The sequence below is a fragment of the Helianthus annuus genome, chromosome 4 (assembly GCF_002127325.2).
Source record: "Helianthus annuus cultivar XRQ/B chromosome 4, HanXRQr2.0-SUNRISE, whole genome shotgun sequence".
Lineage (NCBI taxonomy): Eukaryota > Viridiplantae > Streptophyta > Magnoliopsida > Asterales > Asteraceae > Helianthus > Helianthus annuus.
The window spans coordinates 139,823,289-139,967,467 of NC_035436.2; the positions used below are offsets into that span (position 1 = coordinate 139,823,289).

A 144,179-nucleotide genomic window follows, 5' to 3' on the forward strand; every position below is an offset into this window, starting at 1 on the left:
CATGTAGAAAGTATGAGTCATTTCCTATAAACACGGTTTTGAAATTAGTCAAATTTGAATTTAGCCCGACATTGGCCATATGACGTCCTCTTCTTTCTTTTTTCCCTTTGTTGCCAAGTTACGTGCCAAGAAAGCAAAAAACTCACATGTCGGTACGATTTGATTTAAAAAATAATAATTTCTAATTTAATATAATGACAAACTACAATCTATGTCAAAAAGAATAAATATAGTTAGTAGTTATTACACTTGAGTTAGAGTAGAAAGTGGTTTAAAAATAAGAAGCCATGAGAAATGTTTAAGGATGAATTAAGTGAAAAGGGTAATTTTATCCAAGAGAAAAAAATATATGCATATATAACTACAAGTCATATGTTATTTTTCTATAATTTTTAAACATCCGTAATTTTTTATACGTTATTTATTTTTAAGAAAAATTATAACACAAAATTGAGCGTCTTTTTATCTTTAATATGAGTACTCTGTTGTTATACTTAAAAAATCGAAAATACAGTTGCGTATTACACAATGAGCATCTGTCACACCCTGCAAAATCAGAGTTGGTGTGATTTGACTGGTATTTTCATTGCACAGCGGAAGTATATAATGCTAACACTTCTAGAAAGTGAACGTCCGCTAAGTACTCGAATCCCATGGGTTCTCCTATTCCAACCGTGCCATAATTTGAAAATGCAACATGAGAAAGAAAATGCGAAAAATCAACATAAAGTTGGCGAGTTCATAGTTTGTTTGAAAAAGATTTAAAATAAATCTTTTTGATAACCGGTTTAAATAGTGTTGAGAAAATGTAATAAAATCATTTTCCTCGACATGTCATATGAAAACTTTGTATTTGTAAAACTTGTTTAACCGTCAATGTCCGCGTACGATAAAGATAACCTGCCCGCATGAGCCTATAACCCACCTCGTGTTAAGAAGTGACTTGCCAAACCGTTTACTCAAGACGGTAGACTAGCATGCTGTTATAGTTCTGATATGTAGCGAGGACTTCACTGTACAGTTTTAAGAACACTACAGCTCTTACAGTTGAGTAGAGGACAATCCAGTCCTTGAGATAACAAACAATTTGGATGGAGTTAGAAGCGAGGGCAAAATGGAAAAAAACATAGTGAATAATTGGAGGAAAATAGCCGTTTTTAAATGATTGGGACAAAACCATTAAAACGACCAAACCATAGGGAGCAAAACGGAAGTTTACTTTAGATTATAACTTATGTTATACACGTGTGTAAATAAAACATTTACATATACGCATTCACATCTTTAAACATTAAACTTTTATTCTACACATGTGTAAATAAAATTTACGCATATGTATTCACATCATTAGTGCGATTCTTCACAAACACACTAAAATTTGTATAAAATGGAATTACAACTTTCTCCCTAAGTGTGAGGTTCATTGGGGAACACTAAAAAAGTGGGGAACAGTGGGGAACCGACTCAAACGAACTCCGATTGGACTCATTCCAGCGGCGTTGGAACCGGCTCGTCGAACCCTAACTAGGATCTCTTAATCCTAAACCCATCATAACCCCTAAACCCTAAATATATTAGGGTTTGGCTTTTAGGGTTTAGATTTAGGGTTTAGCCTTAGGGTTTAGCTTCAGGGTTTAGCTTTAGGGTTTATGGTTTAGCTTTAGGGTTTAGGGTTTAGATTTAGGGTTTAGCTTTAGGGTTTAGCTTTAGGTTTAGCCTTTAGGGTTTAGCTTTTAGGGTTTATAGTTTAGATTTTACGGTTTAGCTTAGGTTTTAGCCTTATTTTTTAGATTTAGGGTTTAGCGTTTAGGAGTTAGGATTTAGGGTTTAGGGTTAAGAGATCTTAGTTAGGGTTCGACGAGCCGGTTCCAACGCCGCTGGAATGAGTCCAATCGGAGTTTGTTTGAGTCGGTTCCCCGTTGTTCCCCATTTTTTTAGTGTTCCCCAATGAACCTTCCCCTTCTCACTAAATTCACTTTCTCACTAGAGGACATTTTGCATTCTTTTATTTTCTTAGACACACATTAAGACACCAAAATAACAAATAATTAAACATCGTTTTTTTTGGAACGGTGACTTTCTTGTATTACGCTACCGCACTCCCCAAATTGGAGTGCCTCGTTACCCCACTCTCGCCAGACTATGTTATCTTAACCGGACCCACACTGGTTTCAGAGTTTGGCTTGGACGTTCCTCCGGGAAACCATACCGCCGGCTACCACTTGACAGTCGTTGTGCCACCACAAGAGCATAACTCTCTAGCGTAACACACGATGGGACGAAAACCCGGGTGGGCTCAGAATAGAACCTGGCACCTCTGCAAGGAGGCTAGGCTCTGCCAATCATCGCCTTATCCACCAAAGTGACACAAGTGAGGATTGTACTTGGGTTTCCATTGTAGAATCCAAGTCTCCTTACCACCAGGCCACAAGTTATGGATTAAACATCGACTAATACCCAAAACTGTATGATGATTAAAAGAAGTGGAACAGGAAAATGATAATCTGAATTAACTACAATATCAATTTGAAAAAAGAAATGTGATATATAGTTCGTTGAGATAAATAGGGATATATTTTGGTTTTTTTTACAATTACAGGTACGGCTGCAAACGAACCAAACGTTTGGCGAACAGTTCGTGAACCATTCGGCGGGAAGTTCGTTTGTGTTCGTTTGTTTATTAAACAAACGAACACGAACAAGAAATTTCGTTCGTTTAGTTAAATGAACAAACATGAACAGAGGTCGTGTTCGTTCGTTTATGTTCATGAACGTTCGGTAACGTGTTTGTTTGCGTTCGATAGTTCAGTAGTGTTTTTGGTTTTTATATTTATTAAATACTTCAAAATTCCAAAAAATTAAATATCTAATATGTGTGAGTGTATTGTATATTTTGTTCATGAACAATTGTTTGTGTTCGTTTCTTTCCATTTGGGTTCATCAACATTATTTTGCGCACATTTGTGATCGTCAATGTTCGTTTTTATTCGTTGCCTAAAATTAACAAACAAACACAAACGAACACGAACAAGTTAATTTCCTTAACAAACGAACACGAACACAAAATCTCGTTCGATAAGTGTTCGTGAACGGTTCGTGAACACATATATTTCTTAACAAACGAACACGAACAAGGTTTTGTTCGTGTTTGTTCGGTTCGTTTGCAGCCCTAATTACAGGTAATGTTTCATTACCATTATGCACTTAGACCAAGTTGGAGGTTTCACTGGAAGCAGCCTCTCTATTCCTATGAGATAGAGGTAAGTTGTCTACATCTTACCCTCCTCAGACCCTATCTTAGCTTTGCTATTGGTGGGATTTACTGAGTATGATGATGATTAGGGCGGCAATTCTTGACACGACCCGTTAACCCGACCCGAACCCGACACGAAAAAACAGGTTTGGGTCGACTAACACGACCCGTTTAAAAAACGGGTCGGGTTCGGGTTGACCCGTATTAGAAACGGGTCGGGTTCGGGTTGACCCATATAAAAACGGGTTGACCCATTAACCCGTTTAACTATTTAGATAAAAAATCTTTTATATTTTTGTTTTTGTTTTTTCGGTTTCTAATTTACATGGTAAGTTATAATAATGTTAATTTTGACACATTATATTATTTATTTATCACATCCATACTCATCATTAAACATGTTATCGATAACCCGCTTAAAACCGAACAACTCGTTTATAAATCGTCAACTTATATCACTCATTAAAAAATATGGGTTAAACGGGTCGGGTTTGGGTTGACCCGAATTAATATGGGGCGGGTTAGGGTTGAAATCTTTGACCCGAATAATAATATGGGCCGGGTTCGGGTTGAACATTTCAACCCACCAACCCGCCAACCCGTAACACGTCAACCCGCCAACCAATCAACCCGACACGATTGCCACCCCTAATGATGATGATTCAATTTCAGTTATACCCTAATCTATTTGCAACCATTGATTAATATATCCATGGCTTCAAATAGTTCTTAAGAGTTCTACATAAAACGTGAATTCTGCATTGCACCCAACCATATATATATATATAGGGAGGGGCTCATGCGAGAACCACCCTTATTGTGAGAACCTTGAGAACAAATGTGAATACAACCTAAAAAACCTAAAAAAAACCTAACCCCCACCTCCCCCCCCCCCCAAAAAAAAACCTAACCCCCCCCCCCCCCACCCAAAGCTAAATGCTAAAAACTAAAACTCCCAAAAAACCTAAAAAAAACCTAAACCCCCACCCCAAAAACCTAAACCCCCCCACCCCCTAAAAACCTAACCCCCCCCCCCCCGCAAGCTAAAATGCTAAAAACTAAACCCCCAAAAAACCTAAAAAAAATCTAAAAAAATAAAAAAAAAATCTATTTTTATTTAATATTTTTTATGCTCAAATCGCTACTTTTAGTGGACAAAAAATTTTTTTTTTTTTTGGCTTCGAAAAGTAGCGATTTATATATATAAAATTTAAAAAAAAAAATTTGTGTGATTTTTAGCTATTTTTAGGCATTTTTGGTGTGTTCACATTGGTTCTCGCGATTCTCACAATAAGAGGTGGTTATCGCATGATCTTCTCCCTACATACATATATATATATATATATATATATATATATATATATAGGGGAGCGCTAAAATGAAAACCACCCCAGTTGTAATAACCATGAGAACTACACCGTATGGGGCGAGTTGGACCAAACTTTTTTTTTCATAAACGTAGATGCGTGTATTATAAACACATTTGTAAAAAAAAAATTCAAAAAAAAATGTCGTGAGTGTAGTTTTGAGCACCACAAGTTTGTTTTTACGGGTACCGTAAATTTTAAATAAAATTTACGGTACCCGTAAAAACAAACTTGTGGTGCTCAAAACTACACTCACGACATTTTTTTTTGAATTTTTTTTTACAAATGTGTTTATAATACACGCATCTACGTTTATGAAAAATTTTTTTGCTCCAACTCGCCCCGGATTAAAAAGTTCTCATGGTTCTTACAATTTGAGATGGTTTTCATTTTAGCGGTCCCCTATATATATATAGAAGGATCATGAGAAAACTAGTTTAAATGAGAAAACCAAAAAACTAACTATTTTAGTTTTTTTAGGCTTTTTTAGTTAGTTTTCTAGTTTTCTCACTTAGATACTTAGATGTAGTTTTCTCATGATCCTCTCCCATATATATATTAATTGAGAAGAAAAAGAACAAAGGGTAATTTTGTAAAATATTAAATAGTTTTTCACTTATCTCATTTATTATCATTTTTGACTAATTAATTAGTCATAAAGACTATTATACTCCACATTAACTTTTTTTGCCTACACACATCAAAAAGTTGTCCTATATATTTCAAAATTCATCCTACATGTTGAAATTTATCTTACACAACTCGTAATTTATCTTACACAACTTCTAATTTATCCTACACTTTAAATTATTTTATTTAATTTTTTTGAAAAAATATATATTTTGAAGATAAGTTACAAAAAATTTAATGTATTAGCTATTAAAGAGGAAGACTACAAATTAATGACCTATGTAGATTTACCAATGTACCCTTATAGAAACATTAAATACTTATATTAAATGAAGTAAAATAAAGCATTCTTATTGGTTGAAATTTGTTCTTTTTTCTTGTTACAAAAAATTTATTCTCATTTAAACTCTCCACTATATATATATATATATATATATATATATATATATATATATATATATAGTGTGAGGTTAATTAGGGAACCGGGGAACACTCTTAAAAATTTAACTTAACATGTTAAAAATTAATTTTATAAACATATTTTCCGGCGCTTCTCCTTATATATACTTGTAGAAGCATTTTTAATTAAAAAAAAATCAAAAACTAAAAATATTAAAAAAAAACAATTATAAAAAGGCTAAAAATTGTTTTTTTTAGAAAAATTATTTTTTATTCGACTAGTTTCTCCTCCTTTTTATAAAGAAAATCGCTGATTTTTTTTTTTAAAATTGATTTTAACATGTTCAGCTAATTCTATAAGATATAACTGTTTTTTAAACATTTTTTTATATTTTTAGTTTTTCATTTTTTTTATCAAATATGTTTCTACTAGTATTTATAAGAAAAAGCGCCGAAAAAAATTTAGAATTTTTTTTTAACATGTTAAGTATAATTTTTAAGAGTGTTCCCCCGTTCCACACTTTTTTAGTGTTCCCCAATGAACTCTCCTATATATATATATATATATATATATATATATATATATATATATATATATATATATAGGGGACCGCTAGAATGAGAACCACCTCGAGTTGTAAGAACCGCGAGAACCACACCGTACGGGGCGAGGTGGACCAATTTTTTTTTTCAAAAACGTAGATGCATCGTAAAAAAAAATTTAAAAAAGAAATGCCGTGCGCGTAGTTTTTTACACCACAAGTTTGTGGTTTACGAGTTTCGTAAATTATGGAACTCGTAAACCACAAACTTGTGGTGTAAAAAACTACACGCACGACATTTTTTAAATTTTTTTTTTTACGAATGTGTTTATAATACATGCATCTACGTTGTTGAAAAAAAAAATTGGTCCACCTCGACCCGGATCAAGTAGTTCTCGCGGTTCTTACAACTCGAGGTGGTTCTCATTCTAGCAGCCCCCTATATATATATATATGTATATATATATATATATATATATATCTATATATATATATATATATATATATATATATATATATATATATATAGGGAGCCGCTAAAATGAAAACTACACCCAGTTGTAAGAACTGAGAGAACCACTCTCCACCAATCAGATTACGCCAACCAAAAGGGTATTTAGGTAATTTACTTTATATGTCATTTTCAATGTCAATCTGTCTCTGTCTCTTTTTAATAGTTATTTCCATCTCATTCTCTCTCTTAATTTCATTTTTTAAACTCTGAGCATCTCTCTCTTCATATCATCATCTTCATCTTTGATGAAGAGATCATCATCTTCATCATCTTCAGTTGAACAAATCTACCCACACCGGCACCCCCTCGTTTCTCCGGCGACCCCCTCCTTCTCCGGCGACAAGACCAACGACCCCTCGTTTCTCCGGCTACAAGACCGACTACAAGACCGGTCGTCGGAGGTCCAACTTATAGGCGTTAACGGCGGCGGTGGGGTCGCCGCAGATCCGGCCACCGGTAGTGATGGTGTGGGGCAGATCTGAAAACCCTCTATTTGAAGGATGAAATCTTCGCCGCACAAGCTAGATCCACAACCGTCTTTTGGTATTTTTGTTGTTGTTGTTATTGGTTTTTGTTGTTGTTTGATCTATGATTTTCTTGATCTAGTTGTGTTTGCCCCTATTTTGTGGAAATTTGAAATTTGATAAAAGATTTAAATGAGTTGAACTTGGATTTGAAGTTTAAAAGCGCAATCGTTCTGGTTGATGAAATTTGAAAAAGAACTCTGGATTTAAATGAGTTGAACTTGGATTGGAAGTTTGATAAAAGATTTGGAATTTGATTGAACCAATTTAGTCAAAGGTTGAATTTTTTGGAACCAACAGTTCTTGTTCGAAATTGTTGAAAGTTCTTAGTTAGTGGATTCATAAGGTCATGATTCTAACATTTTTATAGTAATGATTTTGGTTGAATTTTTTTGGAACATGAAACGATTTTATAGCTGTTATAATTTTTGATTTAATTGATTTTGTGTTTTCATGGAGATTATATCTTATATGGTGGCACTAAATCTTCATTTTGTGTTGGTCCTGCAATTTTATTTTCCTTTTTTTCTAGTTAGATGAAGGTTTTTTTTTTTTTTTTTTTTTTTTTTTTTTTTTTGCAAAAAGGTTATTTTTACAATGATGTTGAGTTTTTTTTACAAAGATGTTCGAATACTTGTTTTGTTGTTTACGGCTGATTTTTGAATGTTCTAGTGATTTTTTGATAAGTGAACTATGTGGGTTTTGATCGGTTTGGATTTGGGTGGCGATGATGAAAAAAAACCTAGATTTTGATGACGATAGCACGGCAACGATGGTGGAGGGTAGGTTTTTTGAATCTGCAACCCCACTTTTGCAGCCTTTTGATTATCGGATAATCTGAGCCAAACCCCGTTTTTTTTCGAGATACACTTTGTTTTGATGTTGTTGGTTTTTTTGTTTTTTCCCTCCTAGTCGATGATGATAACAATATATCTGAGACACCTCCCGAGTTTGCGATTTCTGGGTGCGTTCGTTTTTGCGTAAAAAAGTTTTTGTAAAAAAAAAAAGTTAAACTGTAAACTTTTTTAACGTAAAACGTAAACTTTTTAACGTAAAAACGTAAAACGTGAAAAGTTTTACGTAAAACGTAAAACGTGAAAAGTTTTACGTAAAACGTAAAAAGTTTTAGGTAAAACGTAAAACGTAAATTTTTTAAGGTAAAACGTAAAAACGTAAATAGTTTTATGTAAAACGTAAAAAGTTTTACGTAAAACGCAAAACGTAAAACGTAAAAATTTTAACGTAAAACTTAAAACGTAAAAAGTTTAACGTAAAACTTAAAACGTAAAAAGTTTAAAAAGTTTAACGTAAAACGTAAAACGTAAAAAGTGTAAAAAATGGCGCGTTAAAAACGTGTAAAAAATGGAGCGTTAAAAAAACGACGCTTGAAAAAGCGGCGCGTAAAAAACGGTTCGTTAAAAAAACGACGCTTGAAAAAGCCTGGCGTAAAAACGGCGCGTTAAAAACGACGCTTGAAAAAGCCCGGCGTGCAAAAACCGGCACGCAAAAAATTTGTCTTGTTAAAATGCAAAACGTAAAAATTTTAACGTAAAACGTAAAACGTAAAAAGTTTAACGTAAAACGTAAAAACGTAAAACGTAAAATGTAAAATGTAAAAAGTATAAAAAATCTTTTAAAAAAAATCTGAATTTAAAAAATGCTTTTAATAAAAAAAATTATGTTTAAAAAATAAAAACTAATATAATAATACAAAAAACTAATAAAAAACAATAAAGACAAAAAGACAAAATAAAGTCATTTTACTAAATTACTCTTTTGGATTAAAATATTAAAGACATAATATGACAAAAAAAAATTTAATATTATTTTTAGTTACTTTTAATCACATCCATTGATCTTGAAGATCTAATGGCTAGAAAGTGGTTCTCTCGGTTCTTATAACTGGAGGTGGTTTTCATTTTAGCGGTCCCCAATATATATATATAGGGTGGAGTTCGGCTACAGAGTCCATTTTTCCTACAAAATATATAAAGTAATAAAACACTATAATTTCAGCCATAAAACACACTCAAAACCCACAAATAACAGAGTGAAGACCACTAAAACACAATATCCAAACCCTAAAAGTCTGTAAAAACTTCAAACACACCAGCGTAGAACTATGAATATAAAACACAACATGATAATCAACATAAAACACACTATTCTTAGTCATTCGATAATCAAAGCCTTATCATCAAAAACACAACACAAAACCCACAAATATGGCGTTTTAGTAATCTTCACTTTGGCATTTGTAGGTTTTGAGTATGTTTTATGGTTGAAATTATGGTGTTTTATGACTTTTTACACTTTGTAGGAAAAATGGACTTTGTAGCTGTCACACCCCAACCGATGGCGGAAACATCGGGGCACGACACTAGGCAAACCAGATTGCTCAAGAGAATCCATAACAACTATTAAATGGAAATATTTAAAAGGTTAATTGTCCCATACCAATCAACAAACATTCCACAAACAATTATTATAGATAATGTGTTCTCAAAAGCAAAACAAGTCCGACAACCTAGATTTCTATTAGTGGAGTTTCTAGACTGCCTATTCTTGATTTCCAACATAAAATAACATCAACTTGTCACATACGTTAAAATAAAGTCAATACATAAAAGTAAAGGTGAGTACACAAGTTTGCATAGCATATAGTAGTAAAAACGTTTTACGCATAACCAGCATGTATCACGTAAAGTGCGAAGCAAGTAACTATCAAACAATGATTCCAACTTAACCAAGAGACTGCTTTGTAGAGTATGCGCGACACATGTTTAGCGAACACGTGAAGTAAAGTGATGTGATCCCTAGCAACCCATGTCCACGACAGGTGCTGAGTCCAAACTATAGTACTATCGTTGCTAGAGGCAGTATAGTGTAACATTGTGTAAGCATAGTAACAAGCATTCATAGATCACGTATAACATGCGGGAGCGGTTAGCGTTCATGAAGTATTTGCGTTGTGGGTTGTGTTTTGATATAGAACGTATGTGACCCCCAAAAGTGCATTAAAAGAAAATGGGTTCGAGTATACTCACAGTATGTGTTTAACAAGCAAACACAAGCCTGACTGGATTGAAGGGAGCGCGTTGGAGTTAGCCTGAGCATAGAACAATAACGTAAGTCGTTGAACAGAGCATAAACATAATGTCGAATGATTGAGTGTTCGAATGGTGATTCGAACGGATGGTCATCCGGATGGATGGTCATCCGAGCGAATGACCATTCGAACGGATGGCCATTCGAATGAGGTATGTTTGTTTGAAAAATTGTTAAAGTTCGAAGTTTAATCAAAACGTTTTAAACATTGGAAGTCAAGAGGGACATGTCACTTGGTCGGATGGTCATTCGATTGGATGGCCATCCGACCATCCGATCGGATGGCCATCCGACCATCCGATCGGATGGCCACTCGAATGGGCAATCTGTTATTTGAAAATTTGTAAAATTTCCTAAGTAAAAGTTTGAAGTTTAACGGAGATGGCGTGACGACGTGTCAAACAACGGAAACACACCAAGTCCAGCTCATTCAGTCGAATGGTCTCAGCCCATTCGATCAGACTCACTATTCTTGATGAAATTTCATACTCAACCTGTTAATCGGTCATCTCTCCGGTGGAAATCTGTTTTCAAGCCGGCTCTCGACTAAGGAAAGAGTCTGAATGAGTCTTGATTCCATCGGTTTTGTGTAGAAAGTTGAAGAAAAGTTCAAAAACAGTTGAAAACAGTTGAAATCTCATTGAGATTTAAGTTAAAAGTGTGGAAATCCTTTAGATCTAGAACCAATCTTGATCAAATGGCGTTCCTTAGCTGTTTGCCAGAGCAAAACAGGTGGAAACCACCTTCAAGAGGTCCAAATCGGTGATTTCAGAGAAAAAGTAAGTGTTTGTGTGTGATTTTGATGGAGAAGATGATGTAGAAGTGATTGGTGATGATGATTGTACAAGATTTGAGGAGAAATACTTACAAAATAGCCTTGAATCGCGAGTAAAAGTGACTGAGAGCGACTTGAGTGCGTATGATCGGATGGGAGTGTCAAATCAGTGAAAGGGAGGTGTACGAGTAGTATTTATAGGGTGAGAGTGAGAGTTAAGTCGGTGGAGAGTGGTGTTCGGTCGGATGGCGTGCCCGGTCAAATGGCCACTCGGTCGGTTGGTCATCCGGACGGATGTCCATTCGATCGGTTGCCCATTCGATCAGCCGAGTTTTTGTTGGGTTTCCAACTTTCGTTTCGTGTGTTAAGCGTTGCGTTGCGTTTAATCGAGTTGCGAGTAAGCATTTGAGCGTGTAAGTGTTGCGTTGATAACCACATAATAACCAAAAAATAATCACACAATTAACACACATAAACTAAATGCATAAAGTGAATCCGCGTTTCGAGTTTGCGTTGCGATAGCGTTTAGTCTAAACAAGCGATGCAATATGCGATAAAATGTGTTTAAATAGTAAGCGTTGTAAATAGCGTTTAAATGCGATAACTGCGTTTTGAAAATGCGTTGAAAAATATTAGTTTTAAACCCATAGCGTAAATCGAAATCTCGGGAGTACAAACGGTTAACGAATGAAAAGACAGCGAATAGTAACGATCCGAAAAGTCGGGTTGTTACAGCCTCCCCTACTTTAAGGAATTTCATCTCGAAATTAAAGAGCAGGCGTAACAAAGAGTTGTGGATATTTAGCTTTCATGTCACTTTCGAGTTCCCAAGTGAACTCGGCGCGCGTTTGCCTTCCCAGCGAACCTTCACTATAGGGATGCGAGGGCATCGAAGTTTCTTGGTCTCTCGGTCCATGATTTGTACTGGCTTTTCCACAAAGTGTAGAGTTTCGTTAACTTGCAAATCCTCGAGAGGGACATGCAGGTTTTCTTCAGCTAGGCACTTCTTGAGGTTTAAGACGTGGAAAGTCGGATGTACGTTGTTGAGTTCCTCCGGTAATTCGAGTCGGCAGGCCACTTTGCCAATTCTTTCCAGAATCTTAAAGGGACCCACGTATCGTGGTGCTTCATTTCTTGTCGAATCGGATCACCCCCTTCCAAGGTGAAACCTTTAGGAGTACGTGATCACCAACTTCAAACTCAAGGGGCTTGTGGCGTTTATCGGCGTAACTCTTTTGACGACTCTGAGCTTTCAAGAGATTGTCTCTTATCTGGAGGATCTTGTCAGTCGTTTCTTGCAGTAACTCAGGATCGGTGATTTGAGCGTCTCCGATCTCGTGCCATATAATAGGCGATCGACAATTTCTACCATATAATGCCTCAAAGGGTGCCATTTGAATACTAGCGTGATAACTGTTATTGTACGAGAAATCTACTAAAGGTAAATGCGAATCCCAATTACCACCAAAATCTATAACGCACGAACGAAGCATGTCTTCAAGGGTGCAGATCGTGCGCTTAGTCTGACCGTCGGTCTGGGGATGGAATGCGGTACTGAGATTAAGAGTAGTACCGAGATGATGTCACGAGGTGTCCCATGTCGACAAATGACTTCGTCAGTATAGATTCGTGCTAATCATTCAACCTTATAGTCTTCTCATATCGGTAGAAAGTGAGCGGATTTCGTAAGACGATCAATAATAACCCAAATGCTATCGTGACCTGATGGCGTGCGAGAAAGTTTTGTTATGAAGTCCATAGCTATACTCTCCCATTTCCACATCAGGATCTCGGTTTGTTCGAGTAAGCCAGAGGGTCGTTGATGTTCAGCCTTAACTTTCGAGCAAGTTAGGCATTTTGAAACATAGATAGCGATATCCTTTTTCATTCCTGGCCATCAATACCTGGTACGGAGGTCCTGGTACATCTTGTCGGCACCGAGATGAATGGAATATCGGGATTTGTGGGCTTCAGTCAGCAAAATCTCTGGGAGATTATTGTGACTAGGAATCCAAATGCGATCCAGGTAGTGAAAGATACCATTCGGTTTATTCACTAGATGATTTTCGGATCCAAGTATTCTTTCTTCCTTCAAGGTGTTCTCGAGAAAATAAGCGTGTTGAGCATCGCGAATGAGAGCTTCGAGGTCGTGTTGGGCTTGAACGTTTCGAACACTATGTAAATAGCTTCGTCGGCTAAGAGGAAAGCAACGACGTTTGCCTTGCCTGGGTGGTAGCGTATCTTACAGTCGTAGTCGTTGAGAAGTGCAACCCATCTGCGTTGGCGCATATTCAGTTCTTTCTGGTTCAAGATGTGTTGCAGGCTCTTATGGTCGGTGAAGACCGTACACTTGGTACATAAAGGTAGTGTCGCCAAATCTTTAACGCAAAAACAACTGCACCGAGTTCGAGATCGTGGGTTGTGTAGTTCTTCTCGTGAACTTTGAGCAGGTGAGACGCATACATGATGACCTTGTCTTGTTGCATGAGAACACAACCAAGACCTAGGTTAGAGGCATCGCAATAAACAACAAAGTCGTCATTTCCATCGGGTAGCGCGAGTACGGGAGCGTTGCAAAACATACGCTTGAGGGTTTGAAAGGCATCCTCTTGTTTGGTTCCCCAAATGAAAGGCTGGTCTTTATGCGTTAGAGAGGTGAGAGGAACGGAGATTTTAGAGAAATCAGCGATAAATTGACGGTAATAACCGCCAATCTGAGAAAAGAATGAACTTCGGACGGGGTTTTCGGTGTAATCCAACTCTTAACTGCTTCAATCTTCACGGGATCGACATGATACCTTGACTGTTGACGATGTGACCGAGGAATTGAATCTCCTTGAGCCAAAATTCACACTTGGAGAATTTGGCGTAGAGGCGATTCCCTTGGAGAAGTTCGAGAACTAAACGTAGATGTTGCGCTTGTTCGGCTTTCGACTTCGAATAGATAAGGATATCATAGATAAACACAATAACGAAGCGATTAAGAAAGGGTTTACACACACGGTTCATCAAATCCATGAAGACCGCGGGTGCGTTTGTAAGACCAAAAGACATAACGACAAATTTGTAATGGCCATAATGGGTACGAAAAGCGGTTTTAGGGATGTCTTGTTCCTGGATTTGTAGTTGGTGATAACAAGAGCGTAGATCGATCTTAGAGAAACACGTAGCGCCTTGCAGTTGATCAAATAAGTCGTCGATTCGAGGTAGAGGATAGCGATTCTTGATAGTAAGCTTGTTGAGTTCCCTATAATCGATGCATATTCAGAACGATCCATCCTTCTTTTTCACGAAAAGGACAGGCGCGCCCCATGGAGATGTGCTAGGGCGTATGAAGCCTTTATCAAGTAGTTCCTGGAGTTGGCTAGAAAGTTCGCGCATTTCAGACGACGCGAGGCGATAAGGGGCTTTAGCGACAGGGTTAGCTCCAGGGATGAGGTCGATACGGAAATCGATATCACGAGTCGGGGGTAGATCGGGTAAATCATCAGGAAAGACATTAGGAAAATCATGAACCACAAGTACCTTTTCCAACGGCTTCTTTTCCTTCTCCGCTGCTACAATATGAGCTAAGAAAGCCAAGTATTCCTTGCGGAGATACTTGCTTGCTTGTATGCACGACATAAGTTTCAGTTCCTTCGAGGATACTTTGCCATAGACACAGAGTTGATCACCGTTTGAAAGAGAGAAACGAATCAGCTTTTCGAAGCAAACGATTTTGGCACGATTTTCACGGAGAAAATCCATGCCTACTATGACATCGAAACTACCGAGTTGCATAGGAATGAGATCGATCGTAAAGACGTGATTGTTGAGTTCGAGAGTGCAATCACGGAGAACAGAACTGACGGTGACGGTTTTTCCGGTGGCAATTTCTACATCGAACGTCGTTGGGAGGTTAGCGCGTTTACGTTTTAGGAGCTTTTTGAATTCAAACAACACAAAACAGTTATCGGCTCCAGTATCAAATAAACCCGAAGCATAAATACCGTTAACAAGGAACGTATCATTGACAACATTGTTGTCAGTCTGAGCCTAGCGGACATTGATGTTGAAAGTTCTTTCGCGGGATGCTTGTTGTGGCTGATGCTGCTGATGTTGTTGCTGCGGTGGTTGCTGCTGTGGTTCTTGTTTCACCACACGCAGTGGGCAGGCGTTAGCAAAATGATTCAGGTCACCACAAGAGTAGCAAGCTTGTGCATGAACAACGGGCGCAGGAGCTGCTTGGTTGACCTGAGGAGCAAGGAGTGGAGCTGACGGTGTTGGAAGAGCTTGAGCTGGTTGGCATGGGCCTGAACGGCAGTGAGCAGTAAAGTGCCCATAAATGTTGCAGTTTGCACATAAATGACAGTTCACCCCTGCAGAGTGATGGTAGGTGCAAGTAGGGCAGAAAGGAAGGACACCATTATACGCACGCTTAGCGGGTGCTGCGTTGGTGACAGTAGCTTGGCGGCTTTGGTTGTTGGGTTGTACGGGGACAACGTTGAGAGGAGCAGCGGTAGTAGCGTAGTTCTTGTTGTTGTTACCCTTTCGCTTGCATCCTTGACATGAAGGCTTTGAAACTTGTGATGCTGCAGTTTCGGTAGCGGGAGTTGCGGTTGCTTGATTGAGGCTCTTAGTGGAGGTCTTGAAATACCCAACTAAGACTCGCTTGTCATTGATCTCAGCTGTGAGTTGGTAGGTTTCCTCAATAGTAGCGGGTTTAGCTGCCTGAACAAAGTCAGCTACACAGTCTGGAAGTGCTCGAATGTACTTCTTGATTGTCATATCAGGTGTTGCCACCTGGCTAGGACAAATGATACTGCGCTGCTTGAAGCGAGCGTTGAGACCGGCGTTGTCACCTCCATCTTGTTTGATATGCCAGAATTCATTCTCCAACTTTTGAACTTCATGAGGAGGACAGAACTCCTTCATCATAAGCTCCCTAAGTTCCTCCCAAGAAAGACCATAAGCTGAATCATTACCGAGCCTGTTGCGCTCACCAGTCCACCAGTCCAGAGCCCTGGACTGAAAAACTCCGATAACATTCACAGTACACAGGTTTTCTGGGCATCCGATTTGCCTAAAGGTGACTTCAATTGAGTCAAACCACTGGAACATAGCACTGGGTCCATCTTCACCAGTGAAGTTTGCAAGACCTCAGGCCTTGAATTGTTTAAAGCTGAAAGGAGCCTTTGGAGAGTCCCTCTTTGATTCAACAGACAATTTGCTGCTAACCACGTTGATCTCACTGATGATCTGAGGTATGACCTTGGCCACCAGTAAAGCGATGCGTTTGTCAGTATGGTTTCATCGAGCGGCGCGTTGGGTGTGAGATCCAAATGACGACATTGTCTGCAGCAGAAGACGTCATATGAATTAGACGAGATTCGATTATATCGGGTTTCGAAAACTTTAGCGTTCGTAAAACATCTTTTATTATTATTAGGTAAAGCATAGGAACACGTCGACACATAAACACATAAGTACATAAGCACATAAACCACGTAAGCACGTATACACGTAAGCACATAAGCACGTATGAGCACATATTCCACATATTTTGCACGTATTCACCTATATTTTGCATGTATTCACCTACATATTTTGCACGTATTCACCTATCTTTCAAGTTCGCGTAGCGCGTTCGAGAGTTGCGAGGGAGAGCGAGTAGCATAGCGAGTAGTGTAGCGTGCGAGAGCTCTTAGTTTGGGTTGCGATTAGTTAGCATTTGGGATTACGAAAGCTGTGCGAGTTGTGCGTGTCGTTGGTGCATCCGTCTGTCGTCTTCGTCTTGTATCGAGTCTTGTATAGAATTGTTTAGACTAAGGCACGAAATGTTGATTTCCCACGAAATGATGATTTCCCACGAAATGGACATGACATTTTCGTGGGGAATTAGAAAATTGTCATTTCGTGGGGAATCAGAAATTTGCACTTTCGTGGGGAATCAGAAAGTTGCACTTTCGTGGGGAATCAGAAAGTTACACTTTCATGGGGAATCAGAAACACTATAAATAGGGTAGTGATATTGTCATTTGGTGGGAAATCAGAATTTGGTACCGAAGTGCTGCCGGTATATTCTTGTAACCGTTTTCTCTGTCAAATCAATATACAAGAAGATTAAAGTGTGAATCAAGCTGTTTTCAAGTCTATACGTTTGTTTCCGCCTCTCGTATAGATAAGAACTCTTCTGAACGACTCATTCGGGTCACAAAACGATCCTACAAGTGGTATCAGATCTTAGGAGGAAGAGATCTTGCCAGTTTTCATCACGATTTCTGTTTCTACACCATTCTTTTTCAAAATTTAACACTTTTCACGGTTTAAATCGGCCGAATTTCACATATATTGTGCGTAAACATATTTTAATCAATCCTTGAAAGTTTCAGCTTTAAAATCGACCTAAAACGTGTAATTTTTCATGATTTCGCTTCAAATGCAACGAGTAAAGATGGCGTCAGCAATATTTTGGGTCTGATTTCGCTTGAAATCATGTTTTTTGCCTGATTCCGCTCGAAAATAAGGTTCAATTTCACTCGAATTAGGGGTCCCGCTCGAAAAATAGTTGATTTCGCTCGAAACTTCAGGTTAATTCCGCTCGAATTGAGGTTCCGCTCGAAAAAAGGTGTTGATTCCGCTTGTATCGTGATTCCGCTCCAAATATCATCTTGATTTCGCTCCAACAAGTACTATATGTCAGATTCAATTAATCAATGTCGGACATGTGAATTGTATATACCCAATCAATCAACTTAAAGAGTATCGGTCCAATCACAGTTTGAGGTTCTATTAAAACTGTTGACGTTTCACCTCATCCACTTAACAATCAGCCAATTCAGATTTACATTGTTAATGGTCCAATCGGAAATAAGTTTGGTGTCTTTGTTGTCGGACTAGTGGTTTGAATAGCCCAATCAGTTTTACAATATTAAAGGCCCAATCAATTATAGTTGAATTTGTTGATCACGTGAATTAGATAGCAACCATTTCATTCATTAGCAGCCCACTACATTTGAGTATCAAATATGTCACTGATCTTACAAGTGCGGCCCAATTAGATGTTAATGAGTATCAAATATGTCAGCATCAATTTAAAGATGATGGCCCAACCAGAATGATGTTAATAATCGGCCCAATTATTTTACGAGTTCATGAGTATCGGTGCAATTAGTTTTAATTGAACTTTACTGTTGTCGGTTTGGTGGGTATACATAAAACAGCGGCCCAATCACATTGAAGAGTTGTTGTCGGTTAATGGAGTAGAAGTTTGTTTGATTCACTTTAATTCACGATTGTTGAAATTCACTTTAATTCACGTCGGTTCAGTGTATGTTGAAATTGTTGCGACCCAATCAGACTTACTTTAATGAACGGCCCAATGAGATTGTTTGTCTGATAAGGATTTTGTTGAACATTTAATTGTTGGTTAGTGGATTTAGAGGCCCAATTACAAATCAAGTTGTCGGCACATGTTTGCATGTGAAGCCTTGCATGTGAATCAAGTTGTCAGCCCACGTGATCGAGATTAAGCGGCCCAATCATAGACAACAGTCATCAATTTTTGCTATAGGTCCATTTCGCCGGCCCATGTGACTTGGATTTGTGTCAAATACATAAAGTCGAGTTCGGCCCAATTGAGTCAATTTCTATCGGCCCATTCGCTCAGTTTGCACAATTTGGAGTTCAGTCAGTCCGCGAGTCTTCGACACGAGTCTTAGATCGATTCAATCGTCACACACATTTCACATTTTCAGTCCATTTAAACTGATCATTTTGTATGATTGTTTGCAGGTTTATTTTTTACAAGGTGATAAATTTGTGAAAATCCGGAAAAATGGACGTGGAATTCTACAACGCATTCGCTACTCCAGTTACACCGATCAGTTTAGCATAGAACACAATGTTGGAGAACGAAACGGGTACCATGCAAAAACCACCCAAATTCATGAACATCGAGGAGTATAAGGGTTGGGAAGGTCGTTTCGAGAACTGGGTTCAAGCAAACTATCTTGATGCTTGGGAATGTGTGGAAACTAAGTATGTGAGACCGACAAATTGTGACAACTGGTAATTAACGGCTTCTAATTACGCGATTAACAAACCTTTAAGGCGATAATAAATAGTGTTTAAGGCACGAGTTAACTTAATTAGGCTTTTGGAATGCCTAGGAACGCCTATCTATCCTTACAGTGCGTGTATGGCGAAATTCGGAATAACCGCGTAACGAGAACGATAACAAACTGACACTGTATAAAATACTGACAACGCCGTCGATTACCAAGTTTATACATATAACATATACTTATGGATTACGTTTTGCGAAAATATTATGCTTTCAAACAACACAAAACGCAAACACGAACGAAAAACGCGGAAACAGTAACGCACTGACAATCAACGACGAAACGAAAGCATCAGATGCACGTATTAACTTAAAAAAAAAAAAAAAACTGAAATATTATGATATATTTAGCTTCGTTTTTAAATCTTACTATCCGTAGTTGAAAATGAATCGAAAAACGAGTTAAGAATGACGACCGAGTCAATTTTACGTGTTTTAACTCACTCGACAAAATAGGTGTCGAATATTGATTTCCGACGAAATCTTTGAGTATTTTTCGACTTAACATTATAATTTACGACATATACAAACTTCGAGTTCGAGAAACGGGCTTCAAAATTGTTACTGGGCTGCTCCAACACGCTAACGGGCCTCGGGCCCAACCCACTAAACCATTTGGTTAACCTAACTATATAAACACCTTATCTCAATTTTTTTGGTCATTTTGATACCCTAAACAATCAGCACACTACTACAGTACGTCTGTTGCTCTCCATCTCCTTCACACTACAACACACAGACAAAAGACCAGGGAACTCATCTCCTTCATACCCACACCACACATACAGCTCCTGTATCTCTCTCTCTCTCTCGAATCCACCTGTGAACACAAGATATTTCACCCACACACCACAACAACCTCCTCACCCTCTCAACCTGCTGGAGCCGACAATCGGAGCCGGAACCGGCGGCCGGTTTCTTCTCCGGTCGCGCACGACACCCACACCCCTCGTCTCTCTCTCTCTCTGATTCGCTTTTCCGGCACTCAAACACCACTCAGTCGCACTCACACCCCCTCGTTCTCTGATGATGGTAACGAGGTAGGACGAAGATGATGATGTGTTGATGATGATCGACGGCCAGAATAGCCGGTGGTGCGGCGGCGACACGAACATAGACGGGAGAGAGGAAGGGAAAGGGGCCAGAGAAGAAGCTCCAGCGACGGCGCCGCCGCTACGGCGGCGGTGGTGATGGTTTTTGACAGTGATGTCCGACGACGGCAAGTGTTGAGCTTGTATCAGACCTGCACGTGTTCCAGATCTGAGCAAATGTTTCTCGGGTGACTTGGAGTTCCGATGAACCTCATTTAGCGTACGTCGACATCGGTCAAAGGTGTTCTGTTTGCTCAAAGATTTTCATTTTTTTTGTTTGTTTTGTTCACAGTCTCGTTCAGACATTGGAGTTAACATTAGAATATGGTGGTTGACAGTTTTGTTCAGATTCATTGGAGTTAACATCAACTGGGTTTGGCTCGGTTCAGATTCATTTCAGGTCACGGTTCGACTCGAGTTCAGATTAAGCGGGTCAGATTTGCACTCCGTGTCGACTCAGTCAAAGCGAGTCGACTCGGTCAACAGGTCAACGGCACTAAAAAAAAAATTGGTCAGCGGGTTCGGGTCGGTCAACGAGTCAACGGGTTCAGGTCTCGTTTCGGGACACGGTCAACATGGTCAACTTCCAATCAATCGGTAAAAGCAAGTCAACGCAGTCAACACTCGGTCAACTGTCGGGTCACAGACGGTCAACTCAGGACCGGTAAAGTTTAAACGCGAGTTGTTATTACGTTAGTTTTAGATTTTATTAGTTTACGCGAACCGAGCTCGACCCGACTAACTAACAATTTTACATTAGTGATTTTGTTTCGTATTCGACGTTTCGATATAATTGACGTAAAACTTATATAATGCTTGTTGAGTAATTGATTGAGTTTTGAAAATAAATCGACGACTTTTTATTGTCGGGTTATTCCAAAAACAGAGGAAACTCTGTCCGATTTTTGTAAAAATCCGAAACCAAAACATAATTATATTGCTAAACGACACTTGTTGAAATCCGAGTCTTTCTAATGGAATAAATAAAAAGACATTTTATTTTTTTTACGACGTTACAAGTTAACGAAAAACCGATATTTCATTGAAATAAATATAATTATTTATATTTATATCTATTTCAAAACGCCGATAATTCGAGTTACTTGGAATAATTTCATAAAATATGTATGAAGTTTCTATTTATTTCAAACGTTTAATATTCGGAAGTCGTATATTATTAATATAATTATTTATATTTCTTTCAAACGTTTAGAATCCGAATTCTTGTAAAGTGAATATAATTATTTATATTCGTTTTAAATGTCACGTTTTCGAATATATATATGTATATATATTTATTTATTTCAATCCTACGCGAACTACAACGGTGTATTACCGAATCACATACGATGTCTCGAATTACGTACCATTATCGATTTACGTATTTCTAACCACGACGACTTCGTAAAATATATTTATATTTATAAATATAAGTAGAGATAACCTAAATCACTCGAAAGCTAAGTCGATTTCATGACTTAGTTTTAACCCGATCATAAACGGGATCAAATAACCATATATTGGTTATTCTAAATTAAAACAATAACACCTTCGTAGAGTCGTTTTATTTACGACTCGGTAGAGCTCGGACACGTAGTTTAGCTATGTTTAAATTAGAAACTGATAAGATATTCCCTGTTAGGAATACTATAGATGCACGCTAGCTACATCACATTCGTGGAATGACACTACGGAATCACGCTAGGCTAGCTTTGCACAGGAATGCCCAGGTGAGTTCATAACCCCCACTTTTTACTGTTTTACATTTTTTTTATAAATGTTTTCAGGGGTGGAAAGACATGCAAGTTTTGCAAAAGCAAACACTATTTTGATGAACGAAAACACATATTTATAAACCATGTTGCAAATGAATTTCAACGAACTCGAAAGGTTTACGAAAGGTTTATACTAAACATACCGGTTTTACAAAACGTGCATGATTTTCATGACTAGTGACGGGAATGTCCTAGTTACTACAACAGAACTGGGTTGGCCTGCGTACGAAAAACGAGACAACTCAGTGAGATCATGTCCCCCTTTTCTTTCAACGTTTTGGTTTACAACTTTCGGGGGGAAATACATGTCAAACTTAGGTATGATTAAGTTATGGAATGAACTCTTAGATCATGTGAGCATAGGCTGTAACTGAGGTGCCATTAATCCTTTTGAGGACCAAGGAACAAAGGTTAGATCTAATGGGTATGGGCGAGCCCCACTCACGGTCCATGGGTGACCACTTAGAGTGCTGTTGTGTCCAGCGTCGAGAGTTCGACACTTAAATTGCCTACGCGGGTTGAGTACCTCCTATGTCGTCGCATATATTAATGTCCTCGCGAAACATTAATGATCAACATGTTCATAGACGCTTTACATACCAACGTACAACACTATAACTTTCATACGTTTTTAATATTCTTATGACGCAAACTCATACTACATGTATTTACAAACTTTGATAATGTTTTCAACTTATGTACAAGTAAGAGGACGAGTTGGTCATGCTTACAAAGACTCTCGTGGGCTAGACTCACAACTTTCATATATCATGCCGAGAAAATGATTTTACTATGCTTTCTCAACAACTTTTAAACCGGTTATCAAAAAGATTTATTTTAAATCTTTTCAAAACAAACTATGAACTCGCTCAACTTTATGTTGACTTTTTCGCATGTTCTTTCTCAGGTTGCATTTTCAAAACTATGGAACGGTTGGATAGGAGAACCCATGGGAATTCGAGTAATTAGCGGCGTTCTTTTTCTAGAAGTCTTAGCTTATTTGCTTCCGCTGTGCAATGAAGATACCGGTCCAGTCACGCCAGCTCTGATATTTCAGGGTGTGACAGATTGGTATCAGAGCCATAGGTTCCAGCGAATTAGGTTTCTGTAGAGATACCTAGGCTTTAACCTCACTTTCCTCTGGGGACTTAGATTTTTAAGACTTTGAATACATACAGAACGCCTAAGACTCGAATATGGGTTCCAACCGTTGCCGAAAACAATGAGTCAACAATGTTGGTTTTTAAAAAAATACACAAGTGTTGTGTTTGATACACGGTACACAAAACAATTACATACACAATAAGCAAAACTTGGAGGGTTTTGATAACACGCATATAGGACCTTTGGAAAACTCTTGATAAGAAACTTACGTCGAAATTCATTAAACGTCCTCACGTAGGAACTGCGGTTATTAACTCACGCAAATGCTATTATCTATATTGTCTATGTTATTTTAATTACCCCCGCAGGCAACCTACACATAACGAAACGCTAGTGCACGAGTATACATGAAACTCAAATTATACGTCGACGGATGTCGGAGTACATCACATTCTACGCAGAACGAAACGCTAGTGCACAAGTATACGTGAAACTTAAGCTATACGTCAGCGGACGTCGGAGTACATCACACACGACTTTCGAGGCAGGGCCTTGGGGAAACCACTAATGGTCACGAAAACAACGATGCTAATCCCGGCAGCGGGAGAACTGCCGACTGCAATGCGGCATATTGCCAGGTGATCCTCCAAGCGTCACAAATCACACCAAGGTACGTTCAAGCGAGAGCTTCACAAACTAATGCAAATCACGATTATGGGCAATGCAACAGAAACTACAAGTCTTCACATCTCCGCACCCCCTAAATGGCGATTACGCAAAGATTGACATTTCATGGTAATGTCGCTCAACAACCAATCATCACGTGAACTTCCAGGTAAAGTCCTTATATTTCTTTTGTTGAAATTCTGACTTTTGCTTATAGTGAGTAGATTTTTGTATTTCTACTCCCCCCAACGGTCATTGCACCATGATGATTTTATTTCGTGATATCAAACACGCAATTGTTTCATTTCTTGACAAATTCATCTGATACGCATGCATTTTTGTTGCGCATGTGGTTTCACTCCAAATTGTTGTTTTATCAAAGCTCAAATATTGTTTCGCTATACTTGAGCTTTGCATTGTGATCTAGATGACCCGTCTTATTGCAAAGTGTTGACTCTTTGATATCAAGTCAACGAACTCGTTGAAACTCATTTGTTTCAAATTACATTACATTATTTGTTCATTGTAATCATGTCGAAATTCTCTTGTCAACACATGCATTCATTGTTGGAATGTGACTAAACCAAATTCAATTGTTTGAACTTGCTCGTAATATATATTCGATTCAAGATTCCATATGATGGATTGAGACATCATATTCGAAATAATCCCAACAAGCACTTCATTTGCTTTGAACCATAACATGCTTGTTTGGTCTTCGACTTCATTGAATCGTTTCTTTGATCACGATCACCTTGTGGTGGCGTCTTTCACAAGTTTGAAGCTTGCGCTAATCTTGTTGCTCACATCATGTACGGATTTAATTATTTATTTATTTGTTTACTGATATTAAATCCGCTTTGTTGGTTTATCATATTAAAGTAGTCTTAATACAATCGTGTGTTAAGATAATGGTACACAAATTCATGTTATAGATTCTGGTGTACCTCCTAACGGTTCTTTCATCGATCAAACATTTTGTGATATTCATTGCTTTTTCATCTTCGATTGAAAACACTATTTAGTTGTTGTTTCATTATCGATTGAAAATCTCATGATGTTTGTTGGAACAAACATTCACATTTACTTCGTTGAGCCCTACATCTGATTTTATACACGGTGATACTCGTTTGGTCACCACTGTTATTGAATTGTTTCAATCACTACGACACCTTGTGGTGTCGGTATAAACTTGTAGCTTGTGCTAATCATGATCAATCGCTTCATGCAAAACTACGTATGCTCTTTGTTTGACTAATCCCTCAAATAGTCTTAATGCAACTATGTATTAAGGCGATGATACACCCGGTTCGGTTGTATTTCATTTCGGTGTATCCTTGCAACACGTTGATTTTATTCATTTAACGGTTCGATTGTTGATAAATCATTTTCATGAGTCTATTTATTTGAACTTGTTAAACTCGAGTTTCAATCATACAACAACCAACACCAGTTTCTGTTGGTGGTGAATTCTATTGTTTCAAAAATTGATTTGCAGTTTGTGAACTTTTATTTGGAATTCCATTGGTTGAATTTCCTCTTTTGTTGAACCCCGTAAACTTAGTCACATTGGTGATAGTATCACAACACTTCGTTCACTTGACCTCGATTTCCGAAACAAACTCAGTGGAACCATTGGGTTCTTATTGATACAAAATTTCCTTACATTCACGTAATCTGAATAACTCTTGGTTTCGAATTACATGGTTATTCACTTTGGTATTTTTCGGACTTGCCTGCGAAACGACACAACTCTGAGGAGATAACATAGTCTAAATTTCGAGGACGAAATTTCTGCAACAGGGGGAGAATGTGACAACTGGTAATTAACGGCTTCTAATTACGCGATTAACAAACCTTTAAGGCGATAATAAATAGTGTTTAAGGCACGAGTTAACTTAATTAGGCTTTTGGAATGCCTAGGAACGCCTATCTATCCTTACAGTGCGTGTATGGCGAAATTCGGAATAACCGCGTAACGAGAACGATAACAAACTGACACTGTATAAAATACTGACAACGCCGTCGATTACCAAGTTTATACATATAACATATACTTATGGATTACGTTTTGCGAAAATATTATGCTTTCAAACAACACAAAACGCAAACACGAACGAAAAACGCGGAAACAGTAACGCACTGACAATCAACGACGAAACGAAAGCATCAGATGCACGTATTAACTTAAAAAAAAAAAAAAACTGAAATATTATGATATATTTAGCTTCGTTTTTAAATCTTACTATCCGTAGTTGAAAATGAATCGAAAAACGAGTTAAGAATGACGACCGAGTCAATTTTACGTGTTTTAACTCACTCGACAAAATACGTGTCGAATATTGATTTCCGACGAAATCTTTGAGTATTTTTCGACTTAACATTATAATTTACGACATATACAAACTTCGAGTTCGAGAAACGGGCTTCAAAATTGTTACTGGGCTGCTCCAACACGCTAACGGGCCTCGGGCCCAACCCACTAAACCATTTGGTTAACCTAACTATATAAACACCTTATCTCAATTTTTTTGGTCATTTTGATACCCTAAACAATCAGCACACTACTACAGTACGTCTGTTGCTCTCCATCTCCTTCACACTACAACACACAGACAAAAGACCAGGGAACTCATCTCCTTCATACCCACACCACACATACAGCTCCTGTATCTCTCTCTCTCTCTCGAATCCACCTGTGAACACAAGATATTTCACCCACACACCACAACAACCTCCTCACCCTCTCAACCTGCTGGAGCCGACAATCGGAGCCGGAACCGGCGGCCGGTTTCTTCTCCGGTCGCGCACGACACCCACACCCCTCGTCTCTCTCTCTCTCTGATTCGCTTTTCCGGCACTCAAACACCACTCAGTCGCACTCACACCCCCTCGTTCTCTGATGATGGTAACGAGGTAGGACGAAGATGATGATGTGTTGATGATGATCGACGGCCAGAATAGCCGGTGGTGCGGCGGCGACACGAACATAGACGGGAGAGAGGAAGGGAAAGGGGCCAGAGAAGAAGCTCCAGCGACGGCGCCGCCGCTACGGCGGCGGTGGTGATGGTTTTTGACAGTGATGTCTGACGACGGCAAGTGTTGAGCTTGTATCAGACCTGCACGTGTTCCAGATCTGAGCAAATGTTTCTCGGGTGACTTGGAGTTCCGATGAACCTCATTTAGCGTACGTCGACATCGGTCAAAGGTGTTCTGTTTGCTCAAAGATTTTCATTTTTTTTGTTTGTTTTGTTCACAGTCTCGTTCAGACATTGGAGTTAACATTAGAATATGGTGGTTGATAGTCTTGTTCAGATTCATTGGAGTTAACATCAACTGGGTTTGGCTCGGTTCAGATTCATTTCAGGTCACGGTTCGACTCGAGTTCAGATTAAGCGGGTCAGATTTGCACTCTGTGTCGACTCAGTCAAAGCGAGTCGACTCGGTCAACAGGTCAACGGCAGTAAAAAAAAAATTGGTCAGCGGGTTCGGGTCGGTCAACGAGTCAACGGGTTCAGGTCTCGTTTCGGGGGACACGGTCAACATGGTCAACTTCCAATCAATCGGTAAAAGCAAGTCAACGCAGTCAACACTCGGTCAACTGTCGGGTCACAGACGGTCAACTCAGGACCGGTAAAGTTTAAACGCGAGTTGTTATTACGTTAGTTTTAGATTTTATTAGTTTACGCGAACCGAGCTCGACCCGACTAACTAACAATTTTACATTAGTGATTTTGTTTCGTATTCGACGTTTCGATATAATTGACGTAAAACTTATATAATGCTTGTTGAGTAATTGATTGAGTTTTGAAAATAAATCGACGACTTTTTATTGTCGGGTTATTCCAAAGACAGAGGAAACTCTGTCCGATTTTTGTAAAAATCCGAAACCAAAACATAATTATATTGCTAAACGACACTTGTTGAAATCCGAGTCTTTCTAATGGAATAAATAAAAAGACATTTTATTTTTTTTACGACGTTACAAGTTAACGAAAAACCGATATTTCATTGAAATAAATATAATTATTTATATTTATATCTATTTCAAAACGCCGATAATTCGAGTTACTTGGAATAATTTCATAAAATATGTATGAAGTTTCTATTTATTTCAAACGTTTAATATTCGGAAGTCGTATATTATTAATATAATTATTTATATTTCTTTCAAACGTTTAGAATCCGAATTCTTGTAAAGTGAATATAATTATTTATATTCGTTTTAAATGTCACGTTTTCGAATATATATATGTATATATATTTATTTATTTCAATCCTACGCGAACTACAACGGTGTATTACCGAATCACATACGATGTCTCGAATTACGTACCATTATCGATTTACGTATTTCTAACCACGACGACTTCGTAAAATATATTTATATTTATAAATATAAGTAGAGATAACCTAAATCACTCGAAAGCTAAGTCGATTTCATGACTTAGTTTTAACCTGATCATAAACGGGATCAAATAACCATATATTGGTTATTCTAAATTAAAACAATAACACCTTCGTAGAGTCGTTTTATTTACGACTCGGTAGAGCTCGGACACGTAGTTTAGCTATGTTTAAATTAGAAACTGATAAGATATTCCCTGTTAGGAATACTATAGATGCACGCTAGCTACATCACATTCGTGGAATGACACTACGGAATCACGCTAGGCTAGCTTTGCACAGGAATGCCCAGGTGAGTTCATAACCCCCACTTTTTACTGTTTTACATTTTTTTTATAAATGTTTTCGGGGGTGGAAAGACATGCAAGTTTTTGCAAAAGCAAACACTATTTTGATGAACGAAAACACATATTTATAAACCATGTTGCAAATGAATTTCAACGAACTCGAAAGGTTTACGAAAGGTTTATACTAAACATACCGGTTTTACAAAACGTGCATGATTTTCATGACTAGTGACGGGAATGTCCTAGTTACTACAACAGAACTGGGTTGGCCTGCGTACGAAAAACGAGACAACTCAGTGAGATCATGTCCCCCTTTTCTTTCAACGTTTTGGTTTACAACTTTCGGGGGGAAATACATGTCAAACTTAGGTATGATTAAGTTATGGAATGAACTCTTAGATCATGTGAGCATAGGCTGTAACTGAGGTGCCATTAATCCTTTTGAGGACCAAGGAACAAAGGTTAGATCTAATGGGTATGGGCGAGCCCCACTCACGGTCCATGGGTGACCACTTAGAGTGCTGTTGTGTCCAGCGTCGAGAGTTCGACACTTAAATTGCCTACGCGGGTTGAGTACCTCCTATGTCGTCGCATATATTAATGTCCTCGCGAAACATTAATGATCAACATGTTCATAGACGCTTTACATACCAACGTACAACACTATAACTTTCATACGTTTTTAATATTCTTATGACGCAAACTCATACTACATGTATTTACAAACTTTGATAATGTTTTCAACTTATGTACAAGTAAGAGGACGAGTTGGTCATGCTTACAAAGACTCTCGTGGGCTAGACTCACAACTTTCATATATCATGCCGAGAAAATGATTTTACTATGCTTTCTCAACAACTTTTAAACCGGTTATCAAAAAGATTTATTTTAAATCTTTTCAAAACAAACTATGAACTCGCTCAACTTTATGTTGACTTTTTCGCATGTTCTTTCTCAGGTTGCATTTTCAAAACTATGGAACGGTTGGATAGGAGAACCCATGGGAATTCGAGTAATTAGCGGCGTTCTTTTTCTAGAAGTCTTAGCTTATTTGCTTCCGCTGTGCAATGAAGATACCGGTCCAGTCACGCCAGCTCTGATATTTCAGGGTGTGACACAAATGATGATGAGAAGATTATTCCTCTTAAAGATCTGAGTGCTGAAAACAGAAAGAAATACAAAGATGAGAAGATGATGCTGAATCTGCTACAACAAGCTGTAAAGGAAGACATTATGGTATTGTTGCAACACAACGGAAGTTCTTATTCAATTTGGAAAGCGTTGTGATCAAAGTTTGTTGGTAGTCAGGAGATGGTCAAGAACAAGAAATCACTTCTGAAGAAAGAGTTTGACTTATTTCGAGGGTTGAAAAATGAAAGCACAAAGCAAATTATTGAAAGATATTGCAATCTTTTAGCCAACATGAGAAGATTAAGCATCGAAAAAGATAATGAAGAGTTGATTGAAAAACTTGCAGATGCGTTGCCACACGAAACATGGGGCATATATCTCTTGATGCTAAGAAACAAGAAAGGGTTCAGCAATCTAACACTTAGCGAATTTATTGAAAAGATTGAGGCTCAAGAGATGGAGCAACGAAAGATTATTCGAATGAAAGATTTCGACGGTGAACAGGATATCGGGTTGTACTACAAAGCAGGGGTGAATGAGAAATCTACAAACTTATTTCCAAAAGTGGAAACTGCTTACAACACCAAAAATTCAACCGGAAGTTCATCAAAAGGATCAAGCAACAACACAAGTTTCTCATCATTTCCATCATTCGATCCGAACATTTCAGCAACAAAGAATGGGAGAAAACTTCAATGCAACATTGTTTTAAATCTTGAGAATGATCAAGATTATTTTGAGGAAGTTGCTAAGAACCACATGTCTTTGTTAGGAATGGTTTTGGAATCTTACAGCAGTTTTGTTGCAGGAAAGATCGGGAATCCTATGCTTACAAAAGAGGATTACGATCAGATCAATGCTGAGGAGATGGAGCTTATGGATATAAAATGGTGTTTGGCAAGTGTTCTAAGGAGAGCTGAGAAATTTAAGCAGATCACAGGAAGAAATGATCTTCGTGATGTTAACATTTCTCCTTTAGGTTTTGATAAATCTAAAGTCACTTGTTTTCGTTGCAGGGAAAAAGGACACTTCAAGAGGGAATGTACAAATCGCGAAGCAAGTGGAGCTCAGAATCCTTTCAACAATAACAATGATTACTATCGAAAAGCCATCTATCATCAAGTTGCTCAACAATCACCTCAACAACAACAACATCAGCCACAAACAACACATGGAAGAATTGTGATCGAAGATTCTTCAAAGAAAGCTTGTGCGGTTAATCAAGATTCTTTAAGAAAAGCTGATGGTAGTGCCTTGATAATAGATCAAGATGATGAGAGAATGCCTGAAGGGCTTAGCTGGGAAAATTTCACTTGGGATGATTATGTTCCTGATCAAGCTACAGCTCATACAGCTTTTGTTGCCAGAATTGAAGAAGACAGTGATGATGATGGAATTAAGTATTATGCACGAAGAATGGCAGAACATCTGAAGATGATGGCTGAAAGTGATAGTGAAGATGAGAAAGCGAAGAAGAAAAAGAAGAAGGTAAAAACACCGGTGAGTAGTGATGATGAGACAGTATCGGTGATAAGGCAAAAAGTGAAAGAAGTTCCAAAGTTCAAGATTGATGAAGAAGCCATTGCAAAGAAAAGTCCAGTAACTTGTGAAAATTGTGAAGCTGTAAAGAAACAAAATAGTTCATTGATCCACAACATGAACAGATTGAAAGAATCATATGATGTGTTGAACAAGGCAATGAATATGTTCAACGACACAAGTGAAGAGCAGGCTACTGCAATGAAGACACTTCAGGGAGCGTTCATGATCAAGCAGAAAGTGGTGAACAACTATATCGAGAAGCGTGCTGCTCTTGAACAAAAGCTGGAACTTCAAAGAATCGAAACTGAAAGAGTAAACCGTTTATTGAAAAGTTACTCATGCACTTCTTATGTCATTGACAGGATCTATCCTACCATTGAAGGAATGAATGCATGGGAAGAAGATGAAGTAACTGAAGAAAAAGATGCAGGAAAAATTGATGATGAAAAGATTCCTGTAAAGAAGAAGAGTGGCACGAAGAAAAAGACTGACAAGAAGAATTCTGGTAAGAAACAAGGTGTCAGTTACAACAAGTGTCCACCTCCGCTGGAAAATGGATATTTGGCTAGAAATCCAAATGATGAAAGAGTCAAAAAGGCAACAAATTTGCAGTGGGAGTCGGAGTCGTCAGTCAATTTGCCAGAAAACATTGATGTCGTTTATACATCGTCTGACACTGATCAACAATCTCAATTGATGAAGAAAGTAGTGGATCATGTGTTAGATAACAATGAAACAGAGGAGTCAAAGTCGGAGTCTAGTTCAGAGTCAAAGTCTGAGTCAAGCACTCCGGGTCAAACAGAAAAAAATGACAAAATAGTTTATGATAGAAAATTCCTGTTATCAAAATCTAATTTGGATGATGAACCGTTTAAAGTTGCTTACACTTTGAATGATTCTGACAAATTATATTCTGATGAAGAATTTCCAATAAGAGGTGTCAAAACCGAACTGATAAACAAGGTTTTCAAACTCAGATAAATTAATATTTCTGAAATAAAAGATTTATATCTTAATGAAAAACCTAAAAAATACACCTCAAGAGTACAACAAAGATTAAACAAGAAAAAAGGTTACAGTTCTGGTTCAGGTTTTGACAAGAAACCAAACCCTAACCGTAATTTCAAAAAGAAAGGATTGGGATTTATTCCAACAGAAAAACAGAAAAATGAAAAATATATTCGAGATTTTAAATCAAAGATGACATTAGTTTCAGGTACATCAGTTGAAGAAGAAGAAAAGAAAGAATTCTGGAGGCAGTCAAACAGTGAGTTCCTTGCAAAGAAGCAAGATGAAATGAAGAAGATGACTGAGCAGAAGAAAGATACGAGAACCTGTTTCCAATGCAACAAAGTTGGACATATTGCCAGGGAGTGTTCTAAGGCAATACAATCAAAACAGGGAGAATCTCGTAAACTCAAAGAGAAATTGATTGAGTTTGAACCACCAATTGATCGAACCAAACTATTGAAAAATTCAAAATTTGAAATTGGTGAATGTTCAAACAAGTTTTACAAGAACAGAGCTAAATCTGATAACCAAAAATGGGTTGTTAAGAAAGTTGTTGAAAGCTCTAGCGATGATTCTGATAGGTCAAAATCAGAGGAGCTATCTTCTGGCGATGAATCTGACTCCACAAAGTCAGATGAGCCATAGGTTGTTTCAAAATGTGAAGTTATTTTGAAAGATGAAAAATCAGTTCCGACTGTGGATGATGAGAATTTTCCATCACTTCGGGCTGAAAATTATAAGAAGAAAATTGGTAAAGTTGAAATTTCTAACCAATTTTATTCTGATAATCAGGTTTTTGATGTGGAGAAGGCTTTTAACCCCAAGGTAAAAATATCTTTGGTAAGATGATTGACCGAAAAGTCAAAGGGGGTAAAGAGTTTTATGAAAAGAAGAGAGGAGTGTAGGATCGCGTTCGGCCCTGATTGAGTCGATCAGAAGAATTCCTATCCAAATCAAGAGGCGGAAACTAATGATTTGGTGCAATTTCAGCCAGATTCACTATTAATTGATGTTGTATTGATCTTGATAACGTTTACAGACTCTGACAGCACTTCGGCAGCACTTCGTGGCTCACCGGAAGAAAACACCTACAACTATGTGTCTAGGTTCGCTTGAATGACCTCCTTATATAGCTGAGGAGGTTTCACTTATACGGTCATGTCCGTATAAGCGGATCTAACTATTGACTTATAAGCGGACCTATGACACTTGGACACAAAAGCGAAACTAACCAAGGTCATATAAGCGAACCCTAGCTAATACACATTTCTTGGTTTTCGAGCCATGTCTAACCTATACACCACTAAGACTCGATGTAAGACGTAGTCGACAGACGTAGTGCACTAACAAACTCCCCCTCGGATGTTGACGGAGTCTTCGAGTCTTCGATTGTCAACCTAAAGTCTTTATCAGTCTTCAATCTTCCTCTGAAGTATTTGTCATTTCAAGATTCCTCGTTCTCTGTCTTTATCATCAACAAACTCCTATCTCTCGGATGTTGACACGGTGTCTTCAGACTCCCCCTCTCAATCTGCTGGGATCGTAGTCTGGAATTCACAGCTTCAAGATTCATACCAAGATCGTTACTTGGCTCTATTTCAGCACAAGATCATCACCTGGTACTCATTTACCTGCACAATCTCTACCTACACATAAGTTTCTTTAAAATATTAAATCTTTTATCAGTTTAGAAACTATGCAAGAGATTATATTAAAGATTTTACATTCAAGAACTTTTACTGGCTCTTTTCAAACAAACTTAACAACATCACATACTCTCTCCCAAACCTGTTCTTCATGTTTAGCACTTTGATCTTCGAAAATCAGCTTCTCAACACCAGTTGTCGAAAATCTTTTTGATTTTTTTAAAAAATAACTAACACCACTTGCAAAATACGAAACAATGCAGAAATGAAATATTTACAGACAATATTTTTGTGAGTTCGTGCAAGAGGATCATATCAGTTTTAAGACATATCATCAACACCGTTAAGCTTTATTTCATTTTAAGCTCTAAACAATTTACCTAGATTGTCAGTATGTTTGTCCACTTAAATTTTTACACAGATTTCAACTGTTTCGAGATACGCAATTAGTGTTTTAGATACTTAAACTTATCCGTGTGTCCCACTACTTGGATATACTCCCGTATCCAGATCCTAATATTCAGTCTTACAGATGAGTATACCACAGATGATATCTGTCAAAGGGGTTATGTGCGAGGGCCGTGAGAGCTCAGGTCGATACTTCCGTATACGCAGAGAGATGACGGCTTTGACTTTCGGTGTGTCCCCTTTAGAGGATCTTTTAATTACAACAACAGTGACTATCAATTTTATTGTTTCATCAGCATGCTGAGGGCGAGCTTATATTTCAAAGCTTTTTGCAGAAAGCATTATCCGGGGACTAGGTCAGTATTTCCATACAGCAGAAGTCCCGGGATAATACCCCAGATATCACTGAGTATAAAGACCTAGTATCTCAGAATAAGGGACCTTTCAAACAAGATTTCAGGGGTTACCTATATATCCAAGCAGTTTTGTTAACCCACAGAATAAGCAAGTTTGAAATTTAGGTTTATATCTCTTTACAATTTACTAACTGTGCGAAAACCTACTGACACATCCATAGTAAGATTGTTTATCACATTGTGACATTACATTTCTTTAGCATGCTATGATAGTCCACTGATGTACTATCGTTTCCTCTTATATGCAATCAAAACTCATTTTTCAGTTTTATCATGTTTTTGGCTTTTTCAAATTTTCTGATGTTTTTGGATTTTCTTAAATTTCTTACTCCCCCTAAAATTCAAATACATCTAAAGAAAATTAAAAACAAACTATACAGAAAATGACAACTGTTATCGAATCGCTTCAAATCTCCATCCGTTTGGCTTAAACAATCAGAACTCCCCCTCACAACAACTATTTTCCCATAATGATTTCAAAACACTGAAGTTTGTTTCAATCAAAATGATTTTTCCGGAAAATAAGTTTGATGGATTTTACCACTTGTAGATTTGTCAATTAACAAATTCGGGGATGTGGTTTATCAAATTATCTTTCAACCACTTGTAGTAAAAATTCAAGTACAAATTAATGTCCTTGATTTATCATATGCAGATATGCACAAACAAATCTTCAAACCTGTTTTTCAACCAATTACCATCTGTTGATTGAATTCTCAAGGTGCCGATTCCTACTCCTCGCTTACAAACCTGGGAGTTCCGGCAAGTCCTGCAAAAACTTCTCACACACATTATACAAACATGATAAAGAATGATGCCGATTCCTGATCCACAATTACCAACTTGGGATCTCCGACAAGTCAGGTTTTTACTCTTTGAAAAATATATCCACCCAAGCCTGACCTTCCTTGGGTGTAACAACATTTTCTTCATCTTTACTTTTAACGGATTTGTGAATCCCTCTTTTGGCAGCATAAAATTCTTTAACACCTTTGGCTTTACCATTGACTATTTTGCCAAAAATGTGTTTCACATTTCCGTTTAAAGTCTTTTCAACATCAAATTTCTTCTTGTCAGAATAAAATTGATTTGAAATTTCAACTTTTCCGACTTTCTTCATAAAATTTTCAGCACGCAACGGTGGAAAATTTTCATCGTTCATAGTTGGAACTTTTCTATCAACCTTTTTCTCAACACGTGGCTCCTCTGATTTTGTGGAATCAGATTCATCACCAGAATTGTTACATGAACCTTTCACAACCCATTTTTGATTTTTTACATTTTCTTTTCTTCTTGAAGCACTCTTTGAACATTCTCCTTTTTCAAAAATTGATTTTTCAAAGCCAGTAAGCTTCCGAGTTGACAGTTCAGTTTTCTCGACAACCTTTTCTTTCATTTTACCAGAGACTTCCTGTTTTGGCTTGAATGTCTTTTGACAATTCTTCGCGACATGACCAACAGTTTTACACTGAAAACAGGTTCTCTTTTCAATCTTCTTTGGAACATCATTCTTCTTCAGTTCTTCTTGCTTCTTGGCAAGGAATTCCTGATTTGTCTGCTTTCTGAATGATTGTTCTTTTTCAGCTTCTGTCGTTTTCCCTGAAACAAACATAGTTTTTGGTTTATGCATTTTTTCATTTTTATAGTTTTTCGGTGGTACAAAACCTAATCCTTTCTTTTTGAAATTACGATTATGGTTTGGTTTCTTTTGGAAACTATAACCACAATTGTAACCCATTTTCTTGTTAATTCTTTGTTGATCTCTTGAAGTGTATTGTTTAGGTTTTCCGATAAGATTTAAATCTTTTATTTCAGAAATATTAATTTCTGTTATTTTGAAAACCTTTTGAATCATTTCAAATCTGACACTTCTTATTGGAAAAGCATCATCAGAATATAATTTGTCAGAATCTTTCAAAGTATAAGCCACTTTGAATGATTCATCATTCAAATTAGATTTTGATAGCAAAAACTGTTTGTCATAAACCCGTTTGTCCTTTTTGATTGTTGACTTTGACGCATCAAACTCAGACTTTGACTTGGGTTTGGATTCCATGTTTGACTCCTCACTGTCATCTTTATCTAACACCTGATCGACCACACTTTTTATCAACTTTGACTCATGATCAGTGTCAGATGACGTGTACGTGACATCAATATTTTCTGGCAAGTTATCCGATGGTCCAGACTCCCATTTTAAGTTTATTGCTTTTTCGACTCTCCCGGAATTTGGATTTCGAGGTGAATATCCATTTTCGACCGGGGGCGGACATCTATTGTAGACCACACTTGATTTCTTACCAGAAGTCTTCACCTTTTTTTTCGTCTTTTATCACAAATTTCTTTTCTTCGGACGTCTTCTCTTCTCCAAACGTCTTCAAATTCTCCACAACCGGATAAATCCCGTCAACAACAAAAGTAGAACATGAGTAACTTTCTAATAATTTTTTAACTTTCTCAGTTTCTATCTTTTGTGTTGCTAACTCCAACTCCAGATCAGCACATTTCTTTTTATGAAAATTAGCATCATCAAGCTGTCTCAGGTACGCTATCTTCAGTGTATTCATTGCCACAGCTTGTTCACCACTCGAATCAGTATACTTGTTGATTTCTCTGTTCATTGTATCATAGGATTCTTTTAATCTGTTTCTATTATGCAGCAATTCATTGTTCTGTTTGATTAAAGAATCACAATTCATGCACTTTTCAGGAATTTTGACAGGTTCAGCATCAACTTTAACTTCAAATTCAGGAACCTCTTTGACTTTTCTGTTTGATCGTAAAAATTCAGCTCTTCTCTTTTTCTCAGCTTCAGCTTCAGCTTTTAATCTCTCTTCCTCTTCTTCCTCTTCTTCAAGCTTTCTCCGTCTTGCTTCAGCAGCTTCTATGACTTTTCTACTTCTTTCTGCACATTTCAAATCATAAGCATTAGCATTGAAATCATTAACATTTGAAGTGTTTTTGGACGTCTCTTTGGCCATGAGATCTTGATCTGGGCAAAAATCATCCCAACAGAAACCTTCAGCCAACTTTTCATCATCTTGTTCTGCCAAACACACTTTGCTGTTTGTTGGAATATATTTATTCCATGAAAAATTTTCATATTTGCTTAGACATGCTCTTTTGACCCGTCAATAACATCTCTCCCATGTGCAGTTTGTGCCTGATGCTGTGCTGGTGGTGTGACTTGATGATAAATTGCCTTTTTGTGATAGTCGTTGTTTCCAAAAGGATTTTGGGCTCCAGTAGCTTCACGATTTTTGCACTCTCTCTTGAAATGTCCCTTTTCCCTGCAACGAAAACATGTAACTTTAGATTTATCAAAGCCTAAAGTTGAAACATTTGCATCACGAAAATCATCTCGGCCTGTAATTTGTTTAAACTTCTCAGCTCGTCTCATCACGCTAGCCATGCACCATTTAATGTCCATCAATTCCATTTCCTCAGCATCAATTTGATCGTAATCCTCTTTCGTGAGCATTGGATTACCGATCTTTCCGGCCACAAAACTACTATAAGACTCAAGAACCATTCCCAACAAAGACATTTGATTTTTAGCAATCTCTTCAGTGTAATCTTGATCATTTTCAATACTAAGAACAATATTGCACTGAAGTTTTCTTCCATTCTTTGTTACATAAATATTTGGATCGAATGATGAAAATCTTGTGCTGCTTGATCCTTGGGAAGATTTCTTTTTAGAAGAATCTTTAACACTAAAAGCAGTTTCGATTTTCGGAGAATGATTTTTTGATCCAGTAGCACCACTCTTGTAGTACAAGCTGATATCCTGTTCTCCATCGTAATTCTTCATCCTGGCGATCTTCCTTTGCTCCATCTCTTGAGCTTCCAGGTGTTTGATGAAATCTCCCAGTGTCATATTCTTATAATCTTTTCTGTTGGATCTCAGCATCATCAGAAACGTTCCCCATGTTTCATGTGGTAGCGCATCTGCAAGTTTTTAAATCAATTCATCAGTATCTTTCTTAATTCCAACTTTTGTCATATTTCTCACCAAGTTACAATATCTATCAATTATTTGCTTGGTGTTTTCAGTTTTCAAACCACAGAATAAATCGAATTCTTTCTTCATGAGAGACATCTTATTTTTGAGCATATCATCACTTCCAACAAATTTTGCTTCCAATTCTGTCCAGATTGAATAAGCAGTTCCATCATGTTGAAGCAATATCAAGATATCTTCTTTTATCGCTTGCTGAAGCAGACTCACCATCAATTTCTCATCTCGATATTTCTTTTTATCTTCCGTACTCATTTCTCGAATTGTTAATTGCACACCATTTGTCGTGGGTCTAACATATGGTTCTTCAGTGTGTTCCCACGCATCTAGGTGATAAGCCTCGACCCAATTTCCAAATCGTTCAGACCACACGCTATAATCATCAATATCCATGAGTTTAGGCGGTTTCTGAGACGTTCTGGTTTCATTATCAATCAAAGCATTCTGAGTAATTGAGATTGGGCTAGCAAAGGCGTTATAGAATTCGTTGTCCATTTGTCAAGGTTCAAAGTTCACAAAATTTCCAAATTTAGGCAATATGTTCTTTTAAGCGAAACACTAGCTGTCACTATAAGCGAATCTACTGTTTGTTCCTTGAAGCGGAACCTTTGTTTGAATAGATGAGCGGAACCAAGTTTAACCAAATAAGCGGAACTCCAAATTCTCACACGAGCGGAACTACAAGTTGTCTGTTCAAGCGGATCTACTTGATGTCTGTTCAAGCGGATCTCTTGATGTCTGTTCAAGCGGATCTCTTGAGCGGAACTACAAATAAGTGTCTTTGGAGCGGACCTGTGATGAACACAAAAGCAAAACTACTGATGCATTTTGGAGCGGAACTACACTGTCACTGAAGCGAAACTACTGACATTTTCGTCCACAAAAGCGAAACTATCCTATTCCTTCAAGCGAACCTATCTGCTGATGTCACTTTTTGAACGTGCACGAATAAGCGAAACCCCAAAAATCCTACTTTCTTGGTCGATTTTAAATCTGAAACTTTCAAGGGTTTACTAATACATGATTCCGAGTGCTGTGTGTGAAATTGAGCTGGTTTTACCGTGAAAAATTTTAAAAATTTGAAGAAAGTGTAGAAAACAGATGAAATGCAACTGAAATGGCAAGAACTCCTCCTCCTGAGCTCTGATACCACTTGTAGGATCGCGTTCGGCCCTGATTGAGTCGATCAGAAGAATTCCTATCCAAATCAAGAGGCGGAAACTAATGATTTGGTGCAATTTCAGCCAGATTCACTATTAATTGCTGTTGTATTGATCTTGATAACATTTACAGACTCTGACAGCACTTCGGCAGCACTTCGTGGCTCACCGGAAGAAAACACCTACAACTATGTGTCTAGGTTCGCTTGAATGACCTCCTTATATAGCTGAGGAGGTTTCGCTTATACGGTCATGTCCGTATAAGCGGATCTAACTATTGACGTATAAGCGGACCTATGACACTTGGACATAAAAGCGAAACTAACCAAGGTCATATAAGCGAACCCTAGCTAATACACATTTCTTGGTTTTCGAGCCATGTCTAACCTATACACCACTAAGACTCGATGTAAGACGTAGTCGACAGACGTAGTGCACCAACAAGGAGGTAAGAAACCGAGTGTTGGTGACTTGGTGACACCCAAGGCTGGTCAGGCTTGGGTGGATATTTTCTTCGAATAGAAAAACCTGACTTGCCGGAGCTCCCAGGTTGGTAAGCGAGAAGCAGGTATCGGCATCTTTCTTGAGGAATCTACTACGGTAATGTCAATCATACAAACGGTAAAGAGGTTTGTTTGTGTTTTACGTACAAGTGGTTAAGAGGTTTGATTATGCATACTTGCATATGGTAAATCAAGGACATTAATTTGTACTTGCATTTTCCTACAAGTGATTGAAAGACAATATGATGAACCACATCCCCGAACCTATTATTGATATACCTACAAGTGGTAAAATCATCCAAACTTATTTTCTGGAAAAACCATTTTGATTAAAACAAACTTAAGTGTTTTGAAATCTAAATGGGAAAATAGTTTGTTTATAGGGGGAGTTCTGATTATTTATGCCAAGTGAATGGCGAATTGATGCGATTTGATATCGGTTGTCATGTTTCTGTACAATTTGTTTTCAATTTTTCTTTAATGTGTTTGCATTTTAGGGGGAGCAGATTTTCAGAAAATCCAAAAACATTAGAAAATTTGCCAAAAACATGATAAAATCAAAAATGAGTTTTGTTGTGAAAAAGAGGAAATGATAGTACATCAGTGGACTGTCACAACATGCTAAAGAAATGGAAAGTTAAAATGTGATAAACAATCTCACTGTGGATATGCCAGTAGGTTTTTGCACATTTAGTAGATTGTGACGAGATATAAACCTAAATTTCAAACTTGCTTATTTTGTGAGGAATATCTTCTTGGATATATGGGTAACCCCCGAAATCTTGTTTGAAAGGTCCCTCTTTCTGAGATACTAGGTCTTTATGCTTAGTGATATCTGGGGTATTATCCCGGAACTTCTGCTGAATGGAAATTCTGACCTAGTCCCCGTATAATACTCTTCACAAAAGCTTGAAAAAGCGCAGCCCTCAGCAAATTGATGAAACAATAAAATTGATAGTCATTGCTGTTGAAACAAAAGATCCTCTAAAGGGGACACACCAAAAGTCGAACCGTCATCTCTCTGCTGAACGGAAGTTCTGACCCGAGCTCTCACAGTTTCGCATCTAACCCTTACAGATATCATCTAGGTATACTCACCTGTAAGACTGAATATTGGGATCTGGATACGGGAGTATATTCAAGTAGTGGGACACGCGGATAAGTTTAAGTTCTTAAGACATTAATATCGTATCTCGGATCAGTTGAACTTTGTGTGAAAATTTAAGTGGATCAATATACTGACAATCTAAGTGAATTGTTTAGAACTTAAAATGAAATGAAGCTTAACGGTGTTGGTGATTTGTCTCATAAACTGATATGATCCTCTTACACAAACTCACAAAAATATTGTCTGTAAATATTTCTTTACTGCATTTCCTTTTGATTATTTCACAAAATTCCAAAAAGATTTTCGGTGTGTTTTAGCATAAATTTTGAAAACTTCAAAAAGATTTTCGACAACTGATATTGAAAAGCTGATTTTCAAAATCCCAAGTGCTAAACATGATGACATTTGGTTTGGGAGAGTGTGTTTTAAGAGTTTATATCATACAAGTGGTCATCAAAAGTTTTTGGAAACGATATATTCTTACAAGTGGTTCATCAGATATTAAATGTTAAATCATTTTATGATTGTTACAAGTAGTGTCTGAGTGAGTTAAAGCTTGTTTGTAAAAACTTATGTTTGAGGTAGAGATTGTGCAGATAACCTGAGCTGGAGGAGAGCCAGGTCACAATCTTGGAATGGAATCTGAACCTGTGAAAGCCAGACTGCGATCCCAGCTGATTGAGAGGGGGAGTCTGAATGACAAAGAGCTAGGTACTGATCCAGAGATTATTTCTGCTAATTTGAGAGGGAGTATATGTTGATGCTGTTGAATTTGTAGATGTCAACATCCGCGAAAAAGAGTTTGTTGATGATAGAGAAAAGAGAAGATAAAGATTGAAGGATACTTACAGCGTCAAACATTTCAAAGAAAAGAAGCCCAAAGGCTGATAAAGACTGAAAGTGCGAAGACTCGACACTGAAGACTCCGTCAACATCCGAGGGGGAGTTTGTTGGTGCATCCGTCTGTCGTCTTCGTCTTGTATCGAGTCTTGTATAGAATTGTTTAGACTAGGGCACGAAATGTTGATTTCCCATGAAATGATGATTTCCCACGAAATGGACATGACATTTTCGTGGGGAATTAGAAAATTGTCATTTCGTGGGGAATTAGAAAGTTGCACTTTCGTGGGGAATCAGAAAGTTGCACTTTCGTGGGGAATCAGATAGTTGCACTTTCATGGGGAATCAGAAACACTATAAATAGGGTAATGATATTGTCATTTGGTGGGGAATCAGAATATTGTACCGAAGTGCTGCCGGTATTTCTTGTAACCGTAATCTCTATCAATTCAATATACAAGAAGGTTAAAGTGATATTCAAGCTGTTTCGAGTCTATACGTCTGTTTCCGCCTTTCGTATAGTTTAAGAACTCTTCTGAACGACTTGTTTGGGTCACAAAACGATCCTACACGTGTTTAGTAGAGCGAGGAGCGAAAAGAAACGAAAGCGAGAAGCGTAAAAGTTTCCAAAATCGAAACATTTAATCATGTAAACACATAAAATCGATAACTCATAAAATCGGCGATTGCAGGCTTGAATTGAAAACAGAGTGTGCCCTAGTTGTTAGGCATCGACTATCCAAAGTGATTCAACCATTCACAACGACCTCGAGTACACGCTTTGGCCTAATAGACTGTGCTCTCACCGAAAACACGGCAAACGACACTCATCCTTCCAGTTACTACGTGACCTGAGTCATTAGAACAATCGAGACTTTGGTGAGAGTTTTGTAAAATCAAAGTATGGAATGTATCATTAAGATGCGGATTTCACCCTAACTTAACAACTCGTTCCTAAAAAGTGTGGCATAACCACGAAATAGAGATGGAGACTTTCGTCGAGATGTGGATGTCACTCCTAACTTAATGAAGATTCTCGTGCTGAGAGTAAAAATAAGAAGAGTGAGCGATCTTATCGAGAGTTCTTGGTTTTCACACCTAATCTCGACCCGGTCACTCGGTTGTGTTATGCGAGTGTTTTCAAAAACATGTATATTGTGTTAGCCTTAGGAAAGGCAACAATGCGTTTTCAGCCTTAGGAAAGGCTTTCTTCGTGCGAAGCTGTAGTACGCTGTGTTCGCACAAAGATGTAGTTTTTGCGAGTTCGAAAGAGAGTATCAAAAGTAGGCTCGTGCAAAACCCCTAGAGGGTTCGCACAGAGTTGGTCTGTTGGTACTTAGACTATAGACTAGGCCAATCCTAAGATGCGACCTAATTCCCTATAGTTATGGCTCTAATACCAATCTGTCACACCCCAACGGATGGCGGAATCATCAGGGCGCGGAACTAGGCGAACCAGGTTGCTCAAGAGAATCCATAACAACTATTAAATGGCAATATTTAAAAGGTTAATTTTCCCATACCAATCAACAAGTTTTCATAGCATATAGTAAAGGTGAGTACACAAGTTTTCATAGCATATAGTAGTAAAAGTGTTTTACGCATAACCAACATGTATCACGTAACGGGCGAAGCAAGTAACTATCAAACAATGATTACAACTTAACCACGAGACTGCGTTGTAGAGTATGCGTGACACATGTTCAACGATCAACTCCTTCTTTTATCACATCTGTTGGTGGAATTAACAGGCTCATCTACCAGACGAGGTGGAGACTTCTTCTTCTTTGCTTCTGCAACACAAACATGAACATTGTTAGAAGAATATTCAAATATATTATCTACCAACCTTTCTGATGATTCCTGCTTCTCAGTTTTACCCTTGATCACAACTTTCGGTGTAGAAACTTTAGGAGTTCTCTTTCTCTTCTCTTCTTTCACAAACCAAAATCTGAGCTTCTTAAGAACCATCGGCTTCAATCCTTCTGTTTCGTTGTCTGAATTGCTATCATCGTGCCTCCAGTTATCACCTTCAGGTTCCACATAATCAGACTTCACCAAACTTCTGTCGATATCTTGGTTCATCCTTTGGCTTCACACCTCTATATCTATCCAATCTTTTTAGTGTCTCACTGTCCATATGCTCCAATAGAAGTTCATCACTTTGATCCTTTAGCAAGTTCAGAATCTGATCATCCAACAACATTTGTACAAACCTTGGATACATAACATATTTTTCACCTTTTATGTTATCCAACATGTGGTTGAAGATGACTTGCGAAATGTTGTATCGCCGATTAAGCACCAAACATGCAATGATGTTCATGATGTAGTCCGAAGATTCATCATAAGCACCTTTTCTATGAGATAGCGCATGAATCACACAGTGAACAAGGAACTTGTAAGGTCTACAGAACTTCGACTTTATGTATCCTTTATCATTTATATACTCTATGTATCCCATACGCAACCAAAATCCTTTGTACAATCTTTCAGGAATTATAATGGGATCTTCGTCTTTGTCTTTCAAATTCAATACCCTCCTCACATCGTCCACAGTAACCTTCACCGACAAATCGACATCTTTATTCTTTTCATCCTTGATTCTAACGGCTGAGTGAATCGCCTTATCTTCCTCTTCGTAGTGTGCGGCATTCCAAAAGGTTCTAACATGAGACCTATAACACTTATGCCTCTCCGTCAAGGCTTTGAAAATTCTGCTCTATCTTAAGAATGGCACAACATTGTTAAAAGGTGTTGGACCGTTGTTTTGACCCGAAAAGTCAGTCAAGGTAGCTCATCCTCACATATAAAGGCGGAAACAGAATATGCAAGGTTACAACAGCTTGTCCTATTAATTCCACTGCTTTTATTAGCTTCCTGAGTAAATTTTGACAGAGTTTCGCTCCAGAGCACACACATCCGTCCTAGATCCGCTCCAAATGACACGCTATTTATAGGCAGCTCTGGTTCGCTTTTGTGACTGACACAAAAGCGGACCTACAACTTTGCACTATAAACGGACCTGATTAGTACCTAAAAGCGGACCTCTATACAACCTTGACATAAAAGCGGACCTACTTCTACAAGTACATAAATTGACATTTTTGACCCTGTGTTGACCTATCTTGACCTAAGACTTCATGCAGACGTAGTCAACAGACATCCTATGCATCAACAGACTCCCCCTTGGATGTTGACGTAGTCTTTATCAGTCTTCAGATCCATAGTCTTTGATCTTGGTCTTTTCTCCAACTCTGTCTTCTCCTCATAAGCATTCTTCACAGTTTCCAGTATTAACACCTGGCTCTAACGTTCATCTTCCCTTTAGCATTTGATCCAGACTCCCCCTTTCACAGACTCCCCCTCTCAGTATCCTGGGATCTTGATATATCTGGTTCAAGCTTTGACAATTTGCCTCTGTTGGGAATAATGAAATCTTCAAACCTGTTACTCAACCAATAACATTACAATCTATCTTTTCAAACAATAAAACACAAACTCAATCAGCTCTAGAAATCCACTCAAGTATTCAGGTCCAAATTAATGACCCTGATCACTTGATTAACCTACCAAGTTCAAATTAATGACCCTGGTTGATCATTTGACGATACCAACTGATTTTAGTAAAAACATTTTCAATTTTTTCTGAAAATAACAAGTATCAAGTTAATGAACTTGTTTTTGACTTTGAAAAACTCTCAAACTCCTAATAATGTAAGCTTTCCTCATTCTTCATCTCAGAATCTCCTGCATCTGCTTCATCTTTCTAGAATCCAACAATCAACTTTCCACTCTGGTTTGTCTAAAATAAAGCAGAAATAAAATCTTTTTGGAATTTTAATGTGATCTAAACTAAGAAATTGTAATAACAGAAAACTTAAATTGCAGAAAGTAAACTATTTACAAGTTTTATTTTTGGCGAGCGTGTCAGGGAATCATATCAGCTTTTCAGACAGATTACAAGTACCGTTAAGCTACATTACATTTTTAGATTTAAACAATTCACCTCGATTGTCGATATACTGATCCATCTTAAATTCTCACACAAACTTCAATCTATTCAGGATACCGTTTAAGTGTCTTAAGAACTTAGTTCAATTCATGTGTCCCGCCTCTTGAATATACTCCCGTATCCAGAATCACAGATATTCAGTCTTACAGGTGAGTATACCACAGATGATATCTGTAAGGGGTTAGTTGCGAAACCGTGAGAGCTCAGGTCAGAACTTCCGTTCAGCAGAGAGATGACGGCTCGACTTTTGGTGTGTCCCCTTTAGAGGATCTTTTAGCATTACAACAGCAGCGACTATCAATTTTATTGTTTCATCAGCTTGCTGAGGGCGATGCTATATTTCAAGCATTTTGCAGAAAGTATTATTCGGGGACTAGGTCAGTACTTCAATACAGCAGAAGTCCCGAAATAATACCCCAGATATCACTGAGTATAAAGACCTAGTATCTTCGAATATGGGACCTTTCAAACAAGATTTCAGGGGTTACCTATATATCCAAGTAGTGTTCCCCACGAATTTCACAAGTTTGAAATTTTAGGATTATATCCCGAATAAATCTACTAAATGTACGAAAACCTATCGACACATCGTTAGTGAGACTGTTTAACTCATTTTGACTTTCCAAATCTTTAGCATACTGTAATTGTCTAGCTGATGTACAATCATTTTCCCTAAATACACAAGCTCTTTTTCAATTTTATCATGTTTTTGGATTTTTGCATTTTTTACTGTTTTGTATTTTTCTAAAAATAAACTATGTACAACTATCTATCTCCCCCTAAATACGAAAACACGTAAAAAATCGACAAACCATCGCAGATTGTTTCTCTTCTTCATCCGCAACAGTACTCTCATCAACGCTCACAATTCCATCCGACACCGAAAGCAATTTCATACCATTAAGTTTTAACAAATATTGAAACCGATTTTTATCAAAAGCTTTGGTATGCAAATCAGCTTTTTGTTCGTCAGTGTGGATTTTCTCAATTCGTATCAACTTTTTCTCGAAGCAATCGCGAATAAAGTGATGACGAATTTCTATATGTTTAGTTTTAGCGTGATGTACTGGATTTTTAGTTATATTTATTGCGGCCTCATTATCAACAAACAGAGGTGTGTTAAGAAACTGCAAACCATAGTCGCGCATCTGTTGCTGTATCCACAGGATCTGAGAGCAGCAACTGCTAGCAGAAACGTACTCCGCTTCACATGTAGATAGCGCCACAGATGTTTGTTTCTTACACTGCCAGGTAACCAATCTCGGTCCAAAGAACTGGCATCCTGCAGTTGTTGATTTCGCGTTGACTTTGCAACATCCGAAATCCGAATCGGAATACCCTTCGAGCGTAAAATCGCCTTTCCTAGGATACCATAACCCCAATGACGGAGTACCTTTCAGGTAACGTAATATCCTCTTGACAATAATCATGTGCGATGCTCTCGGGTTAGACTGAAATCTTACTGCGAGGCACGTTGGGTACATGATGTCAGGACGTGAAGTAGTCAGATACATCAAAGAACCTATCATGGAACGATAAAACGTTTCATCAGCCCTGTCTCCGGTGAGATCTGGGTGAATCCCATGATTAGGCGCAAGTGGGGTAGCAGCTGGAGTAGAACTTGACATTCCAAATTTCTCTAGAATATCATGCACGTACTTCGTTTGATGAATGAAAATTCCCTCAGGAAGTTGTTCAACTTGTAAACCCAGAAAGAATTTCATCTCCCCCATTGATGACATTTCGAATTTCTGCTTCATCACCTGTTCGAAATCTTTGCACAATTTCTCATTCGTTGACCCAAAAATTATATCGTCCACATAAATTTGTACTATCAGAAGATGACTATCAACGACTTTAGTGAAGAGAATGGCATCCACTTTTCCACGTATGAACTGGTTAGCGAGTAGGTGTTGAGACAAAGTCTCGTACCAGGCTCTCGGCGCCTGATGTAGACCATACAGCGCTTTGTCCAGCAGATAAACTTTGTTCTTATGGATTGGGTCAGTAAAGCCCGGCGGCTGACCAACATAAACCTCCTCTTTGACCTTCCCATAAAGAAACGCTGATTTTACATCCAACTGATATACTTTGAAATTCTTCCAAGACGCAAATGCTAGGAAAATTCTGATAGCCTCTAGTCGAGCGACAGGAGCATAGACTTCGGTAAAATCAATCCCCTCCTGTTGACTAAAGCCCTGAACAACGAGTCGAGCTTTGTTCCTTACAACCACTCCTCTATCGTCCCTCTTACATTTGAAAACCCATTTTGTATTGATTTTCCTTTGACCATCCGACAAATCAACTAACTTCCACACTCCCAACTTTTCAAACTGACTTAACTCTTCTTGCATTGCTATGACCCAAGAGTCTTCAGTAAGCGCCTCTTTGTAAGTTCTCGGTTCGACCTGCGAGATAAAACAACTTAATGAAAATTCAGTTTGTAAAGGTGCTACTGTAGAATAAAAACATGTTAACCCCTGGTCAATTTGACGTCTCGTGCGAACGCCCGATTGCAATTCTCCTATGATCAACTACTCTGGTTGATAAGAAAGAGTTCGCGGCATCACTTCGCTTAGAACATCTACATTTCCCTCCAGATTTGTAACATTCTACTCTGCATCTTGTTCACCAACTTGGTTTGTTTGACTTGACAACTGGATCTGCTCCCCCTCAAGATCTGAATCACCATGGTCAAATACTGGCATGTTATCAGCTTCTTGATCATCATTCACCTCCGACTGATTACCAGGAGCAACTTCATCATCATGTTCACCAGCATTACTAGGACCTGCTTCATCGTCATTTGAAGTTTCCCGAGGTCTTCTAGAATACTCCGCTGGGAACCTGAGCTGCGACTCATACTCTCGCAAAATATCTAGCTCATCAAAGAAATCTTCTTCTTCCTCTGATTCTTCTCTCATGTCAAACGAATCCCAAAGTTTGTCATAATGATAATGCCATGAATCACCAGGATTCTGTGGCGGCATAGTGTAACCTTGACATTCAACATTCGCTGCTTCAATAATCTGCTTCTCGCTTGGAATGAAGACACGTCGCAAAGGACTTGAATAACCCACAAAGATTCCCTCAACGCTCTTCGGACCAAACTTTCCTTTAGGCTCTATCACCGTACAGGGTGACCCAAACGGTTCTAGATACTTCAAATTTGGCTTGCGTTTATTGAGTAGCTCAAAACACGTCTTGTTGAACTTCTTTACAGTAAGAACTCTGTTGAGAGTATAGCATGCAGCAGAAACAGCTTCAGCCCAGAAATTAATTGGTAACTTAGAGTCTGCAAGCATCGTTCTGGCTGTCTCGATTAGCGTCCGGTTTTTGCGTTCTGCTACTCCATTCTGCTGCGGAGTGTACGGAGCACTAAACTCATGCAGTATACCTCTTTCATCACAAAATTCTTCCATTTTACTGTTTTTGAACTCAGTACCATTATCATTGCGAATTCTACAGATCGGCCTCTGGTACAGATTCTCAATTCTTTTAAACAACGCCACCAGGCTGTCAAACGTTTCGTCTTTGGATTTCAAAAACATAACCCAAGAAAATCTGGAATAATCATCAGTCACGACCAAGCAGTAGGAATCTCCTGTTATACTCTTGACATTCACTGGACCAAACAAATCCATATGAAGTCTTTCCAATGGTCTTGAAACTGAATTAACTTGCTTTGTGGGGTGTGACTTTTTCATCTGTTTGCCTTTGACACAACTTATGCACTCCCCTTCCAGATGAAAACCTTTAACATGCACTCCTGTGACCAAGTCGTTATGCACTAAGTGATTCATCTTCCTTAGGTGAATATGCCCCATCTTTCGGTGCCATAACCTTGATTCTTTCTCCGTTGCTCTGGACACAAAACAATGAGCCTGACCTGTGGTTGTAGTAGCGACGCTCATGTACAACGCGTACAGATCATTGACCCTTGGTGCCCTCATGATGATCCATTCCTCAGGTATCACAAATCCCGGTTTCAAGATGAAACATTCTTTGTCGGTGAAATGAGTAGTATACATTCTGTCACAGATCTGGGAGATACTCAGCAGGTTGTTCTCCAACTCAGCGATATAGTTAACTCTCTCAAACGTTACGATGCCGTATGATAACGTTCCTTCACCTATGATCTTTCCTCCTTGATTACCCGCAAAACCCACGTAACCACCATTAATGTTATTCACATCATACATCAACGCGGTCTTCCCTGTCATATGTCTCGATGCTCCACTATCCATTATCCACCTGGATATAAGTTGTGGAAGATCCTGCACATAACAAATCATCAATTAAACAACTTCAAGAAAGATGCTGATTCATGCTTCGCAAACCAGGAAGCTCCGGCAATTCAAACTGTTTAGTCAAACATGGTGTCCACCCAGGCCTCATCAGCCTTAGGTGTAACCTTGACTCTCGCAATTTGAATTTTGAAATTTTCAGCCTTGAGAGGTGGAAAATTTGCATCATAATCAACTGTAATTGATTCTTCAGCCTTTTTCACCTCAAAAGTTGAAACTTTCTCCTCAACTTTTGATTCAATTTTAGGTTTCCACACCTGTTGAGTTACTGCAACCCTTTTGTAAAATGTGTCATTTTTAGTTACTGACTTCTTTACGGGTTCATTTTTCACTTTTAAGTTGTCAATTTTAACATTTTTCTTCTCAACAACCTTCTTCTCAACAAACATCGGTGCTTTACCCTTCACATCATCCTTCTTTTGTTGAACTTTCACAGCTTCAGTCTTAGGCTTCACATAAGTACACTTTCGTGCAATGTGACCAACCTTATCACACCTAAAACAAGTACGAGTATCAGCTACCCGACTCGTGCCTTCAGACTGAGCCTGTGAAGCTCTCTTCTCAAAAAATTCTTTGTTCGATTTTGAAAAAATTTCTTTCTCTTCATCAGCAAGTGAACTTGAACTGTTCATAAACTTTTTCTTCTCGACAAACCTCTTGTTTGGAACATTTCTTTTCTGATATGGTTTACCCCCTGATAACCACCCGACCAATTGTTTCTGTTGTTATTATAAAAACGTGGTGGATTAACAGATTTCTTGTTGTAAACCATATCTTTCTTTCGACTCAGATTATTCACTGCTGACAACTCGACTTCAACCAGTTTAAAAACATTTGTCAACTTATTCATGTTTACATTCTCGATCGGAAACTCTGAATCCGAAAACAACTTATCCGAACCCATCATCTTGTACATGACAAGGTTTGATTCTTCATCTAAGTTGTTCTTGGACTGTTGTTTCGGAATGTATTTATCCAAGAAACACCCATCCTCCTCAGAAGTGTCACAATCCGGTTTAAGCACTTTGTCTACCACACTTTTCACCACATCATTTTGGACACCCTCGTCATTGGAAGACGTGAACGTGACATCAATGTTCTCGGGAAGTTTAACATCACTTTCTTCCTCAATTTCCAACAAACTAGACTGCTTTTTCGTGTAGTTGTCTAAAACTGGTGGTGGAACTTTGTGAAACCCTACACCCGTTCCATCAAAAAACACATCCTCGCCAGCTTTGTTTTTCCCTATAGGTTTGGGAACAATATGCTGCAAAACAAAGCTTGCTGAGCTGTAGCTGCTTAACTTCAACTGAATTCTTTCATTTTCAATTTCAGCTTCTTGAACTTTAAGCTTCAATTTAGCAATTTCATCCAGTTGATTATTAATTGATTCTTCTTTTATTCTCACCACAGCTCTCAGATGTTCGTTTTCTTTAAAAGTTTTGCCATTACGATCATCACTATCTTTGACAATGCTTTTCAATTTTTCAAACTTTTCAGAAATTTGACGGTTTTCAAGAATTAACTTTTCATTTTCACATTTTATTTTCTCACGTTCAGTTTTATCATGTTCAATTTGAGCCGTTAATTCTTTGGTCCGTTCAGGTGAAGCTTTTACAGTTCTGTCACGACCTAGTATCTAATCCTCAACACTTTTAACTTTCGTTGTCAGATTCTTGATTTTCTCATTGTTAAGGTATGTGATAGTGCTACAAAAATTGCATTGTTTGGTGCAATTTTTGCAGTCAGCATTCCCGTCGATCTTGTTACCTGACGCATTTGTTGACGCAATTTGACTGACCAGTCCCTTTGACTCAGTAACAGAATTAGGGTCTACCTCAAGTGCTTTCGCAGCCAGCACCTTGTCAGCCGTCTTTCCCAGGTTCTCAGCCGTCAACTCTTGCGTAGTATCGATCAAGCCTGTATCAACCTGCTTTACTTTCTCAATTTCTTCTTTTTCTTTCTTCTCTTTCTCCTCTTTCTGCTTTCTCTCTTTCTCTTTCTCTTCTTCAATCATCTTCTCAGTTGGTGTTCCCCACCACTTGTGCTGCCAGTATTCATCTTCTTCTTTGTACTCCTTGATGATGGCTTCGATATCTAGCGTTTTGTCATCAATCGTGATGTTGCCATACTTATCAAGGTAGCACTCTCTATCTGGATCCCATCTATTTGCTCTTTTTGCCTCCAGAAATATACCAGAAAGTCTGATAATCTTATTTTCAGCAATCATCTTCCGGTATCTATACTTCTGCTCTTCAGTACGACCATCTTTCCACGGAATCGGTTCATCGTTACTTGCCATGAATGCGTAACCCACCGCATCTTCTTCCGGTAGAACTTCCTTACTCCAATCGTATCCCTCATCATCGTAAATCACAGCCAGAGCCCTTGATTTGTCTCTGTTATCTTCAGTCTGCTTCAATCTGGGCGGCTCGGATTTATTTTGATGGTAGATTGCCTTCTTGTAATAATCGTCTCGAAACGGATTTTCTGACTCATCAGCATATGCGTTCCTGCATTCCCGCTTGAAGTGACCCTTCTGCTTACACTTAAAACACGTCACCTTTGATTTATCGAACCCCAACTTTGTAGACGGACCACCGATCGTCTTCCTCCCGGTAATTTCCATGAAACACTGAGCACGTCGAACAGCACTCTCCATCGCCCAACGAATGTTGATTAGCTCCATTTCTTCGGGGTCTATCTGATCATAATCTTCTTTCATCAGATTTGTGTTCCCGATCTTACCAGCCACCAACCCTTCGTAGGATTCGAACACAGACGCCAGAAAAACCATTTGTTGCTTGGCCGACTCTTCATCAAAGTTCTGTGCGTTCTTCAGATCTATCGCGATGTTACAAGAAAAATTCGCATCAGAACGATTTGCAGAAGATGAAGATCCACTGTGATAACCACTGTGACTTCCGCTGCTTGGACTGCTTTGACTTTCTTTGCTTGATGGAGATACATTCTCAGCTGAAAATGCAGTCTTTGGAGAAGTTGCTTTTGGCATCATGCTTTTTGGATAATAGAGATCCAAATTCTGCTGAGAAGAAGAGTGATTGACTTTGTAAGTTTTCTTCAGTTCCAGCTCGTGACTTTCAAGTCTCTCAATCACCAAATCTGGAGTCAATTTTTCAGGAGCAATAGTGTTCTTCAACATAAGCGCATAATATCTCCAATCAACCTCATCTGGTAATGAATCGAACAATTTGTCAACAAGTTCTTCATCAGAAAACTTGATTTCATGTCTTACTAACTCTAATTTCAGATGACCGAACCTCTCTATCATTTTACACACAGATTCATTCTTTAGACATCCAAAAAGATCAAATTCTTTTCTAAGAAGCTTTCGTTTGTTCTTTACAATCTCTTTGCTTCCAAGACACTTCTTTTCGAGTTTCTCCCACAAATTTTTAGCATTGGAGTAATCTATCAGCGAAATAATGTCTTCCCGCACCGACTGAAACAATAATGCCACACACTTTTGCTCGGCCGCAAAACTATCAATCTCATCAACCGATCTCAATGCTTCACCATTCTTCTTTCCTTCGGCATAACCATTCTTCATACTCTTCCAGCTGGGAAAAGCGAATGCCATCAACCAGTCTTCGAACTTTGTTGCCCACCTGCTGTAATCTTCTATAGCCATCAGCTTAGGAGGTTTGTTAAATGTACCAAATGCGCTTTCGGACTCCCAAGCTTCCTTCTTTCTTTCTTTCGGTGGACTCTTGTTTGCATTGCTTGAAGATGTGTCATTGTTTCCAGAACTTCCCGTGAAAGCGTACATGTCGCTGAAAGGATTCAAGAAGATATCATCCATCTTGACTATTCCTGCAAAATCAACCAAACTTAGAAAAAAAATTTCGAATTTTTGAAAATCTGGACTCAAAAGCGGATCTGTCCGTTTGATTTAAATCCAAATAAGCGAAAATCCAACTAAATGGACTACTCGAGCGGACCAGATTGAAGTCGTTCGGGCGGACCAGTTATTGTCGTAAAAGCAGACCAGATGGTGTCGTACGAGCGGACCAGACAGTGTCGTACGAGCGGACCAGTTATTGTCCATAAAAGCGAACCCAAATGATAATTCCGAGCGGACCTTGTCTGAATTTCGAGCGGATCTGTTAATGTTCGTAAAAGCGGACCTTTTGTTCGTAAAAGCGAATCAAAGTTTTTACCCTGTTTTAACCATTTTTAGTTCGAGTTTTAGCCTGAAACTTTCTAGGGTTTGTTATTAGTATGTTTTACACGTTATACTCAATTTTCAGACAATTTCAACCGTAGGAACCACTGTAAACCGAAAAAGTATGAGAGAAAGTGTGACAACTCGAATTTCCAAGATTCTATTTCGCATTTATTGCACGTTCTTGTATTATTTAGTTGATTGATTTCACAGTTAGTTGTTATGAAATTGTATATGTTTTGATACAATGAAGTGTGTTGTGTGACTTTGCATGGTTGTTTGTTAATTGTGATAGACTTGTCAAATATGTGAACTTGGTGGTGAAACTGTGAAATTGATTGAGATGGTGTACCTTTGTAAAATAGAATAATTGAGGGTGTGAAGAGTTATTAGTGAAAACTTAATTATACTTAACCCTAATCCCCTTTTCACTAATCACTCTCTCAAAATCAAAACACGTACTTGTAACTCTCTAATCCTCTAGCAAGCATCATCACCATCATCATTGGCACAAGATAATCATCACACTTGATACCTCTTTCTCTAGAATCATTCAAGGTCGTGTGTTACGGACTTAGAGATTTATAAACCCTAGAAGCAATAACATACCGAGCAAACCAAGGTGAGTTCACACAGCCAAGGCATGGGGTTCCCAGGGTGGGAATGGGATTTGATTATTTACTGGTACTTATCTATACGGGAACGTAGTGATGTGATTTGATGAACTATTGTACATACTCCACTGTTAGAACTACTACTAGACTAGTAACACTTATTGAACTGATCTTCGCACACCTGCCAAGGGTTGGCCGCGATATTATGACTGACTTCGCACACCTGCCTTTGGAAGGCCGCGAACTGTAATTTACTAATCTTCGCACACCTGCCTGGTAGGCCGCGATACAGGTAAACCTAGTCTAGAATATATGGGATGAACATCCCCCTAATATCTTCGCATACCTGCCTGGGAGGCCGCGATGGAAACTAATACGATACATGACATAACGAACGAACATACTACTACTCACACTATACTATTACTGAACTGTTAACTGTGAACTCGCTCAACTAGTTGTTGACTCTCTGCTGCATGCCTTGCAGGACATTAGGTACATATGGAGCTTGCACAAGGAGGAGCAGGTCGTTGTGGAGCTTGGATCGTGGATGTTACGTTACACTTACAACACTTGAACTATTTAAATACATTGGATTCTCATTGTTACGCTTCCGCTACTTAAACTATGTTTTGTTGGAAACATCAATCGTATTGAATGATTGGTTTACATTTATTATAACTGACATTAATTACATTGTTCGATATGATTGGTGGCTTGATCCTGGTCAGACACGCTCCCAAGCGGTGATACTCCGCAGGTGGATTTTGGGGGTGTGACAGATTGGTATCAGAGCCATTGGTTATAGAGAACTCGCTTTTAATATGGGAAAACGTTTTTATTAAAACCAGACTATAACCAGAACAGTGCTCTCAACGATCCACAACGACGCTTCGCTCCACGTGCAAGACTTGACATCCTAGGTAATAAGGTTTATGTTTATTACCTGCTTGCTAGAACTGCATAGAACTTTGCTCGTAGTATGCTTACCTTACTTTGCTCACTACTTGTTATTGCTTGAGAACACCTACGTGCTTACTCTTTTCTGTCATCGCCCTATTCGCGAACCATTCTTACTTATGCTACTTTTACAATGAAGATCATGTCTGGACGACTTAACATAACTCAAGCCCAGCTAGAGGCTCTCGTTCAAGCTCAAGTTGCTGCGGCGGTTGCAGCCGCTCAAGCAGGTCAACACGCGCAGCAGCCTGTCTGCACATTCAAGAACTTCATGGACTGTCGTCCAAATTCTTTCAGTGGCACCGAGGGGGCAGTGGGACTCCTCTATTGGTTTGAAAAGCTAGAGTCAGTATTCGAAATGTACGAGTGCCCTGAGGCTCGCAAGGTCAAGTATGCAACTGGCACCTTGGAGGGAATCGCGCTAACCTGGTGGAACGCGCAGGTGCAAATTCTGGGGTTGGCAGCTGCTAACGCCACACCCTGGAACGATTTTAAGGAACTTATCAAGAGGGAATATTGCACGCGTGAAGATATTCACAAGTTGGAAGACGAGCTGTACAATTTGAAAATGGTTGGATCTGAGATCGAAGCGTATACTAAACGGTCAAACGAGCTGGCCGTGCTGTGTCCAACTATGGTAGACCCTCCGTACAAGCGCATTGGGATGTATCTCAAGGGATTGGCACCAGAGATCCAGAGCCATGTGACATCGGCCAATCTTGACAACATTCAGGCTATTCAGCGCCTCGCTCACCGTATTACAGATCAGGCAGTGGATCAGAACAGACTGCCAAAACGTGTCAAGGCTACCACTGCTGCTGTCACCACTTCTGCTACTCCCAGTGACAACAAGAGGAAATGGGAGGGGGATTCCAGCAAGGGATCGGTTTCTGTTCAGTCTCAACAGCGCAAGACAAATGACTACCAGAACTCGAGTCAGCAATCATCTGGCAGTCAGGGGCAGGGTGGATATCGGGGAATTCACCCACTGTGTAATAAGTGCAACCGACACCACAGCGGAAGATGTCGCAGGGAACGTTGTCAAAGATGCCTCAAGATGGGTCATGAGGCTAAGGATTGTAGAAGCTCTCGGCCAGCAAATCAGAACCAGCAACTCCCACCGCCAGCTCCACAGAACCAGCAGCAGCAACCACAGCGTGGGAACCGGGGATGTTTCCAGTGTGGGGCAGAAGGTCATTACAAACGCGATTGTCCTCAGTTGAACCAGAACCAGAACCACAACAATAACCAGGGCAACGGGAACAACAACAACAGGGGAAACAACAACAACAATGGCAACGAGGCAAGAGGTCAAGCTTTCGTGTTAGGACGAGGAGACGCAATGAACGATATTTGAATTTATAACTTATTTTGGGTTTTCATTATTATGTTTCCGCTACACAAACAAAGTTTGGTTTGAACATCAAATGTATTGGGTTTTATGAATTATTTTTAACTACTATACTTTATGTGTGATATGATGGATGGTTTGATATTATTGAACGCACCTGCCGTATTTATGGACCTTACGAACAGGGTGTGCAAACCCTACCTGGACAAATTCGTCATTGTCTTCATCGACGACATTCTGATCTACTCCAAGAGTCAGGAGGAGCACGAGCAGCACTTACGTCTTATCTTGGAACTTCTTCGAAAGGAGCAATTGTACGCAAAGTTTTCTAAATGCGACTTCTGGCTACGTGAAGTCCACTTCTTAGGCCATGTGGTGAACAGGGATGGGATTCATGTCGATCCATCCAAGGTAGATTCGATCAGGAACTGGCCTGCACCGCGTACACCGACGGAAATACGCCAATTCTTGGGTTTGGCAGGGTATTACAGACGGTTCATCAAAGACTTCTCGAAGATCGCTCAGCCGCTCACTATGCTGACACAGAAAGGTGTCACCTTCCGTTGGGGAGGTTCCCAGGAAACCGCTTTTCAGTACTTGAAGGATAGGCTTTGCAGTGCACCTATTCTCTCATTGCCAGAGGGCACCGACGATTTCGTGGTCTATTGTGACGCATCGATACAGGGGCTTGGTTATGTATTGACGCAGCGTGATAAAGTTATTGCTTACGCTTCACGGCAACTCAAGATTCATAAACGGAACTACACGACGCACGATTTAGAGCTGGGAGCTGTTGTTTTGCACTTAAGATATGGCGACACTACCTGTACGGTACCAAGTGCACAATTTACACCGATCACAGGAGTCTCGAGCATATCTTCAAGCAGAAGGAGTTGAACATGCGTCAACGACGATGGATCGAACTGCTTAACGATTACGAATGCGCTATTAAGTATCATCCAGGCAAAGCCAATGTTGTGGCCGACGCCCTCAGTCGAAAAGACACTTTACCTAGGCGTGTACGAGCTCTGTAGCTCACTATTCAGTCTGATCTTCCTGCACGGATACGAAATGCTCAGGTAGAAGCATTGAAACCAGAAAACGTCAAGGCTGAAGCCTTACGCGGCTCGAGGCAACGGTTAGAACAAAAGGAAGACGGCGCCTACTATGTAACAGGACGTATTGGGTCCTACCCTATGGCGATCTACGCGAACTTGTGATGGATGAAGCACACAAGTCTCGCTACTCGGTACATCCAGGGTCGGATAAAATGTACCACGACATTAGAACTACATATTGGTGGCCTAGCATGAAGGCCCACATTGCAAATGATTGGCTTGTGCGAGAGTCAAGACAGAGTACCAGAAACCCTCAGACTTACTTCAGCAACCCAGGATACCACAGGGGAAATGGGAAGAGATTTCCATGGATTTTGTTACGGGCTTACCCAGATCTCAGCGTGGGAATGATACTATATGGGTGATCGTGGATCGACTCACCAAGTCTGCACACTTCCTGGCTATTAAGGAAACGGATAAGTTCTCCACTTTCGCATACATCTATCTTAAAGAAGTTGTTTCGAGGCACGGGGTGCCCATCTCCATTATCTCGGATCGGGATGCACGATTCACGACAGAGCTATGGCAAGCGATGCACAAATCTTTCGGCTCACGATTGGACATGAGCACAGCATATCATTCTCAGACAGATGGGCAGTCTGAGCGAACGATTCAGACTCTTGAAGACATGCTTCAGGCATGTGTTATCGATTTCGGCAACGGCTGGGAAAAAACATCTCCCTTTGGTTGAGTTTTCGTATTATAACAGTTACCATACCAGCATTCAAACCGCTCCATTCGAGGCATTGTACGGACGTAAATGCCGGTCACCTCTCTGTTGGGCAGAGGTGGGGGATAGTCAGATTACGGGTCCAGAGATTGTAGTGGACGCCACGGAAAAGATTGCACAGATACGACAACGCATGGCGGCAGCACGCGACCGTCAGAAAGCCTACGCGGATAAGCGTAAGAGGCCATTGGAACTTCAGGTCGGGGACCGGGTTTTACTTAAAGTCTCACCCTGGAAGGGTGTGGTTCGATTTGGTAAACGAGGCAAATTCAATCCACGGTATGTTGGACCGTTCGAAATCACTGAAAGAATAGGCCCAGTAGCCTACAGACTGAACCTACCAGCTGAACTCGGTGCAGTTCACAATGTATTTCACGTGTCGAATCTGAAGAAGTGCCTGTCAGATGAGACCCTCACAGTTCCTTTTAAGGAACTCACTATCGACGAGCGGTTGCAGTTCGTCGAGGAGCCAGTTGAAATCACGGACCGGGATGTTAAGGTCCTCAAACACAAGAGAATCCCTCTTGTTCGAGTTCGTTGGAACTCCCGACGTGACCCAGAGTACACCTGGGAACGCGAAGATGAGATGACAGAAAAGTACCCCAGTTATTTCGAAACCAATGCAACCACTACTGAGGCTGAAGCTACTACTACTGAATTTCGGGACGAAATTCCAAATCAACGGGGGGATGATGTGACACCCCAGGAAAACCAGTGAACGATATAACTTACCTAGCTTCCTCAGTGAGTGCGTACCAAATTTCGGGACGAAATTTCTTTTAAGTTGGGGATAATGTGACAACTCGAATTTCCAAGATTCTATTTCGCATTTATTGCACGTTCTTGTATTATTTAGTTGATTGATTTCACAGTTAGTTGTTATGAAATTGTATATGTTTTGATACAATGAAGTGTGTTGTGTGACTTTGCATGGTTGTTTGTTAATTGTGATAGACTTGTCAAATATGTGAACTTGGTGGTGAAACTGTGAAATTGATTGAGATGGTGTACCTTTGTAAAATAGAATAATTGAGGGTGTGAAGAGTTATTAGTGAAAACTTAATTATACTTAACCCTAATCCCCTTTTCACTAATCACTCTCTCAAAATCAAAACACGTACTTGTAACTCTCTAATCCTCTAGCAAGCATCATCACCATCATCATTGGCACAAGATAATCATCACACTTGATACCTCTTTCTCTAGAATCATTCAAGGTCGTGTGTTACGGACTTAGAGATTTATAAACCCTAGAAGCAATAACATACCGAGCAAACCAAGGTGAGTTCACACAGCCAAGGCATGGGGTTCCCAGGGTGGGAATGGGATTTGATTATTTACTGGTACTTATCTATACGGGAACGTAGTGATGTGATTTGATGAACTATTGTACATACTCCACTGTTAGAACTACTACTAGACTAGTAACACTTATTGAACTGATCTTCGCACACCTGCCAAGGGTTGGCCGCGATATTATGACTGACTTCGCACACCTGCCTTTGGAAGGCCGCGAACTGTAATTTACTAATCTTCGCACACCTGCCTGGTAGGCCGCGATACAGGTAAACCTAGTCTAGAATATATGGGATGAACATCCCCCTAATATCTTCGCATACCTGCCTGGGAGGCCACGATGGAAACTAATACGATACATGACATAACGAACGAACATACTACTACTCACACTATACTATTACTGAACTGTTAACTGTGAACTCGCTCAACTAGTTGTTGACTCTCTGCTGCATGCCTTGCAGGACATTAGGTACATATGGAGCTTGCACAAGGAGGAGCAGGTCGTTGTGGAGCTTGGATCGTGGATGTTACGTTACACTTACAACACTTGAACTATTTAAATACATTGGATTCTCATTGTTACGCTTCCGCTACTTAAACTATGTTTTGTTGGAAACATCAATCGTATTGAATGATTGGTTTACATTTATTATAACTGACATTAATTACATTGTTCGATATGATTGGTGGCTTGATCCTGGTCAGACACGCTCCCAAGCGGTGATACTCTGCAGGTGGATTTTGGGGGTGTGACAGAAAGTGAGTAGAAAAGAGAGATTTCTGCAGATATAAGCTGTAGTAGTAAGAACTCCTCGTCCTGAGCTCTGATACCACTTGTTGGACCGTTGTTTTGACCCGAAAAGTCAGTCAAGGTAGCTCATCCTCACATATAAAGGCGGAAACAGAATATGCAAGGTTACAACAGCTTGTCCTATTAATTCCACTGCTTTTATTAGCTTCCTGAGTAAATTTTGACAGAGTTTCGCTCCAGAGCACACACATCCGTCCTAGATCCGCTCCAAATGACACGCTATTTATAGGCAGCTCTGGTTCGCTTTTGTGACTGACACAAAAGCGGACCTACAACTTTGCACTATAAACGGACCTGATTAGTACCTAAAAGCGGACCTCTATACAACCTTGACATAAAAGCGGACCTACTTCTACAAGTACATAAATTGACATTTTGGACCCTGTGTTGACCTATCTTGACCTAAGACTTCATGCAGACGTAGTCAACAGACATCCTATGCATCAATAAAAGGCTCGATGTTAGGAAAATTCTCTTCCAAAATGCAGTATATGTTATGTTTCGGGTGAAAATCAGAAACCCTTACCTGCAAATATTTTTTTTTAGAATATGCACACATTTCAAGACATATAGTACATAGTGAGAAAGTTCAAAAACTGACTGACGAATGGCCATCCGATCGGATGGTTATCCGTTCGGATGAGCATGTTCTGATAAGCATTATGAATAGATCTGAGAGATGGTCCGAATGACCATTCGACCGGATAGCAAATAAAGCATAAAAGCAACATGATCCGGATGGTAATCCGATCAAGTGGCAAAATGGACAAAAATGAGATGTGGCTCGGATGGTCATCCGATCGAATGATCATTCGAGTCAAAACAATTCAACACACAATGATCATAATGAAAGTATGGCTCGGATGGTCATCCGATCGGATGGTCATCCGATCGAATGATCATTCGAGTGAAACATTTAACCACTCAAAGAAACATTCAAACATGATAGTGTATTTGGATCGGATGGTCATCCGATCGAATGAACGTTCTTGCAACATGAAGAATAGTTTGAATATCAAACACATCAGATCAAAATTTTCATGATTTTTCAAAATTGATTCAAATTTCTTATAAAACTTTTGCCGATAAACAAATCCCTATGTTCAATTTCTATCAAAACCTTCTAATTTGGCCTAGATCTGAGAAAAACCATGTCGGCTGTTGGTACATTTTAATGATCCTAGATCCAAATCTGTTGATGTAATGATGAAATTGGAATGGTGAAATCCTAAATCTAAGGCCGATTAACAAGTATCTATGAACAATTTCTACAAAAAACCTCAAATCAAGCCTAGATCTAAGAGAAGTATGACGTCGACACTTTCGGCGCAAATAAACATCAAAACATCAAATTAAAAGATCAAATCAGTGATACCTACCTTCCCCATAGAGAATGATATGCAAACCAACAATCCTATATCAATGGTCAGGCAAAAATTGGTTCAGAAATCAAAGTGTGTTTGAGAGAGAAAAGTGTGAGTGACGGATAGAAATTCGATCGAATGAGGTTAACTGGCTGTTGACTGCCTTATATAGTGGGTCATCCAATCAGATGGTCATCCGATCGGATGATCATTCGATCACCTCAAACTTTCAAAATTTTCTAACCTTTTTCACATCTTTTCAGATTTTATCAGTTTTAGACATCTACTCAAGTATCCAGGTCCAAGTTAATGACCCTGGTTACTCAATTTGTCTACCAAGTTCAAGTTAATGACCTTGGTTGACCCGATTCGAACCAACTAATATTTTGATCAAACATCTCAACTTATTCTGAAAAATACATGTGTCAAATTAATGAACTTGTTTGACTTTTAAAATTCCCAATCATTTAGTGTAAGTCCCGAAAACCGGATCTTTTAATGATATCAAACAATCACCAAGTTTGTGCGGAATCCAAACTTGGTGAGTTTCAAGAAAAACGGAAAATATAAAGAACAAGAACAATACCGAATCACCTTTAAACACTTGCACACGATTCTATTACCTGAACAAGCAAAACCGTCTAGTACAAGTGCTCACAACCAAATCAATCGCCTCTCTCTCTAGCTCTATAATTTCTGTAACATGGAGGTTCAAACCTAAAAACAAGTTAAAAACTTGTTTATATACTAACTCAATCCCAATTCCCTACATGGGCTCCCCTTGGGCCTGCTTGGCCCACATGGCCTAAAGCTTGGCCCAAGTGTCCTATAAAGGTCCAAAACCTAATATAACTAACCCGGTAAAGCCCAGTTTGTAACCATAACCCGTTGTGTTAATTTGATGCGTCAGTCTCACACTTTAGGGCCTAACTATCTCCCCCTAGACTGATGCCATCAAATTGTCTTCATAACTTGAATTCAGCAACGTCTTCCACGAAGTCTATGGTTGTCACAATGCTGCAGATGTTGTGGAAGTTCTTGACTTCTGAACTCTCAGCACTGGGTCTCTTTCTTCAGCTCTTGTGGTTAGCTTCATATTGTTGGATCGTTGTCGACCCTGAATGAGTCTATCAGAAGAGTTGTTTATCTAATCCAAAGGCGGAATCGATGAATCAAACACTCAAACTAAATATAATGCTTTTCTTTATTGATCTAACAACATTTACAACCTGAAAGCAAACTGGCAGCACTTCGTTACAAGTTTCAGAACCGTACCAAATGAACCAACATGTGCACTATTTATAGGTGTAGTAGGTTCGCTTATGTGAATGTTCATATGAGCGAACCTAGTTGCTAGATGGTTCGCTTTTATGGACAATGTCCATATAAGCGGACCTACTTGCTATTTCATGAACTTTCGTCTCTCGAACCTCGTGCACTGGTTATTCTAACCTATCCTATTCTAATACATGATACAAGATGAAGTCAATAGACGTAGTGCACTAACAGACTCCCCCTCGGATATTGACGAAGTCTTCAGTGACCATTCTCTGTTATGCCACCTCTTCAGTCTTGATCATCTTGCCATCTCAATCAGATTGTAACAATGTAAGTATCCTTCAATCTTTCTCTTTAATCAGCTTCTCTCTTTAACTCTCTCATCAAAAATCTCATCACTGGCTCTATCAACAACAGCTTCATCGTCAGTAGGCTCCCCCTCTCGTCAAGCTTTCGTGCTTTTAGGGATCGACACCTAGCTTTCCAGCTACAAGTTCATCCTCTCTTTCAGCTTGTTTTCAGACTCCCCCTCAGTCTTTGCTTTTGGGATCGAAGCCTGGACTTTTCCTGCAATCACTCATACACTTAATAAGTAACAACATTTTAAAATCATCAATCAAAACCTTTAATCTACTCCCCCTATCAACCAACTCAACAGATATGGCAGCATAAAAGAATCCAACTCCCTCACAGTTTATCATCCAAGTCCAAATTAATGACCTTGGAGATATCACAAACTGTTTTTGAATTTTTCTGTTTTTAATTCAAGTTTCAAATTAATGAACTTGTTTTATTTTCAGACACACAATCAGCTTAATATGATTTTGAAACTCAGCATGTCAGACATCGGTTGTCGAAACTAACGCAGAAATCAAAATCTTTTTGTATTTTTAATGTGTTCTAAACTAAGAAATGAAATAACAGAAAAACCTAAATTGCAGAAAGTAAACTATTTACAAATTTATTTTTGGCGAGCGTGTCAGGGAATCATATCAGCTTTTCAGACAAACTACTAGTACCGTTAAGCTACATTACATACTCAGACTTAAACAATTCACCTCGATTGTCGATATACTGATCCATCTTAAATTCTCACACAAACTTCAATCTATTCAGGATACAGTTTAAGTGTCTTAAGAACTTAGATCAATTCATGTGTCCCACCTCTTGAATATACTCCCGTATCCAGAATCCCAGATATTCAGTCTTACAGGTGAGTATACCACAGATGATATCTATAAGGGGTTAGGTGCGAAACCATGAGAGCTCAGGTCAGAACTTCCGTTCAGCAGAGAGATGACGGTTCGACTTTTGGTGTGTCCCCTTTAGAGGATCTTTTAATTACAACAGCGGCGACTATCAATTTTATTGTTTCATCAGCTTGCTGAGGGCGATGCTATGTTTCAAGCATTTTGCAGAAAGTATTATTCGGGGACTAGGTCAGTACTTCCATACAGCAGAAGTCCCGGAATAATACCCCAGATATCACTGAGTATAAAGACCTAGTATCTCAGAATATGGGACCTTTCAAACGAGATTTCAGGGGTTACCTATATATCCAAGTAGTGTTCCCCACAAATTTCACAAGTTTGAAATTTTAGGTTTATATCCCGAATAAATTTACTAAATGTATGAAAACCTATCGACACATCAATAGTGAGACTGTTTAACTCATTTTGTCTTTACAAATCTTTAGCATACTGTAATTGTCTAGCTGATGTACTATCATTTTCCCTATATACACAAGCTCTTTTTCAATTTTATCATGTTTTTGTATTTTTCAAATTTTCTAATGTTTTTGTATTTTCTAACAACTTTTCTCCCCCTAAAATACAAAATCATTAAAGAAAATTGACAAATCGACACTGATAACTTTGTCTCGCCATCCATTTTCTGCTTAAAGTGTTCCGATTTGCAGAAAATCTATTATCAAGTACCCCCATGATTTACAACCCATTGATTTTGACAGTTAAAAAACCGTTTTTCAATCTGTGACAGTAATCATGTTTGTTCAGCCGTGAGGGTTTCGGCGTATTCAGTCAATACTTATTCAAACAGAAATAACATCAAACATCACACAGTTACACAAAATAACAAACAAACTCCCTGTTTGACCAAAACTAGGGTTCTTCAACCTCTTCCTGTGCCAGGCCGCTCCAACTAACAATCTCACAATCTTCAGCACCATTGAGCACCTGCACAATCAACAATTTGATCATTTGAACAAAGCAACCCAAGCCTGTTTAGACTCAGGTAATTGAACATGAATTCTTCCATGTAAAACCGGATAATTCCTGTCATTTTTCTCAAAAACATCATCAATTACCTCAACTTTTTCTTCTTTTATCGAATTGATATGTTTCTTAACACTCCACACTTGACCTCCCGGAGTACCTCTTTTGTAAAAATTTGTTCCTTTCTGAACCTTTTGATTTTGAACAACATTTTTAGGTTTCCAAAACTCTTGAGGTTTTGTCATATCAACAGATGTTCTCCAACTCTGTGTCGTTCTCAATCTGGGTGTGTGAGAATTCCAGGTCTGTCTTGAATCAAACCTGTTCGGGTTTGATTTCCATTTTTTATTGGAAGCAAACTTGTTCGTATTGTATCTCCAAGTTTGTTTCGAATCAAATCTGGTTGACCTTGGTGTCACATTCTCAGATTTCTGTTTTTCAACATCAACAGGCTTTGGATTTGGACATTTTCGTGCAACATGTCCAATTTGGTCACACTTAAAACACACTTTCTTTGAAACATCCTTGGCCTGTTGTTGTTTCTTTTTCATAGCATCAAACTCCTCATTAGACTGTTGTCCAAATTTGAGTTTTTCCTCTTCTGTGAAGCTTTTTCCTTGAACAAAACTCATTTTTGTCTGAAAATTTGGCATTTCAGTTTTGTTTCGATTTTGTTTCTTCTTATAACCCAAACCAGCCTTCATGTTTTTCTTCTTAGAACCAGGTTTGTTATAAGAACCTTTGTAACCTTTACCAGCAAACTTCGACATTTCAGATTTCTCAATTTCAACCATCTTGAAAACTTTGTCAATTTTCTCTGAAATCACATTCTGAATTGGGAAAACAACATCTAAGAATAGTTTGTCCGATCCAATCATGGTATAAACCAATCCTTTTGAATCATCATTCAAATTCTTCTCGGATTTTGTGTCTTTCAGATATCCATCATAAAGATTTCCATCATCTTCATCCTGTGATTCAGACTTACCTTTTGTAGACTCATCTTTCAAAACACTATCAACCACCTTACTTACCACCTCTGAATCATCACCATCATCAGCTTTGGTGTAAGTCACATCGATACTTTCAGGTAATTGGTCAGCTATGTTTAAACCCTTTGCCACCTTTTCCTCATCATAAAAAGTATAATTGTTTCTCAATGGTGGTGGTACCTGATGAAATTCTGAACCAATACCCTTTTTGCAATTATCAGTATCTTTGTCATCCGGTGTGATATTAAAAATGCATTCGAGAATGTACGAAGAGTTATGATAACTTTGAAGTTTTGTAACAATCTTTTCTTTTTCAGCCAAGACTTGTTTAAGATTAGCAATTTCATCAACACACTTGTTCAATTCAATTTGCTTTTCTTTAAACTTTCTTTCATACATTTCTTTGGTTGTTAAAGTTTCAGACAGTCTTTGATCAAAACTTTTGACTTGGCTCTTCAAAGTATCATAAGCTTCTTGTACTCTCTGACTCGACCATTTTAAAGAATCATATTGTTTTTGTAACTCAAGAAATTTAGATTCTTTCTCAACACAATCAACACATTTTGCGGCACATTTTTCTTTCAAAATCTTATTTTCTTCTTCAAGATCATGACATTTCTGTATTAACTTCTCAACTTTTAATTTTAAACTTTCTTCTGTTTCAATTCTTTCTTTACATTTCATTTTTAAAACATTTTCAAGTTTGTTCATTTCATTATCTTTTGTTTTTATCAGTTCATCTTTATCAATACAAGCTCTACATGTTTCCATGCATTTCTTGCATTGTTCAATTGATTTTAAGATTTTAGAATCAGAATTTACCTCAGTGATTGACACCTCGGGGTGCTCAGCTGCCTCTGTCTGTTTCATCTCTTGTATCTTCTCGTTATCAGCACCATCATCACTGACAATCTTCACCTTCTCATTCTTTTCTTCAATCTCTTTCAGCACCATTCCTTCATTCTTTTTCTGTTCTTGCTCAGCTTTTTGATCCTCTTCAACAGCAAGCTTTGCAACAGTCTTTACTTCTTCAATCATCTTTTTCAATTCTTCTTCTTTTCTCTTCTTCATTTCTACCACCTTCGGTAGACTTGCTTCAAAAACCTCCTTTAACTTGTTCATCAAATCTGGCAGATAACCTTTATCAGAAAGCCTTCTTGTGTTGAAAGTTCCCTCACTTGGAAACAAATTGGTTACAGCATCAAAATCCACTTTTGACGGATCAACTACTGGATTACCCTGTGGATCCATGTAACACTCCAACTCTTCATTCCATCTCTTGGCTCTTTGTGCTTCTTGAAATGATTCATTCAATTTTCTAATCTCCCATCTCGCAATGTCTCTTCGCCACCAGGCATCATGATCATCATTAGCCATGTTCTTATATTCGTGAATTACCTTGCAAATTGCCTCGTGTCACCTGAAAGTCAATGACCTGAAAGCAATCAAACAAACTGAATCAGTTAAAACAATATCAAGTAATTTGAAATACATTGATACTCGATTGTCGTGAAATGATCTTGACACTTGGACGAAATCAGATTGAACGTATGAGCGAAACCCAGACTTGACAAATAAGCGAGACTCTTTTGAACAAATGAGCGAACCAACAACTTGACCGAATAAGCGAACTTGATTGAACAGATAAGCGGATCCCCGGTTGAACCAAATAAGCGAATCTATCAAGGTATGGATAAGCGGACCTTTGATGACAAGTGAGCGGATCAGGTTATGTCAGGATAAGCGAACCTGGTAAATGTCTGTTCGAGCGGATCTACTCGTTCAAATAAGCGAACCTGAAGATTTGTTCGAGCGGATCTAGCTTGTACTGTGACACTAAAGGCGGGCCTCTGAAGCGGATCTAGGTATTTTGGAGCGAATCTAGTATCACAAAACGAACCTTACGAGCGAACCTATCTCTTGTCCGAAAAAGCAAACCTGGAACCGAAGGTTATTTTGTCCATTTTGTCCATTTTTAGTTCGAATTTTAGTCTGAAAGTTTCAAGGGTTTGTTATTATCCACTAATACACATTCTGTGAAAAATTTATCCAATTTTAACCGTGGAAACTTGTTCAAATCGAAAAAGAAGGTGTAGAAGACATAAAATGGATCCAATTTGAGCTAAACTCTTCCTCCTGTGCTCTGATACCACTTGTTGGATCGTTGTCGACCCTGAATGAGTCTATCAGAAGAGTTGTTTATCTAATCCAAAGGCGGAATCGATGAATCAGACGCTCAAACTAAATATAATGCTTTTCTTTATTGATCTAACAACGTTTACAACCTGAAAGCAAACTGGCAGCAATTCGTTACAAGTTTCAGAACCGTACCAAATGAACCAACATGTGCACTATTTAAAGGTGTAGTAGGTTCGCTTATGTGAATGTTCATATGAGTGAACCTAGTTGCTAGATGGTTCGCTTTTATGGACAATGTCCATATAAGCGGACCTACTTGCTATTTCATGAACTTTCGTCTCTCGAACCTCGTGCACTGGTTATTCTAACCTATCCTATTCTAATACATGATACAAGACGAAGTCAATAGACGTAGTGCACTAACACATATCAGGATCTCGATCAACATCTGCTTGAAAATCTTGTCAAAAAGAATGTGAGAGGAGGATTATCAATAACTCTTTTCTTCTTCAATCTTTGTCTTTCAAGCAGGTTCACGGTATTTCCTCAAATGCACTATCACTGTCAGACGGCAATTCGTATCCAACTCTTCTGACTCAGGTACATCTTGTTGTTGAGCTGCTCCAGGCTTCTTCAGCAACTAACAACATCTTAGTCTTCATCAACCCCTGTTCTTGATTGAAACCAAGTTCTGCACATGCTCACAAACGTATAAGCAAACATTTCTTATGCAACAGGGAGAGTACCATATGAACACTAGGTACATCCAAGTACTTGTACTCGGATTTCACAATTCAAACTCTTTCAACTTTTTATGATCAGTCAAATCTTCAAGAACGGTTATAATTTTTTTAATTTTAAGAAAACAATTAAACACTCTATTTTCGGATTTTTGGTTTTACATAAAAACAAGACACTATTTTTGTATTTTTGATTTTTTCTAATTTTTTTTATTTTTTTTATTTAAGAACTAAACACAAATAAAAACTCAAACTATAAACGACTACCATAATATACAATTACAATTGCAATGGGATCAAAATTCGTTCTCAGACAGACTAAGGAACACTTTTCAGTACGAGCCTAATCAAACTGGTCTATGCGATTACCAATATATTTGTCCACTTAAACTTTAACGCTCAACTTTCAATTTTTCAACTTCGTGATATGCTTAAGGTAATATTATACTATTATACTCGTGTGTCCCATTCCAAGGCATACCCCCGCGATCAAGGTAAGCACAACAATTCATCGTAACAGGTGAGTATAGTGATGTCATCCTTTTTGATTTACAACGTTAGACCATTGGTGACAGGTCAGTACTTGCGTACAGCAGAGCGACCAATGTTTTTGTCCAACGAGGGCGAGGCAAATACCTTTTTGGTACGAATTTGGCTTTTTGAGCATTGGGAATTTTCTCATTTTAAGATTTGATTCCTTAGGGTTTTTGTCCACTTTGGGATCTTTTAAGATATCCTGACTGTGTCTAGGTCTGCATATAATCTAGATGCAACAGAAGGACAACCAAGATATCTCCAGATGATTCAACAATATAAAGACCCGAAACCTCAGACGTTGGCTATCTATCAACGCAAGATTTAAGACCATAAAATCATACACCGTTGGTATGTTACCCACATGCTACATAGTTCGTTATGTTTATATCACATAGTATCTATCATTTTGAGCGTCAAGCCTATCAACATATCGTAGTAGATCCTAGTCTATTCAGCTATGGCATCTTACATGTGTTAGTCAAACCCTTTAACATGAACATTTATTTCACTTCTCATATCATGCAATTTATCTTTTTGGCTTTTTCATTTTTCAAATGTTTTTGTATTTTTCTCATTTTCTCCCCCTAAAACAATGCATATATATACAGCAAACTCTTTTTGTGTTTTTCTTTTTCTGAGTTTTCTCCCCCTAAACTCTATATCTATCTATATGTCCCTCTCCCCCCCCCTAAATTTGTGCATAAATCTTTTGCACAAATTTACCATTTACTAGAGAAAGGACGCTTTATGTACAAAGATAATGAACTTAAGAAAAAGAGAAAAATATTTTTGCTTAACCGTTCTGTCATCAGATTGAAGACTAATCAATTTCAAATCAAAGTACTGAATTTAAACGGTACCTTTTGCTGATCATTTCTTACTTCTCTTATCTCCTCCAAAGGAAACATATCATTTGTAAAAAAAAAAAATTTTGAACGTTTTGCAACAGTGAAATGTTACCCGTTTTGTTTCTAGAACAACCGCTATCAACATTCCAGAGATTGTCAACAGCTCCTCCTTAGTTGTTCCTGAAAAGTAAGGAGATTAGTAAGACATGGGTACCCAGGCCATCGTGGTCCTGGGTTTACCTGAAGCATCAAAGTAAGACACTTCTTTCAAACACAAGTCCCCTTTTGTTTCAAGGATTGGAGACGTTGCTGCTTTGGATTTGGGTTTCCAAATCTGTTTTGGTTTAACAAACGTGTTTGTTGCCTTCGGTTGAGCAACTTTAGTTAATTCAGGCTTGTTAGTTTTAGAAAAACGTTTTTGTTCTTGAACAGCCTTGCGTTTGTTTTTAGCAGCGTTCCAATCCCCATCAGAAGGTTTAACCTTGGGATTCACATTCTTCATTGCCTTAGGTGATGATACCTTCATTGTCTTGGAATGATTGTTATCCTTTGATGTAACCCTCTGATTTTGCATATAGTAGGGTACATAGGGACGCCTTGTGCAGTTTCTGGCAATATGACCCGCAATGCCACAGTTGTAGCAAGTTTGTCTTTTCATCGGAAAGACATTTTGAGCAGCTTGATTTGCTCTAGCAGGTCCTAAAGGACAAATTGGTCCTTTTTGCGTTGGATGCGTCTGCACTTTACTTTTAGACGAAGACGAATTTGGGTGCTTGTATCTTCTGTTTGCAGAAGTCTTGTTGCTCTGAGCACCATTCTTCATCTTTTCTCCCTGATTGGAGCTTTCATTCACCTTGGCACGAGTCTTATGAGGATTATTATTGCCTTGTCCTTGATGAGCAGACTTCGTATATCCTCGATTTTGATCTGCTCGTTTTGGCTCCTTTTGCGTGTTGTGAACCGGCTCACAAACACCAGCACAAGAGTGAGTGTTGGCTTTTTGTTGCACTTTTGGACGATGAACACAATTTCTAGCAATGTGTCCAGGAATTCCACAGTTGAAACATGTCTGTCGTTTCAATGTATGGAGATTCTGAGAGGTAGCAGCAATCTTGATAGGTTTTGATGAATGAGCTTGTTTAGATTGCTTTGCTTGTGTTCCATGTGCCTTTTCTGAGTTCTTCTGTACCTGTTGATCAGAACTGGCACAAACATGAGATGTAGACGGATGATGAGATTCATCCTTCTCGTTATTATCATGATCATTTTGAAAAACCGGTGTTTCAATTTTAACTTTATTTTCAGAAACATTTGATGGTGACTATTCATTCATTTCAACTCCTTTTTCTTCTTTAATCGATACTGATTCATGTTTATTTTCAGAACCCACTGACATTTCATCAACACATGTCTCTTCAACATATGTATCATGTGAATCCGATTTAGGTTTGCTTTCATTACAGTTTCCAATGGGGTCCCACTAGATTCAACATTAGGGACGCCCACTGAGACAAATTCAGAAGAAGAATCAGGATACTCTTGATTTTCTTGAGAAGGAGTTTCAGTGGTTTCACTGAATGTGTCCTGAAGGACCTCACCTGTAACACTGTCATCAACTGAAACATTAGAAACATTACAATCACACGCAGTAACTGAAAAACAATCATCACTACACTTATTGTTCAAGGATTCAACGCAAACATCATCAGTCTTGCCCAAAACACCAGGCTCACTCGACGATACATAAGCACAAAACGACTCAAACAAAGTTTTTCCAAAAGCAACATCAGAATCAGTTTGATCAAAATAATTTTCAGAAATACCAGAATTAAAAACTTATTCACTCCCAAGAACATCTCCACACTTTACTTCAGGTACTTCATCTACACATGAAGACGAAGCATTAGGATCAATTGAGCCTTTAGAAACAAAATTAATTGAAGTGGATCCCTGTTTCTCAATAGGTCTGCCATTAGCTGATGACTTATTGTTTTTAGGACCTTAAGTCATTTTACTTTCATTCATCAGTTCCTCTTCAGTCATAGGTAGATATGTGTAATTATCATTGTAAGGAGGAGGAGCCTGATTGTAACCCAATCCACACCCTTTCTTTTTCTTGTATACAAGTTGTTGATCACACAAATTTTTAACTAGTTTGCTGGAAGACTCATATTTTTTAATATTGAGTTCATTAATTTGATATTTATCTCTGATATCTTCCAGTTCTTTAATTAAAATTTATACTTTCTCCTGAGCTTCTAAGAAATGGGCTGTTTTTACACTTACATCATCCTTAAGTTTGATGATGTCTTTTCGCTGAGCTTCAATTTTATCTTTATAAAGCTTTCCATTCTTTGATAAAGTAAAATTTTTATTTTTTTATGTCTTGATAAACTTGTATTAGCTCAACGTTGTGTATTCTATATGCCTCAACCCTTTCTCGACACTCAGGGTGCAAAAGACAGAAAGTATATCTTCAACAGTCATTTCTTGAGCCACGGGTTTGTGAAATATGAATGCCATAATTTCAGCGGGTGGTTGATACTTTTGTTCTTCTCCTCAAAACACAAACCAAACAAGAACCCGTGTACTTGCTAACTCAAACACCTTACAGTTGAATGAACCTGTTTTCTGACCTGTACCTCGAAAATCTGTCAAAACTTATCACACCAAACAAACCCCCTTTTTTATTATTTTTTAATTAGAAAATAATTTTTGTTTTATTAGTAAGTAAATACTTATTATTATTATTATTATTATTATTATTATTATTATTATTATTATTAAGAAAGCAATGATTATATAATAATTACTTATGATTAATATTATAATAATTATAAACAATAAAAACCTAAAGGACAGTTATGTACGTTGTCTTCTTCGTTACACTAACAGTAACCAAAACCCTATTTCCTTTTCAGCCGCTACCAATCGTTTTAACGATGACGATGACATAAAAGGATAATGAAGAAGATCGTGGAGGTGATGACAGAAACGGATGATGAAGGAGAAGATGAACGATTGATAATGCTGAACGAGATGATGATGGTGTACGGTGTCGGAGGTGAGTGATGGGAGAAGTTAACGTGGTGTATGATGTACGATTGGAGGTGATGATCGGAGAAGTTTGTCGGAGACGGAGAAGAAGATAGTTGCAGGTGATCAGGTGTACGGTAATGGATTGATGGTTGCGACTCGAAAACGCCGGACTCGGAACCGCGGTAGCGACTGTGGAGGTTAAGACTAAATTATGAATGACTCGAGATCTCAGTCGAGACAGTGGTTGTGACTCAAGACCGACACTCGAAATGATGGTTGAAGGCTACGACTCGAGACAGCTGGGGAAGAAGAGGACTCGAGACCAGTGAGGTGATGATGACTCGAGACCATGAAAGCAGATGATGTGAGTCGAGACCGTGGATGTTGATACTCGAGATCAGTTGAGTCGAGACCTCAAAAATTGATGACTCGAGACCTTGAAAGCAGTGAGTCGAGACCTCTGTTTCCTTAAAAGATGGACTCGAAATCTGAAAGCTTGAAGATGACAACATGTGACTCAAAACCTCCAAATGCGATTTAAACTTTTGTCACAGTATTCAATGTTATCTTTTCTTTATTTTAACTTCTTATGAAAACAAATTTCCGAAAATCTTGTATTGATGAGATCCCTTTTTAAAAATAAAGACGTGATAAGATCTCTTTCCAAGTTTTGAAAAGATTTTGATCAATCTTTAACTGTTTCCAAAAAGATCAAGAAAGCAAATATCTATTATTTTCCTTGAATCTTGAAGAACACAAAACTTGAACCCGAAGAATACGAAGACTGTTCTTATTGATTTTTCAAAAAAAATTCAAAATCTTGAATCTTTGATATCACACTGAGCCTAGAAACAGGTTCTAATGGCTCTGATACCAATTGTAAGTCCCGAAAACTGGATCTTTCAATGATATCAAACAATCACCAAGTTTGTGCGGAATCCAAACTTGGTGAGTTTCAAGAAAAGCGGAAAATATGAAGAACAAGAACAATACCGAATCACCTTTAAACAATTGCACACGATTCTATTACCTGAATAAGCAAAACCGTCTAGTACAAGTGCTCACAACCAAATCAATCGCCTCTCTCTCTCTAGCTCTATAATTTCTGTAACATGGAGGTTCAAACCTAAAAACAAGTTAAAAACTTGTTTATATACTAACTCAAGCTTGGCCCAAGTGACCTATAAAGGTCCAAAACCTAATATAACTAACCCGGTAAAGCCCAGTTCGTAACCATAACCCGTTGTGTTAATTTGATGCATCAGTCTCACACTTTAGGGCCTAACATTTAGATTAGCTCCCAACCCAGTTGTTCAGCAAAAACTATCTCTGCATCGCATCTGAGATTCTGAAGATCACCTTTCCACAATGGTTTGTCAAAAACTAAAGCAGAAATAAAATCTTTTTGGATTTTAGAAAGTTTATGTTAAAACACACTGAAAATCTTTTTGGGTTTAAAACGAAAAGAAATAACATGAAACTATTTACAAACATCTTTTTGTGAGTCATGTTTAGAGGATCATATCAGCTACCGACGAGTCATTGGCACCATTGAGCTTATAACACACTAAGTTTTAAACTGTTCACCTAGATTGTCGATATACTGATCCCTTTAAATTCTCACACAAAGTTCAACTATTTCAGGATACGAATTAGTGTTTTAAGAACTTAGCTTATTCGCGTGTCCTATCTCAGAATATACTCTCGTATCCAGATTCCCTATATTCAGTCTTACAGGTGAACATACAATAATGATATTTGTTTCAGGGTAGTGCGAGACCATGAGAGCTCAGGTTAGAACTTCTGTTCAGACAAAGAGATGATGGCTCGACTTTGAGGGTGTGTCTTACTTGGGGATCTTCTTTACAACAACACTTGATTCACATCTTTTGATATTTATCAATTTTTATGCTGAGGGGAGGCTTTAAGCATTAAAGCGCGTAAAGTATTATACGAGGACTAGGCTATTGCTTCCGTAAAATCATATGTCCTGGTATAATACCCAGATATCACTAAGTATATAGACCTAGTATTTCAGAAACAGGTAATCTTTCAAACAAGATTTCAGGGGTTACCTATATATCCGAGTGATGTTCCCCTCGAAATAAGTAAGATATAGATTAAGGTTTATACGAAAAAGTCTACTAAATGTGCAAAAACCTATCGACGCCTCATCAATGAGACAGTTTAACGCTTTTTAATCATTACAATTCTTTAGCGTACCGTGACAGTCTAGCTGATGTACTATCATTTCCTCTTTTTTACACAAACTCTTTTTGGGATTTCTATTGTTTTTTACATTTTGAAAATTTCTAATGTTTTTGTATTTTTGCATTTTTTTAATGTTTTTGTATTTTCTGTGTAACACTATCTCCCCCTAAATACCAAAACAACGAAAAATGCGACAAACCATGGCAGACAAAAATTTCATACCATTTGCTTCTCGACGTCCTCTTCTTTGGATGGCTCATCAATGCCAACAATTGCTCCCCCTGACGACAAAAATTTCGTACCGTTTAGTTTTAATATGTATTGAAAACGTGACTTATCAAACGGTTTAGTATGTAAATAAGCCTTTTGTTCGTCGGTGTGGATCTTTTTAATTCGAATTAACTTCTTCTCGTAGCATTCACGAATGAAGTGATGTCGAATTTTGATATGTTTTGTTTTGGCGTGATGTACCAGGTTTTTAGTTATGTTTATTGATGCCTCGTTGTCAACAAAAATAGGAGTAGTAAGAAATTGCAAACCGTAATCCCTCATTTGTTGTGGGATCCACAGAATCTGAGAGCACCAGCTGCTTGCTGACACATACTCTGCTTCACACATTGAGAGTGCAACAGTGGTCTGCTTCTTACATTGCCAAGTCACTATGCGTGGTCTGAAAAACTGGCATCCTGCTGTTGTTGACTTTGGATACCACAACCCCAAGCTTGGGGTTCCTCTCAGGTAATGTAGAATCCGCATGACGATAACCATGTGTGAAGCTCTAGGATTCAACTGATAACGTTCCGCGAGGCAGGTCGGGTACATTATGTCGGGCTGGGATGCAGTGAGGTACATCAGCGAACCAATCATCGAACGGTAAAGCGTTTCATTGACCTTATCTCCAGTGAGATCATGGTTGATACCGTGATTAGTTGCTAACGGGGTGGACATAGGTGCCGTCTTTGACATCCCAAATTTCTCCAGAACGTCATGGACGTACTTTGTTTGATGTATGAAGATCCCCTCCGGCAGTTGATCAACTTGTTGCCCAAGGAAAAACTTCATCTCACCCATCGATGACATCTCGAACTTCTGCTTCATTACGCTTTTGAATTCTTTGCAGAGTTCCTCGTTCGTGGGTCCGAAGATAATATCATCAACATATATTTGAACAATTAGTAGATGTCCAGCGAACTCCTTTGTGAAAAGAGTAGCATACACCTTTCCTCGAATAAAGCCGTTGGAAAGCAAATATTGAGAGAGCGTCTCATACCAGGCTCTCGGGGCCTGGTGCAATCCATAAAGCGCTTTGTCCAAGAGGTAGACTTTGTCTTTGAAAATCGGATTGGTGAAGCCCGGTGGCTGACCGACATAGACCTCCTCTTTCAATTTGCCGTACAGGAACGCAGACTTGACATCAAGCTGATAGACTTTCAACCCTTTCCATGAAGCGAATGCGAAAAAGATTCTGATGGCTTCGAGTCTGGAAACTGGAGCATAAACTTCCGTGAAGTCTATTCCCTCCTGTCGACTAAAGCCCTGAACAACTAGGCGAGCTTTGTTTCTCACGATCACTCCTCGACCATCTCGCTTACACTTGAATACCCACTTGGTGTTAATCTTTCAATGCCCATCTGGAAGATCGACTAGCTTCCAAACTCCTAGCTTTTCAAACTGACTGAGATCCTCTTGCATTGCATTAACCCATGACTCCTCTGGTAGTGCCTGTTTGTATGTTCATGGTTCAACCTGCGAGGTAAAGCAACTGAGTGGGAAATCATTTTGTAATGGTGCAATTTTAGTGTAAAAACAAGCAAAGCCTTGGTCAATTTGACTTCTCATTCGAACTCCTGACTGCAGTTCTCCAATTATCAGCTCTTCGGGATGATATGATATAGTCCTTGGCATAACTTCACCAGGAACGTTCACCTCGCTTTCCAAATTCGTGACATTCTGATCTGCAATCTGTTCATCGACTTGAACTGCCTGATTTGAAGACTGGATCTGCTCCCCCTCAGGTTCTGAATCACCTCGATCAAAGGTCGGGCTATCTGAATCAGACTCCGAGTCATCAAAAACTGCTGTCTGATTTTCTGGAGCAGGTTCCTGTTCTGAAGTTGTCTGAGTTTGCTGCAAATCTGTATCACTGTGACCACTGTGACTGGGACCAGCTTCATGATTATTGGAATCTTGTTGACGATTGGAAGACTTGACTGGCATTCTGTTCATCTGAGAAGCTTCGTATTCCCGGAATAGATTTATCTGATCAATAAACTCCGGCTCTTCAGGTAAATCGAATGACTCCCATAAAGTCTCGTAGTCGAATCGCCATGAGTCACCAGGTTTCTGTGGAGGCATAGTGTAACCTTGACATTCCACGTGCTGAGCTTCAATGATCCTCCCAAGACTCGGAATGAACACCCGTCTAAGTGGACTAGAATAACCCACAAAGATTCCTTCCAGACTCTTAGCACCAAACTTTCCATCAGGATCCAGAACTGTGCAGGGTGACCCAAACAGCTCCAGATATTCCAAGTTAGGCTTTCGGTTGTTGATCAGCTTGAAACACGTCTTGTTATGCTTCTGCATAGTTAGAACCCGATTGAGAGTATAGCAAGCAGTAGATATGGCTTCTCCCCAAAAGTTTATAGGAATCACTGAATCAGCCAACATCATTCGTGTTGTCTCTATCAGCATCCGGTTTTTCCTTTCTGCTACTCCATTCTGTTGCGGAGTGTACGACGCACTGAATTCTTGCAGTATACCCCTTCTGTCACAGAATTCTTCCATGTGATTGTTTTTAAGCTCGGTACCATTATCGCTTCGTAATCGACATATGCGAGTTTGGTACAAGTTCTCTATCTTCTTGAACAGTTTCAGCAACTCTCGTATGTTTGATCTTTTGACTTCTAGAACATTACCCACGAAAATCTCGAGTAGTCGTCTGTAACCACTAAGCAGTAAAGATCACCAGTAATGCTCTTCACGTTCAAAGGACCAAAGAGATCCATGTGAAGTCTTTCAAGTGGCCTCGAGATTGAGTTCTCCATTTTCCTGGGGTGAGATTTCTTGTGCTGCTTTCCCTTTTGACAGCTTATGCATTCTCCCTCCAAGTGAAAACTCTTCAGCTTCACACCATTGACTAGATCGTTATGAATCAGGTGATTCATCTTTCTCAGGTGGATGTGGCCCATCTTCCGATGCCACAATACTGACTCTTTCTCAGTAGCTTTTGACACAAAACACTGAGGATGACCCGAAGTTGTTGTAGCTATGCTCATATATAGAACGTACAAGTCATTTTCCCTCGGCGCTCGCATGATGATCCATTCTTTGGGGATAACAAACCCCGGCTTCAGAATCAGACATTCTTTGTCGGTAAAATGCGTTGTGTACATTCTGTCACAGATTTGAGAGATGCTCAGTTAATTATTCTCCAATTCTGGTATGTAGTTGACTCGTTCGAATGAAACGACACCATTGGATATTGTGCCCTCCCCGATAATTCTACCACTTTGGTTTCTGGCGAAACCAACATAACCACCATTAAACCCTCTAACATCATATAGTAGGGTCTTCCGCCCGTCATGTGCCTGGACGCTCCGCTATCCATAATCCACTTTGAGATAGATCCCGGGAGCTCCTGCACATTTCAAATGCAATTCAGTTAGATGATGAAGCAACCGAAGCCTCATTTGACTCGGGTAGCTTAACGTTAATGTGAGTTTTGATGGTGTAAAGTGGTGGGAAATTTTTGTCATTCCTTTCCAAATTCTTCTCGGTTCAACCTTAACCTCTTTGTATAAGAAAAATTCATCCTTTTTAGGTTGACCAGATGGTTGGATCTTTTTCGGAACATACTTCTTGACCGGTGTGGTCGAAGAAATTTGTTTTTTAAGCTTCTGATACAAATCTAAAGGTACAGTTTTAGAAACTGGTTTGGTTGATGACTTCTTCTTTTCAGGAACCTTTGGTTTTGTTTTAGTTGATCCCTTGACTTGTGACTTGGGCATCCATGTTTGTTGTTTTTGGGGAAAATGTTTTGGAAGATTCAGTTTTCTTGACTGGTTGTTTGATCGATTTAACATTGATTTTAACATCTTCAGTTTTAAGAATCTTCTTCTCAACAAACATAGGCGCCTTGCCTTTTGCATCGTTTGACTTCTTGAAGTTTTCGATAACCATAGATTTAGGTCGTTGATTTGTGCATTTTCGTGCAATATGACCAATCTGATTGCATTTGAAGCACGTTCGGGTGTCGACGACCCGACTCTGACCATCACATGGTGTTTGTTAGATTTTCTTTGCGAAAAACTCTTCATTGTTTTTTGAAAAGATTTCAGATTCTTGTTCGGTCATTGAACTCGAACTCTTCACAAATGTTGTCTTTTTCACAAACTTTGATTTCTGAAAGTTCTTTCTCTGATAATTTTTACCACCCTGATGCCCACCAAACCCTCTGTTTTGGTTGTTATTGTGAAACGCGGTGGCACATTAGGTTTGTTATAGTAAGATTTATCGTGTTGGAAGTTCAAAAACCTTTTTGTACTTAACAAACTATTGACCTCAGAAACATCAATCTCAACTAGCTTGAAAACCTTTTTCAACATATCCACATTGACATTTTTCAATCAGAAACTCTTTATCCGAGTACAACATATCTGAACCATTCATCTTGTATATGACAAGTGTCGGCTCGTCCTCTAAGTTGTTCTGGGACTTAGGTTTCGGGATGTAATTGTTCAAGAAACAATCATCATCTTCATTTGTGGAATCATTGTCAGATTCTAATACTTTTTCAAAAACATCCTTCACAACCTCAGATTCGATGCTATCTTCATCGGATTGTGAGTTAAATGTGACATCAATGTTATCTGGTAACTTTTCAGCATCACTTTTCTCACTTGAATCTGATTCATTAACTAACCCTGATTGTTTTTTCGTGAAGTTATTTATCATTGGTGGTGGAACCTTGTGATACCTAACCCCGGTTCCATCAGAGTATACATCTTCACCTTCTTTGTTCTTTCCAATTGGTTTGGGAACTATGTGTTGTAGAACAAAGCTGGCAGTGTGTTGTAGAACAAAGCTGGCAGAAGTGTAACTATTTAGCTTCAAGTTGATTCTCTCATTCTCAATTTTAGCTTCTTGATACTGAAGCTTGAGATTCGAAATCTCATCCAGTTGAGCATTTATTAATTTTTCATTCGCTTGAAGAACACCTGATAATTCCGAGTTTTCTTTTCGAGTTTTAATTTTTCGTTCGTCTAAGTCTTTAATTGTTCTTTTTAATTTGTCAAAATCCTCAGAAATTTTTCTGTTCTGAAGCATTAACCTTTTGTTCTTTTCGAAAATGCTCAACTTCATTTTCATCAGTTTTAATTTTTTCAGTTAACTCATTTATTCTGTCAGTTGAACTTTTTACCAGTTTGTCTCTACCAATCACTTCTCTGTTTAGAGTGTTAATTTTATTTGTCAGCTCCTGAATTTTCGATCGAGAGAGATACTCGTGTGTATTACAGACTTAGCACTCTTTCATGCAATTTCTGCAATCACTTTCAGATTTAGCATTTTCAGCCTTACTGGTTCACTATCTGAACCACTAGAACTGACCTTTTCCGACGACTCAGACTCAGAAGCGGATGTGGAATCTACCGCTAATGCCTTTGCCATCATGACTTGGTCTGCCATCTTTGTTAAGTTCTCGGCTGTTATCTCTGCCTTAACATCGATAATCCCTTCATCTACCTTCTTAGACTCCTTTGACCTCAGAAATTCCTCATATCTTTCCTGTCTCAGGTTCTCCTTCTCAGCTATTTTCTCTGCATCTATTTTTATCTGCTCTTCTTCTGACAGAATCGACTTTACAAGAGCTTAGAAATCAATTGATTTCGTATCAATGCATATATTTCCTTTTTGATCCAAGTAGCATTCTCTGTCTGGATCCCACCTTTTTGCTTTCTTAGCTTCTTTGTAGGCAGCATAGATTTTTTTCATTTTTAGTTGTGCCAGACTTCTTTCTCTGTTGTACGTTGATTCTGTTTCAACTTGTGCCATAAACACGTAACCAACAGCATCTTCTTCTAGAAGAAAATCGTTCCAGTTGAACCCTTCATCATCCTGAATTACCACAAGAGCCCTTGATTTTTCTTTTGGATTGTCTTCGAATTGCTTCATTTTTTGCCGGTTCTTCATGGTTTATGTGATAAACTACTTTCCTGTAGTAGTCGTCATGAAATGGGTTCGCAGTTTCATCAGCTGCTGAATTTCGGCACACCCTCTTGAAATGACCTTTTTGTTTGCATTTGAAACAAATCACTTTTGACTTTTCAAATCCCAACTTTGTTGATGGCCCCCCAACCGACTGTCGCCCTGTGATCTCCATGAATCGCCGTGCCCGATGAATAACGCTTTCCATACACCAACGGATATCTATGAGCTCCATCTCCTCCGGGTCAATCTGATCATAATTTTCTTTAGTAAAATTCGCTTTTCCAATCTTCCCTGCTACGAGACTCTCATAAGATTCCAAAATCGATGCAAGAAACACCATCTGTTGTTTAGCAGTTTCGTCGTTGAAGTTCTAGGGGTTGTTGAGGTTGACGACAATGTTGCATTGAAAGACGTTAGCATTTGGAGCTTTTTAAGGTTGTTTTGTGTTTGATGCAGAAGATGTAGATGTACTCGATCCGGCACCATGATACCCGTACCCACTCGATGAAGACCCACTGCTTGAATTCTCTTTTGCAACAGTGTTTGAACTTTCAGCACTGAAAGCCGTCTTTGGTGACGAAGCTTTTTGAATCATGCTACCTTTGTAGTAAACATCAGCTGACCGGATGATCATCCGTCCGGATGAGCCTTTCCATCAGATCGGATGGACTCCATCCGTCCGGATAGACTTTACAAAACACGTTTAACTCCATTTCATCCCAGATATAATATAAAACACAAATAAACTATACAATGACACTAACATGACAAAATAGACTACATACAGACGAAAGCTACAGACATAGTGCATCTACATTATTGCTGCAAAAATCGATCCAAAAATGTCTCCCATGTAGAAACTGGAATGAATGCTTGTTGATAACTACTTACTTATTACACTCAGCATGATCCCTCCACAAACGCCATTGAGGATATTTTCTTTGTTCATTTGTTCTTCAACATGTGGCATGCATTCCTGCATGTGCTGATGATTGAAGGGACCTGCAAAATCAACATATACAATCTTTGATTTGTGCAAGTTGTGGGTATGACGTCGGAAAAACCAAACCTTTTGTGTCGCTCATTGTCACGGCCCCCGACCCCACCCTGGGAGCGGGAGCCGCAAGCTAGTCAGATGGTATCGGTGTATATTAATTTGGCAGCGGAAAGTTTCATCAGGACCGTAGTTAGGAAATATTTTTATCAAATTTAAACACCGAAATGTTTAAAATAGATAAATGGGACAAGACCCGATTTCTTCATTTATTGGGATAAATTCTAATTATTGAAAATAATTCTTCTTTTTATTTATGTAACTTTTATAGCCACTTTTCTAAGCATTCAGTGCTCTCCAGTTGGCTTTTATAGGCTTCACACTAAGTTACCTGTAGCACGTGTTTAAAACAATTTATAAGCAAGAAATACTGGTGAGTGAATCCCAATTTAATCAAAACAGGTTTCATCATTTAGCAGCATTGAGGGCGATCTCGCAATTACATTTGTTTATATTTCTACTTTAATTACCACCCAGGGTATTGTCAATCAATGACTGGTGGTAATGTTACTACTCACAAAGTAGTAACAAATTTTGTATACAAAACCCCAACATACTGACGATAATTGTAGTATACAAATACTCAATCACTGTAGAGTATAATTTAAACATTTGAGGTTTTGCAAAAACAGTTTGTGAAATGAGGAATTACTCACATTGCTACTTTAGGTATTCCTACAAGCTTCCTGGAAATATTATAGTTTCCTGAAAATCTTATAACTTCCTGATAATAATATAGTTTTCTGGTTAAACAATGCACACGTGTTAGTAAAATAATCCAAACTGAATTAACAGTACAATTCGAGACAGAACTCCAATGACTGAGTTAGGCAAGGCCTTGACATGCATTACGGAGTCCTAAATCAATCGGGTGTACACACGAGAAAAAATTCCAATTACTGAGTCGGGCAGAGCTGACATGCATTACAGAATCTTAGATCAATCGTGTAGGGTAATAGCAGGGTTATAATACTTACAACGAGGCAGAGCTTCGCTTCTTAGGGGATATTTGGCTATAGTTTTAGCCCTTTAGAAGTTTGAGAGAAAAATAGAAAGTTTAACGAATTGAAATGCAGGTCTCGGTCCCTTTTATAGCTGAAATAAAGGGCTCTCGCGCCCTGCGACGGATGAAGGCTCAGCCTACGCGCCCCGCGAGGGCCATGAATGCGGTTTAGGGTTTTGTTGAGTCATGGCAGGTCTCGACGCGTTGTCGGGAGGTCCGTTGGACAACCCTTAATCATGTTAAAAGACGAATTAATCCTTCATTTAATCGCGTAATTATCTTGAATTAGATGACTACGGTTGCTTATGTTTCAGGTGCAATCGGGAGCTAAAAAAGGACAAAACGCAGCTTGGGAAGGATTAGAGATGAACGGGTCGTGCGTGGGAGAAATGAAGAAACAAAACACATAAGTCAGGGCTCCACCGTAAATTACGGTAGCCACCGTAATTTACGGTGGCCCTGAAGCATGCCAGATTCCACCGTAACTCAGGAGACTTGCACCGTAATTGTTTGATGTCCACCGTAATTTACGGTGGCCACCGTAAGTTACGGTGGAGGCTGCGAGGAAATCCGTAACTGCCTCATTTAATCAGTTTTTGGGTGTCTTTTCACATTATCTTATCATTGGACGTTTCTCTGGCATCTTAGGGGCAATTTTGGCTGATTGTACTAGGTTCCAAACAATTTCTAACATTCGGTTTATGTTTTTGACTGGTATGAACAGTAAACTTGTTGTTATGATGATTCACCAAGCTATGTGTGGCTAAACTTACGGTGATCATCCTAAATTGAAGGTTTGTCTATGACTTTTGTGTTTGGATTCGTATTTCTAGAATAATAGACTTGCAATGTTTGTTTGTATATTATGGTGTGCGAATGTTTGTTTGTAAATTGTTGATTGATGTTATGATCATATTCTAAACCGTACGTTCTTGGTGTCGCTGACAATCGAGATATCACGGGAGGGATTAGGGTTGGATATTAGTCAATTGGTTATCGGGTAACAACTTCGCGTTTTCATAATCCGAGTACTTAGTTCCCTTTTATCACGAAGAAACAATCATACATGAATCATGTCTATGTGATTCTTTCTAGTGAATTGAAACACAATTTTCAAAAGCAAACCGGAAGTTTAGGATGATCGCTTCCTCCTAATCTGCTTTGCAACCAACCTTTGATTTGAAGTTATTTAGTTAATTTTAGTTTTAAAACCAAACAATCCAAATTATTGATCTTTACTTTCTGCAAATTAGGTTAATTTAGTTAAAGTGCAAAGCTATAACATCAACACATTTTCCACATACTCCCTGAGTTCGATACCCATTTACCACTAGCTATAGTTGTTATTTGGATTAAATTTGTGTGTACCACGACAAGCACGTCAAATTTTGGCACCGTTGCCGGGGAGTTGTGCGCAACGTGTGTTAATTTAGTAGTTTTGTTTGTTATTTTCGGGTTTACGCTGGTTGTGTTTAGTGTGCAGGTGCTTTCAGGTGTATGCATACTAGAGGCTCTCACAAGTCGTCACCACTATCGTTCGATCCAGAAATTGAAAGGACATTGAGGCAAAACAGAGTTCTATTACGAGAAAACAGAATTGTTGGTTCACCTACTTCACCCATTACACCAAGAAACGTCATGCAAGAATCTCAAGTACCACCCACAACGGGTCAAACGACCTCAATTTTCACACCTACTGTCACACAACCATCACCAAACACCACCATACCTAATACCACTACCGATGTCACACCAACCAATGCTACGCAACCAATTACTACCCAAGTTGAACCCACTATTACCTTTAGCCCTTCTACCACAATCCCACCACTTTCCCATTTCTTTCCCCCAACTACAGGTCAGTCATCCTCTGATTTCACAATCGCACCAAATTCAACTATTGTGCATACTATGCCATCTTTTAGACCGCAAAACCAATCTGGGTTTCAATATTCAACTCTTCCCTTTGGGCAATCTTCAGGAATTCAAGGGGATGGTTATGATGATGGGTATGAAGAGGAATTTAGGGGATACGAAGAAGAAGGCTTTTACTATGGGGTTGATGGAGGATATTTGGGGTTACAAGGCGAAGCGGATCAACAAAGTCAACCCATTCAACAATTTCAAAATATGGGTAGATTACAGGTTGGAGTGCAACACATTATACCACAAGGGCCACAATTCCAACGCCCTACACCGCTACAACAAGTGCGGCCTCAAAACATGCAACCTCAATTTCAAGGGCCGATTCCCCAACAGCAACCAATGCATCAATATCAACCACTGTTTGCTCCTTAAGGACCTATGCAAGGGCAAATGGGTCAACCAAGAGCACCATTAGGTGCCCCTCAAAGACATCAACGGGAAGTAGTACGAGGAATTGAAGCTCACTTCCGGCCCATTATCACTAACAATCCTTTGCCGGTAATGATTCCTCATCGTGTGGATGGAAGAACTTTTGAAGTTAGAACAACCGCTCTCCAAAGTTTACCAAAGTTCAAAGGGTTAGCAACGGAAGAACCCTACTTTCATTTGGAGACATACGACTCCATTTGCAACACTATTGGAGGTCAAGGGTTTTCTGTGGATGATGTTAAGTTGGTCCTTTTCCAGTTTTGCCTAGAAGATAAAGCAAAGAGATGGTTTCACACATTGCCCTCCGCGTCTATTTTTACATGGGCCGACATGCAGCAAATATTCTTAGATGAATATTATACTTCTCAAAAGACCAATGATGCTAGAAGAGGCTTAAGAAGTTTCCAACAACAATCGGGGGAGATGTTTGATGAAGCCTTCGAAAGGTTTAATATGATGTTATGGAATTGCCCTCATCATGGGATCTAACTTTGGGAATTATTGAATGCATTTCATGAAGGGTTGAGTTCAGAGGATGCACGGGATCTAATGTCAATCACTAATGGTACATTCGGTACCAATTATGAACATGTTGATTGGGCATTTTTAGAACAAATGGCGGTGAATTCAAAGAGAAAGCTCAATCTTCACGAAGGGCAAGGCATGTGACGCAAAGGCCACAAGTGCACGGAGTAGAGAGTGGCAATGTTCAAACCACGAACCAAGTGTACAACGTGTGCACCAACTGCAATGAAATAGGCCATACGGCGAAAGTTTGCGTAGTGGGAGTGGTTGATGAGCAAGTAGAAGAGGTTAATGCAACTCAAGGAGGGGGTGGTTGAAATTTCAACATGAACTCCAACACATACCACCCCGGGTTACGAAACCATCCGAATTTTCTCTATGGGAACGCGGCGAACCAAGCTAACCCAAATTTTCAAGGAGCTCAAGGTAACTTTGCACCTCGCCAACAATACAATCAAGGCAACTATAAAGGTGGAAACAATTATGGTTATCAAGGGCAATTCCAACAAACGGGTCAAGGTGGTTCGGGTCAAAGTTCATCAAGCGGGAATGAAGTCATGGATATGCTTCGGGCTATGCAACAAGATATGCAAAAGCGGAACCAACTAGATGAAGTCCGGATGCAAAAGGATGAGGTTCGTGACAAGAGCATTCAATCACTAACAACCCAAATGGGTCAATTGGCAACTGATGTGGCGGAATTGAAGAAAAGCAAGGGTCAACTTCCTAGTGATACTAAGGTAAATCCTTCACATGGTTCGTCACGAGGTAATGTTAATATTATTCGTGTTAGTGTTTTGAGAAGTGGCAAAGAATTTAAGGCCAATTTGTCACCGGGTGTGGTTGAGGGGGTAGTTGAGGATATCACGGGTAATGAAAGTGATGATGAAGTTTCACCGGTTAAACCTAAAGAATCAAATGTTAACAAACCGGGGTTGGGTGAAAATGAGAAAAATGAAAAAGTTGAGGGTGAACCGAGTCAAGTCCCATTTCCATCGGCCTTGCTTGACCCAGGTAGAAAAAATTTTATTGCATCCAGAGGTCCCCAAAAAGAAGAATTATGGGACATGTTTAAACAAGTGAAAATAAATCTTCCATTACTTGATGCAATAAAGCAAGTACCCGCTTATGCTAAATTCCTTAAGGAATTATGTACACAAAAACGACAACAAAAGAAAAAAATGCCTAAGCGGGTAGACTTAACCGGGCAAGTGAGTGCGGTTTTGAATAGGGAGCTTCCCCCTAAGCTCAAAGATCCGGATACGCCATTGATAAATATACAAGTTGGTAATTTTCAAATGGCAAAGGCGTTACTTGATCTTGGAGCCGGGGTAAGCATTTTACCGGGGGGTTTATATGACCAATACGATTTTGGTCCGTTAGCAAGAGTGGAGACAACGGTTGTTTTAGCCGATTTGTCCCATAAGCTACCCCGAGGGATGGTTCAAAATGTGATTGTAAAAATTGATGAGTTTTATTACCCGGTTGACTTTCTAGTCTTGGACTACTCGTCCGCGGACCCAAAACAACAACAAAACGTAATTTTGGGTCGGCCATTTTTAAGCACCGCGCATGCCGTGATCGATTGTAGATTTGGTACAGTCGATATGACTTTTGGAAATCGAAAAACGCGCTTGAATGTTTTTACTAACAATTCTAATGATGTTGGTGTTGATGAGTGTTTCATGGCAGATTTAGTCGATGGATGCAACACGCACGAGTACGAGGAGGATGTCATAGATATTTGTTTGTGTGATTTTTCTGAACAGGTACATGCGTGTGCACTAGGGGTTGAGGAAGAAAAGCAAGATGCTATGGCTGTAAAGGAAGGTCGACCGCCATGGACTCATCAATTCGAAGGCTTGCCGGCGGGAATAAGTTCGGGTACTAAACCATCGCTAGAGCAACCGCCAAAGTTGGAACTTCAGGACTTGCCGAGCCATTTGAAGTATGCTTTCTTAGGGGATAATGACACTCTACCAGTCATTATTGCCTCTAATTTAGAGATGGCAAAGAACAAGCCTTACTTGAAGTGTTAAAGGAGAACAAGGGAGCTATTGGATGGATGATTGCCGATCTCAAAGGAATTAGTCCATCTATCGTCATGCACAAAATTATTACCACCGATGATGCATAGCCGACACGAGAAGCTCAAAGGCGATTGAATCCGAACCTACGGGAGGTAGTAAAAAAGGAGGTAATAAAATGGCTGGATGCGGGAATCATCTATCTGATTTTGGATAGCGCTTGGGTGAGTCCCACCCAAGTTGTGCCTAAGAAGGCCGGTATTCAAGTAGTCAAAGATGAGAATGGTGAACAAATTGCCACCCGACCGGTCACCGGGTGGCGTGTATGTATTGACTACCGGAAATTGAATGCCGCCACTTCTAAGGACCACTTCCCGCTTCCTTTCATTGACCAAATTATTGAAAAATTATCGGGTCAAAAATTTTATTGCTTTTTGGACGGGTATTCGAGTTACAATCAAATAGCAATACACCCGGATGACCAACACAAGACCACCTTCACTTGTCCATATGGCACTTTTGCTTTTCGGCGAATGCCATTTGGCTTGTGCAACGCACCGGCAACTTTTCAACGATGTATGATGAGTATCTTCTCGGACATGGTTGGAGAGTCGCTTGAAGTATTTTTGGATGACTTTTCCATTTTCGGCACTAGTTTTGAAGCTTGTCTTAACGAATTACAAAAAGTTTTAAAAAGGTGTGTTGAGAAAAATTTAGTGCTAAGTTGGGAAAAAAGTCACTTCATGGTGCAAGAGGGCATTGTGCTTGGTCATGTGATATGGGAAAGGGGCATGGAGGTGGACAAAGCAAAAATACGGGTAATATCATCTTTGCCACCTCCGAAAAATGTTAAGGGTGTAAGATCATTTTTGGGACACGCGGGGTTTTATAGACGTTTCATAAAAGGTTTTAGTGTTATCACCAAACCTTTATGCAACTTGTTATTAAAAGATGTCCCATTTGATTTTACTAATGAGTGTATGCAAGCTTTTACTGTTTTGAAGGAACATTTGGTCAAAGCTCCCATCTTGCAACCGCCGGATTGGTCAAAGCCATTCGAGATTATGTGTGACGCAAGCGACACTACAATTGGTGCAGTTTTGGGTCAACGGGTTGATAGGAAACCGATAGTAATTTATTATGCGAGCAAGACTTTATAAGAAACGCAACTGAATTACACCACAACCGAGAGGGAACTATTAGCGGTGGTGTATGCTTTGGATAAGTTTCGCTCGTATATTTGGGGGAGTAAAGTTGTGGTATATTCGGATCATAGTGCGGTCCGATATTTGATGGAGAAAAAGGACGCGAAGCCTCGTTTGATTTGGTGGGTATTGTTATTGCAAGAGTTTGATTTGGAAATTCGAGATAAAAAGGGAAGTGAGAACGTAGTAGCGGATCACTTGTCTCGGATCCCGGTGGAAGGAATTGATGATGTGAGTGAAATAAATGAAAGCTTCCCCGACGAGCAACTTTTAGCCGTTTCCACCTTTGTTGCACCGTGGTATGCTCACTATGTCAACTTTTAGCCGTTTCCACCTTTGTTGCACCGAATCATCGGACCAAGAAGCGACGACAACAATTTATGGTCCAAGTGAAGCAATACATTTGGGATGAACCGGATCTCTTCAAGATTGGACCGGATCAAGTTATTCGGAGGTGTGTGCCCAAGACAGAAGTGTTGGAAATTTTGACCCATGCTCATTCATCCGAATGTGGAGGTCACTTTAGCGGGCACAAAACGGGTTACCGGGTTCTTTCATGTGGGTTCTATTGGCCCACTATTTTCAAGGACGCGTGTGAGTTCGCAAGAAATTGCATCAATTGTCAAAAGATGGGAAGCATATTGAAGAGGGATGAGATGCCATTACAACCAATCTTGGTTGTCGAAATATTTGATGTATGGGGTATTGACTTTATGGGTCCCTTCCCAAATTCGAACGGTTTTCTATATATTCTGGTGGCGGTAGATTATGTCTCTAAGTGGATTGAAGCCATTGCAATAAGAACGAATGACCACTCAGTTGTTTGTAAGTTTGTTCAATCCAACATCTTCGCCCGTTTTGGCATTCCGAGGGTTATTATAAGTGATGGTGGTTCGCACTTCAAGAACTTTAATTTCGGGAAATTGTTGAAGAGGTATAGCGTGAATCACTGAATTGCCACACCTTACCATCCGCAAATGAGTGGACAAGTCGAGGTGTCTAACCGTCAAATCAAGGAAATTCTCATGAAAACGGTAAGAACGGATAGGAAGGATTGGTCGAGTAAGTTGGATGATGCGTTGTGGGCATACCGAACGGCCTACAAGACTCCTATTGGCACAACACCTTACCGGATGGTTTATGGAAAGGGTTGTCATTTGCCAATGGAGTTAGCGCATCGGGCATATTGGGCGATCACTACGGTCAATGCGGACTACAATGAAGCGGGAAAGATGAGGAAGTTACAATTGTGCAAAATTGAAGAGCTTAGAGACGAGGCGTATGAATGTGCATCGGCGTATAAAGATAAACTTAAGAAGGTACATGATGCAAAATTGAGGAAGAAAATATTTGAAGTGGGTCAAAAAGTTTGGTTGTACAACTCAAGACTCAAGATGTTCGCGGGCAAGCTCAAAAGTAAATGGATGGGCCCATATGTCGTTCGGCGAGTTGGAAGGTTTGGTGATGTAGATATCCAAGACGAACAAACAAACAAACAACAAACGGTGAACGGTCATCGGTTGAAGCCGTACTTGGAAGGGAACGACATTAACAACTTGGAACTCGACAAAGTGGGCTACATTCTACGCCCGGTCGATAAGGAACAACCATGAGAGGCCCAGGTTTGGTAGTGTAAATAGTAGCATTTCATTTGGTTTTGTTTTGTATAGTTTGCACAATTACCGTATTTCCTTGAAATCCATGTTTGAAACAAGTGTGGGGATATTCGGGTCACGAATTAATCTAACATTGTGTTGAGGACAACACGGGACTTTCGAGGGGGTAGGGTGATTTTTATATGTTTTTGCCAAATTTTAAAAACACAAAAAAAAAAAACTGAAAAAATATAAAAATAACACTTAAAACCACATTTTTTCGCGAACCAGAGTTGCCCAGATGCCACCGTAATTTACGGTGGCACCGTAATTTACGGTGGGCATGAAAAATTTTGGGGCTTTACGGTAATTCGCTACTGAGTTACTGTGGGATTTGTTGGCCAGCATCCACCGTAATTTACGGTCCACACCGTAATTTACGGTGGACCTGGCGAGACTCTGTGGCGATTCGGTGTCTGCATGTATATAAAAAAATAACAATAATCAGTTTCGAGAATTAACCCCAACCACTCATATTCTCTTCACTTTTTCTCATCCATCATTCTCATCTATCACTTTCCTCTACCCCACAAAATCCCCAATCTTCTTCAACTTTCAAGCTCCATATCTCACTCAATTCTTGACCAAATCAAGTGAAATCTAGGTCTATCTTGACTAATTTTTCACGTAGTTTCTGATTTTGCCAAGAGATTTGCGAGAAAACAAGGTTTTCGGGTCTGAATCACAAACCCTAGGTCCGAAATTTTGGGGCTTTTTGGAAGTTCTTGCTTCGTTTGTGTTTCTTACATCTTCAAACAAGGTATGGAAGTTATTTACTATGTTTTGTTGATGCATTGTCAAAGTAAGGTTATTTGTGTTACTTGTTCATACCCACTTGCTTGTTCTTAGATGTTGTTATGAATATGGTTATTTGAACATGGTTATGGGTTGTAGATGTAGGATTTGTGATTAAAGTAGTGAACTTTTGGGAATCTACATTGTAGAGACACCATGCCCAAATTTTGTTGAAAATGATTTATAAAATTTTGGTTTACTAACATCTACAACCATAGTAACAAGCAAGTGTGGGGATGTTTGGAGAAGGGACTAACTTTTTGGTGTTTGGTTGTGTTGTTTGTTTCAATGTGTGCAGGAAAATGGTAAAGACAAAGGAGAAAGCGGGAGGTAGTTCATCTTCTTCGTCGAAAGGAAAGGGCAAACAACCGGAAGTGCAACCAAAGAAGAGGCAATATTTGGGTCGAGTTGATGAGAGTGAAAGCGAGGAAGAAATGGAGTTGGACCCGGCTGAAAAGCCAAAATGGGATTCGGGTCCATTGGATGAGCAACCGGAGCATTGGCAACCAACACTCTTTCACGACAGTATGAACCGACTGAAAAATAAAGCAGCTGCATTCATTTGTGAAAGGGAGGTGAGAGAGGTTGAATTTGGCCCGTTTGGTGTGTTTGCCAAATTCCGCGCTCTAGGATGGGAGTCGGCACTTAGTTGTTATGATAAGGATAAAAACAACTTGTTCATAACCAAAATTCAAGAATGGATGGCAACTCTTAAGTGTAATAGATATGATAAGCCGTCACAAATGAAGTTAACGGGTGAAGTGCATGGGATTACGGTGGAGATGTCTTTTGATACGCTAAGGAAGTTGGGGAAGTATGATAGTTTACATACTCGTGACTACATGATGCCTGACCTTGATAACCTTTTGATAAAGCCGGAGAAGCACCCTCGTTGGAATGATATGTTAGCAACGTTGTTTTTACCCGGTACTTATCATGGAATCTTGTATCGGAAGAATTTGAAAATCGAAGCAAAGTTGTTGCTAGCAATCTGCATTTTAAATGTCATTCCGCGAAGGGGGGACAAGGAGCAAGTGAGGTACCCGAAAGTACCTGTCCTTTATTCGTTACTCACTGGGGCTCCGCGTTTTCCATTCCGATATCTGATCATGAACCACCTCTGGATTTGCCGAAACAAGTTGGGAAGAGATATTATCCCGTATTGCCGAATTATCACGGGATTGATAAAGCAGCAAAAGGCAATCACGTCAGAGGATAGAGGGGCAACAAAACGGCATCAGCCTTTTACTTTAGACAAGTTGGGGATTGGTTGGACTTACACGCAATCGGAACGGTACCATAAGCTCAAGTCGGAGGGGCAGAGATGGAGAGGATTACAGGTGGGTGCAAGAGATCTTCTATCGGGTGAAGAGGACGAACCCGAAAGTGACGCGGAAGTACCGAGTGGTGATGATTATGCGGACGAGCCGCATGGTGGTGAGAATGTGAATGTAAGCCAAGGGGGCTTGGGTGGAGGTTATGGTGGTGCTTTCTACGATTACACGGAGCGTTCTTATGAGCCCGGGTGGGCTTATGAGGGCACTATGCAAGAAGTTATACAGAATCAACGTCCTCCGGCTTCCGTTTTTGAATCATGGTTGGGTTCGGAGCGGACGTTATTTGATCAAAACACGATGATGAGTGCAAGCATAGAGTGGTCTTTGAAACATAGCTTTGATCGTCAAGAGGCGTGGAATCGCACACAGGCGTATTCCCATTAATTGGAGATGAACAACCGATACCATGATGACCAAGCAAGAAGATTGCATGCAGATTGGCACGGCGGGCGGCCGGTGGTTGTGGATCCACAACATGTGGATTATGCATCTCTACCACCTTATGATGGTAGTGTATCGTATCCGACCCCATATCTTCATCATTCACAATGGATCGACCCGCGCCAACAAGAAGGAGCTCCGCAACAAGGTGGGAGTAGTAGCGGTTCATTTGCATTTGGAGAATGGAATGACATGATGTCTTCCATTTTTGGGCCTCCGCAGCCTCGCTATTACTAGTCAGGTCGTCTTCCTTCCTTGTATATTTTGTGAATACTTGTTAGCTTGTTTTGTTTATGGTCGGGTGGTTGGGTGGTGTTAGTTGTGATGTTACGTTTGGGTTGGTGCTAGTTGGTGGTGTTTTGTCTTTTAAAAAAAAAAGAAAAACATAAAAAAATATAAAATGAAAATACCAAAAAGAAATTTGTGGTTTGAGTGTTGAGCTTTTGGATGATGTGAAAGAGGTCTAGTGATCAAATCTTCCTGAAACCATACATTGGGGTCAATGTATCCCAAGTGTGGGGATGGGGGGAAATTTTTGAAGATTTTAAAAAAATTTTAAGTCAAGCAAAATAATGTGAGAATTTGAACACCCTAGATTAACCCCAATTGATGCACCGGCAACCCTTGATACCCCTTTCATTCTTGGTGAGAGTTGAAGCCACACTTGTACATAAATAATGCTTATCTTTGACGAGAGTGGCTACGGCTGGGGGTGCATTAGAACTTGTGCCTTGATACGGTTTGAGTCCTTAGTTGGGTGTGAATGCGAAAAGGATAAGGGCATTTAGGTAGCCTCGTCTTTAGTGTGTGTGAGTGTGGGATTTGGGGGGTTGGACCTCATAAATTATATATATGAGCATGGTAGTGAGAGGGGCGGGGGTTTGGACATTTAGTTGCCCAATTTTGTGCCTAAAAGCCTATCGTTTGTTACCCCTAGCTAGTTACCTAAAAATTACCCAATTTGACTCGGTCTTATAGTGTTAGTAGTTGTTTAGTATGAATTGATGTTTGTAACTTGTTAAAAAAAAAGAAAAAGCAAAGAAAAAAAAAGAAAAAATTTAATGTTGAGTATCTTGTGTATAGTAGTTAGTTTGGTAGTTGTTTGTTTGCTTCTTTGTGTAATAAAAGACCGGGTCAAATTTTTGCTACTTCATATATATTCCATTTCCTACCCGTACACCTAGACACGTTACAACCTTAAAAGTCCCTTTGATTTGCATTCATGTTTGACATGTTTTAGGAGAAGGATTGATTTAGGTACAAGCCTATAGTTGTGCAACCGCCCGTTAGCCTTTGTGTGTCTAGCTCATATTGCTAGTGCTTACTTGTTACCGAGAGGAGAGACATAGTGAGGGGTGCGTTATTTTGGGTGTTAAAAAGGGGTTAGTAAGAGGACTACATGTTTATGCTTGGTTTACATTGATCACTTGTTTTGAAAACGGTTTGATGGGTTGCTTGGGACAAGCAACGGTTAAGTGTGGGGATGTGACGGGTGGTCCGTTGGACAACCCTTAATCATGTTAAAAGACGAATTAATCCTTCACTTAATCGCGTAATTATCTTGAATTAGATGACTACGGTTGCTTATGTTTCAGGTGCGGTTCGGGAGCTAAAAAAGGACAAAACGCAGCTTGGGAAGGATTAGAGATGAACGGGTCGTGCGTGGGAGAAATGAAGAAACAAAACACACAAGTCAGGGCTCCACCGTAAATTACGGTAGCCACCGTAATTTACGGTGGCCCTGAAGCATGCCAGATTCCATTGTAACTCAGGAGACTTGCACCATAATTGTTTGATGTCCACCGTAACTTACGGTAACCACCGTAAGTTACGGTGGAGGCTGCGAGGAAATCCGTAACTGCCTCATTTAATCAGTTTTTGGGTGTCTTTTCACATTATCTCATCATTGGACGTTTCTCTGGCATCTTAGGGGCGATTTTGGCTGATTGTACTGGGTTCCAAACAATTTCTAACATTCGGTTTATGTTTTTGATTGGTATGAACACTAAACTTGTTGTTATGATGATTCACCAAGCTATGTGTGGCTAAACTTACGGTGATCATCCTAAATTGAAGGTTTGTCTATGACTTTTGTGTTTGGATTCGTATTTCTAGAATAATAGACTTGCAATGTTTGTTTGTTTATTATGGTGTGCGAATGTTTGTTTGTAAATTGTTGATTGATGTTATGATCATATTCTAAACCGTACGTTCTTGGTGTCGCTGACAATCGAGATATCACGGGAGGGATTAGGGTTGGATATTAGTCAATTGGTTATCGGGTAACAACCTCGCGTTTTCATAATCCGAGTACTTAGTTCCCTTTTATCACGAACAAACATTCATACATGAATCATGTCTATGTGATTCTTTCTAGTGAATTTAAACACAATTGTCAAAAGCAAACCGAAAGTTTAGGATGATCGCTTCCTCCTAATCTGCTTTGCAACCAACCTTTGATTTGAAGTTATTTAGTTAATTTTAGTTTTAAAACCAAACAATCCAAATTATTGATCTTTACTTTCTGCAAATTAGGTTAATTTAGTTAAAGTGCAAAGCTATAACATCAACATATTTTCCACATACTCCCTGAGTTCGATACCCATTTACCACTAGCTATAGTTGTTATTTGGATTAAATTTGCGTGTACCATGACAAGCACGTCACGCGTGTTACGCCACGTGGCGGTCTGGGTGTTTGCCAAGCAACCGGCTGTCGCGCCCCGCGACAGCCTTGTCTTCATCTGTCGCGGCCCGCGAGCGAAGGGAAATTCTTGTTTTTCTTGATTTTTGCAAGTACGAAGGTATCTCGGGTCCGTTTTTCACGTACGTGATGTATTTGGGAGCGAAGGTATCTGGGTGTCTTGAGAATTTTTAGGAGAGTTGTTATATCCTCCCCACCTTGTTTTAAATCTCGTCCTCGAGATTTGGGCTACTATATTCCCTCGGAGGTATATCAGGTCTTGCAGCTAGTAAAAATAGTGTCAAAGCGTCTTCGGAAGTTTCGAGAAAAGCAAATTATCTGAACTCGAGAAGGTGCAAGAAACAATAGACAAGATAATTTAAGTTAAAGCAATACGAGGTTATCAAAAGAGTTATGTAGATAACAGATGAAAACCTTTCAAGTGGGAGATAAGGTTAAAAGTTTCTCTATGGAAATGAGTAGTCAGATTCGTTAAAGAAGGAAGTCAAGTTCCAGGTATGTTGGACTATTTATTAACGAGTAGAACCCGTAGCTTATCAGCTACAAATAATGCATGTATGAAATCTTACAAAAACGCTTTAGCAGAAAAATCCTTAGTGAGATTTCTTCTATGGACATCGAAGAAAATGAGAAACATAAATGTTTTGATTAGTTCCAGTAATTATTAACTGAATATGATACAATTAAGTTTCACAAGGTCAATAGAGACATGTGAATTGAATATAAACAGCCTTTTAGGGACAATAGGATTCAATACCAAAAGAGAATTTATTTTGTTCATTTAAAAAGGACTCTGAATCAATAATCTTAAATGAAGATAGAAGTATGAAAAATGATTTGTCAATTGCCAAACTAGAAATCGGTGACATTGTTTTGAATGGCAAAGATACACCGGAAATACAATAGAATTTAGTGTATCATTGTCCTAATACATAATTGTATCAAGACTATTTGGATGATTAGTCAAATGAATAACGTATGATTAGGGTTCACTATTGGCACAAGCTACAATTTATATAGACACCGCAAGGTGTTGTAGTGATCAAAAGAATTCAATGATTACAGTGACCGCACGAATTCACCGTTTTCAAAATTAACTGAAAGTTTCAATGAAGTGAATCTGGATGTTCAAAAGATAGGATGTTCAAAATGAAGAAAGAAATGAAGATTGTAGGATTAATTCAAAGGTGGAAGAAATGTTGGAAGTACGTTGGAATAAGAATTTAGGTACCTTTATCTTAACACAAAATTGTATTAAGACTGGTTTAGGATAACGAATCAATAAATAGATAAATTCATACCTCAGGTGTGAAAATGAAATGAGTCTAAGTTTCAAAGAAATCATCACCGCAAGGTGTCGTATAGATGATACATCAAAAATGAAGACTTTGAACAAGTTTTCTAGGATTCAAACAATGAGATTACCTCGGATATGATGACCTCAATTTATCATATGGGACTTTGAATTGAATGTATATTGTGAACAAGTTCAAACAATCGAGCTTGGTTTGGACATTTTCCAAGAAATCTGTTGAATTGATATCAAAAGTCAGCATTTTCACAATCAGGGGGATTTATCAAAATGAGTATAACGAAAATATTTATTCGATTTTGTGAATAAATGATCTTTTGAAATGAATTCACATGTGTGACGAGCAATGCATATCGGAATTTGTCAAGAGATGAGACAAATGAGAGTTGGCTCCATAAAAGAAAAATAAAGATCTTTTATTGATGAAGTTTTGATAGAAATCAAAAGTCAACTAGCTTAAGTATAGTCGAAATATAAGGGTGCTTATTTTAAAAGTTGCCATTGCCTCCAGTGTTGTAAGTATCTATGCATTCTCCTTAGTTTCATCGGGATTTCGGTCCTCGTTGTGGGGTGCCTTAGATAGTTTCGAGTAGTAGGGACGAATGTGGCCTGGGTCTCTGCATTTGTAACATACATTAGTTTTTCTTCTACATTCTTCCTCTGCATGTCTAGTCTTCTTGCAGAAGTTACAGCGAAGTGTCTTCTTAGAATGGCGTTTTCTAGCGTTCTTCTTGTTATGGTAGTTGCAGGCAGGCTGCGTGATTGCTGGTTCCATCTCTTTGTTCTTACATGATTTGTCGGAGCGGAATTCCTTATAAGAATAACTATAGGTTGTGGTTTTCTTTCATTTGGAAGATGGAGTTTTGATACGAATATCATGACTTCCATTACTACTAGGGTTAGGTTTAAAGTGATGAGTATGCCTACAGTGGGTAGTAGGATTCTCCTTTATAGGAACAGAAATCTTAATAGCTTCAATGATTGAAGGTATGGCATTCGATATTCCTTGAGCTATTATATTTTCTATAGTGCTTTTATCCAAGAAATTTTCATTACTAGCCTGAATTTCCTGATTACATGCTATTTCCTTTGACATCTGAATTACAAACATGTTCAAATATAATTATCACAGAACTAATTAATTATACAGGTATATTTTGTTTAGTACGATTATAGTCATAACTATCAGTATTATGCGTTGATATATATATATATACATATATATATATATATATATATATTATATTTCAACATTTCCTTTTTCTATATATCTTATCAAAATATAAGAAAAATGTATATTTTATGTGTGTTGTTTCTTCCTTTGGGGTAATAGCTTTTCTCTATATTGGTTTAATTCAATTATATTTCCAGAGTTCATGGCTGAATAGGTATTCAGAAAATAAGGTAAGGGTGGTATATAAAATTCTGAGATTCTTTATCATTGATTTTACCATCTTTCCCTTAGTGATAACCCGAGTGTCCTTAGGGTTTCTTTTGGGTTAATCATGGTTAGTGGTTCGAAGAATCAATGGGAGAGATTCTGGGTAAACACGTAGGTTTGTTTCTTCCGTCATATATAAAAGTCAATTTTGCTGCAGAAGATATTTTTTTATTATATTGTCTTACATATACATATGTATAAAGTTTTAAAATTTCCTGTAATATATATAATATCAAATTATAAGAATTCAAATATATAACTGATTGTTTTAATTATTCTGTCTATTCTTATAACTTTGTTTATTCCTTCATATTAACAAAAATAGATTTTCTGAATGCCACTAGACTTTTTCATTCTTTCCTTTAATATATTCGCTAATAGTGATTGTTTTGTCATTTAGTAATGTAGTAGTTCTTCGTTTTTTTTATGGTTTTTGTGTTTAACTTTCAATATTAACCCTTAGAACCTCTCAACATTCTAATTTCTTTTTGTAAAATATTATTTTTACCCCTTCGAGTTTTATTTGCTTATTTTAATATACGTGTTGGTATAAATACAAGTTGGTTTATGTTTCGACATAAACTTTTTTCTATTGTGTTTTTGTCTTACGTTTTTACGGATTTGGTCGTTGTTTTGTTGCTCTTTAACACGGTTCTTGGTGGTCACATAGGTTTTTTGTTGGTGCATACGTCTGTCGACTTCGTCTTATATCGAGTCCTGTATTAGAACTGTTAGATCAGGGCACGTAGTAGAGAAAATTAGGGTTTGAGTGTGTTGAAGTAATTTCGCATGAAATCACATTAGGCTAATTTCACACGAAATTACATCTTACCTCTTGCTAATTCCATGCGAAATTACAACCCTATAAATACCCCTAGTGTGATTTCATTTGTAACGTTCGTGATTCCAATATCGAAGTGCTACCGACGTGTCTGCTGATCTGTAAACGTGTTATAATCAATATACAAGACAATTTAAAGTGAATCAAGCTGTTTACAAGTCAATTCATCTGTTTCCGCCTCTTGAATTGATTAAGAACTCTTCTGAACGACTCGTCTGGTCGTGAAAACGATCCTACAAGTGGTATCAGAGCTCAGGAGGAAGAGTTCTTGCCAAAACAGCCATAATTTCTGTTTTCTACACCTTCTTTTACAAAATTCACAAGATTTCACGGTTAAAATGGATTGAATTTCATACATATCACGCGAAACAGTGTTTTAATGAATCCTTGAAAGTATTGGACCTTAATTCGATCTAAATTTGATAAAATTGGTAATTTCGCTTGAAAATCAGATCGAATATGATGACGTCAGCATTATTTCGTACGTAATTACCTGCTTGATTTCACATGAAATTACCTAATTTCGCTTGAAATATATAATTTCACATCAGAAGTGTAATTTCGTTTGAAAGTTCCACATGAAATTACCTAATTTCGCACCAATTGGTAATTTCGCGTGACTAATTTCGCACAAAATTATTGTTCCACTTGAAAGCTAATTTCGTGTGAAATTCATATTTCGCTCCAATTTTGATTTCGTTTGAGTTTGCTTATTTCGCACCAAGTGTTTTCGTTTGAACTCATATTTCATGTGAATCTTCATTGACTTTGTGATACAGATTACTTAATCATGGAAGAGGAATTCTATAATGCGTTTGCTACACCAGTTGCACCAGTTACAGCTGCTGAAACATTGTACAATGAGAATGAGACAGGAACTTATCAGAAAACACCAAAGCTTATGTACATTGAGGATTTTAAAGGATGGCAGAATCGGTTTGAGAACTGAGTGCAAGCTTATAAGTTTGACGCATGGTGTTCGTTAGAGAAAGATTACGAGAAACCGAAAAATGAAAGTGGGCTTGAAAAAGCTTTTTGTGACTTTTCAGAGAGTGATAAATTGAAATATACAAGTGAAAAAATGATGATCAGTATTCTTCAACAAGCGATTAAAGAAGATATCTTTGTTTTGCTCCAACATGAGGGTACTGCTAGGTCAATTTGGACGGAATTAATTCAAAAGTTCAAAGGAAGTGTAGATATGATCAAGAACAAAAAAAGCTTTACTTAAGAAATCATTTGACATGTTTGTAGCTTTTGACCACGAAACAACAAAAATGACCATTGATAGATATTGTCATTTGGTTCTGGAAATGGGAAGATTGGACATAAAGAAAGACGATGATGAATGGGTTGATAAGCTATCCGATGCATTACCTCAGAACAAATGGGGAACTTATTTGTTGATCTTAAAACACATGAGAAAATCTGAGAGTATGAATTTGGCAAAGTTTATTCAGAAGATTGAAGAGCATGAGTTGGATATTTAGAAAACAGCAATCATGAGTAATCCGAATGCTCAACAAGATGTCAGCTTATACTACCGAGGAAACAAATTTGAGGTTACTCCGAGCCCAAAAATTCAGACTGGTTTCAGTGCTGATAGTTCTTCTGGAACAAAGGGTAGTTATGTGACTCAAAGTGGTGGAAATTCGTCTTCGTATTCAAGCTTTGATCCAAATTTTACAACACCAAGTCCTCAACGACAGAATTCTACTAATCTGCAATGTAATGTTACATTGAACATTCAAAATGGTCAAAATTTGTCTCCGGAAATAGCTAAGCAACACATGGCTTCACTTGTTGCTATGTTGGAATCATATGAAAGTTTGATTGCTGGCAAAATTGGAAATCCGATGCTTACCAAAGAGGATTATGACCAAATGATGCTGAGGAACTTGAATTGATGGATGTCAAGTGGTGTTTAGTCAGTGCTGTTAGAAGAGCAGAAAAATTTACACAAATCACTGGAAGAGATGATTTGAGTGAATTGTCTAAATCTCCGATAGGTTTTGACAAATCAAAGGTTAAGTGTTTTCGTTGTCGAGAAAAAGGTCATTTTAAGCGTGAATGCAAAAACAAAGAAGCAAATGAAAAACAAGATAAGTCTGGAAAAAACAATTATTATCAAAAATCAATTTTTCATCAGATTGCTCAACAACCACAAACTGCATATGCACGTGCCATTGAAGAAAAAGATAAAAGAGCTTGTTATGGTATAATTGATCAAGATGATGAAAAGGTTGTAGAGGGATTTAGCTGGGATAAATATATTCCACCTGGTTCAGGTCTTGTTGCTAGAATTCTGGAAGAAGATGAAGTCAAATCTAGTCCGAAAAGGATACTGATTTTTCCAGATTTTGGAAGTGATGTAGATACTGATGATGAAGAAGACTACATTAGTAAAGCAAGAAAAGGTCTAGATCCTGATAGTTTTAATTTGTTTTTTGCACATAAAGTTGAGATGCTGAATGAGAAGAAGATTACCAGATTGAAGAGAGAACTGGAAGTAAGAAGAATAGCTGATGAAAAGACAAAAATGGAAGCTGAAAAAGCAAATGGTGAACCAGTGATTGAGAAGGTGATAGAAAAAATTGTTGAAGTAGAGAAAGTGGTAGAGAAAATTGTTGAGATCGAAAAAATAGTTGAAGTTGAGAAACTTGTCGAAGTTGAGAAGGTTGTCGAGGTTGAAAAGATAGTTGAGATCATTAAACCTTGTCAGAAATGTTTGAAATCTTGCACAGATTGTGAAGAGAAGGATAAGAAGATTGCTGAACTTCAAAAGTTGAAAGAGAATTTGTTGTCTGATTTGAAGTATGTGAAGGAATCGTATGATGTTTTGAACAGGACGGTTGATGGTTTGAACAAAACAAATCGAGAAGTTGATGCTGCTATGACAATGATGAGCTCAACTTTAATGACAAAGAAGAAAGTCATCAATGAGTATATTGAAAACTGTGCAAAGCTGAAACAGGATCTAGAATTTGAAAAGATTGAAAGTGAAAGAATCAAACGTTTGTTGTTGAGTTATACAACATGTGATTATTTGATTGATAGAGTTTATCCTACTGTTCCAGGTCTTGAAGTTTTTCAAGAACAAAAGAAAGAAGATACGGATACTGGTAAGAAACAAAGTGTCAAGTATAACAAGTGTCCACCCCCGATCTATGAAAGTTATTCTCCCAGAAAGCCAAATGAGGAAAGTTTAAATAAGGCTCTCAACATTAAGTTAAAGTCTGAAACCATTGATGAGTTACCAGATAACATTGATGTCACATTCACAGCGTCTGACACTGATCATGAGTCTGAGTTGTTAAAGAAAGTGGTCGATCAGGTGTTGGATATGGATGAAGAGTCAAAATCGGAGTCTAAATCTGAAAGTCTGAGTTTGTCAGAAAAGAGTCCGAGTTCATCAGTCAAACGAGTTTACAATAAAGAATTATTGTTATCAAAGAATAATTTGAATGACGAAATGTTTAATGTAGCATATACTTTAAATGATTCCGACAAATTATTTTCTGATGAAGAATTCCCAATAAGAAGTGTCAAAACTGAACAGATCAAACAAGTTTTCAAATTAACAGAAATTAATATCTCTGAAATAAAAGATGTAAATCTTCAGGAGAAACCTAAAAAGTACACTTCAAAAGTTCAACAGAGATTGAACAAGAAAAAAGGTTACGGTTCTGGTTATGGTTTTCAAAAGAAACCAAACCATAATGGTAATTAACAAAAGAAGGGATTAGGTTTCATTCCTCAACAAAATTATAAAAATGAGAAAAATTATAAACCAAACACAAAATTTGTTTTAGGTGCAAGCTCAGAAGAAGAACAGAAGAAACCATTTTGGAAACAGTCAAATCAAGAGTTTCTTGCTGAAAAGAAAAGGAAATTGATGAGGGAATCTGAGAAAAGAGTTGAAAGAAGAATGTGTTTCAAATGTCACAAGATTGGACACATTGCGTGGAATTGGCAACAGTCCAACAACACAAAACAGGGAGTTACTTTTAACTCAAAGTTGGAAAAGAAATGTGTTGATAAAATTTCGACTTTCAAAACTGATGAAAATTCAAAACATTTTTACAAAAGAAAAGCTGATTTAAACAAACAGAAATGGATTGTTAAATCAGAAAGCAGTTCTAACAATGAATCTGATTTCATAAAATCAGATGAGTCATATGTTGAGAAAAAGGTTGTGAATTATGTTCCAGAGTTGAACGATAAAAACTTTCCTCCATTGCGGGCAGAAAATCTGAAATCAAAAGGTAGGTTTGAGATTTCAGATCAATTCTTTGCTGAAAAGAAAGAATTTGATGCTGAAAAAGTGTTTAATGGAAATGTCAAACACATTTTTGGGAAGATGGTTGATGGGAAGATTAAAGGTGTTAAAGAATTTTATCAATCAAAAAGATGGTGGGATAGATGTGAGGAAAAATCACCCAAGGCTGGTCAGACTTGGGTTACAGCATTTTCTACTTGAAATCCTGACTTGCCGGAACTCCCAGGTTGGTAATTGGGGAGTAGGAATCGGCATCTTTCTTGAAAATTCCAAAAGTGATTTCGACCTTCAAGTGATTTTATTATTCTTAAATTGTCATATTTTGATTTGAAAAAGGGTTGGATTTGAATGGTTTGGTTAAACCTACAAGTGGTAGAAAGAGGTATTCATCTGCAAGTGGTTATCAACAAAAGTTGATTTAATCCTCATTCAAAAGTTGATATAACAAAGTGATGAATTGATCCCCATTCCCTACAAGTGGTAATATCAACAAAACTTATTTTCTGGAAAAACCATGTTGATTAAAACAAACTTAAGTGTTTTGAAATCTTAATGGGAAAATAGTTTGTTGTAAGGGGGAGTTCTGATTGTTTATACCAAATGGATGGAGAATTAATGCGATTCACAACAGTTGTCACTTTATTTGTACAGTTTGTTTTCAAATTTCTTTTAATGATTTTGAATTTTAGGGGAGTAAAATTTAATTTTCAGAAAATACAAAAACATTAGAAAATTTGAAAAAGCAAAAAACATGATAAAATGAAAAAGAGTTTTATTGTCACAAAGAGGAAATGATAGTACATCAGTGGACTATCACAACACGCTAAAGAATTGGAAAGTCAAATGTGATAAACGGTCTCACTGAGGATATGTCAGTAGGTTTTTACACATTTAATAGATTGTCTTCGAGATATAAACCTAAAAATCAAAAACTTGCTTATCTCATGGGGAACATCTCTCGGATATATGGGTAACCCCCGAAATCTTGTTTGAAAGGTCCCTCTTTCTGAGATACTAGGTCTTTATGCTTAGTGATATATGGGGTATTATTCCGGGACTTCTGATTTTGCGGAAGCAATGGCCTAGTCCCTGTAAAATACTTTTCGCTTGCTTAGAATATAAGCACCACCCTCAGCATAAAAATGATGAATCATTGCAAAATGTCAAATCATGTGTTGTTGAAGAAAAGATTCTCTAAAGGGAACACACCAAAAGTCGAGCCATCATCTCTCTGTACGAACGGAAGTTCTAACCTGAGCTCTCATGGCCTCGCATTTAACCCTTTAACAGATATCATCTAGGTATACTCACCTGTCAGACTGAATATTGGGATCTGGATACGGGAGTATATTCTGAGGTGGGACACGCGAATAAGTTGAAGTACTTAAAACATTAATCTCGTATCTCGAAACTGTTGAACTTTGTGTAAAAATTTAAGTGGATCAATATACTGACAATCTAAGTGAATCGTTTAGAACTTAAAATGTTTAAAGCTTAACGGTGTTGCTGGTTTGTCTCATAAACTGATATGATCCTCTTACACAAGCTCACAAAAATATTGTCTATAAATATTTCTTTACTGCTTTTCTTTATATTAAATCCAAAAAGATTTTCAGTGTGTTTTAGCATAAAATTTTGAAAAAAAAAACAAAAAGATTTTCGACAACTGGTGATGAAAAGCTGATTTTCAAAATTCCAAGTGCTAAAAATGAAGAACAGGTTTGGGAAAAGTTTATTTGAAAATGATGTTTTCTTACAAGTGGTCATCAGAAATTTTGAATGATTAAATCATTATGAGTGTATGTCTACAAGTGGTTAGCAAAGTATAAAATTTGTCGAATTATTAAATTGGAAAATCTTATTTTGAGAAGAGATTATTCAGGAATGAGGCTTGAAAGGAGTCAGTTTCCGATGCCTGAGGATTTTCCGCAAAGAAAAATCTACGATCCCAGCACAATTCAAGGGGGAGATTGCAAGGGGAGTCTGAAGATGCGGGAGCCAGATTCAATTCCTGATGTTCACGCTAGTTGCTGATGTTGATGAACTTAAGGAATCAAGAGATCTGATCAGGAGAAGATAGAGCTAGGAGTTTGATCCAGGAAAAATGCAAGAGATTTTTAGATCAACAGTCGAGGGGGAGATTTGTTGATAAAGAGAAGAGACAGAGATTGAGAGAATTAGAGTGAGATAAGAGCCAGGCCAAGATCTTGGGAAGAGCCCAAAGACTGATAAAGACTGAAGATTATGAAGACTCGACACTGAAGACTCGTCAACATCCGAGGGGGAGTCTGTTGGTGCATACGTCTGTCGACTTCGTCTTGTATCGAGTCTTGTATTAGAACTGTTAGATCAGGGCATGTAGTACGAGAAAATTAGGGTTTGAATGTGTTGAAGTAATTTCGCATGAAATCACATTAGGCTAATTTCGCACGAAATTACATCTGGTAATTTCGCACGAAATTACCTCTTGCTAATTATCACACCCCGACCACGTAGAACATACAAAACGTGGCGGAAACGTCGGGGAGTGTTGGGACAGAATCAATTGTTTCAAATCCATGGCAATTGAAGTTCCGTTTTATTGATCAAACAAGAAAGTTTACATTGTTTAAACAAGAACCAAAAAGTACATAACATAAATTAACTAGTTCTTGTCTCGTTTTAAGTCACTAAGGCACAGGTCCGCCTAAGTATATCTTGATAAGTCCTATGCATCATTTCCTGAAAACACATGTGAAAATAGGTACGTCAGCATAAAAATGCCTGTGAGATACATTAGTTTTGTGAAAACGGAGTTCATGACTTATGTTTGAGAAAATGTTTAGTAACAGTCAGTCATGAACTTTGTAATTTGCTTTGTCTTGTAAATCGTTTGAAAAACGGTAAGATCAAATGATATGTATAGATAAGTGCAAGGTTAAACGAATAACCAAGTAAAATGAGTTGAATAAGATAAGTTGTTTGTGAAAATAATGTCTTGTGAAGAATATGTTATTTATGTAAAATGTAATGTGTCTAAACTGAAATGACTTAGATAACGCCACGATATGTAATATTATACAAACATTTATATATAGGAAGTACCAGCGGCGTATCCACCATGTTTGTATCATATTACACACGCCACGTTACTTAAATCATTTACCCAAACCAATCCACCATGTAAATTGTTCATGTGAAAACCAAATGTCAAGTGTTATTGTGTAAACCATGTCAAATGTTTATGTTCAATGTAAACCAACAAATGTGTATGTCAATGTCAACGTGTTTATGTTCAATGTAAATCATGTAATGTGTAATCCCAAAATGTATCATGTATGGTAAGCGAAATGTATCAACTTAAACCATATGCACAAAACAAGTCGTTGAAGTAAAACGTGGTTTAAATCAACGTTATGTTCTGTGGAAAATGCATGCTCAATTGATAATAACATTTATGCGGTATTGTAAACTATGCATACATCCAAGCCTTGAGACTGCGGCGATAAACCCTTAAACAAATTAAAGGTTTATCTAAGTTATGTATATCGAATTCGGTCATTCCTTCCAGTCCTATCAAACCCAGGACTTCAGGAATGGGAGTTGTCAATTCCTATGGTACCACTACCTACTAACGAACGGCGTAGCTAATGTTAATGAATGTATTGTCCCATGTTAAACAAACCAAATGTCATAACAAAATGAAGGCATGTGATGTAAACAATTGTACTAAGTATGCTAAGTAAACATACGAAGCGGAAATGTTCATGTAAATCAATGTGCCCATATGCTGAGTAAACATATGCAGCAGAAATGTTCATGTAAATCAATGTGTCCATATGCTGAGTAAACATATGCAACAGAAATGTTCATGTAAATCAATGTGTCCATATGCTGAGTAAACATATGCAACAGAAATGTTCATGTAAATCAATGTGTCCATATGCTGAGTAAACATATGCAACAGAAATGTTCATGTAAATCAATGTGTCCATATGCTGAGTAAACATATGCAACAGAAATGTTCATGTAAATCAATGTGTCCATATGCTGAGTAAACATATGCAACATAAATGTAATGTAAATCAATGTACTAAGTACGCACACAATGGGCATACATAGCATGAAATGTAATGAAATCATGTACTATAATGTACTAATGAGCATAGCAGATATACGATGTGAAAACATGGAAAGCATGAAAGTAACAGATAGGCACATGTGTTTCACCCCAAAACAGTTTGGAAAACAGTAAAAGAGGGGTTGAATGTACTCACCTGAGATTGCTTTGAGTTCCTTGTATAATAACCAGATAATGCTAAAGATCACGGAATACCAACGGCACCTAATAGGTAGCTTATGTTAATATACCGGACCAAATCGGAAGGATCGGACAGTACGCGGGTTCGAAAACCAAACGAGTATGGAGACTCATGTAATATGGTTTAACAAAGCCTACATACTAAAATAAACTAATCCTAAGTGCTTACGGTCCATCACGACCTGTTTAGGTAGCTTATGCTACCCTAACGCGTCGTTCGCGTAGAACGTGTTCGGAACGCCTAACATCGTGACCACAAGGTATAACCTCGGAAGGTTATAGCTATGGTCACCTAATGTGTTTGGTCGGATCCTAATGATCGACCAAATGGGTCGGGTTCGAAAGCATAAGCGATGGTTTAGTTCGCTTACCTTACGACCCTATATAAGCACTATTCTAAACATGACGAGCTAAGCATGTTAGAACATGCTTAACTAAGTTTAGAAAACAGGTTTGACATCAAAACAAACGGCTTTGATGCCCACGAGTAGTTTGGTTACAAAATATGCAAGAATGCACATTTTGGCCGAAACTACGACTCGTCACTGAGCCTAGATAACGTGGTGATCAGTAGGTATGGTCACTATGGACCATAACCATCGTGATCACGCTCACGTTATGAAGTTCCATGAACTTCGCATCGACCATGAGCTGGTCAATGCAGAAAGTCAACAAAACGTTGACTTTCGGACTCGAAAAGCGAATAAAAGAACGAAAGAAGACTTACGGAGGGTCCCCGAGTGCTAATCAAGATCAAATAGCTCAGGTATGAAACAATGGTTTCAACTTAGAGCTTTAGATCTGATTCTTGTGGGTTTTTACACAAATGGGGGGGGGTATTTATAGGAAAAGTGGAACCGTTAGGATCGTTTTATCGAATATCGTGCCTTGATCTCGTGCGTACATGTGTCCAATGGTTAAATTCACTGAACTTGGCCCTTGACCCTTCATTGGGTGAAAAGGCATCGCCCCTTGATCGAACGAAAGGCCAGATTTTGCATTAAATGCAAAATCTTTCTGTCAGACATCCTCACGCGGCCCGCGTGAAAGTGTGTGCAGATCTTACGCGGGTCGCCTGGCCCCGTCTGATCTGCACCACTTGCAGAATTTACATATTTGGCCCCTGTTGCGTTTTTAAGCTATTTCCAGCCCTTCTAAGACCTGTAAAGCCATCTTTAAGGCCCCAAAATGATGCCTAAACATTGTGGACATGAAACATGCCCAAAAATGTTCCGGATGTTGGCTCGTTTGGCCGTACGATCGCGATGTTCGCTTAATTACGACGGAATGCGCATAAGCGCGAAAGACGATCCAAATGACGCGACGAATGGATTTTTCTCATGCCAAACACTAAGGCATAATATAAGGATGCTTACATAATTTTTTTTGGATGTCCGGATGTATTCAGAACGTAAGTTATGCGCAAAAGTGCAAACTTGTGCACTTTTTGACACTTTTAGTCCCTGAATGACCCAAAAGTTTATTTTAGCATACTAAACCCCTCAAAGCCTATTTCTAAGCTATGTAAAGGATATTTATGGTATGTTTAACTTATGGACATGTTCCGGAATGTTCGTTACAGTTCAAATTGGCATACTTTCGCAGTTTGTCAAGTTTAGTCCCTGTAAGCGAATTAACTTGTTTTTGCTATACCAAAGCCTTCAAAACTTATTTCTAAGTTATGTAAAGGTTATTTAAGGTACGTTGAGTATATGTTGATGTTCCGGAGTATTTGTCGCATTAAACTGAGTACGTTTACGCACCAGTCTGCGTATAATGCTCCAGAAAGCGATGTAGAGTTTGAAATTGGACAAGAGTTGATATGTGCAAACGATACACATATTTATACAAGTCCAAAGTATGAAATACAATATTTCATTGGTTTAGCGTTTGTTTGATGGTTACAGTGACACAGGTGTCACAGTCTCCCCTACTTTAGGAAATTTCGTCCCGAAATTTAGTTTTAGAGGAAACTTGTGAAGACAGCTGTGACGGTTTCGCTTTCAGACAAATCCATTGAACCCTTAGGTAAAACTCTGGGCCATGTTAGGATCCTTAGCGAAAATTTCAACCCACAAAGTGAAGTCCTTGTAGTAACAAAACATGGAATTTCGAACTACGGGCAGGAGAACGTTTCCCGTGAAGAGTTATCATAGGCAACTTGGGTGTGCTTGAAATCAGAATTGGGGAGTGTAAGGGTAAATGATATTGGTCAAAATCCAAGACTTTTCCCGTATCACTACTCTTATCACTGTAGGTCTTAACACATGACAAAACTTCCTGTGGTTTCTGTGCACTGAATTCCATAATTATGTAGGCCTCCATAATTACGTACTTCCTTGCACAGTCCGCATAGTTCATTTCATAATGCGTATGGGAAAAATATCAAACGAATAATCTCTTCAGCTAAGCTACCCAAGAGAAATATTTAACTACATCAACATAGGATGTCTTTAACTAGATTGTCGAACCAATCTATTTAACTTAGATCGACGTAGGATCTCTTTAACTAGACCACCCGAGGGCCTCTTTAACTATATCAACGCATATTGTCTTTAAACATTGGAATAGTACTTTATAATCCAAGGGACTTAACTACAACGTAGAAGTCCATTAAGGATTTAAGATAGTACTTTTTTTTGAATATCCTACTACGAATCCCTCATATGAAAGATTCCACGAGGATTTGGATAACGAATATCCAGAGTATACAAAAACACAAAATGCATAATAGAAAACACAAGAGGCATAAACACATAGTCATATAACCACAAAGATTCTTTAACTTGATTTGTTATTATTCTGTTAATTTGTTCTGCTAACTGTGCACATGTATTCAAAGCACACCAGGTATCCAATCAGTGGATTTTGATTGGTGCTTTAAATATTTCTAAGAATCTAACCATAAAGATAGAAAGATCTTAAAGAGAAAATTCGATTTCGATTCTAAGGAACCGAAATGATCGAATTTTGGTATATGAGGAATCCAATTAAGGACTCTGATTTGTATGATAATCATCCACAAGGGTCTAATTATGGGGGTAAAAGATCCCATATGGATTTTTTTTTTTGAAGTTGAAGGTGTTTCGAAACCTTGCGCTGGACGTGTTTAAGTCAAAACACGAAGTAAAATGCTTATGAGGTTGAGATGCTCTATATGCCATTCATACTTGAATCCATACTTGTATATGAGATTTGCGAACAACAACTTTTATTTATGAACGGGACAGATTGTTTCACATTACAAGTAAATAGAAGAAACAAAAGCATAAGACAACAACATCTTCTAAACAGCCAACTGCTCATCCGTGGGTTAGATTTGCCTTAGCAAACTTTGGGCAATTTCTTTGGAAATGACCCATCTCGCCACAGTTGAAACAAGAACCTGGTAGGAAACGACCTTGAGCGGGATTGTTGCCAGCTTGATTTGGTGCAGCTGCAGCTGGGCAAACTCTTGCTGTATGGCCTATAAGTCCACAAGTCTGGCATTTGCGGCACTTTACATTGACATGATGATGGAGGCTACATCGGTTGCACAAGGGTGCAGTTCCGTTGTATGGCTTCCTAACAGGGGGTTGAGCCGGTTGGTTGGGGATGGCTTGACCATTGTGAGTGACCACGGTGAAGTTCTGAGAAGCCTTTCGCTTCTTTGACCTCTTATGGGATCCAGTCTGTTCATCCATGGTCTTTGATTCCTTGATTGGTTTCTTGGCCGGTGGTGCAGGCTTGACTTCTGCTTCCTTTGGTGGCCCTTGAGTGGCTTCATTGTTGAGACGAGACATGGCAAAGCCTAATTCAATAGTCTTCAGAATTACTTCGCCTATCCGCTGGGCAAATTTGGCAGTCTGCTCCGACATCTGCGCATCGTTGCGATGAAGAGACATTCTGGAGGAAATGAAGGATATAGGAGGAAACAAATGAAATGTTATCTGTAAATAAAACAAAATGACAATGCATAGAAACTGCAATCATTTGTTTGTTACCTAAGGCAAACAAATGAGACGGTAACTAATCAAAGTAAGCGGGTCATATTAATGTATTACTGAAGACATGCTCGCCTATAAGTGAATACTCACCCCAAGAGTTCCCAGGTAAGAGTGACTGGTCCGATACTGCGGATTTGTACGAACACTCTAGCCTTCGACAGAAAACTCGGGGTACAGGCATTTACTCTTCCAGTTTGCACGTGTTCACATTATATGACCCAAAACTTTGACGAGAGTTTCGAAAATTCAAAGGGGTTCAAAACCTTATAACAGAGGGTTCAAAACCTAGTAATCAATCATCCTAGAACAGATGATTGGTTTTCAAAGCGGTTTTGAAATTTATGTTCTTGTTGTGGTCGTCGCCTAAGGATAGGTGACGGTATTGTTTTATGACTAAACGCAAGTGAACTCGCGTTAGGGTCCTAGGAAGGTTATAGACTAGGTCAAAGCATTACTAATAACCTAATTCCCTATAACCATTGGCTCTGATACCATCTTTTCTGTCACACCCCGACCACGTAGAACATACAAAACGTGGCGGAAACGTCGGGGAGTGTTGGGACAGAATCAATTGTTTCAAATCCATGGCAATTGAAGTTCCGTTTTATTGATCAAACAAGAAAGTTTACATTGTTTAAACAAGAACCAAAAGGTACATAACATAAATTAACTAGTTCTTGTCTCGTTTTAAGTCACTAAGGCACAGGTCCGCCTAAGTATATCTTGATAAGTCCTATGCATCATTTCCTGAAAACACATGTGAAAATAGGTACGTCAGCATAAAAATGCCTGTGAGATACATTGGTTTTGTGAAAACGGAGTTCATGACTTATGTTTGAGAAAATGTTTAGTAACAGTCAGTCATGAACTTTGTAATTTGCTTTGTCTTGTAAATCGTTTGAAAAACGGTAAGATAAAATGATATGTATAGATAAGTGCAAGGTTAAACGAATAACCAAGTAAAATGAGTTGAATAAGATAAGTTGTTTGTGAAAATAATGTCTTGTGAAGAATATGTTATTTATGTAAAATATAATGTGTCTAAACTGAAATGACTTAGATAACGCCACGATATGTAATATTATACAAACATTTATATATAGGAAGTACCAGCGGCGTATCCACCATGTTTGTATCATATTACACACGCCACGTTACTTAAATCATTTACCCAAACCAATCCACCATGTAAATTGTTCATGTGAAAACCAAATGTCAAGTGTTATTGTGTAAACCATGTCAAATGTTTATGTTCAATGTAAACCAACAAATGTGTATGTCAATGTCAACGTGTTTATGTTCAATGTAAATCATGTAATGTGTAATCCCAAAATGTATCATGTATGGTAAGCGAAATGTATCAACTTAAACCATATGCACAAAACAAGTCGTTGAAGTAAAACGTGGTTTAAATCAACGTTATGTTCTGTGGAAAATGCATGCTCAATTGATAATAACATTTATGCGGTATTGTAAACTATGCATGCATCCAAGCCTTGAGACTGCGGCGATAAACCCTTAAACAAATTAAAGGTTTATCTAAGTTATGTATATCGAATTCGGTCATTCCTTCCAGTCCTATCAAACCCAGGACTTCAGGAATGGGAGTTGTCAATTCCTATGGTACCACTACCTACTAACGAACGGCGTAGCTAATGTTAATGAATGTATTGTCCCATGTTAAACAAACCAAATGTCATAACAAAATGAAGGCATGTGATGTAAACAATTGTACTAAGTATGCTAAGTAAACATACGAAGCGGAAATGTTCATGTAAATCAATGTGCCCATATGCTGAGTAAACATATGCAGCAGAAATGTTCATGTAAATCAATGTGTCCATATGCTGAGTAAACATATGCAACAGAAATGTTCATGTAAATCAATGTGTCCATATGCTGAGTAAACATATGCAACAGAAATGTTCATGTAAATCAATGTGTCCATATGCTGAGTAAACATATGCAACAGAAATGTTCATGTAAATCAATGTGTCCATATGCTGAGTAAACATATGCAACAGAAATGTTCATGTAAATCAATGTGTCCATATGCTGAGTAAACATATGCAACATAAATGTAATGTAAATCAATGTACTAAGTACGCACACAATGGGCATACATAGCATGAAATGTAATGAAATCATGTACTATAATGTACTAATGAGCATAGCAGATATACGATGTGAAAACATGGAAAGCATGAAAGTAACAGATAGGCACATGTGTTTCACCCCAAAACAGTTTGGAAAACAGTAAAAGAGGGGTTGAATGTACTCACCTGAGATTGCTTTGAGTTCCTTGTATAATAACCAGATAATGCTAAAGATCACGGAATACCAACGGCACCTAATAGGTAGCTTATGTTAATATACCAGACCAAATCGGAAGGATCGGACAGTACGCGGGTTCGAAAACCAAACGAGTATGGAGACTCGTGTAATATGGTTTAACAAAGCCTACATACTAAAATGAAACTAATCCTAAGTGCTTACGGTCCATCACGACCTGTTTAGGTAGCTTATGCTACCCTAACGCGTCGTTCGCGTAGAACGTGTTCGGAACGCCTAACATCGTGACCACAAGGTATAACCTCGGAAGGTTATAGCTATGGTCACCTAATGTGTTTGGTCGGATCCTAATGATCGACCAAATGGGTCGGGTTCGAAAGCATAAGCGATGGTTTAGTTCGCTTACCTTACGACCCTATATAAGCACTATTCTAAACGTGACGAGCTAAGCATGTTAGAACATGCTTAACTAAGTTTAGAAAACAGGTTTGACATCAAAACAAACGGCTTTGATGCCCACGAGTAGTTTGGTTACAAAATATGCAAGAATGCACATTTTGGCCGAAACTACGACTCGTCACTGAGCCTAGATAACGTGGTGATCAGTAGGTATGGTCACTATGGACCATAACCATCGTGATCATGCTCACGTTATGAAGTTCCATGAACTTCGCATCGACCATGAGTTGGTCAATGCAGAAAGTCAACAAAACGTTGACTTTCGGACTCGAAAAGCGAATAAAAGAACGAAAGAAGACTTACGGAGGGTCCCCGAGTGCTAATCAAGATCAAATAGCTCAGGTATGAAACAATGGTTTCAACTTAGAGCTTTAGATCTGATTCTTGTGGGTTTTTACACAAATGGGGGGGGGGTATTTATAGGAAAAGTGGAACCGTTAGGATCGTTTTATCGAATATCGTGCCTTGATCTCGTGCGTACATGTGTCCAATGGTTAAATTCACTGAACTTGGCCCTTGGCCCTTCATTGGGTGAAAAGGCATCGCCCCTTGATCGAACGAAAGGCCAGATTTTGCATTAAATGCAAAATCTTTCTGTCAGACATCCTCACGCGGCCCGCGTGAAAGTGTGTGCAGATCTTACGCGGGTCGCCTGGCCCGTCTGATCTGCACCACTTGCAGAATTTACATATTTGGCCCCTGTTGCGTTTTTAAGCTATTTCCAGCCCTTCTAAGACCTGTAAAGCCATCTTTAAGGCCCCAAAATGATGCCTAAACATTGTGGACATGAAACATGCCCAAAAATGTTCCGGATGTTGGCTCGTTTGGCCGTACGATCGCGATGTTCGCTTAATTACGACGGAATGCGCATAAGCGCGAAAGACGATCCAAATGACGCGACGAATGGATTTTTCTCATGCCAAACACTAAGGCATAATATAAGGATGCTTACATAAATTTTTTTGGATGTCCGGATGTATTCAGAACGTAAGTTATGCGCAAAAGTGCAAACTTGTGCACTTTTTGACACTTTTAGTCCCTGAATGACCCAAAAGTTTATTTTAGCATACTAAACCCCTCAAAGCCTATTTCTAAGCTATGTAAAGGATATTTATGGTATGTTTAACTTATGGACATGTTCCGGAATGTTCGTTACAGTTCAAATTGGCATACTTTCGCAGTTTGTCAAGTTTAGTCCCTGTAAGCGAATTAACTTGTTTTTGCTATACCAAAGCCTTCAAACTTATTTCTAAGTTATGTAAAGGTTATTTAAGGTACGTTGAGTATATGTTGATGTTCCGGAGTATTTGTCGCATTAAACTGAGTACGTTTACGCACCAGTCTGCGTATAATGCTCCAGAAAGCGATGTAGAGTTTGAAATTGAACAAGAGTTGATATGTGCAAACGATACACATATTTATACAAGTCCAAAGTATGAAATACAATATTTCATTGGTTTAGCGTTTGTTTGATGGTTACAGTGACACAGGTGTCACACTAATTCCATGCGAAATTACAACCCTATAAATACCCCTAGTGTGATTTCATTTGTAACGTTCGTGATTCCGGTATCGAAGTGCTGCCGACGTGTCTGCTGATCTGTAAACGTGTTATAATCAATGTACAAGACAATTTAAAGTGAATCAAGCTGTTTACAAGTTAATTCATCTGTTTCCGCCTCTTGAATTGATTAAGAACTCTTCTGAACGACTCATCTGGTCGTGAAAACGATCCTACATTTTTTCCCCTCCCCTCAATTTTCCTCCAATTTTCTAAAAACTTGATACTCTATATCCACTTTGACCCCCTCGACTTTCTAATATGTTTCGATACAAATTCAATTTCGTCTATGCTTTACGTTACATAAGTCACTTGGTGTTAAAAATTAGTTTTGTTACGCTTCTTCATGATTTTAGTCGTCATTCAGTTGCTACTAAACACGGTTTATGCTCCCGCCCCGCACCGCGGGGGCTTAAGACTAGTTAAAAAATCAAATATGAAGCCGTAAAATACGTGAAAAATCATTAAAAATATTGGACTCATATATATAGTTAAAAATATATATTTTAAATTTATATGAAAAATATAAATTTATATTAATATTATATTTAAAACTTAAATTTAAAAAATATATTTTTTTGACTATTTAAATTTAAAAATATATATTTTAAAATTTAAATTAATATGAAAAAAATATATTTTTTAAACCACTGAAAATATATTATTTAAATGATATATATTTTAAATATAAAATTTCAGCTGTTGAAAAAAGTAGTTGTAAGTATCTATCTACTATAATAAAAGAAACCAACTTTGGGACACGTGTCACTCAATGAGGACTCCTTTGATTAAATGGGCACTGGGTTATGAAATCGGGTCATACGATACGAATCCATGACCCATGTTCTCATTTAGAAAAAAACTATTATTCAAAACCCTAATTTGTTCACCTCCACCACTAGTTCTATACGTCGTATTCATCTTCTATACGTCGTATTCATCTTCCAAAAATCCCATTATATATTTATTAATATTATAAAAACAGAGACGATTACAGACTAATGGCAGGTAGACGAGCAACAAGTTGCGCCGCTACCCCCTTCTGAATAGCAAACCCTACCCTGCTAAACACAAAATCCTGCCCCTTAACATGCGCGGTGTTACTGCTTACCACCTGCTGAACCTGCTTGAGGAACCGAACCGCGTCAGGGGCGAGAGCGCCAAAAGTATCGAAAGCGAACGGGACGAACCCGTGTTGATTCTCGATGCAAGCTTTTTCATGCTTAGCTACTTTGGCCGCCTCTGCCTTGGTTATTGCTTGACCCGCCACAAACCCGTGGTCCCTTAGCCCCACGAGGGGGGACACACCTGTCAAATCAACACACGCGTGTTTCCCTCCTTCCCATCCGAAAACAAGAATGTCAACGGGCCGTAGGGTAGATCTCCCTTCTAATGGATCGGTCAAGAAGTTCACCGGAGCTTCTTTTTTTGCCGAGATCCCTGCCCGCTTAAGGACATCATAAAACACATCACGAACTAAATCGTGTCGATATTTAAATCCTTGTAATTCTTTGCAATGGATTGCATGCTCCCCAAAAGAATCCAAGCAAGACTTCCGACATACAGGACACGGGTCATCAACCGGGAAAAGCGGTACCATCAGCCGGTACTTGAGGATAGCCCGGTATTCCATAGCCGACATACATTGCCCTAAACCTTCAATGGGAACAACAGACAGGAAATCCTGAGCATGGGGGCTCGCAAACACTCAAACACGGCTCGTTGTCGCGGAGACAAAGCAAACTTCTCTTTAACTGTCTTGACGATTTCGCCATATAAGGCATTCGTCAGAATTTTCTGGGCTTTAATGGGGGCGGTGTCTTTAATATAGAAACCGCCGAGATCAAGATCGGGAAGAGAACTATGCAGATTGTCCAACGCACCCTAATCTCAGCCTCGCATGTCGTTGACCTCTTCCTCTCTGATACTCCTTCATCACCTGCGATTACTCCGGAATTGAACAGGTAACAATCCCTAACTGAAACTCGATCATTTGTGTAACGAGTATGATCGAATCGAAAGTTTCTCGACATCTTTCACTCCTTTTTTTTTCTCTCATGCGTGGAGGATTTGGTGAGTTATATTTTTTTTTTAATTCATTAAACTTCCATTCTCACACAACAATTTGATTTTAGTATTACGGTTTCATCGTTTTGTTCAGATAAGCGTTTGTTTTGGTTCAGATTTGTTCAAGTTAGGATTTTTTTAGTTAGATTTGTTAACGCCAGTTATTTTTGTTTTATTAGAATTAGGGTTTCATCTCGATGTAACTAACAACGTTTAATTCAATTATCAATTCAGATTTAGGTTTGTTTTGGTTCATAATTTTTTCAGATTAGGATTTTTATTCTGATTTTTTAACATTACTGCTTATAAATGATGCAAAACTTTTTAGACAATTATGGATCCCCGATTACTAATCAGTGATTTTTAGATCCCCTATTGCTTTGTTCTCTTTGTTCATACTACATATGTGGTTGATGATTTTGACAAGTCACTAATAAGGCTATTGTTGTTCCTATCGTAGTGCATCAGGTTGACCAAGCTTGCCTGAGAAGAAAGAGAACATCTAATGCAGCTTCTTGAGTTGGTTCTGAGCCAGAGTTAAGGGCGGTCAATAGGTGTGTGATGCTTAAGGTTGCAGTTCGGTGGCTCTCAAATGTGGGAAATTACCAAAAAGGGCATTTAGAGCCTTTAAAAACCCTTCATTCACTGTTCCATTCGCCTATATATCCTTTTCAATAGCAAATGAAGGTTTGAGGTAGTATCAATAGTAGTGATTAAAAAAATAGTGTGTGATGAGCGATGCATCTGAATATAGCTTAGTTGTCAAAAGCACACTTTATTTGGCAAATAAATACATCCTGATTTTTATTACATTTGTATTTGTAATCAGGGACTGCCTGTTATACAAACAAATTCAAAGGGAGGTCCACCAAAAGACAATGCCATCAATTGGTGAGTGTTATCAGCTCTGTTTTTTTTTGGGATTTTCTTCATTTAGTTCAAGCTTGGCAAACTGGGTGAGTTTAGGTGATGAGTCAAAACAGGTTTTTATTTAGAGCGGGTCCTCAGCAAAATAGATTTGGGTCAAAGCTTGTCGTTTGTAAAAAGGTACTATTAAGTTGGTTCTGGCCAAAATCATTCGGGCTCAAATCCGTTATAGCTTTTTGTAGTGATGATGATGGCGGTGTAGGTGGAAGGAGTGCCTGTGGCGGCGTTGGTGGTGACAAGTAAGTGGTGGAGACAATGATCATGGGTGTTGCTGACCCATTATGACCTTCTTTAAGTCATTGAGTTTTATAATAGTTACCCATTTTGCCCGTTGTCTAATTTGAGATAAACCAAATGAACCCATATGCAATCTATATTTGCGAAATCAACCTATTCTTTTTATATTGGATCTCCATAAAATATAAATATAATCAGGGCAGAGTTTAATTGTTTAAATGAATTATTTTTAGTGTAATAGTAATTTATTTTTTGTCTTGCAGGTGTCAATCTCACTGGTAAATCTACTAAAGATGTGGATTCACGAACCATTTTTGTTAGCAATGTAATGGCAGTACTTTTATATAAAGTCTTCGGATGTATTTTTTTTTCTTTCTAAAACTCTATTTTTTACAGGTTCATTTTGTTGTTACCAAGGATAGTCTTTCTCAGCACTTCAACAAGTTCAGGGATGTATTTATATTAACTGGAGCTGCATTGGGATTAGAGGTGCACAAAATAACCGGTTAATTAACCGTAACCGGTTATTAACCGAAACCGTAACCGGTTAATAACCGATTTAGGAATAACCGGTTCAATAGGTTATTTAACCGTAGGTTAGTAACCGGTTATAAGTGTTTAGTATAATAACCGGTTATTAACCGGTATTTTTAAACCGGTTTTTTAACCGATAGACTGGTTAACCGAAAAAATAACCGAAAAATTCAAAAAAAAGGCAAAAAAACCTGTTAATAACCGAAAATAACCGGTTAATTAACCGAACCGGTTAAAGTAATTAACCGGACCAGTTAAAAAAATAACCGGTTAAAGTAATAACCGGTTAAAGCATTAACCGGTTAAAGTCAAAAAGTCAAATTAACCGGAATAACCGGTTAACCGATCCGGTTATTAAATTAACCGGTTTGTGCACCTCTAATTGGGATAGCCAAATGGATCTGTGGTTGTCATATGAAATGTACCTTACCATATGACTAGGCCCAATAATCATGACCCGTCCATCGTCAGATGGGTTGATTTGAGTTAAAAAAAAAAAGTTGTATTCGGGTTCATTTGGGTCTACTCTACCTACACAATGGGTCATGTTGGGCCAGCTCTAATTAAGCAACGGGTTAAAATGGGTCACTCTAAAACCACCTTCTAACTTTATATGAGTCCAAATAGGTGAGCAACAGCCACAACCTTTTTTGTCATCACCACTTATTTGTTGTCTTTGGCTGAACTTTGCACTTATTATTTTAAAAAATAGCTTTAAGAAAACCGTTCAGGTTTTACGCTCTTGGATTTCTTCATTTTCTTCTTTAAAAATGAAAAAAGAATATCTAAAATTAAGATATGAAATTTTGATATAATTGAAGTTCTCACAATGCATACACACAAATGTTTAGAAATGTAACTCGGAATGGATGCTATTTTTTTTGAGAGATTTTGTGTACTTATAAATAATTACTTGAAGCTCAAGTCCAGCCAGGTTAATGTAGCATTGGTATTATTTGTAGATTTTTTTATTATTCCACTACGGTGGACATGTGAATTCGTAAAAACCATCTCAGATTCTTTTCCACGGTTGAGTTTGTCAAAAGTGTATGCTCATATATTGCAAATGTGCGGTAAACGTTGGAACTTTTGTTCAACAAACCAGTTATAGACCGTTTGTTTTGGTTGATTTTTTTGGATTTTTTTTTTTAAATTTAGAGACAACTTCTTATTTACTTTTATTAACCACCTATACATTTGCTATGCAGGATCTGAACCCTCTTTTTTTTTTTTTTTTTATAAAGTGAGGTACCTTACCACAGGAGGGAAACTTGGGAATGTGCTATTGAGAATACCCAAGGCAAGAGAAGTATAAGTTTTAAATTTGTTTCAATAAACCCAAGGAATGAAATATCTTATGCTCACATAAGTTTTGGTGCTATTGAACTTCTACCATTTGTTTTTGTTCTTTTGTTCATATTAAATTTATGGCTAACTACTTGGTTTGGTGGTTGTCTTCTCTGTAGAAATTGTGCATTGTTTCTTAGTATACATTCTAAAACCCTTTATATTGATCAATAAAAAGTGAATAGAAATTCTAAAAGATTTATTTTTTTAGTGTTAGGCACTTTGAACTTTGTGCAAATGAAAAACAAGGTAAGTGAATTTTGATGTAAAAATTATCTCGCCCATGATTCTACCAAGGACAAAACTTGATCGGAAGTCAAAAACCCTTTTATTTCAAATAATCTTTGATGGTTCTTAATTGTATCATGTTTTCGCAAATGATATTAAGTTGACAAGTTCAAATACCGTTAAATTCATGTTCTTAGTTGAAGTTCATGTTCTCACACCTGTCAAATGACATTGAACCGATATTATTTTCTTTTTGTTTTTTTTTTATTTTACAGCTATATAATGTCGGGCTAAAACTATTAACTTTAGATGAAGATAGTATAAAAATGTTCTGGCCCATTGTAGGTCAACTAAACACTTAAATTGACTCAATTTGACACATTATCTGTCCACGCCGTTGCCCTTTTTATAATCATCTCTCATAGTTACCGGTGACACCTTGTCACTGTTTGTATGTTTATCATATCATGTATTAGTTTCAATTTATTTGATTGACTTCTCTTATGGAACAAGGCTGAGGATTCCTTAAAGAAGGAAAAAGATAAGTGTCTCAAACTATTTGCATACAAGTAGTGGACCAAAGCTCTTAGAGGTTAATTTTTCTGATGTACATTTTGTTTTCCAAAAATATGGAGCATATACTCTCATTTGTTCAACCGCGTGTACACGCGGGTTTTAACCTAGTAAAATATATGTTGATTTAAATGAAAACATTTAAGCGTCCAACAATGCCTTCTAACCATTTAAATTTAATATGTTAAATATGTATAAAACTAATAATAAAATAAAAGAAATTGATATTTTGGAAAAGGGAATTCATTAAAGGAATAATTTAATAAAGATATAAATTTTTAGGATTTATGTATTAAAATCATTTAATTACATAATACTAAGTTGTTGTACATATTTCTGTTTCATATATATAGTTTTGTAAAATATTTTATATCTTCCATAGTATGTGTATATGTGCTTAAATTTTAAAATCGTCAAACTATGAATTATGAACTGTAAAAATTCTTATTTGTATAAATCAAATTAAGAATTATGTTTTATAAAATTCTTTTAATAACTTTATTCAAGAGTCAAATATTTTATTTTTCCAAAAATATTATTATTAGCTTAACAGAATTTAGTAATATTCAATTTAGTGTATTATATTAATAATAATGATAATAAATAATAACAGTATATATTAAAGACTTTTCTTAGAGAACCTTTGTGTATTAAAAATTTCTCTAGCATGTTAATTATTATCAATATTGACTATACGTAAAGTTTTCTTAATATTACATGACTTATCAAAATTTGATGAATAATCTACATATTTAATATTTAATAATACGATAAAGAATTATAAAGTGATAAAGTATTTTAATTATTGTATCTAAACAATGCTGAAACATTTATATTTTAACAAAGTTATTATAATTATATGTTTTATCAAAATTTTAACAAATACATATCTTTGAATCGAGTAAAACTTTTGGATTATATCATAAGTCATAAAATATACCGCCTTTATTGAATAACATTTTATATTATGATATTGTAGTGATATCATAACTAAGGGTGTTATCTTATATCTTTGATTAAGATATTAATATCAAAATCGTAAGATTATTATAATTTATTTTGAATTGTATTCACATAAATATGTGGATATGATATGTATCACAAAAATTGAATATTATATTATGAATATATCCCCTTTGTATTTGTTTATAGCCTAACATAAGGCAAAATATAAATAAGGGTTACATTTCTTGAGAATTTAAATGACATAATATCATTTAGGTATACTACATATTATTTAAATATTTATATTATGATATTTTGAAAGTATCATATCTGAATTGCATTTATTTTATATTAATATTAGAATATTAATACTGTATTATTGTTATAAAATTCATATTACATTATGTTCCCACATATACATATGAGTATGATAGATATATAAGGTATTACAAAATTTACTAAGACATGATATTATTAATATATATATCATTTATATAGATATATAAAATACCATAACTGTAAAATATAGATATGGGTGACACATATTAGGAATTCCAAATTCGTTAAATGTTACAAGAATCATAATAGACATATTAAAAATTTTAGGTTTACAGAATAACAAATAAGATATTAATTTCCTTACACAATTGGTTAAGGGTTTAGGTATTGGAAGAACACCTAAAATGTCACACCCCCAAAATCCACCCGCGGAGTACCACTGCTTGGAGGCGTGACATGACCAGGATCAAGCCACCAATCATATTGAACATGTAAATAAATAGTAATAATTATCCATCAATACGAAAGGTGTTTATCAAACCAACATAATTAAGTGTAGCGGAAGCATGAATGTAAAACCCAACATAAGTATTAATGTTTGAAACGTCATAAGTGTTTAATAAGTAATCACGATCCATTTGCCCACAACGACCTGCTCCTCCTTGTGCAAGCTCCATAATGTACCTAAGGTCCTGCAAGGCATGCAGCAAATAATCAACAACTAGTTGAGCGAGTTCACAGAAAATAAGTTCGTAATAGTAATGAGTAAGTTCATCTAGTTGGGGGCTTCCCATGCATGTATGTACTAATGGTGGGGGTTTCCCATGCTTATATATATATTACTAGTGGGGGATTCTCATGTTTATCTTTACTAATGGGGGCTTCCCATTATGGTACTTACTAGACTATTTGCAACCATGTATTCTTCTTAATCCGAGAACAGGAATACGTACTAGGTCACGTAGGATTTACGTGAGTGCCCTTCCCCGAGGACAGTGGTACGTGTGGGGTTTACGTAGGATTTACGTAAGTGTCCTTCCGACCTGGAAGACAGTAGTGGGTATTAGGTTACGTAGGATTTACGTAAGTGTCCTCCCGACCTGGGAGACAATGGAAAATACTAGTTTACGTAGGTTTTACGTAAGTGTCCTGACTAACCTGAGGATGATGGTCTATAGTCTAGTGATAGCGTAAGTACGAGTAATCATCCATTTCAAATAATCCAACCCAATTCCCAACCCAGGAATCCCATGCCTTGGCTGTGTGAACTCACCTTGGGTTGCTCGGCAGATACACAAAAGGAGAGGGTTCTTGAACTAACAGTGGTCAACCACGTCCTAACAGGGTTACCATACAAGTCAGGTTTTGACTTCAAGTAATGCACGTATGTATCACATAAGTTAACACGTTGCAAGCATGTAAGGATCATGGTAAACACGTAACAGTCAAACATAACAGTCAATTAGTATAATGAAATCCTACATTGTGCGATTGAACGATTAGGCCCAATAACATAAATAAATCCAATCACATTTCTCGGCCCAATCCGATAGCACATAAGAGCCTTGTGCGATCCGGCTCGGCTTGTACGCTTTGATTAGTCCAGCCCAACTATAATACCCGGCCCAACATAACAGTCCAATAACAATCAAGCATAAACACGGCCCAAATCGAAATGCCTAAACCTTGTGCGTTTCGTTTGGGTTGTGCGATCCGACCAGCCCAATAATTAAACATATAACAATCTTGTGCGATCCCAACACCTTGTACGACTGAGTTGGGTTGTGTGACTGGACACTTGGGCTGTCCGGCCCAACAGTTTGTGCGTTAGTGATTTGGGACCCCTTGTGCGACTAGACTCCTTGTGCGAGTGACTAGTCTTGTGCGCTCAGAAGGTCTTGTGCGACCAGTTCAATCATTCCAATAATCAAGCAATTCGGTTACAATTAATTTATCAGTTTCCAATTTTACATCCTATCAATTAACATCTAACAGTTTCAATACATGATGGATTTCGATCAAACAAGGTTTGTTACAACCAAATTCATATGAACCCTAAATCATGCTCAAGGAAATCAAACATCTTACAATATTAAACCATCCGATCCAAACACTTAACACATCCAAATCGTTGAGTAACAATCAGAAAACTTATAACATAAATGCCAATCTAACAAGCATCATCCTATACAATCCGAATCAATACATGATAGCCGATTATCCTTCTAAGCAGTTCACAAGAACATCATTCAATACATTCATGCGGGCCAATTATTAGAACACAAATCATTTAACAACATAACCAATCAATCATGAAACATTTATAAGCACACTAGCCGATTAAGAAGGTGATCTGATTCAAGGTATGATCTTCGAGAGAGAGGAAGGATGTTTGCCGTCGGATTTGCGAGAGAGAGAGAGAGAGAGCTAGGGTTTCGTGACTTGTGTCTATTGTGTTTTGTAAAAGTGTGAAATGATAATCATCTCTCAAGTGTATGCGAGTAAGGGGATGGGCCGACCCAAACATGGGCTGCCTTAAAGTCCGATTACAAGCTATACGGCCCAAAGGGCTTGTGCGTTGAGCTAGTGTTGTGCGGTTCGGGTTGTGTGTTTATCATACATACACGTAACACATATTGCACGTAACGTTCATCATTCACAAAGTTCATATAATCATATGCCATAACATAAATCATTTAATCAGTCAACCGAGTTCACATACGTTACATACGATACAAAAACGGGTTCAAAATACGTGTTGTCACATTATCCCCAACTAAAAAGAAATTTCGTCCCGAAATTTGGTACGCACTCACTGAGGAAGCTAGGTAAGTTCAATCGTTCACTGGTTTTCCTGGGGTGTCACATCCTCCCCCCGTTGATCTGGAATTTCGTCCCGAAATTCCGAAGTAGTAGCTTTAGCCTCAGTAGTGGTTGCATTGGTTTCGAATAACTGGGGGTACTTTTCTGTCATCCTGTCTTCGCGTTCCCAGGTGTACTCTTGGCCACGTTTGGAGTTCCAACGAACTCGGACAAGAGGGATTCTCTTGTGTTTGAGGACCTTTACATCCCGGTCCGTGATTTCAACTGGTTCCTCGACGAACTGCAACCGCTCGTCGATAGTGAGTTCCTTATAAGGAATTATGAGGGTCTCATCTGACAGGCACTTCTTCAGATTCGACACGTGGAATACATTGTGAACTGCACCGAGTTCAGCTGGTAGGTTTAGCTTGTAGGCTACTTTGTCTATTTTCTCTATGATCTCAAATGGTCCGACATACCGTGGATTTAGTTTGCCCCGTTTGCCAAAACGTACCACACCCTTCCAGGGTGAGACTTTAAGTAAAACCCGGTCCCCGACCTGAAATTCCAAAGGCTTTCTACGCTTGTCCGCGTAGGCTTTCTGACGGCCGCGTGCTGCCGCCATGCGTTGTCGTATTTGTGCTATCTTTTCTGTGGCGTCCACTACAATCTCTGGACCCGTGATCTGACTATCCCCCACCTCTGCCCAACAGAGAGGTGACCGTCATTTACGTCCGTACAATGCCTTGAATGGAACGGCTTGTATGCTGGTGTGATAACTGTTATTGTACGAGAACTCCACCAAAGGGAGGTGCTTTTCCCAGCTGTTGCCGAAATCAATAACGCATGCCCTAAGCATGTCTTCAAGAGTCTGGATCGTTCGCTCAGACTGTCCATCCGTCTGAGGATGATACGCTGTGCTCATGTCTAACCGTGAGCCGAAAGATTTGTGCATCGCTTGCCATAGCTCTGACGTGAATCGTGCATCCCGATCCGAAATAATGGAAGTGGGCACCCCGTGCCTCGAAACAACTTCTTTGAGGTAGATGTCTGCGAGAGTGGAGAACTTATCTGTTTCCTTTATAGCAAGGAAGTGTGCAGACTTGGTGAGTCGATCCACGATCACCCATATAGTATCATTCCCACGCTGGGATCTAGGTAGGCCTGTAACGAAATCCATGGAAATTTCTTCCCATTTCCATTGCGGTATCTTGGGTTGCTGAAGTAGACCCGCTGGTTTCTGGTATTCCACCTTGACTCTCGCACAGGTCAAGCACTTGCCAACGTAAGTAGCGATGTGGGCCTTCATGCTAGGCCACCAATAGGTAGTTCTGATGTCGTGGTACAGTTTATCCGACCCTGGATGTACCGAGTAGCGGGACTTGTGAGCTTCATCCATTACCAGCTCGCGTAGACTGCCATAAAGTGGGACCCAAATACGCCCTGTTACATAGTAGGCGCCGTCTGCCTTCTGTTCTAACCGCTGTCGTGAGCCGCGTAGGGCTTCAGTCCTAACGTTTTCTGGTTTCAATGCTTCTACCTGAGCATCTCGTATCTGTGCAGGAAGGCTAGACTGAATCGTAAGCTGTAGCGCTCGCACGCGCCGAGGTAAAGTGTCTTTCCGACTGAGGGCGTCAGCCACAACATTGGCTTTGCCTGGATGGTACTTGAAGGCGCATTCGTAATCGTTCAGAAGTTCGACCCATCGCCGTTGACGCATGTTCAAATCCTTCTGCTTAAGAATATGCTCGAGACTCCTGTGATCGGTGTAAATCGTGCACCTGGTACCGTACAGGTAGTGTCGCCATATCTTAAGCGCGAAAACAACAGCTCCCAGCTCTAAATCGTGCGTCGTGTAGTTCCGTTCGTGAACCTTGAGTTGACGTGAAGCGTAAGCAATAACCTTATCCCGTTGCATCAATACACATCCAAGACCCTGGATGGATGCATCACAATATACTACGAAATCGTCCGTGCCCTCTGGCAATGAGAGAATAGGTGCACTGCAAAGTCTATCCTTTAGGTGCTGGAAAGCAGTCTCCTGGGGCTCTCCCCAGCGATAGGTGACACCCTTCTGTGTCAGTAGCGTAAGCGGCTGAGCAATCTTTGAAAAGTCTTTAATAAACCGTCTGTAGTAACCCGCCAAACCTAAGAATTGGCGTATTTCCGTTGGCGTACGTGGGGCAGGCCAGTTTCTGATCGAATCTACCTTGGATGGATCGACATGGATCCCATCCTTGTTTACTACGTGGCCTAAGAAGTGGACTTCACGAAGCCAGAAGTCGCATTTCGAAAACTTAGCGTACAGCTGTTCCTTCCGTAGGAGTTCCAAAATAAGGTGTAGGTGCTGCTCGTGTTCCTCCTGACTCTTGGAGTAGATCAGAATGTTGTCGATGAATACAATGACGAACTTGTCTAGGTAGGGTTTGCACACCCTGTTCATAAGGTCCATAAATACGGCAGGTGCGTTCGTTAACCCGAACGGCATGACAAGAAACTCGTAGTGGCCGTAGCGAGTTATGAATGCTGTCTTGGAGACGTCCTCATCCCGGACTCTCAGCTGATGATACCCTGACCGTAGGTCTATCTTGGAGTAGTAACACGACCCTTGCAACTGGTCGAATAAGTCGTCTATGCGTGGAAGAGGATAACGGTTCTTCACCGTTACCTTGTTCAGTTCCCAATAATCTATGCACATCCTGAAAGTGCCGTCCTTCTTTCTCACGAATAACACTGGAGCTCCCCAAGGCGAAGAGCTTGGACGAATGAAGCCCTTTTCCAAGAGCTCTTGTAGCTGCTTTGACAGTTCCTCCAATTCTGATGGAGCTAGACGATATGGTGCGCGAGCTATGGGTGCTGCTCCTGGAGCGAGCTCGATTTGAAATTCGACCTGACGGTGAGGCGGTAAGCCAGGTAAGTCTTCAGGAAACACCTGAGGGTAGTCGCGTACAACTGGAATATCCTCCAGTTTCTTTTCCTTCACTGATGCATCTGAAACGAGTGCCAAGATTGTGGTGTGACCCTTCCGCAGACACTTCTGAGCCTTCAAGAAAGAGATGATGCCTACCACTGCACCACTCTTGTCACCTTGAACTTCGAGAGGTTCTTGACCAGAACGGGGAATGCGAATAATCTTCTCGCTGCATAAGATCTCTGCCTGATGTTGGGATAACCAATCCATCCCTATGACGATATCAAAACTTCCCAAGACTATGGGAATAAGGTCGATGGAGAAAACTTGTCCGGCTAAGACGATACTACAACCCTTGACTATTTGCGTGGCTTCTAAACTCTTACCATTTGCTAACTCTACGACATGTTTGGTGTTTAGGGGTGTTGATGTACGTTTTAACAATTTACTGGCTTTCACAGAAATATAACTTGTATCCGCACCCGAATCAAATAAAACAGTAACATATATATCGTCGAGGAGAAACTTACCCATAACCACATTGGGATCGTTCATTGCATCTCCTCGTCCTAACACGAAAGCTCGACCCCTTGCCTCGTTGCCATTGTTGTTGTTGTTCCCACCGTTGTTGTGCCCGTTGCCCTGGTTATTGTTGTTGTTGCGATTCTGATTCTGGTTCAACTGAGGACAATCGCGTTTGAAATGACCTTCAGGCCCACACTGGAAACATCCCCGGTTTCCACGCTGTGGCTGCTGCTGCTGTGGGTTCTGTGGAGCTGGTTGTTGAGGTTGCTGGTTTTGATTTGCAGGCCGTGGGCTCCGACAGTCTTTGGCCTCGTGACCCATCTTGAGACATCTTTGACAACGACCCTTGTTGCACTGGCCGCTGTGATGCCTGTTGCAGTTGTGACACTTGGGGTGAAACCCTTGATACCTTCTCTGTCTATGACCACCAGAGGATTGCTGACTAGGACTCTGGTAGTGGTCAGTCTTCTGCTGCTGAGCTTGAGATTGAACTGTTGCTGAACCTTTGCTAGAATCCCCGTCCCACTTTCTTTTGTTGTCACTGGGTGTAGTGGGAGTAGCGGCTGTAGTGGTAGTACTGATGCGTTTGGGCAACTTGTTCTGTTCCACCGCTTGATCCATGAGGCGATGAGCAAGACGCTGAATATCCTGAATATTGTCGAGGTTAGCCGATGTAACATGGCTCTGAATTTCTGAGGCTAGACCCTTGAGGTACAACTCGATGCGCTTAATTGGAGGGTCCACCATGGTTGGACACAAGATAGCCAGTTCGTTCGATCGCTTCGTGTAAGCTTCTATCTCTGACCCCGTCATCTTCAAGTGATAAAACTCATTCTCCAACTTGTGAATATCATCCCTTGTGCAGTACTCACATTTGATAAGTTCTTTGAAATCGTTCCATGGGGTGGCGTTAGCAGCTGCCAACCCGAGAATCTGAACTTGGGCGTTCCACCAAGTGAGCGCAATCCCTTCCAACGTGCCAGTGGCATACTTGACCCTGCGAGCCTCAGGGCATTCGCACATTTCAAACACTGACTCTAGCTTCTCAAACCAATGGAGGAGTCCCACTGCCCCCTCGGTGCCACTGAAAGTACTTGGACGACAGTCCATGAAGTTCTTGAAAGTGCAGACAGGTTGCTGCGCGTGTTGACCTATTGTGTATGAATAGGACGAAGTTAAATACGAGAGTTAATGCAGGATCTAAGGATCCTAGTGTGAGTCTATACTGCAGGGTATACTACCTGCTTGAGCAGCTGCAAGTGCCGCAACAACTTGAGCTTGAACGAGAGCCTCTAGCTGGGCTTGAGTCATGTTAATCCGTCCAGACATGATCTTCATTGTAAAAGTAGCGTAAGTGAGAATGGTTCGCGAGTAGGGCGATGACAGAAAAGCATAAGCACGTAGGTATTCTCATGTAATAGTATTATGTGTATCAAAGTGTACTACGAGCAAAGTTCTATACGTTTCTAGCAAGCAGGTAACAAACATAAACCATATTACCTAGGATGTCGAGTCTTGCACGTGGAGCGAAGCGTCGTTGTGGATCGTTGAGAGCACTGTTCTGGTTATAGTCTGGTTTTAATAAAAACGTTTCCCATATTAAAACCGAGTTCTCTATAACCAATGGCTCTGATACCAATCTGTCACACCCCCAAAATCCACCCGCGGAGTACCACCGCTTGGAGGCGTGACATGACCAGGATCAAGCCACCAATCATATTGAACATGTAAATAAATAGTAATAATTATCCATCAATACGAAAGGTGTTTATCAAACCAACATAATTAAGTGTAGCGGAAGCATGAATGTAAAACCCAACATAAGTATTAATGTTTGAAACGTCATAAGTGTTTAATAAGTAATCACGATCCATTTGCCCACAACGACCTGCTCCTCCTTGTGCAAGCTCCATAATGTACCTAAGGTCCTGCAAGGCATGCAGCAAATAATCAACAACTAGTTGAGCGAGTTCACAGAAAATAAGTTCGTAATAGTAATGAGTAAGTTCATCTAGTTGGGGGCTTCCCATTATGGTACTTACTAGACTATTTGCAACCATGTGTTCTTCTTAATCCGAGAACAGGAATACGTACTAGGTCACGTAGGATTTACGTGAGTGCCCTTCCCCGAGGACAGTGGTACGCGTGGGGTTTACGTAGGATTTACGTAAGTGTCCTTCCGACCCGGAAGACAGTAGTGGGTATTAGGTTACGTAGGATTTACGTAAGTGTCCTCCCGACCCGGGAGACAAGGGAAAATACTAGTTTACGTAGGTTTTACGTAAGTGTCCTGACTAACCTGAGGACGATGGTCTATAGTCTAGTGATAGCGTAAGTACGAGTAATCATCCATTTCAAATAATCCAACCCAATTCCCAACCCGGGAATCCCATGCCTTGGCTGTGTGAACTCACCTTGGGTTGCTCGGCAGATACACAAAAGGAGAGGGTTCTTGAACTAACAGTGGTCAACCACGTCCTAACAGGGTTACCATACAAGTCAGGTTTTGACTTCAAGTAATGCACGTATGTATCACATAAGTTAACACGTTGCAAGCATGTAAGGATCATGGTAAACACGTAACAGTCAAACATAACAGTCAATTAGTATAATGAAATCCTACATTGTGCGATTGAACGATTAGGCCCAATAACATAAATAAATCCAATCACATTTCTCGGCCCAATCCGATAGCACATAAGAGCCTTGTGCGATCCGGCTCGGCTTGTACGCTTTGATTAGTCCAACCCAACTATAATACCCGGCCCAACATAACAGTCCAATAACAATCAAGCATAAACACGGCCCAAATCGAAATGCCTAAACCTTGTGCGTTTCGTTTGGGTTGTGCGATCCGACCAGCCCAATAATTAAACATATAACAATCTTGTGCGATCCCAACACCTTGTCGACTGAGTTGGGTTGTGCGACTGGACACTTGGGCTGTCCAGCCCAACAGTTTGTGCGTTAGTGATTTGGGACCCCTTGTGCGACTAGACTCCTTGTGCGAGTGACTAGTCTTGTGCGCTCAGAAGGTCTTGTGCGACCAGTTCAATCATTCCAATAATCAAGCAATTCGGTTACAATTAATTTATCAGTTTCCAATTTTACATCCTATCAATTAACATCTAACAGTTTCAATACATGATGGATTTCGATCAAACAAGGTTGTTACAACCAAATTCATATGAACCCTAAATCATGCTCAAGGAAATCAAACATCTTACAATATTAAACCATCCGATCCAAACACTTAACACATCCAAATCGTTGAGTAACAATCAGAAAACTTATAACATAAATGCCAATCTAACAAGCATCATCCTATACAATCCGAATCAATACATGATAGCCGATTATCCTTCTAAGCAGTTCACAAGAACATCATTCAATACATTCATGCGGGCCAATTATTAGAACACAAATCATTTAACAACATAACCAATCAATCATGAAACATTTATAAGCACACTAGCCGATTAAGAAGGTGATCCGATTCAAGGTATGATCTTCGAGAGAGAGGAAGGATGTTTGCCGTCGGATTTGCGAGAGAGAGAGAGCTAGGGTTTCATGACTTGTGTGTATTGTGTTTTGTAAAAGTGTGAAATGATAATCATCTCTCAAATGTATGCGAGTAAGGGGATGGGCCGACCCAAACATGGGCTGCCTTAAAGTCCGATTGCAAGCTATACGGCCCAAAGGGCTTGTGCGTTGAGCTAGTGTTGTGCGGTTCGGGTTGTGTGTTTATCATACATACACGTAACACATATTGCACGTAACGTTCATCATTCACAAAGTTCATATAATCATATGCCATAACATAAATCATTTAATCAGTCAACCGAGTTCACATACGTTACATACGATACAAAAACGGGTTCAAAATACGGGTTGTCACATAAAAGGCTTAAACCAGTGGCATAACTCTGATACCACCTTCTGTCACGGCCCCCGACCCCACCCTGGGAGTGGGAGCCGCGAGCAAGTCAGATGGTATCGATGTTTATTAAATTGGCAGCGAAAAGTTTCATCAGGACCGTAGTTAGGAAATATTTTTATCAGAGTTAAACACCAAAATGTTTAAAATAGATAAATGGGACAAAACCCGATTTTTTCATTTATAGGGATAAATTCTAATTATTGAAAATAATTCTTCTTTTCTATTTAGGTCACTTTATAGCTTCTTTTCTAAGGCCTTTGGGTATAGTTTAACCTAACTTAACTCCACCTAAGTGACACATCAACTTTTTTTTCCTCATTTCACTTTGTCTCACTCTAAGGAAATGGTTTATGGTACGTGCGCGACTATACATATTTTGACAATGAAATTACATACGAATTGGTTTTAAATTTATAAAAGTGATTATTACTTTTACATCAAAACACATACGAAAGAGGCAAGTGTACCCCGTCATATATGTAGTAAAGTATCGGTAAGAACCAAGTATCGATCCACGGAAATGGGCGGAGAAATAATACTAGACCTTTGCCACTAAATTACCGGTAAAAACATAATTTGTTTTGGTTTTAATTAATCTAAAGTAAGCATAAATAAATACTTATAAAACATAGTAAATTATATATAAATAGCCTTGCTTAATACACAACCACAGCATGTCAACTAAGTCAGTTTTGGCACTAGAAGCATTCGGTCAATTTTCCAATTTGAGACAATTAGTATCCCTTTCGGGAATCCTAACATGACAATCATTCGGAAAGTTAAAACGATAAACACACTTTAACCACCTAAAATTGTTCTTTAACGTACGACTGATTAATGTCTACAAAAATCTCATAAAAATAAGTTAGTCATCCGTTAGGAGTTTTCTAACCTCACTTAATCAAGGAAAGCAACACCGATAAACACAATGCAACCACCGAGACAAGCATAAACTAGATTAAATCACAACCGAGTTCATTTTACAAATCTTGCACATAAATTCAACAAGATAACAATTTTGGCCGAAGCTACTAACTAAGCTAACAAATCATGGCAAGAATTCATAACAACACCATCTAACCCGTTAGAGTCCTTCCGTGAGGGCAAGCCTTCTTGATTAACAATAATTACATTTTATTAAACCACTAACCCGTTAGAGTATCATGGTGCCCACATTTTAACCAAGTTAAACTACTTAACCAAATTAAAAGTTTACTAATACATGATTAAATAAGCTTCATTTTGCAACTATCTTACCTAACCAAGCACCAATCATCCAACACAATTACTTATAATCAAGAAATCAATATCAATAACAAGGTTGCAAACTAATCATCAAAGATAATCATAGAAAACACTTCCAAATTTCGTTACAAACATAGATTAACATACTAGTAGCTATAATCAAGCAATGAATTGTTGTGTTTTTGCCCAAAGGCTACAATAATACATAAATATTAATCTAAATGCTTGAAAGATTAACAAAAACATGGAAAGATTAGAAAACCCAACCATAAACAAGCATAAGATTAAGAATCCGGATAGTAAATGAGCAAAACCGGGCAATGTGGCTTGAATCCGGGTGACTGCAGGAGCCTTCGGAGCCTCAAAATCGCCTGCAAAGCTCTCCAAAATTCCAGAGTTACTAAAAGAATGGTTCTGTTCTGTTTTTATGCTTTTTCCATGTTGCACGGTCGTTCTTCCGATCGCACGACCGTGCACTTTAAGCAATTATTGGTGGTGGTCCACCATACTGCGTGACGTCACAGATCGTTGACTGGTCTTCGGACACGCACGGGCGTTCTTCACTTGGCACGGTCGTTCCTCACCGAAGTCTAGTTGCACGCCTGGTCCTTTGGTCGTTCAGTTCCGATGTCTTGTTTGGTTGTCGGATCCGCACGACCGTTCCGCATACGGCACGACCGTGCCTTTTCGGGTTGGCCTTCAATGCCTTGCACGCGGAGTTGCACGCCTCGTTCACTGCCGGGTCATTCAGGATCATCGGTGACGCACGGTCGTGCATGTGGTCGCACGACCGTTCCAGACGCCCAGGTCAGTCTTCTTCACAGAATCTTCGCAGCTTCGTCGTTTTGTCCGGAAAGTCCTCGTTTTTGCTATCATCTTGTCTGGTATGCTGTTTTAGGCCTGTAAACAAAAGTGTAGATAATTAAGTATCCGAATGACGGTTTTACGGCCGAAAACGCATAAAATAGGGGTAAAACGGGGGACTAAAATATGTGTAAATTAGCGAATATCAAATCTCCCCACACTTGAACCTTGCTTGTCCTCAAGCAAGCTGAACTAAAAAGCAATAAAAGACGGAAGCAAACAAGAACGATAATTTACACACTATTTTATTGAAAACTACTATAAACGGTTAGCCGGTTTGTCGAAAGACAACATCAAAAGACTCAAACCCAACAAGCATAAACAATTATAATAGTGACAACCAAAAGGCCGTGACTTCACATTTAATTGACTCAACATGTTAATCTTCACACGACTCACAATATTCACACACACTCGGTTTTATTTATGAAACATACATAAAATGTGTATGGGCAAACACTCAATGCCACGTCAATGAAATATGCAATATCATAAGCTTGTCATAAGATCTCGTCTCTACCAACTAATCATGCAAATAAGTGTAAATCAAGAGGTCTTTACGGGTTGTAACGTTAGGTGTCACACCCCCAAAATCCCACCTGCGGAGTACTACCGCTTGGAGGCGTGACTGACCAGGATCCAGCCACCATTCATACTGAACAAGCATATAAGTGATTATAAAAGTTTAACCAGTACGATTAGTGTTTCAAAACAAACAAGTTTAAGTTGCAAGCGGAAGCATAAGTTTAAAGTTATGACATAAGTTCAAAAGTTTCATTTTTAACATAGCACGCAGCAATCCGAGTCCCACAACGTTCCTCCTCCATGCAAGCTCCAGCTAAGTACCTATGGTCCTGCAAAGCATGTAGTAACGAGTCAACAACTAGTTGAGTGAGTTCACGGGTGGGCGTTCGTTTTAGTTGTTTCGAAAACAGTTTACTTTATCTGGCATCCTGCCGTGGGGGTTACCCCATAGTTTTAAAAACGTGACCAGTTCATTCCCAGTTACTCCGGCACTCCGGCCGTGGGGGCTACCCCATGTAGTTATCAGGCATTTCGGCCGTGGGGGCTACCCCATGTACATCATCTGGCTCTCCAGCCGTGGGGGCTACCCCATGTGTATACTAGACTCGTTACCGTATCGATTGCTGACTGTAGTCATGTTTATGTGCCCTGAAAACATCAATGTCTATCATCATTGACGTGCCCCAGATCCATTAGTTCACGCCCGTCCTCTGCGGCACGGTGTGAGGCTTGTCAGACCTAAATAGCGCTATCTAACTAATGACCCGCTCGCCATTGGCCCGACGATTAGTCGATACAAAAAGGAGGGACTTCGTGATAGAGTTTTAGTCTAGTACGTTTATCCGTCCATCCGGACGAGGAATTACATTCCTGAACCACTGACGTCCTACCCAAGGTAGACGAGGAACCCACGTTCCTTAACCCCGTTCCCAACCCAGGGAATCCCATGCTTTGTAAAGGGTGTGAACTCACCTCGGTTTGCTCGGCAGTTAATCACAGAAAGATCAGTCAAGTCGCAAGTAGTCTGTTACGTCCTAATCACGGATATCACGTATAATCAGATTCGAACCAAGTAGTGCACGAATGTTCAACACGTTTGGCAAGCACGTTTAGCAGTAACAGTTCACAGTTAACATTCAAACAAAATCCACAGTCTAAGTGTGAGGCCCAAACAGTTGGGCTCGTGATAACAGGCCCAAATAACACGTTAACAGTAGCACAGAAATCCATAGATTCGGCCCACTAACTTAGGCCCAAGGTGTGGTCTCGAGTCGCAACCGGACTCGCAAGCATGGTCTCGAGTCATGCTGTGTGTTGATCATGGATGGTTGCGAGTCGCAACCGGTGTCGCAACCATGGTTTCGGTTCATCATGCTGAGGTCTCGAGTCGCAACGGGACTCGTAACCTGTGGTCTCGGCTTGTCCTGTTATGGTTGCGAGTCGCAACCGCGTGGTCTCGAGTCATCACGCTGTGGTTGCGAGTCGGTAGCAGTCATTTTCAAGTTCACGTGTTGATGCAGATAGTCAGATTAATGGTACAATATAATCAGGCCCAAATCCGGAAATAACCAATAGAAATCCACTAACATTTTTCCTAATCAGGCTATTGGTCAAAGTGGATCAAAATCACAAGGGTTTTCATATTTTAACTATCATTCAAAGTGTTCTTCATTCATTCAAAGCATATTCATCACATATTCAACCTTATTCTAACACACTTTGCATCAATCATAAACATAATCATGGTTAACAATCTCATTTATCTAACATAACACCATAGGCTCGGTTCTATACTAGGCCGAATATATGACATATGTAACTCGGTTTCATGTTCATCAACATAAATGGTTCAACATCATTCAAACACAAGATACCAAAATACATCATGCTATATATATATATCCGAAATCAAGACCCTTTAGCCGATTATCAACATTATACATATAATATCATCATTTGTTAACAAGTAGTGAATCATTTCTCATGTATAAACAACCTAACCTTCAAACCCTAGACATAACATGAACCACCAACATTCAACAAAACATCAAGAACACTAACCGGTTATGAAAGGGGTACCGAGAAGATGGATGGAATGTCCGATAGTTCCGGCTCTTGTTGGTTCCGATTTGAATCCGAGAAAGGGAGAGAGGTGGTGTTTGTGTTCTTAGGTCTTAAGTGGGAGAGAAGTAGGAGAGTGTGTGTGTGTTCTTGTTTCAACAAATGGTAAAAATGGCTAAGGGTGGTGTATTTATAGTCAAGTTCCAAATGTGTGCACCCTTAATGGGTTTCGAGTGGGTTTACGGCCCAAAGGCCCAACCGGCCAAAGGTTCTCGGCCCAAAGGCCCATTCGGTCACTATTCACTCGAGACCTCATGGTCTCGAGTCGGGTTCTTTGTTTTCGGGTTGGGTTCTCGGTTCACGTAAAACATGTACACACATAAATATATATAAATGCACACACACAAAGCACATAAAAGTTCACGCTATCATTAAGTTCAATCAGTTAACTAGTCACATAGCGTACAAGCAAGTTACAACGAAAGGTTCTAGATTTCGAGTTGTCACATCATCCCCAAGTTGAAAGAAATTTCGTCCCGAAATTTGACGGCACTCACTGAGGAAGCTAGTTAGGTTGCAAGGTTTTCCCGGTTATCCTGGGGTGTCACATCCACCCCCCGTTGTTCTGGAATTTCGTCCCGAAATTCCGTAGCTTCAGCCTCAGTAGCGTTTGTACTGTTCTCAAACAGTTGGGGATACTTTTGTTTCATCCGATCTTCGCGCTCCCAGGTGAACTCTGGGCCGCGACGTGAGTTCCAACGAACTCGAACAAGAGGTATTCTAGTGCTCTTGAGGACCTTAACATCCCGGTCCGTGATCTCGACAGGTTCTTCGACGAATTTCAATTGTTCGTCGATCGTGAGTTCCTTCAGAGGAACTATGTGCGTCTCATCTGACAGACACTTCTTCAGATTTGACACATGGAAAACGTTGTGAACTGCACCGAGTTCTGCTGGTAACTTCAGTCTGTAGGCCACCTTGCCTATTTTCTCAAGAATTTCGAAAGGTCCAACGTATCGTGGGTTGAGTTTGCCTCGTTTACCAAAACGAACCACACCCTTCCAGGGTGAAACTTTGAGTAATACCCGCTCCCCAACCTGAAGCTCAAGTGGTTTCCTGCCCTTATCGGCGTAGGCCTTCTGACGGTCACGAGCGGCCGCCATGCGTTGTCGTATTTGAGCAATCCGCTCAGTAGTGTCTACCACATGTTCTGGACCAGTGATCTGGCTATCCCCCACCTCTGCCCAACAGAGGGGTGACCGGCATTTACGCCCGTACAATGCCTCAAACGGAGCAGCTTTAATGCTGGTGTGGTAGCTGTTATTATACGAGAATTCCACGAGTGGCAGATGCCTTTCCCAGCTGTTGCCAAAGTCGATTACGCAAGCGCGAAGCATGTCTTCTAAGGTCTGAATAGTGCGCTCGGACTGCCCGTCCGTCTGCGGGTGATACGCTGTGCTCATATCTAAACGTGAGCCAAAAGACTTGTGCATTGTCTGCCACAGTTCCGAAGTAAAGCGTGCATCTCGATCAGAGATGATAGAAGTGGGCACCCCGTGCCTCGAAACAACTTCCTTGAGGTATATCTCCGCTAGAGTGGAGAACTTATCCGTTTCCTTGATTGCCAAAAAGTGTGCGGATTTCGTGAGTCGATCCACGATCACCCAGATAGTATCGTTTCCGTGCTGTGATCTAGGTAGGCCAGTAACAAAATCCATGGAAATCTGCTCCCATTTCCATTGTGGTATCTCTGGTTGCTAAAGTAGGCCTGAAGGTTTCTGATATTCCGTCTTTACTCGCGCACAAGTCAAACATTTGCTGACGTAAGTTGCTATGTGGGCCTTCATGCTAGGCCACCAATACGTGGTTTTAATATCGTGGTACATCTTGTCCGAACCAGGGTGTACCGAGTAGCGAGATTTGTGCGCTTCATCCATCACAAGTTCTCGTAAATCGCCATAGAGTGGGACCCAAATGCGTCCTGTTACATAATAAGCACCGTCTTCCTTCTGTTCTAAACGTTGCCTTGACCCGCGTAGAGCTTCAGCTCTAACGTTTTCTGGTTTCAGTGCTTCTATCTGAGCAGCTCGTATCTGCGAAGGTAGACTAGAATGGATCGTGAGTTGTAAAGCTCTTACACGCTTAGGCGTAGTGTCCTTTCGACTGAGGGCGTCCGCCACTACATTGGCCTTGCCCGGGTGATACCTGATAGAGCACTCGTAATCATTCAGCAGCTCGACCCATCGTCGTTGCCGCATATTCAGTTCCTTCTGCTTGAATATGTGTTCTAAACTTCTGTGGTCGGTGTAGATGGCGCATTTGGTTCCGTACAGGTAATGCCGCCATAGTTTAAGTGCGAAAACAACAGCTCCCAGCTCTAAATCATGTGTCGTGTAGTTCTTCTCGTGAACTTTAAGTTGTCGTGAGGCGTAAGCTATGACTTTATCTCGTTGCATCAATACACAACCAAGACCCTGAATTGATGCATCACAGTAAACCACAAAATCGTCTGTGCCTTCTGGCAGTGAAAGAATAGGTGCGCTACAAAGTCTATCCTTCAGATGCTGAAAAGCCAACTCTTGTGCATCTCCCCAATGATAAACAACGCCTTTCTGTGTTAGCAAGGTCAGAGGCTGCGCGATCTTAGAAAAATCCTTAATGAATCTCCTGTAGTAACCTGCCAATCCCAGAAATTGGCGAATTTCCTTTGGTGTGCGAGGCGCAGGCCAGTTCTTAATAGATTCCACTTTGGATGGATCAACGTGAATCCCATCCTTGTTCACCACATGCCCTAAGAAATGGACCTCTCGAAGCCAGAAGTCGCATTTCGAGAACTTCGCGTAAAGCTGTTCCTTCCGAAGGAGTTCCAAAATAAGTCGTAGATGCTGTTCGTGTTCCTCTTTGCTCTTAGAATAGATCAGGATGTCGTCGATGAAGACTATAACAAACTTGTCCAGGTACGGTTTGCAAACTCGGTTCATCAAATCCATAAAAACTGCCGGTGCGTTCGTCAGCCCAAATGGCATGACCAGAAACTCATAATGCCCGTATCGAGTCCTAAAGGCTGTCTTAGACACATCCTCTTCTCGGACTCTCAACTGGTGATATCCCGATCTCAGATCAATCTTTGAATAGTAGCTCGATCCCTGCAACTGGTCGAACAAGTCGTCAATACGCGGTAGAGGATAACGATTCTTTACAGTCACCTTGTTGAGTTCGCGATAGTCGATACACATTCTGAAGGTACCATCCTTCTTCTTCACAAAAAGTACTGGAGCTCCCC

General features: G+C 38.9%; 1 protein-coding gene across 7 annotated transcripts; it reads left to right on the plus strand.

Moving 5' to 3' along the window:
• The first annotated feature begins 120,698 nt into the window (after positions 1-120,698).
• Positions 120,699-124,105, plus strand: LOC110936504. Of its 7 annotated transcripts, none has more exons than XR_002590071.2 (5): positions 120,699-120,850; positions 121,414-121,647; positions 121,783-121,844; positions 122,381-122,442; positions 122,514-124,105. XR_002590071.2 is itself a non-coding variant. In XM_022178914.2 (5 exons), exons 2-5 carry the CDS (start codon positions 121,685-121,687, stop codon positions 123,896-123,898), a joined length of 318 nt encoding a protein of 105 aa, XP_022034606.1. In that variant the 5' UTR covers positions 120,699-120,850; positions 121,414-121,684; the 3' UTR covers positions 123,899-124,105. The 7 variants fall into 7 exon arrangements, 1 of the variants encoding a protein (XP_022034606.1); XR_002590072.2 differs by having other exon boundaries at positions 121,414-121,640; XR_002590082.2 differs by having other exon boundaries at positions 121,414-121,507.
• The last annotated feature ends 20,074 nt before the right edge of the window (positions 124,106-144,179 follow it).

What these genes read in the sequence shown, in the direction of transcription:
- LOC110936504 (XM_022178914.2), top strand. Translation starts at nt 121,685, where the DNA reads ATGAGCGATGCATCTGAATATAGCTTAGTTGTCAAAAGCACACTTTAT. An exon ending in AAAGACAATGCCATCAATTG is followed by an intron (nt 121,845 to 122,380) that starts GTGAGTGTTATC and finishes TTTGTCTTGCAG; the next exon opens with GTGTCAATCTCACTGGTAAA. An exon ending in GAACCATTTTTGTTAGCAAT is followed by an intron (nt 122,443 to 122,513) that starts GTAATGGCAGTA and finishes TATTTTTTACAG; the next exon opens with GTTCATTTTGTTGTTACCAA.